Here is a 144,179-nt window from a genome sequence, read left to right on the forward strand (position 1 = left end):
TGTTTTGTGGGTTTTTTTTAAGTGTTATTAATTGGGATAGAATTAAAAACTTTATAATGTAATTTTCTCACTTAAATCCACAATATAAATATCTATTTATATCTCTTAAATGTACCTTGACTATCCCTAGTTTAATGCCTCTTTATATTTTTAAATGATAACCACATATATAGTCCTTAAAGATTTCCCGATCGATTTATTCTTAATTATTTACAGTTTTGTTTCCACTGTGTCTAGAATCTACTTATATTTTGTAACAAAGGAATATGTAACATAAGAAACAAAAGAAATGTAACAAAGGAAAAATCAATTTTTGCACTGAAAATTAAGTTTCACTATTAATTATTGGTCCAAATGTTTTTTAAGGTGAACCTATTGGATTTCCCTGATAAGCACCCATGTTCTTTCCAATAAATAGCATGTACCCAAATGATAAAGGTGATCTTTTTTACATACAATAATTATGCCATGTTATTTTTTTCTTCATACTTGGCCTTAAATTTCTAGGAAAAAAAAAAAAAAAAACAACTGAATACCAGAGGTGATAGATTGCTTCTTTTGTAATTGTTAATTTAGTCGTATTTTGTCTCATTTTTAAACAATAGTTTCTGATCAGAATTATGCAGAAACACTTTATTATAGATTCAAGTCCCTGATTATGAATACAATTTGTTAAAATCTGCAGATTTTTTTGAGGACTGGAGAGCTCTTTGCTCTTGCATTAAATGTCTCCAAACTGCTGTTTGTAAGGATTTTTCCCCTCTCCTCTGCTTTTAGAGCTTGTTAGTCTTTCTTCCATCTAATATCATCTGTCACAATCCTATTATGATTTCTTTACACTGCTTCTAAACCCTCTCAACTACTTCTCTAGGTAAAGATGTCTCTGTCTTAATGTAGACCCAAGTGCATGAACATTTGAAAGCCATTTACAGCTCATATTAATCTTAAAAATAAACTTAATTTCCTACTGTGCTTTTGGTGGATATGTTTCTCAGACATATAACATCAGATACATGGAGAAGTGGTTCTATGAGTGGTGATGACCTAGTATGTCCATGTAGATCAGTTGAGAAACATTGCTTTGAAGGCAGGTCTAAGTTCAAAACTCCATCCTCTGTATAATAACCTGAGCCTGAATCTACTCTGCTAGAAGAAGGAACAATTCTGCCCATTCTGTTTTCTATGGCACTCTTACTCGTGTACCAAAAATTAAGTTTAATTTACGGCTTACCAATCAGAGTGGATAGAAAAGAGAAGTTTAAAAAGAAAGAACACATCAGTTTAAAAATGGGTGAACTGATGAAGGAAGAGAGAGAAAGAGAGAGAGAGAGAGAGAGAGAGAGAGAGAGAGAGAGAAGGAACAAAGGAAGGAAGAGGTAAGAGACAGAAAAGTATAACATCGTATTTTCATTTGTTGCAGAAAATTAAAAGACCAGTAGTGACTCTCTATTGAATCACCTTGATAAAATTAGCCTGAATAATCTTGAATTCATAAAAAATTAAATCAAGGCAAACACACACACACACACACACACACACACACACACACACACACACACACAGAGCAACCATCGGAAGTTAAAGCTGTATTCTTATGGGGGGAGCTCTCGGGTTCCACTGCCAAACTAATTCATTAAAAATCTTCATATCAGCATCTCTGTTAACCTTCTCTCAGTGCAAGTTTTTTTTTAAAAAGCTCACAAAGGAGATCAATGCTAAATAGGACGATGAGTGCAACTTCATACTTCTCTTTGAAATCTAACAAAACGGGTTCCTCAACAATGAATATACAGTAGAAACAATGCCAACAGATTGAAACAGCCATCTGGAGGAATTATTCATGCTCCCTAAAAATAGGCTGTTTGAGAACGTGCGCAGTTCCTTGCCGATATAATTCAGCGGTCTCTAACAACACCGGAGCTGGCTGGCTGACTGGAGTAAAGATGTTTCAATGGGCGAGCCTGGTCCTGTATTTTTATTGTCATGGAAAAAAAAGCACCTGGAAGTTGGATCTCAAAGTCAGGGGTACATAGCCATCCTCCAAGATCAAAGTACTCCTGCGTGCCCCTTGTTTCCGTTGCTCTCCCTACTGCTGCTGATGTGGGTGCTTATTTCCTCCACATTATGTCAGAGAAACAGATCCCTACTTCACCTCTGACCTCAATGAGCTACCTCTTCAGTCTCCACGTTGTTTTGCATTCACCACTTCCTTTTTCAGTCAGTCAGCAACTTACACTGAGACCGTATTAGTAATACGTTTCTTTTGTGCAATGACAATTCTCTTTCTTTTACAATGGAGACGATTAAATATCACAAACTGATTTGGACCTGGGTTCTTAGTTAAATATTGGTAGAACTGCAAAAAGAGTACAAGTCTCCTGGCAGGTGTTGGTCTATTTCTAAAGTCGACCCTTTGGTTATTTGCACCCGGAACTGACAGAATGAAAACCACTCTCCTTAAAGTGGAGAGGCTAGACCCTCCGTGAGTAGATTCCACTCTGACTTTTAATGTCAGGTCACCTACTGTTATTCATGCACCTTTGCCGGCTACTGTTTCCCTCATGTGCTTTCCTATGTTAATGAGTTTATCTGAGAAGACTAAAGTCTTTAATAGAAATGCAGGCAGCTTCACTTTCTCAGGGCAATCTTGACTTGAAGTTCCTACAGCCTGCAATCTAGATGGAGGCATGATCCGTTCTTTACTATACGCCTTTCTTTCTCTCTGCTTCCTCCCTTTCTGAAAGGGAGGAAGAAGTTGCCGTAAAGGCTCAGTCCCATGGTGGAGGTGACAAGGTGTCTGCTTCTTCCAGGATGATCTCTAGCACCTCTAGCCGATCGCCTATGGATTCAATGTAGTTGACTAAGAACCTTGTTGGTGGGGAAAGGTTTAAGCCCAATCCTTTCTTCTAGGTATCTGTGATGTTAAAGAAAAAAAATGTTCATGACACTTGTTAAAGAATGGTCGGACTTCACTCAAGAGGAGGCATCAAGATAAAATAAGGATGTTGACTTCATGTCATCTCTGCCACTGCAGCCATGGCCGGCATTGCTTATCAGTCAACACTTTTCTCCTTCTGAGCCAAGATGGGTCTTCTGAACACGGTACCTGACAGCGTTCCTCTAGCCTTTACCTACCCTCCAGTCCGTGTGGAAGAAAGCACCCCTGAATACTACTTGACCACCAGACTACTCTGTTGTCTAATACTTGTGTCAAACTTGACAAACCCAAAAATGAACTCCTGACCTCCCCTCCAGGCTAGAACCCCAACTTGCTTCCAAAGTTCAAAGCTCAGTACATGGATATAGTGCGATAAAATTGCAGTAACTATACATGGTTCCAGATGGGTATGAGACTTATCTGTGTGATCATTCTGTAAGTTATATAAATGTCTAATCATTATGCTGTACACCTGGAATGGATATAATATTGTATGTCAACCACAATTGAAAAAAAAAAAAAAAATATATATATATATATATATATATATATATATATATATATTTAAGAAAAACAGATTCAGATCTCATCATGTCACATCTCTGCTTACAGTTCTCTGGTGGATTCCTCTCTCACCAAACCCCTTGCGATGGCCTGCCTGGCCTGCAGGACGTGTGGGCCTCCTCTTTGTCACCCAACTACGCTTCCATTGTCCTTCGCTCATCTCAGTTCAGCTGTGCTGGCCTTTCCTGCTTTGTCCTCTGCCAGGAGAATGTTTTCCCCCAGATAGCATGGGGCTGGCCCTCGCCCTGCCTGACTCAGTGGCCCCCTTCTCAGACTGAACTTCCAGCACACCCTCCATTTACCCCTCACACTGGCTCTCGCCCAGCCTCTTAGCCCCCTACGTATTTTTCCCAGCATTTATTACCATCTGACATACCTCATATTTAACATAGTCTCTGTTTACTATCTGCCCTGTCTCCCCAACGCATATAAATTCCATCCTAACAAAGCACAGATTTTAATCAGCAGTGGGTTCCCAACACCTAAAGGCTCCTTGGCACATGGATGGTTCTCAAAGCATAAACAAAAGGATCATTGAATTCGCAAACCCCGATCTCAGCAATGTCCTGAGCATGATTACTTTTGAAAACGCTATGGGCTTGTGGAGTTTGACGCGATCCAGTTTGCAATCAACTGAGCACAGAGTTTCCCTTCTGGAAGCAGTTGCATAAGCCATCAGCTCCCTTGACAGTGCTTTTATCAGCTCTGAAAGCAAGATTTGCCATTCCTCAGCTGTTTACAGGATTGAATGGGCTTTTCTGTGCTCAGCACTGGAACCCCTCCCGTCTCCCCCTGGGAGATGACCATTTCCAGGAAGACCTCTGCCTGCTGCTGAGTGCCCAGCAGTGGGCTGTGTCATCTGCAGCAGGAAAGGTGACCTTCAGTCACTTGTTATTCCAATATGCATCCACTTTGTCCATTTTTCTCTCTCTCTTTTTTCTTCCTTGACCTGAGTTAATCCTCTCATTATCTGTCTCCCACTTGGATCAAATCCCGCTTCAGCTTTAGTTCTTATTCTGACCCTGCTTTTGCCAGCCTCCCCAGGGACTTTGTAAGAGCTGCTGTTTAAAGACCACTCTTTCAGGCCCGACCCAATAGGCAGCCAAAGAACAAGAAAGAGTGAACCACTTTCCAAGAAAATAGCAGAGTCGCCCTCTTGACTGCGGAAATCTAAGCCTAAGTATTAAATAAGGGAAGGAGGCAGGCAAGAACCCACATTTATAAAAATCTGCTTTGTGCCAAGAATGGAACTTGGGGCCATTTGCAGTCTGCCTCAAATAATGGTGGCCTGCAGCCCATAAATTAAATGACCTCCATGTAAAATGCCACATTTTAAAAAGAAAATAAGAATATGTCATCCCCACACCCCCCAAAAAAATTGCTTAGATGACTTCCCATCATGCACAGACTAAAACCCTAAGTCCTAACCGTGACCAACTGGGCCTGCACACCGGCCAGATCTCATGCCCCGGTCTTCTCCCCACTCCACATCTCCTATCTAGCAATGGAACCTTATGTCTTTTTGCAAAAACTCCAGGGTCTATGCATTTCCTGTTTGTTCTGCATGGCCTGCTCTCCCTTCCTTCCCCATATAATCACACAATTCCCAGTCTCTATTCATTCAAGGCTCTCTCAACTGTCATGTTTCCAGAAAGTTCTTAGCTTACCACTCTACAGGGTGGCTTCCAAGTCTGGAAACAGAGGATAATCCATGAGGATAAACAGAAGATAGATGCATAAACCATGGCATACTGACATTACATTTCACACAAGATAAAATAATAGTATTTTAGTTACAAGTCTTTCTGGCCAGCTTGTTTGTAAGTTCCATTCCCTCCCTCACCCCCTGCCCTGCTTTATTTTAGACATTCTTTATATTTGAATGCATTTTTTATTATTTATGTGCCCCCTGAGAATATCAGTTCCCTTAAGGTAAAGCCCAGCTTTGTTTACCGCCAGCTCTCTGGGGTCTAGAAAGACATTGGTGAAGAATTGGCACCAGATGAACATGGTTGGGGGGAATGAACTGAGTAAGTGGAAGCAAAGAAAACATAAAGTATTCATGGTGACAAAGCTACTAAATGGTTTGGACAAAATTTGAAGACATTTTTATTTCAATGCCTACACTTTCCCTGCTGCTCTAAAATGAACTCTTTGTTTTGTCATGAGGTCATTTAAACAATGAAGGCAACAGGGCCAGGAAGGGGTAGGGAGCACTGAACCTATGAGCAGACCATTGGCAAAGTAAAGAAAGCAGCACTGGCAGGAGACTAGGCAGCGCTGGGTAGGGAAGGGGCTCGTGGGGGGTCCAAGGAACCATGTCCATCACTGAACTCTCCCACCTCCCGGCTTTTCTGAACTTGGATAATTTCGTTGAGTTTCAGTTTCTTAGTCACACAATGAAATTAAGAGGAATCTGTAAAAACGATCGTAATATGCATCCAGGCTCTGAAATTCAGACAGCCTGGAAGCAAATTCTTACGTCCTGATATCATCCCTGATCTTGGGCAAGTTATTACGTGGTAACTCAACTTGCTAACCCTCAATGTAAATTAGAGATAAAAACATTATAAGGTAACTGTGAGTTTATCCATATAAATCCCTTATAAATTCCAAGCAAAGTGCTTAACACAGCCCTCAATATATGCAAGTAATTACTTGCTACCACTAATTTTGTTCCTCCTCCTCCTCTTCCTTCCTCTTCTCATTCTTTTTTCTGTTTTTCTTCTTCTTTGTAGTAGTAGTAATTGTTTCTACAGTAGAGATAAAATTGTAACCCTTTCTCACCACAATGTCAATGCTTCTTGAAGACAGAAACTGTATCATACGTATATCCTTTGTCAAATAATCTACTAGGATAATTTATAAGCGTTGCAACATGCTTACAAACATTTGTGTTGATGAATGAGAAACAATTAAATAATAAAACCAATGTAGCTTTTGAATATGGCTTCCTGTCAGTTGTTATCAATGCATATACCTGGACATGTTAGTTGAGAAACTCCAGGAATTTTTCATGTTCAATACAAGTAATGAAACTGATTTTTTAGTTTTAGAATCACTCATTTCCACCTTATTTTATTGATCGTCACAAAACTCTGCATGGTAGGCAGGCAGGTGGGGGGCCATTATTTTCTGTGTGGTTCACACGGAAGTCTTTATGTGCCTTAGATCCGGTGCCTACCATCATCTTCCTTACTTTGTAGCGCTGTCCTTCATTTATCCACCTGCTATGTTTCAGCTAATACATATTTACATTCAATAAAACATTTACTGAGCATTTCTTACGTGCCCAGCATAGAGGATCTAGAGCTGAATTAGCTCAAATTTTGAAGCAGGAAGACTTGGATTCTGGGGAGAGAGGTACACAGCCAACATGATCCACGATTCCTCACGCCGCTGTTTTCAGTGGGTACAGGTGGGTCAGTGTAACAGTAAGAGCAGAAACATCTCCCTAACTCACGTGCCATCTACACAGTCACTGGAAATGCAGCCCCAGAGATTCTTAGTCCAGATGTGTCAGTCAGGTTTATAAATTCTGTGCACCTGGGCAGGGTGTTTTTGCAAAAGACTGAGCAAGACATGGATTAGGGCATCGTGCAGCAATCCTTGAAATTCATGAAAAGAAGCATAGTTCCTGGAAGCAGCATTTCAGTAAAGCACAGGCTGCTGTGTGGGAATCAGTTCATCAAAGCAAATGGAGATAGGAATATAGGAATAAAGAGGAATTCCAAGCAAGCTGCTTTCAATGAGAGGCGAAAGGCAGAGGCAGAGATGTCTTTCAAGGCAAGTGATCCCTATTGTCAAGTCAACTTCACTGCTACGTAGAAACTAGGTTTCTTCACATCTCCCCCTAGCACATCTTCACCTCGAGGAAGACATGTCTTGGTAGACTTAGAATTTGTAAATGTCCCCTTTAATAGAAATAAGCATACTGTAGGTCTTCTGGGATGGTGCTGCAAGCTCTGAGTTTAGAAAAGGACATAGCACAGTGCAGATTCAGTTGTTTTTCCAAATCTGTAAGGATGATTTGTGCACAGAGAATTCACTTACTAGCATCTATGTTTTCAATACACTTGCCTCAAAATGTGGGGGTTTATTAGTATGTGTGTATGTCTTTCCACCAATCAGTGACACATCGGAAATGTCTTAGCAGCCAAGTAAGATGGAGATTAAGAGCAGCCACTGAGGCAAAATCAAGGAAAATGATGAGGAACGAAGCCGCTGAAGGTTTACACAAGTCAGCAGCCAGCAGCAAATGTTCAGGGCAGCGTTTTGTCCTTGTTCTAAGAATGAGGACAGATTTAAAGCATTTCAACCAGCAGATGCCTCTTTTGTTTGTTGGTGATTGCCTCTGCCGGCCCTCCGCCATCATTTCACGGCTTCTCCCTTACCATCCTCATGTGATTTTCCCAAACCATTTGTGAGATTTGTATCATTACAGTATTTTATAAGAGAAGAGAACTGAAGTTCTAAGAGTCTTTTTAAAAGACCCAAGTTTCCAGAAGATAGTTAATGGCCACATCTGGATTCGAAGCCCAGGTTTTTCTCAATATGAGCATCAATAGTACATATTTGTTTGTTGTGGAAAGCAGCCTTCAAGAGAGTCCAAAGATGCCTGTCTCCTGACACTCACATGCTTGTGTTACCCCTTCCCCCTTGAGTGTGGGTTAGATGCAGTGATTCACTCCTCATGAACAGAATGTGGCATAAGTGATAGATTTCCACCTCACGATTAGGTTGCAAAAGATGGTGGCTTCAATGTCGGATGTTCTCTCTTCGATCATTTGCTCTGGACGAAGCAGTTTCCCTATTATGAAGGAACTCTGCAGAGAAGCCTACAAGAGTCAACCTCAGAAGATCTGAGGCTTTCTACTAGCTGAGTGAACTAAAAGGATCTTCCAGGGCCTGCCAGAGCCACAGAAACAGAACTTCTTCAGTCAAGGCTTGAGAAGACTGCAGACAAGGCTGATGTGGTTGATTGCAGACTCATGCAAGATCCTGAACCATGGAGACCCAGCCAAGCCACTCTCAAATCCCTGATCCACAGAAATTGTGAAATAATAAATACTTGTTCTCAGTGGCTGAGTTTGGGGTAATTTGTAACACAGCCACAGATAACCGATGCACTATTCAGTATCTCTCTAGGAACCAAGTTTTTTTCTTGGTAGAATTAATGATATGTGCCGTTTCCCAAGAATTTCATTGTTCTGATGTATATAAAGTCACACCACCAGTTTACAAGTAAAATGAATCAACATATTATAAAACATAGCAGTAAATGGTATGATGTATATGCATCATATGTTCTAGCACTGACGTTTTGATTTCCAAATAAAACTTGTTTACCTACTCTAATGGTTAATTTCATGTGTCGGCCTGCTCAGAGAGCTGGTAAACATTATTTTGGGTGTGTCTGGGAGGTTGTTTCAGGAAGACACTAGCGCTTGCATTGGTTAGTTGAGTAAAGACATCTGCCCTCACCACTGTGGGCGCCATCATCCAATCCACCGCGGGCCCAAATAGAACACAGCAGTGGAGGAAGGGCGTATTCACTCTCTTAAGGTGAAGGGGACACTCAGACATCGGCTCTCCAGTTCTTTGACTCAGACTGAATTACACCACCAGCTCCCCTGGTTCTCCAGTGCACAGATGGGAGGCTGCAGGACTTCTGGGCCTCCACAGTCACGTGAGCCAATTCCTATAACAAATCTCCTCAACACATATATTCGTATATAATGTCTCTTCGTATACTCGTATCTATGTATGTATATGATCTCTAACTGATTCTGTTTCTCTGGAGAATCCCAATGAATACACCTACCGTGATGACAGTGAAATTTAAAGCATAGGAATGAATGACAGATTCATTTAGGGGAAAAAAAAATACAGACCTCAGAATAATTAATTTGATGGAAATGTAGAACGGAGTATTCCAGAAAAAGAGTAGATGAAGGAGGATATTCAAATTGTGAACCTAGGTACCTGGGGAAATGGATTTCAGAAACAATGTATAGATAATTATGATAAAACTAACATGTATTATCGAGCGATCAATAAGGCTGGGCCCATTTCGTTCATTTTCCAATTACGTCCAATTTCTAAGGCTTCTCTCTCTCTTAATTATTATCTCTCAAGAAACCTAGATTGTAAGTATCCTTTTGTGGATTGAATAAAGTATGTCCTTTCCAAGAATTTCATCAAATTTACATCTGATCCCTGGGAGGGAGGTCACTACCTGTGCTGCACAAGCATCATGAGTCTGCACGTTACGAAAAAATACCAACTGTGGATCTAATTTGTGTGGATAAAGACAAGGTTAGCAGTGACATTTTAATTTCCAGTTAAAGATTGTTTGTCTCTTATGCATATTTACATAGTGCATAGGATGACTAGCTTATTAATGTATATCACACTGGAGGTTTGAAGGTCTCCGGGATTATGTTATAGCTTATTTCCTTCTTGGAAACCATGACTTTTCTTCCAAGCTTTAAGTCCAGCTCAATACTTGAAGTAAATTAGAACTGAATGGCTGGCCTGGCTCCTGTACAACATTCTCCTCACCACGCAAATTGAGTCAACCGAGGGACAGGGCCAAAACATTAAAACAATCTCTGGTAATGATTTTGAAGTAAAGAAACCCCAGGCTGGGACTCTGTCTAGACATGGCTACCCAACCAGACATGGCTATTTCAATGATTTCTGCCATCTTGACAGTTGCCCCAATCAAATCCATTGTGTGATGATGTACTTTAGATAGCAAAGCCATCCAGACATTAGGGTAGCATTATTATTTTTAATAGATGTTTTTTATTGAGGTAAAGTTCACATAATAGCAACCATTTTAAAACAGTACAACTCAGCAGCATTTAGTATATTCACAATGTTGTGTAATCACTACCTCAGTCAATTGGCAGAATATTTGCTTCATTCAAAAAAAACCCTTCTGTCCCCTAAATGGATCACTCCCTAGTTCCCACTCTCACCTTCAGCCCCTGGCAACCACCAATATGTTCTCCATTTCTAGGGATTTACCTATTCTGGACATTTTATATAAATGAAATCAAACGATAGCTGGCCTTTGTGCCTGGCTTCTTTCACTGATAATTCTGTCAAACTCATCTGATATAGCACTGTGTCAGAACTGCATTACTTATTACGATGAATAATATTCCAATGCATACATAACATTTTGTTTATCCATTCATTTGTCCATGGACATCTGAGTTGTTTCTACTTTTCGAGTGTTTTAAATAGAGCTACTATAAACATGTGTGTGCAAATATTTGTTTGAGTATTTGTTTTCAGTTCATTGAAATTGGATCCCAGAGGATTAAAAAAAAAGTGGGGAGGGTAGGAAGGATTGAAGAAGAACTACCCAAAGAACAACCCAAACGCTGGAGGCTTTGGGTTGAATGCACTTTCATATGCTCTTTAATTGACTTGTATTTTTTATTTAGGTTTTCACCATTGCTTTATCAGGATCTAAGAGATCCGTGACACATAGTAGGTATTTTGTAAATACTCTTGGAATAAATATTACATACCTTATTTTGCTGCCTAGAGCTGTTAATATTAACAATCAATAAATAGTTTCCAAATATTTTTTCTTAAGATGAAAGGACACGAGCATTTCCAGAAAAATAGTTTCCACGATTTGCTTAAAATATTTACTTTTTTTCTCTCCCTTTTATGAGTCTACACACTTGATTAGATCACCTACCACCTACTACTTTATTATTTGAAACTTTTTTCTTTCAGGTCTTGGCATTCTCTCTAAGAGAGTCTCTTACTACGAAGTAAAGAAGTGTCTTGACGGGATTGAGAGAGAGATTTCCATATTTCCTGTTATTGTTAGTAATTTCCCTTGTTATTAGCCTATTTTATATGTCTCTGTCAATTATGTGCCATGTGTTCTAAATTACACAAGCAGGGTTTCACAGCTACAACTATAACAATAGGAGAGCTACAATGTTCTGCTCTTAGTCTGCAATTCATTTGTTATTTAAATTGATCCCAGTGGGGGAAAAATAATTTGTATTTTCCCTCTTAGTTTTATATTGTCCCTGCATACTTATGACACCAAAAGATTTCTTTGGAATGTAAGACTATTATTAAAGAAGAAAAATAGCCATAATATTTAAGTTCTCACAAAAATACTTCATTTCAAAGTAGTCTTCCAATAAATATCTTTTTTTTCATAATGGTTAAAATCTGTGCTTGGTAATTCACTTGAGACCTAGGGAAGTAATTAATAATCTTCCTGCACCTTGGGCCCAAGGTTTCTATTTGTCAATTTTTCTCCTCTGGTTTGAATGTGAAGTCTAAAATGTGGAAATAAATGGGACTGAATCTTACAACATACAGAATCAGAACTCAGGGAACAGGTGTTCATCAAGCTGAAAAACATAAGAGTAAATAGAAGCTTTTTTTTAGTACCTGTAGAAAAGCCAAGATTTGCATTTCAGACATCTATAGGAGAACAATGTCTCAAAATACTTTGTTCATTTGTTGGTGGGTAAAAATAAAGGATAGAAGACTGTTTTAGATCTCTTTTTAGAGTGTCCCGTTGCTGATGCTGGGATGGGCTAGACATTTTAACTATGGATGAATAAAGATTTGCATATTTCAACGACCTTGCCAAGTGGAATCTCCATAGACTTTGGTGATGAGTATTTAATTAGCAGAATGAATGTGTTCAGATGTAAATCTTCTAGTCCAAGACCATCCCTGTTTTCTCTGCTTTTCATTGCAAGTTCAATGAAGGTTTCATGAAGAAACAATGTGCCGCTAAATCACAGTGGGCACAAAGCTAAGCTTCCGTCTGTCAGCTGCTGCCTTCCACAGTGAGGTGCACTGTGGGTGGGGAGGTGCTCCATCTGCACTGCAGGGCCACCCAGGTCCTACCCCAGCCCTCACCTGTGCTTGGAGAGTATTGGGGACCCCAGAAACCCAGCGTGTGGAGCCTGGGAGTTCCTGGCTTCTTGACACTACTTAGATCCTCTTACTTCAATTTAGAATGCCGATTTGATTTTAGATCTCCCTGGAAGGTGGCAATCCAGCCTGGAGGATTTTCCAGGAATGATGAGAAGGGCAATTGCGTCAGCTTTAAGCAGGCTGCCTGTGTCAGTAGGCACTGTGTCTCGAAGTATGGAACATCTATCATACGTGTTCAAATTTCCGTGTCAGTTGTTTGAAGGCTAAGTTCATCAAAATGCTGTGGCTATGATGCAGGTATGTGGGCTTATGTTCCACTTCCCGGAAGGCCCCATGTGTACCCACCCCTATTCTCCGTAACCGCTACTCCATCCGTCTCCTACTCGTTCAGCTCTTTGTATTTTCTTTTGTCAATGGCCCTGTTGTTTTCTAACTAGTGTCCCTAAATTGAAGCCATCCTGACCCAGGACAGCTCCAGGTTGTCACAGGCGCTGGCCCATGATCTGTTCAGAATAGTCACCCTCCTCTGGCTCTCCTAGCTTCCACCTTGGTTTTATGTATGGCTCTTCCTGTGACAGTTTTGCTTGTCCAGTCATGCTGATGGCCAACCCTGTTTATTTGTCTTCTGTCCCAATCGTTGCCTCTTATATCAACACCTCTGCTTCGCATTTTGAAAGTCAGTGTTTCCCCAATGTCAGCCCAACTGAGGATCAAAACGACCACTTTGCTTGTACATGGAACCACCACGTCACGTCTGAAAAGAAGATGGGTCATTGCTGATGCAATTGCCTTTCCTTTCTCTCAACCTTCTCTCCCTCACTCCCTTCCCTCCTTTGCTTCTCCATCTATCTCTCTGATATACATTCAACAATTGCTATGTGTCAAATACTCTAAAAGACACTGGATAAGTGAAAACAAACACACAAATAAGTGAAAGCACAGTTCTTATCATTGTGAGTTTCCTTGGAAACCCAAAGTCTAACAGAAAGGTATCATAAAACTCGAGCGTTTAGGCCACAAAGGCAACACCCAGTAGGTGGAACGCATACTAGGGCTAGACATTGTTTTTGTGAGAAAAAGAGGTTAAGGAGAGTATAGAATAGTTCTAACCCAACCTGCGATTGAATCTCCACCTAGTGGGAAGAACAGAGAAAAACACATGGCCGTTTACAGCAATGTTTTAGAAAATTAAGTGTGGTTGAACTGATACTCAATAAGGAAATCTTAATATACTAGCATAGATGAGAAGTGTTTCCTGACGAAGATAACATTTAAGCTTACTCTGGAAGAATAGACACATTGAATTTCATTCACTGAAGAAATAGGAGAATATTCCAGGCTTGTGATTTCTTACATAGGTTTTTAAGATCAACTTAGTTTTAAGGTGTTTTAAATTTAATGATTCATCTGAAAAAAAAGGGAGCTTGTTCTATTGAATAAAGAGAGAGTTCCGTTTCAGTTTATGCATCAAAGCAAAGTCTTGGCGATACACAAAAATCAACTCTCTGAAGGGTGGATGGGATACCTCAAGGAAATGAGCATACCTTGCGAGGAAGGCATGCCTTAAAGAAATCAGTTGATAAGGTTTACAGAAGAATTGGGGCAAATCTTACTGTCGGGTGAAACTATGTCATGGCGACTTGAACGCTGTGTGATTGTTTCTTTGACAGCAAACTTGCAGAGAAAATATTTTCATGTCTAGTTCACAGATGAGAAAAGCAAAGCAAAAGAAGGTACGTTTTATTGTTTGGTTTGGTTTTGTTGCTGAAGGTCATAAACTAGTCTGGAGCAGAATTTACATTAGAACAAGCTCACCTCACATAGCAATTCAATTATTTTTAAACATAACCAATAGTTTGGAGCTTTCTCGAGGTTTCCCTTTGAGAATCAGTGTGCCTCTCTCCTTAACTCACATTTATTATTTTATGCTATATACGTTATGCCCTTCCCTCTTAATTCTCCCTGATGAGGAAAGTGATGCTTGAAAATATGAAATGACTTTTCCAATGTCATCCGTCTTCTGCGGGACAGAAAAGGAAGGACGTTGAATACTTTCACTGCAATGCAGGATTCATTCACAGCTTCATTTGCAGCCATAGTCATGATTAAGTTCCAGAATCAACTGACAACTTTTTACTTTATATTTAGACAAGCTTTATGGAAAAATTGGAACGGTAATACAAAGGGTTCTTATCTATCCCCCAACGTAGTTTTTCCTGTTATTAACATCTTACGTTAGTGTGGAAATTTGTTTCAACGAACAAACTAATATTGATATATTATTATTAACTAAAGTCCTTATTTTATTCATATTTCCTTACTTTTTACTGAATGTTATTTTTCTGCTTCAGGATGCCACACTATGCGTAGTCTTCTAAGGCTCCTCTTGGCTGTGACACTTTCTCAGGCTTTGGCATGATGTTGACCTTGATCACCTGACTGAGGTGGTATTTGTCAGACTTCTCCACTGTAAGATTATGTCTTCCCCCTTTCCACACTAGAGGCAGCTCACACATAAGCAGTAGGGCGTTAGGCTCCACTAAGGGTGGAATATCTGCATAAATTACTGGGAATTCTTCTGCAGGGGAGATTTGTCCCTTCACCCCCATTTGTTTATTCAGCCATTTATTTGCATCAGTGTGGACTCCCAGATATTTATTTTATACTTTGGGCTATAATTCAACATTATTTTGTTGCTCAAAATGTTCCAGATTTAGGTAGTGGTGTTGGTTTCTTTTCCAATCAAATTTAAATTTAATTTAATTTCAAAATCATCCTTTCCTGGTAGATAGGCAATCTACCTAGAATGATCTATCATTAACCTTATATTCTGCAATCTTCCTACAACTGTCTATTAGTTCCAGGACTGTTTTTGTTCATTTTTATGGAATTTCTTACATAGGCAGTCGTGTAATCTGTGAACACCTTCTTTTATTTCTTACATTTAAATCCATGTGTTTTATCTTCTTTTATCATCTTATTGCCTTAGTAAGGACTTCCGGCACAATAGGGTAGGAGTGATGTGAGAGGATCTCTTTGCCTTGTTTCCAGTCTTAGAAAGCATCTAGCTTCTCACTGTTCAATAAGATGTTAGCTACAGACTTTTTATGGACGTTCTTGTCAACTGGAGGATGTTTACCTCTATGTTTAATTTTCTGAGAGTTTTTCTTGCTTTCATCATTAATGGATGTTGGATTTTGTCAATGCTTTTGATGTGTCAATTGATATGATCTTCTGGTTTTTCTTCTTTAGCCTGTTGATGTAATTAATGACACTAATTGATTTCCAAGTGTTGAATAACCTTCCATATCTGGAATAAAGCTCACTTGGTCATAGTGTATAAAATTTGATTTGACATTCTTGGATTATAGCTGCTAACATTTTGGGTACATTTTTGCATCTATATTTATGAGCAATATTGCCCTGTAGTTTTTCTTTTTTTGTTATGTCTTTATCTTGTTTTGATATTAATGTAATACTGGTCTCATAGAAAGAGTAAGGAAACATTCCGTCTAATTCAGTTTTCTGGAAAATAATATGTAAAATTAGTATATATATATATATATATATATATATATATATATATATATATCCCCTTAAATATTTGGTAAAATTTACTAATGAAAAATCTGGGCCTGGTACTTTGTTTTTAGTTTTTGTTTTTGTTTTGAAGGTTTTTAATTACTGATTCAATTTTATTAAGATATTTAGGCCTATTCAGATAATCTGTATCTCTTTGTGTGAATTTTGGTAGTTGGTACCTTCTAAGGAATCTAGCCCTTTCATATAAGATATCAGATTTATGGGCATAGAGTTGGTCAGAGTATTCTGGTTTTATTCTTTTAATATCCATTAAATCAATAGCAATGATCCCCTCTTACTTCTGATATTGATAATTGATGTCTTCTCTCTTTTTTCCCTTGGTTAGCTTCCCTAAAGGTTTATAAATTTTATTGATCTTTTCAAAGAAACAGATTTTGATTATGTTAATTTTCTCTATTGTTTTCCATTTAATTGATTTTTGCTTTAATTTTTATTTCTTTTCTTATGGTTTCTTTAATCTTTAATTGTTCTTTGAATGATATTTTTTTAAATTTCAATTGCAAATAAATGATATGTGATACCCCAGACTTCATTAGATGGCAACTCAATGCTGTTTTCAACAAAATTATTTTTCCTTTGATTAGTGAAGATCACAACCCCAGTGACCAAAATCTCCTCTAAATTTCCAGAGAATATGTCATCTCTCATTTCTTGGACATGGATCAAACGTCAAATTTGATTGCAGTTTCCATAACTTTATACTGTTTCTTGTATAAGATTGGTCATTTCTTCACTTAAAAAATATACATATGTATCAAAATGTGCTGCTTCAACCACTCCTAACACTGTGTTCGGAGTACAAGAGATACTCAATAAATATTTATTCAATGATTCTGGATTATGTACTCTGGTGACCTCGATACAAAGTAATCAAACAGTGATTTCTCCTAACTAGAAATAGCATGTCTGGTCAGCTTATTTCTAGATGGGGCAAAAAAGAAAAACCGAGAGAAAGAAGGAAAGGTTAATGAGGACAGTAAATTCAATAAAATGCTTCCTCCTCTAGAGTCAGAGGAAACCTGAGCTAGGGTGATAAAGCCACCACACCTTTACCCCAGTCAGATAGTAATAAATATTTTGATATGTAACCCAGAGTCTGTTATGTTTCTTGTACCAGGGTAAGGTCCACCCTTGATTATCTGGGCTGAATGTGGGTCCAAAGTCCGCATCTGTTTCCTTTGAGGATAAGAAAGGAAAAAAAACAAAACAAAACAAAACAAGACTCTGCAAAGAGGCAAATCAGGCCATGTACAAAATCAGGGGCTTTTGGAGGACAGCATAACCTGTTATTTTGTTTTATTTTTTTTTTATGTTAGTACTACCGTGTTCCCCCGAAAATAAGACCCAGACAGACAATCAGTTTTAATGCGTCTTTTGGAGCAAAAACTAATATAAGACCCAGTATTATATTATGTTATGTTATGTTATATTGTATATAAGACCCGGTAGTAAAATAAGACCAGGTCTTATCTTAATTTTTGCTCCAAAAGACGCAGTAGAGCTGATTGTCGGGCTAGGTCTTATTTTCAGGGAAACACGGTGGTCTGCTTCCCCGTCTCTGGGAGGGTAGGAGCCTAACTTCATAAGCACCAGTGAGCCAATGCAGGTGGTCTAATCGCAGGGACCAAGCCCCCTCCTACTAGCCATCGATGTATGTTTCTCCCCTCCGACGTAAAGGTACTGACACACGGATGGGGATCTATGAACACTTGTGGGGTGATTTATAAATGAATTATTTTATTACGGAACACTGCTTCTAGTTAAGTACATTTTGCTTTCTCTTCCAATTTGGCTTTCTTTTGATAATTGAAATTTTGTTTCGCAAGTCGTCATGCTGCCTCTGGTTGCTTTCACAGGATAGCCTTTATAAACGTCAGTAGTTCCTACCAGCAAAAAAGGTCCTGCCTCCTACGCTTTAGGAAATCAAACAAAATGATTTCCCCGTCAGTCATGGCAGTAGTGCTCATTGGAATCCTGATTTTTCTCTTGGTGTCTGAGGTAATTCCACTAACAGGACACAAGACAGTACATTAAAATAGGGAACTGAGATGGGATCCCAGGGTTAACCTTTAGTTAACACACGCAATTACGTTTTGTTTGAATTTCGCCTGAAAGCCCTGGGTCTGTAGCACCAGCAGTAGGTGTCTTAGTCCTGATGTGTATGTGTATTTTAGATCAGGTGGTACACGAGTACTTGAAAGCAGTCTTTACTCACCCAGAGTGCCCCCCTCCCAGGAAAATTCTTGCCAAGCCAAGCCCTCCATTGGCCATTAGAGATACTGACGAAAGACACAACACCTGTCCTCAAGGAGCTCTCAGGATGATGAGAAACAGGTTACATTAGAGAATGGCAAGGACTTGAAAGAGGTGGAAGCACAGAAGCCGGACAACCAAGTCTGTCCCTGAGGGCCTCTGACCTTCTTAACGATTATTGTGTGATTTCGAATCAACAAGAGTCTGCACTTAGCAATTCCTTCAGGTAACAAGGTCATGTTCCCAAGCATCATCTCAGAAGGGAAAACAGAGCTGTACTTCAGGACAGATCCATTATCTATATAAGTGTATCTGTTTATTCTGACTTTGGTTCCATACAGAGAAAGTAAGGGCACTCTTTCCATTCACCCTCTGTTAAAAGCTTTCAAAAGTGACCTGCTGAAAGGCGGGTGGCAGAGGAAAGGATCGGTTCTTTAGAATTTATAAACACACTGAAATGCACTTCAAGCTTTGGTCGCGGCACACTACAGACACAGAAACCTGCAGTTGTAAATAACGGAGATGTGGCACTCAGCGGGCCCTACGAATGAGCCGAGGCAATTTTTAAAAATTATTTTAAAGAAATGGGAACTATCTTACAAAAGCACTGATGATGGGAGTAAGAACTACTGAGAAACAAAACTGGCCGAGGTCCAGTATCGGGGTGCACGAGAGGGTCCGGATGATTCTTCCCCACATGTGACAGTTCCTTCCGAGTGGAGGGGTTCCTTTGGCATGAAATCTCTGGCCCCTTTTTGACCCCCTCACTTTCTTGCAGTGCACAGCTGACCGGTGCACGTAGAAGCAAGAACAGGGCATGGATGCACAAGACACCCCTCTTATTTCTCCCTGGAGCAGGCCCGCCTGTGTGAGCGTGAGTTTTGATAGCTCTTGGCTGTGCAGTGAGCTCATTAGGGAGCCCCTGACCGCACCCCCACACTCCACACACACCCTGGGGATGAACTTCAGCGCTGCAGTGCTGCCAGGACAGGAATGGGAAGTCTTCGTCGAAGTTAGGCCACAGGATGCCCACTTACCAGTAATGTTCCTATTGGTACCAGAGTAGTGATGTGGTGTCTGAACACGGGTGTGCGGGTAAATGTTCAACAACTAACCCTCCAAGGGAAACAAACAGGAAGCCACGCCTGCGGCATCTGCAGAGTTCTGTGGCATAAATAACCCCACCTGAGCTCATTTCAAGCTACCACTGTGGACAGCATTGAATGAAGAGTTGGGAAGGGATACGTATATTCCTTGTAAACTGGCAGGGGGTGGAGGTTGAGCTCAGCACTATCTCATTTTCACCTTACTCTTCTACCCCCTTTCTCAACGGCTGCAAACACTGGTTGTACAGGAAGGGTCCATTTTATCAGTCTTGTTCAAACACCAATATTCAGGTTTCCTGATTGAATGTGTTTCACACTATATCACAATGTCACTTAAGGTTCCACTACACATTATATAACTAAATATATAGCATAAGCAATATATATGACATATATATACACACATTAAACATAAACAATTATATGTAAACGATACATGTAATGTACATATGTACATATAAATAATGACACATATAATGTCTATATGCATGTGTGTAGTGTATTTAAGTATATGCATATACATAGCGTGTGTTATGGTAGTGGTTGCACAGGCATCTGTCAACACTTGTGGAATACTTAAAATCAGTGAGTTTAATTTCATGGAAATTTTACCTTAATAAAGTTCATTTTTGATAAGTCAACGTATTCACTTGAAATGCACACAAAATATGAGTAGTTTAAATCAGGCACAGAAAACCAACAAGACGAGAGTGGTTGATTGTTTTAGTGCATGCACATCTTCACCCTCATTAATTCTACGTTTTTGTCGTGTAGCCTTTAGTTCTTGTACTGCTATTGAGTACATATTTGCAATAATTTAAAAGAAAGAAGAGAAAGAGATTTAAAAACAACAACAACCAGGGCACGCTGCCATTAAAATTGCTATTTGAAAACATAAACCAAATAGCCAAATTGTGCCCTGTGTATCGGCAGCAGTTGTCTTTGAGCTATAACATACAGAGTCTTCTGATTTCTGAACTTGCGTGTTTTAATGGGACAAAATTATACACTGCTTGTCCTTGGCTGCAAATATCAAACAGATGAAAGTTGCATTAGGTTTATAATTAAATATCACTGTGACATTGAAAGCTCTTAGTGGACTGGATCTCAATTAACTTCTTAAACTCTGGCACCTTAATTGATCGTCTCATTTTCTAGTTGAAACAGAAGTTTTTAGCTTTTTTTTTCCTGCCAGAGCTGTGGCTTCTATTTTTCTCCTTCCCTTGGGCTACAGTGTCAAATTAATAGATACAAGTATAACATATCTCCATTGCTGGAGTTATAGGAATTGTATCTAGTTGGCTTCTAGATACACACACACACACACACACACACACACACACACACACACTTCAGGTTTTCAGCTTAACACATGGTGTATCATAAGATACTTTTATGTAACCTGAAATAGCTACATTTATCTATCAGTGAATATGGTTACGCAATATTTAAATTATATTTTAATGACATAAGAATAAACTCCAGAAATAAACATATATAGAGACACACTGTTTCATATACAGGCACACATGATTTAAGAAGGCAATCGACAGTGATATTTTTAGCATCTCTACACAAATGAATGTGATCTGATTAGTAACTGTCCCTATGCCCTCCTACCAAGAGAGTATCATTACTGAAAGCATTTCTGAAACTTCTTTTTGAGAACTGCCCCGGTGCTAACTCTTCCCTATACTAACCAGTGAAAACTCTTAGCAAAACCTGGTGCCTTTGAGAGCTGAGCAATCACCTCAAAACTGCCAAAAGCTTTCGGAACCAAGACTAATGAAGATGGTTGGTGGAGAAGCTGAGGGTCCCGCCTGGAATCAGAGGCTCGGTGTGACTGGGACATAAAGAGGCTTTTATTTTCCTCTGTGGCTTCTAACCTGTGCCTGAAATCAGGGCCAAATGGAGAGTTTACAACATGCTTTGAGCAAAGACATATGAAATCTTTTCTTGACTGTCTGCTTTGGCTACGCAAAATAATACATAAATATTGGCAGCACATTCACTATTCTTTGTGATTTTCAGTCCTCTCCTAGGACGTCCCTATTTAAAGCCAGTGGAATCCAATAGTGTCCCCATCCTGGCAAAAGGCAGTCTAAACTTCCTATACCACGTCAATGGAATTTCAGGTTTAAGACTTCATTTGCCTCATCTGTGAAGTGGGCACCTAACTCCCACATCATGAGGTTTTTGTGAGGATTAAATGATAAAGTATGTAAAATGTCTATTACAGGATCCGGATGAAATATGTGCATACCATACGTTAATTACCTTTTCCCACTGTCCTCTTCCCAACTAATACAATATTTGGGGTATTCTAACATGATAAATGATTTTGTTACTCCAACAAATGGTATATGCTATGAAATAAAAATATATATATATAAAAAAGAAATAGAACACTGCAGCCAATTTCTACCCAACTGAAAGCAGAAACGCCAAGAATTTTAGGGTATTACTGTATCACACATCACTCTTTTGTTTCGATACAGGCAACTCTTTAGCCTTATCTGATAAATTCCAACAAAACATTTCAACTTGAAGCAAAACATTTCTGAAACATTTTCATATTTTACATGTGTTTTCGGTGATAAAATGCCAAAGAGGGGCATTTCAGGCGAACGTAAATTTACAAAGACATCTATATTTATTTTAGATGCATTGGTTGAAAAAAGATCTTATTTCTCTTTTCCTTTTTAATTTTAGGGAAAAAAGAAAAAGAAGACTGGTAACCAAAATATATGCGAGGCCTTTCAAACAATATTTTTGGCTCCCAGAAAGCTCAGCTGCGAAGAGAAAATGCTGAGATGGTGATGATGCCGGGTTTGAATGAGCCAGTGCCCTCATGGAAGCTGCAGCCTGAGGAGCCCCGAGTGTGGCCGGTCCTCCATTTAGAGGCTACGTGGACGCGCTCGGGCTGTGAAGGGGCTCCACGCACCGTGAATACATACAAAAGCAGAACGACGGATCACCTGCCAGTCAAAACTGCATTTTCTCACTCAGGTGCATAATAACCATGGAAAAATACTTCATCCAGACTATGCTACAGATAACAGACAACACCTCTCTTCTGAAGGTACAACTCTCTTGAATTAATAATTATGTAGTTTTTTGTTGTTTGCTTTTAAGTGGCAGGTATGGTTTTGAGATGTTTTCGGAGAACGTGGATCAGAACCTGTCATTAACTAGAAAGCATTCGGATAATTTCTTGGCAAACGCCATACTTTTATACTACAATTTGCATTTACAGGAAGAACTTAGAATGAGCTTATCGAACTCCTGCAGAGGAGACCCCACAGACACACCATTTATTTTTCATTTTGTTCCTTTGTTGTAGGTGTAAGAGGAGTGCCTGCTGTCTTCGGCTGCCACACCTGTCCTACATCTTTTGGGACGAGTCTATCAATTTACCTTAGTTGACATTGCACATTTCCTGGAATTATGCTGAGACAGTCGAAAAGTTTGCAAGGGGTGAAATGTGGGAAGAAGATATGGTTTAAGAGTCAACCGCATGGTTCCTCAGGGAGAACATACCTGTGGCTTAGCAAAACTCATTGATGAGTATATGGTGTGGAAAGAAAGTCTTCAGGCTAAGACCCAGATGACCTGGGCTTAAGATGAGGAGAACTTGATTACTTTGTATAAAACATAGGCTTTCTATAGGTGGTCAAAGAAGGAAGCAGTAAGGATTCTCAGAAATAAAGATACTCGATAGCTTGTGATAGAAAGAAATGGCCTAGTTCAAGGTAAGAGGCAGGGGACTCTGGAAGAATCAGGCATCCACGAGATGAATCTTTGGGCTGGATTCTTTGAGGCTACCTAACACTTAATTATGATAAAGTATTTGTTGATTGGCTCTTTGCTGTTATCCAGTTGGCATTAACCCCCTCCCCATTCAGCTAAATTCTATTTGGCTCAATGACCTTGTCAGAGTAGTGCCTTGAAATACTAAATACCAAAGATTAAAAAAAAAAAAAAAAAACATCATCAATATTTGATACAGGAAAGGGGACAGCTACAAGAAACAAGATAAGAAAAATATTAAGAATTGAGTAGAAGCAGAATATTAAATTAAGAAATTATTATGAGAAATGTAAGGTCTTATAAGAATGTCCCACAATATTGGGAAGTTGGTGAATCAGTCAGGTTGTTCACAATCTGTATAGGAAGATTGGATTCATTTTTATTCAAATGTCATCATTCAGTAAAAACTCAAAGTCTTGAAAGGCTTGGGGATATCTAGGATACTGATACTTGAATAGAAATCTCCATTTTTCCAGTCCAGATTTATCAAGATGTTTTCTTCAGTGAGCTGTCCTTCTTTGGATGTAGGCATGGAATCCTTGCAAAGCTTTGCATAGAATCCAGACACCTACTAAGTGTGGGCGGTAAGACCTGTAGCCCAAACCATTCCTCACTGACATCTCATGCTTTACACTGTGAGACATTTCAATACACCTACTTGCAAGAGAAAAATTGTCCCCCACTTAATCTGGGATAGGAACACCTCACAGGAATAAGTCATGACATAATTTCTCTAAAAGAGAAAGAGCCCCACCCTGGTAATGAGAAATATATATATATATATATTTTTAAGTGGTGTAGTTCACAGAACTCTTCTTCTGGGGAGAAATTAGTACCTGACAAAATGCTGAGTGATTTTCTGAGTTTTAACAGCATTAAGCCTTATTCTGGAAACCGACCCCCTAAACACACACCCAGTGTGTGTTAGCTAATTGTCAGCTAATTGTGAGACTCAGCTAATTGTCAGTCAAGAATCCAATGACCTTTCAGGAGATTTTTTTTTTTCATTCTGTATCTAACATGGTTATCTGCATTGAATAGATAATCCAACAAGGCAACCTATTCTTTCTTTTGTTCTATCATCTCTCCTGTAAGACAGTAATAAAACTTTGACCCATCCTTATAACCAAATTGTCTGAAAAGTTCTCTTTAATACTCCTACATGCAGGAGAACATTTTGGTTACCATGAAGCAACCAAATACAAATCGGGCCCACTTGATGCCGGCAGCTAGAATTATATGAAAACAATGAAACAAAAGTTATAAGCCACATAAGGACGTTTTGGTCAACAAACAACTACATACATGATGGTGGTTCCATAATGTAATCGCAGAACCACCCAAAGCAGTCCTATCCCTTTTAAGGAGATACTGAGTTGCTTTCCAGAGACAATACACCAAAATCACAGGTCATACAGCAGAAGCATACGCAGAGGAGAGAACTTGGACCTCCAGCTGCACCTGGTACTCAAGTCTGTTCCCATCGCTACCCCAATCCCCACCCCACATACCTGCAGGGAACAAATGGACCAGGACAAAACCAGAACTTGAACACTGGAAGTCTTTCAGAAGCCAAGGGTCTGCTGTCCAGAAATATCCGCTGCTGACACCCCCTACCATAAATGGCCAAGCTCCAAGACACTCCAATTAAAACTTGCCTCGCCATCACTTCCACATACCTGCTTCCCCTAACCCCTTATAACTGAGCTCCAAACCCTGGATGAGATAGTTTGGGCTTTTGAGCATTAACTTCCCCTTCTCCTGGTGGCGCCATTCATAATAAAATAGCCAATCTTTCTCCTCTGCAATTCTTGGTGTTTGTGTTTTGTTCTGCTAGTGCCTGGTGGACGAACTCTTTCTGTTCTGTAACTATGATTATAAAAGAGCTGAATTTCTGTAAGTAATGGAATGATATGTGGCTCAGGATGATTTTTTTTTTCCCTGATGGGAGCAATAACAGTGGGGCTTGGCAATAGATCCTCTCTCATTCAGAGAGCCTCAATTTTGACTGCACGAATTATATCTCAATTAGTCAGCCACTGACCTGTCTTAGCACAGAGGAGCCTGGACCCCGGCGTTACATATTCAGAGGGCACTATAGCACCCTAAGACGTAGCTTGGTGGTCTTCAAAGTACACTGCTGTAAATTCTTTGTTGAGGACCTAAGATCCTGTACAAGGATACACGTCCACAGGAGCTCCCTTAACACATATTAAGTGCCACTGTCACTTTACTGAAAGCTTTCTCTGGTAGCGTGGCGCCAGCCTGTCCCTGCACGCTGGAAATATTTCCAGGTTGTAATGATGTAAAGCATAAATAAGTTTTATTTTTTCCATCAATTCAATACCAGAGACAGCCCTTTGTGAAGATAGCACCAATGAAAACAAAGTTCCAAAGTTAAAATATTAGGTTCTCATTCCCACATCCTCTGCATGTCAAATGCCCTTTTTTCAAAAAGACCACCAAGTTCCTTAATGTGACCACTGCTCCAACATGCGATATCCAAAACCACACTGCCTTGACAATATGTTTCTTTATCACTCCATCTTGATTTCTTATCCTCAATGATCCTCAGGCCGCCTTTCACTCCCCCCTGACACTATTACCCACTATCACCAAGCCAGTTTCTGCTCGATATTTCCAATCACGCCAACCCACGTCCCTGTTCATGGAGCAGCATTGACAGCTTCAGCATTGTATTTCTGACCCTGTTGCTGAAGCAAGGCAAGAGCTCCTGGGACAGTGTTTATAAAGTCTATAGTAGCATATAGTAATGTACAGTAATGCCCCAGCCCTTCACGTTCACTCACCAATCACTCTCACTCACCCAGAGCAATTTCCAGTCCTGCAAGCTCCATGCATGAGAAGAGCCCTACATGGGAGTGCCAATTTTTTATCTTTCGTACTGTATTTTTCCTGCACCTTTTCTATGTTTAGATATGTATACATACACAACTATTTCCCATTGTGTCACATTTGCCTACAGTATTGAGTACAGTAACATGCCGTAAGGTTTGTAGCCCAGGACCACTAGGCTATCTCATATAGTCTAGGGGTGCAATGGGCTAGACCATCCAGGTGTGTGCAAATGCACTCTGATGTTTGCACGACGAAATCGCCTAATGGCACATTTCTGAGAATGTACCCCCGATGTTAAGCAACACATAATTATTTACTTTTGACAGTGCTATTATAGATAATGCAAGGTTCTTTTATTTGGGGGGTTGTTTTCATACTTTTGTTCATTTGACTTTTCCCTATGATTTCTAAGAGAGCCCACTGTACGAATTTTGGGTGTTTTTGTAACCCAACTTGGAATGAGATGACAGTGGATGAAGGCTTCCATCTGACGGCTAACAAAATAAATAGTTCCTGAACTAAAGGAGAGCAATCGTGTGTGGTCCCCTTTGTTTAACAAATATTAACTAAATTTCTAATATTAATATATACTGAGCACAGTACTACATTCCGGGGATACACTAATAAACAACACAGGTGTGTTTTCCTCCCCCATTTTCAGAGAAAGTAGTTGATAATAATAACATGGAAAACTACAAGCATGGGGAATGTCTCATAAAGGATTTTAAGTGACACTGCTGGTAACTAACCTATAACAACTGATTCATAATCACAGGACATAGCTAGTCTGGAGAGTTTTGAAATGGGTTACCTGATTTAGTGGGTTTTAACCTGATACTTTATGTATATATATATATATATATATATATATATATATATATATATATATATATATATATATATATGTATGTATGTATGTATATATATATTACATAAAGAGGGATCCCAGGTGAGGCTTCTCTCCAGGTAAGGTCCATCCCCAGGGAGGGATCCAGCTGAGAGCCACCAGCTATTGCAGATGAGTGTCTTGCTCCTGAAGGGGCATCTGGGCAGCATGCCACAGTGTCCACTACCGATTGGGTGAAGATTCAGGTGCTCTGAGGTACCCATCTGTAGCTGTGCACTGGGGCCAGAGGTAGATTAACTCTGAACTAACAAACATCAAGCTTGAGGAGCTGCCCAGGCATCGGTCCCTACTAAGGCTCCAGGAAGGACACAGGCAACGAGTTTATGTTTTTGTAAGTTTGCAAAAGTAAGCTATTTTAAGCACTTTCTTTCCTCTACCACTCTAACTTCCCTCACATTGAATGGCATGCTGTGGTCACAGGTGTCATTGGATCTGGCTATAGGGAGGTTAAAGTGGGATTTATTACATTTGATTTTAGCGGATTTGTGAAATTCAGAATCACTGTCAAGATTAGTCATTTTTTTAGTTATCCCAGTACAGGAAGGATTAATTCTCGTGTTCATGATGATGCAAAGCTGCAATACCAGTATGTTTATGTTATGCAATGACATAAACATACCCTTTGAAGCCAGCATCGAGAAGGAAGAAGATAGTGGAGGAGAAATAGTTTCACATGTTAGAAACCATCATCTAATGTCTAAAAAATTATTCTAATGGTTGAATTAAACTGTAGAGAGAAGAAGGGAGATCCAAGATGGCAGAGGAGAAAAACACCATGCCTGCTTCCTTCCCTGAACATGTTAAAATGACAACTAAATTACAGAACAATCAACCTGGAGAACCATCTGAAGTCTGGCTGAACAGAAGTTTTATAACTAAAGATAGAAAGAAGCCACATTGAGACCGGCAGGAGGGACGGAGAGGCGAAACAGGCTGGCCGCACATAAGCCTGTAGTGATTAAGAATCAGGAGGGATATCTCAGCTGTGGAGGTTCCCCTCGAAGGAACAAGGGACCCCAGTCCCTCACACCTGGCTCCCCAGCCCAGAGTGCTGGTGCCAGGAAGACAAGCTCCGACAAAATCTGGCTGTGAAAAACAGTGGAGATTCTGACCATCCAAGTGAGACTGAAGGCTGTGGAAAACCCAAAAATCCTTTTAAAGCGCTCCCACACAGACCTATTCAATCTCAGGCACTCACCCTGGGCTCGGGCAGATGGACAGGTGATTCGGGGGGCATTGGAGGTATACGGGAGACAGACTTATGTGTGTGGCTCCAAGTTGAAGGCTGGAGGACAGCTTCCATGTTCCCTCTGTGAGGGCTACCTCCCACATAGCTGGCAGATGGGTGCCATCTTTCCTGTGTTGAGCCCACCCCCATACCCATGGCCAAATCTGAATCTGATTGGTCAGGTGAGCTCGGCTGTTCTACCCTTCAGGATCACTGAGGACCCACCCTACCCAACTCCTCCAACACTGGAGGCACTTTCTCTTGGAGCAGCCAGTCCTGCCTGCATTGTACACTTTCTTGGAGAGATATCAGAGTCTGCAGGCTCCAGGCAGGTGGAGCCTCGGTCCTCGGTTTGCTTTGAGACTTGCTGAGTAGCTCCAAGCTCAGCACTGGCACCAAACTAGAATCTACATTAGCCTGGTAACCACAACTTTTTCCATTCTAGTGACTCCCTGAGACTCTGCCTCACCCAACTTGCATACCACATAAAGCTTTATCAGTGGCTGAACCTTAAGGGAGTTGGCAGGTGGCAGCAGGAATCAGAGTGTCCCAGCTTTTTGCAGAGCTGCTCCAGGCCCAGTACTGGTGGCAGCCATCCTCGGTTCACAGTGTAGCCTCTCCCACACACCTCCAGGTTTAGCACAGGCAGTGAACAACCAAAGATCACTTTGTAGCTCCTACTAAGTAGTCCCCAGCTGGTCATAGGCAGTGGGTGACCTGGGCCTGCACTGTAGCCCTTCCCAAGAGGCCCCAGAACCTACATACTTGAAGGTTGGCTTCAGAATACACAGAGCAATGCCCAATTAGCCCCACAATCAGCACACACAAGGGGTCTCAACAGACAACAGACCCCACTGGGGTGAATTCCAATAGGGTAAGCCCTCAGCACAGCAGCCTATAAGCTGTGGATGTGGCCAAATCCCACAGCCAATCAGCCTGAGGGTCAATCCTACCCACTGACATGCTAATAGCAATCAAGTCTCAACTATAACAGGAGGGCACACACAACCTCACACAAGGGGCACTCATGGAATACCTGGAGCAGGTGACCGGAGAGATTGTGCCAGAACCCCACAGGACACCTAATATAAGCCCACCTGGCCAAGACTGGGAGACATAGGCAGACCTACCTGATATATAGAAACAAACTCATGGAGGCAACAAAAATGAGGAAACAAAGAAATACATCCCAAGTGAATGAACAGGAGAAAAACCCCAGAAAAAGAATCAAATGAAAGAGAGGCAAGCAAACTATGAGATACAGACTTCAAAACAATGCTTAGAGGAGAGATCCTAGATGGCAGAGTAGATAAACACTGTGCCTGCTTCCTTCCAGGAACACATTAAAATTACTGCTAAAGTATAAAATAATCAACCTAGAGAATCATCTAATGTTGAGCTGAACAGAATTTTATAATTAAGGAAATAAAGAAGTCACACCGGGATTGGTAGGAAGGGCAGAGACGCAAAATAGGCTAGCCCCACACCTGCATGTGGTGATTGAGAATCAAGAGAACTATGTCAGCCATGGAGCTATCTCAGCCACAGGAACGAGGGACTCCAGACCCACATGAGGCACCCCAGCCCGGAGTAGAGCAGCCCTGACAACATCTGTCTGTGAAAAAAAGTGGGGATCCCAACCATCTGGGGGGGCAAAAGCCTGGGAGAAACCCAGGCATACTCTTAAGGGGCCCGTGCACAGACTCACTCGCTTGCAGGCATTCACCCTGGGCTCAGGCGGAGGAATGGTGACTCAGGGCACGTCTGAAGCATATGGGAGGCAGACTTCATTATGTGGCTTTCAGAGTGAAAGCTGGGGGACAGTCAACATTTTCTCCAAGAGAGAGCCTCTTCCCGTGCAACTGGCAGGCAGGCACCATCTTTTCTGTGTTAAGCCCTCCCCCACAGGCCAAATCTGAATCTGATTGGTTGGGTGAACTCTATTGCTCCACCCTGCTGACTCACTGGGAACTTGCCCTACTCAACTTTCCCAATGCTGGAGGCACTTTCTCTGTGAACAGCCGGCCCTGCATACATTGCACCCTTTCTTGGAAAACTATCTGAGTCCCTGGGCCCCAGGCAGGTGGCAACTGGCCTTGGTGTCCTCTGAGACTCTTGCTGAGTACCTCCAAGCTCAGCACTGGCACCAAACAAGAATCTACATTAACCTGGTGACCACAGCTCTTCCCATTCTAGTGACTTCCTGAGACCCTGACTCACCCAACTTTCATACCACACAACTTTATCAGCAGCTGAACCTTAAAGGAGCTGGCAGGTGGCAGCAAGCCTTGGGGTTGCCTGAAGAATGCCTCCAGTACCCCAAGCCTGGTACTGGAGGTAGACATCCTCAATTCACAGTGTAGCCTCTCCCACGCACCTCCAGGGTTAGCACAGGCAACAAATGATTGCAGACCACTTTGTAGCTCTTACCAAGTAGTCTCCGGCTGGTCACTGGCAGTGGGCCTTCATTGAAACCCCTCCCAAAAGGCCCCAGAACCAAAATACTTGGAGGTTGGTTTCAGATCACAGCAGAGCACCACCCAATTAGCCCGACAAGTGGTACATACAAAGGGTGGTCTCGATAGGTAACAGAGCTTGCTGGGGTGAATCCCACTTAGTGAGGTAAGCTCCCTGCACAGCAGTCTGTAAGCTGTTGAGATAGCCAAACCCCACAGCCATTCAGCCTGAGGGTCAGTCTCACCCACTGTTGTGCCAATAAGAATCAAAGCTCAACTATAACAAGAGGGCACACACAACCCCACACCAGGACACTCCTGGCACACCTGGAACAGGTGACTAGGGAGACTGTGCCACTGGGCCCCACAGGACATCTATTATAAGGCCACCCAGCAAGACTGGGACATGTAGCAGATCTACCTAATACATAGAAACAAACACAGAGAGGCAGCCAAACTGAAGAAACAAACAAATGTGTCCCAAATGAAAGAACCAGAGAAAACTCCAGAGAAAGAGCTAAAAGAAATGGAGGTAAGCAGCCTACCAGGGACAGAGTTCAAAACAATGGTTATAAGGATGTTCAAGGAACTTAGTGAGAACTTCAACAAAGAGCAAGCATAAAAAAGGACATAGAAACCATAAAAGAATAACACGTCAGAAGTGAAGAATATAATAACTGAAATGAAGAATGCACTAGAAGAAATCACCAGCTGACTTGATGAAGCAGAGGATAAAGTCAGCAATTTGGAAGACAAGAAACCAAAAACACCCAAACAGAACAGAAAAATAAATAAATAAATAAATAAATAAATAAATAAATAAATAAGGATAGTTGAACAGATCTCTGGGACAACATCAAGCACAACAATATTTGCATCATAGGAGTACCAGGAGGAGAAGAGAGAAAGCAAGGGATTAAGAACCTATTTGAAGAAATAATGACTAAAAACTTTCCTAACCTGGCAAAGGGAATAAACATACAAGTCCAGGAAGTTCAAAGTGTCCCAAACAAGATGAACCCAAAAAGGCCCACACCAAGAAACGTTATAATTAAAATAGCAAAGGTTAAAGACAAAGAGAAAATGCTAAAAGCATCAAGAGAAAGGCAACTAGTAATTTATAAGGGAGCTCCCATAAGAATGTCAGCTGATATCTCAACAGAAACTTTATAGGCCAGAGGGATTGGCAGAAAATATTCAATGTGATGAAAAGCAAGGACCTCATCTCTATGTAACTTTACTTACAATTGTCACCCTAATAAACTTTAATTTAAAAAAAAAAAAAAAGCTAGGATCTACAACCAAGACTATACTCTACCTGGCAAGGCTATTATTTAAAATCAAAGGACAGATAAAGAGCTTCCCAGACAAGAAAAATGTTAAAGGAGTTCATCGCCACCAAACAGTACTACAATGAATGTTAGAGAAACTATTTTAAGATGGAAAAAAAAAAAAAAGATAAAAAAAATGAACAATAAAATGGCAATAGCTACATACCTATCAACAATTAATTTCAATGTAAATGGAGTAAATGCTCCAATCAAACGACATAGGAAGGCTGAATGGATAAGAAAACAAATCCTTTACATATGCTGCCTATAAGAGACTTGCTTCAGATTGCAAGACACACACAGATACAGAGTAAAAGGATGGAAAAGGATATTTCATGAAAATGGAAAGAAGAAAGAAAAAAAAAAAAAAGATCTGGAGTGGCAATACTTATACCAGACAAAATAGACTTTAAAACAGAGGATACAACAAGGCACAAAGAAGGACCCAGTAATCCCACTTCTGGGTATTTACCTGAAGAAACCTTCAAAACATTACTTCAAAGGGATGTGTGTCCCCATATGTTCATTGCAGCATTGTTTATAATGAGCAAGATGTGGAGGCAGCCTGGGTGTTCATCGATGGAAGAATGGATAAAAAGGAGGTGGTACATATATACAATGGAATATTGCTCAGTCATGGAAGGGAAGGGGTTCTTGCCATTTGCAGTGGCATGGATGGACCCGGAAAGTGTTGTGCTGAGTGGAGTATCAGAGAAAGACAGATGTAATGTGATTTCACTCATATGTGGAATTTAAATAACAAAATAAACAAACATAACAGAAACAAACCCATAGATTCAGAAAACATTTTGATGGTTGCCAGATGGGAGGGGGGTTGTGGGTGAGTAAAAAGGGGAAGGGATTAAGAAGCACAAACTGGTTGTTACACAGCAGTCATGGGGAGGTAGGGTGTAGCATAAGGAATATAGTCAATAATATTGCAATAACTATGTATTCTGTCAGATGGGCACTAGAATTGTTGGGGAGCTAGATGGGAGAGGGTTGGGGGACAGGATGTGAAAGGCGAAGGGATTAAGAAGAACAAATTGGCAGTTACAAAATGATCATGGGGATGTAAAGTACAGCATAGGGAATATAGTCAATGATACGATGATAACTAGGTATAGTGCCAGGTGGGTACTGGACTAGTCAGGAGGATCATTTCTTAAAGCATATAAATGTCTAACCATTATGCTGTACACCTAAAATTAATATAAAATAATATTGAATGTCAACTGTAATTCAAAAATTTTAAAAGGGGTGGGAAGAAAGGTGAAGGGTAATAAAATAAATAATAAAAAAATAAAAATAAATAAATAAACTGTAAACAGAAAATGATTCTTCATCAACACCTACTCACAGAAGAAGGTCTGTTTTATTAAGGATGTACTTGATTTGGAAATGGTCTAGAAGAGAGGATCGTCCTGAAGAGAACCACTGCTATTCTCTGTGCCCCTCACCGATCTCCACTAAGGGAAGTGGTAGTTACAAGGGGACCTCGCAAAGGGCCTGACAGGTTGCTTTGGAATGAGCAGAACATAGGGCTGTACTTTGGTTCTGGCTAGGAAAAATCTGGGAGTGAGAGACAGCTCAGGAGCTGTCCTTTGCTGACACCAAAGCAAAGAGGAGAACAATGTCATCAAGATACATCAAGATACTCCGAGCATGCCCTATTGGCACAGAGAGCCAGTTAGAAAAGAAGCACCACCCCAATCAAGGAAACTGCATTGAGGTTCCAGGGAAAGGACCTCTGAGAAACACACAATAGCACTCAGTGAGAGAAAGAGCCATGTAAAGGACGTTTGACATCTGAAAGGCAGTGATGCCAACTGAAATCTTTGCCAGCTGTGTCCCTCCAATCTCTGTCCCTCTGAAAGCATTAGGAATAGCAGCGGAATAAGATGAGGTGGCAAAGAAGGAAGGCAGCTTTGGCCCTCTGTCCACTGACAACATCCAAGGCTGAGTCAGGTTTAGGGCTTCACATTGGCTAGAGTTCTGAATGTTTATTCTTGCAGTAACCTAACCCAAAGGTATTTGATTATTAAATCGGAGTGGATTTGTAATGCCAAAAAGTGGTGGAAGGATGGGATATTATCTAAGAGTCAGCAGGAAAGCCGTGGAAAATTTCTAAAATTTCAAACATAAATAGAGAAAACATCATTGCGGAGTGGGTTTGAAAGAACAGTGGAAGGAGGAATAAAGCTAGATTTTTATTTACCTTTCCAAGCCCGGCTGGGACAATAAAACCAGTTTCACATATTTGGTCACACGTATGCTTCCCACATTTGGACTCATTCAGATCAGTGTTGGATGTGTACTGGTCACATAATACACTTTTAATATATGGATAAATGCTGTGTGTGTGTGTGTGTGTGTGTGTGTGTGTGTGTGTGTGTGTGTGTGTGTGTGATATGTAGTGTTTTGGGAGGAGGAGAGCTTATAAAACGCCCTGTCTGAGCCTGGCACAGGTTAAATACAAGAACTCACCAGTTGGGAAGGTGGAGAGGCAATTTCTCATGGCTTATCAGCACTGATGAAGTGCTAACCCCAGGTAGGGTTCAGAGGTCTAAGAGAATGAAATCTCTTACACTTTATCAACACGGTGAGAGGACATTTAACAGCCATGCTAATCACACAGGGTTTACATCATCAGAATTAATGAGGAGTTACACACTCGGTGGAATCAGGGGACATTTTTCAAAGGTGTCTGCCACAGCCATTGTTCCCTCAGCGGGTCATTAAGCACCTGAAGCCAACATGCAGGACAGCGGAGGGGGCACAGGAGATTTACACCTGCAGCAAAGATCTCATCCAGCAGGTATTCTCTTTGTCTCTCCTTGTCCACTATGCCCTCCTCCCAGGCCTCTCCTCCCGTTTTCCCATTGTTCATTTCTTAGACCTTTCCATCTCCTGAGAAGGTCCCCTAGTGGTGGATGAAGTTAAGTAAATAGAAGAGGTTTAGAAATCATGTAACTTGATGGCTCCTTTTCCTAACGCTGTATTTGGTCAGGGATCAAACTGTGCTTTCCATAAACCAGGTGTTTATTCTTTTTCTAGTTCACCAATCTGGACCCACCTCCACCCCCATCTTCTAAAGGCGAGGTGAGTCATGGCTCGTGCAGAAAATCAACCAGACTCTGTGCCTTATAGCCATATATTAACAGTTGCTAATTGCACGATATAGGGGCTTCTTAAAAATCCCTAGCAACACCTAAACTACCTAAAAAGGAAAGGGGAAGGGAAACATAAGCAAGAATAGAGGCTCAGTGTCATCTTAGAAAGCTGATTTAAAAAGTTACAATTATTTAATAATTTTTCAAGTATAAAATAGCTGATAGACATCAAATCTAATTAAATAATTGTTATTAAGAAGTACCTGGGAGACTAGATGGATGGTAGATATTGGATAGATAGATGATAGAAGATGATAGATAGATAGATAGATAGATAGATAGATAGATAGATAGATAGATATTTGAGTTAAGTTTCTCCCTTTCTCCTGGATCTATTTAACATTTTTTAAATTTTTTTATTAGCCACCTACACTGTTAGGAAGCCATGTAATGGAGAAAAGAGAACCAACGCAAATCAGGCCATGACTTGGGAGACCTCAGTCTTCAGGAGATGAAGGGTGAACACAGAATCACAACACAGGAAACCCGAGCTTAGAGAGAGGCATTCAGTGCTTGCCAGGAGTCTCAGTAGAAGGGACTTTATGAAGGTCGGGAGTTATTATGGGCTGAAGCATACCACTCTCTCCCCAAATCCATACGCTGAAATCCTAACCACCAGTACCTCCAAATGTGACTGTATTTGGTGGTAGGGTCTTTAAAGACATAATTAAGTTAAAATGAGGTGAATAGAGTGTTATCTAATCCAATGACTGGTGTCCTTCTAAGAAGAGAAGATCAGGACACAGACACGGAGAGGGACGACCACGTGAGGACACAGGGAGAAGAGGCTGTCTACATGCCAAAGAGAGCGGCCTCGGAAGAGACCATCCCTGATACACCTTGATTTTGGACTTCAAGCCTCCAGGGCTGTGAAACAATACATTTCTGTTATTTAAGCCCCCAGCCCCACCCCAGTCCTCTTTACAGCAGCCCTAGCAAACAAACACAGTGGGGAGTGTCTATGAAGGGTTGGCTAAGATATGAGATTAGCGAGGAAGACACAATGGGGGAAAAGGCTTTCAAGTGGAGAGAACAGTACACAAAACAATCAGGGCACTTGGAGAGCATGGGGGCCATTCAAGAATCCCTAAGTGTATCTGACTGTACGACAGAGTGGGAGCAGAGGTGTGGGGGTGAATCTGGGGCTCTTAGCAGGGTGCAGGTCTCAGCAGGTAACAAGTGATTGGTTAATAGGACCCACTGACTTTCTAGCAAGAGAAGAAAGAGTCCTGTCCTGTTGAGGATGAGACACTGTCCAAGTTGAATTTTACCCTCTCTGCCTCATCCTTGGCCATTCTGATCATTCTTTGCTTTGTGACTCACCATTATCTTCTCTGTAATGGGGAATGCTGCATGGCAAAACCCAGGAGAGAAGTCACCTTTACAGAAGGATATTAATCTATTGGCAGAGATTCTGAGACGGTGCTAGAATGCACAGAGGTGAGTCACTTGAGGAAGTGAACAGCTGCATTGGTCTATTTTTTTTTTCTGTGATGTCAACTTTATAACAAAATAGATGCAACTCATCACCACGGATAAATGGCATTTCAAAAGCCATGGGTCGCCACGTGGGTGAAACATTTTACTATGTATTTACATATGTAGTATAATTAGCATACATGGTGCAATATTTATATAAATATATAGTAAAACGTTATAGATCTCTGTATAAAACATCTACTTCTATATAAACATAGGCATTGGTTAAAACAAAAACGTTCTTAAAACTATGGGGTGGATGACTAGAGAAGTCACTAGAACTCAGTCATTGGGTACTATCCTTTGATAACACAATTGAAATTCTCCTGTTTGGTAAAGCAACACTTGATCATATTAAGGAAGAAACCTAAATCATGTATTGAAAAAGGAAGTACTGAATAGTGATTAAGTACATGGTTTGCAGAACCATACTTCCTTGGCTCAAATCCTATCTCTGCCATTGATCAGCTGTTTAATCTTGGGAAAGTCACACAACCTCTCTGTACCTCAGTTTCCTCATGTCAACATCACTTTAAGAATAATGATAACTGGCATTATGGCACGTGCCCGCCACCAAAATAAGTGCTTTACATACATTGCCTTATTTAATCTTCAGCACACCCTTATTATGTAAGTATTATCATTAACCCCATTTGCTGATCAAGAAACTAAGGCAGGGAGGAGTTAAGTAAGTAGCCCAAGGTCACAGAGCTGGTAAGGGACAAAGATGAGACACGGACCCAGGTGATCTTTATATTGGCAGAAGTACTGGACACACAAGCAGCAGACGTCAAGGCGCATATGATCGTGAACTTTCCCTGTGTAAAACCTGCAGAGGCTCCCAATTACCTCCTATGTGAGTTTCCTTCATAAGCTGATAACTATCTCCTCTTCTCTTTCACTCCATAGCTTTCCCCTTCTCCCCGCACGCTTCCCCCTCCAATGGCAGATTACTTTTGCTTCCCCCAAACAACCCCGCGTCTTTCCCTTTACATAGTGCCTCTTAGCCCTAGAATCCCCACCCTTCATTTCCCTGCCTGGAAAGATCCTGCTAAACCTAGTGAATCCAGATCAAACACAGAGCCTCTTCCAGCCTCCTCTGAGAGCCCACCCCATGGTCCCCAGTGGAAACAGCAGCCATTCTCTGTGTGCAACCCGTGTACCTCGAAAATGCATCCGGCGGTCCGATTGTCCTGATACAAGTTGATGATGATATACTTACCATCCTAGGTCTCATTTGATTCTGAGTTCTCATCCCATTCACTGGGGTGTCCCTGTGGCCTAGGAAAAGCTCTTCTTACCAGGAGTCCAAGCCTCAAATGGATGAATGGGCGCCCGAGGTGAGTAACAGGAATAAGAACATTTTCCTAAGGCAATTGGCTAAGTTCCAGCAGTCGCTACAGGAGATCACAGATAGAGCTGTTTCCTTCTATATATTTTCAGATATAAAGGTTCTGTGTTATCTCTTTTGTCATTTGAGAAATACCACATATTAAGCACATGTTTGATCTTCCTGTAATTGGCTTCGATTTCCTTTCTATAAAGTGTGGCAATTGGCATGAATAATACCGGGAGTTCCCTTCCCTGCCGAGCTGCAGCCATGTGGAGGCAGTGCTGTGGAGGAGAAAGAATATTGCTTTGGGTCCACGCTGCTTTCCAGCTGGATGAACTCAACTTACTTACTCTCTTACTTAAAAAAGTTTTCTCCATTCTTAAACAGGGTTAATAATCCCAATTTGCAAGACTTTGTTAAAAAGCATAACATTATATACACTAATGTGCAGAATAAAATGAACGGAAAACATCAGTACTATTAAAGTAACTAGAGGTTACTAAGTATAAGAATAATATTGTATTATATATATATATTGTATATGGGGTGTGGGAGAGAGAAATAGAGAGAGAGAGAGAGAGAGAGAGAGAGAAAACCAGATGGAAGACTAGGATGAAATTTGTTATTGGAGAATGAATGTTTGTTACATATTAAATCAGTTAAGATAGCAAACTTAGGGAAACCGAACTTTGCATACTGCACAGATCTAGGGGCACCGTTCCCACTACAGTCTATTTAAACAGGCTCACTACAATAATGCAGTGCACAACCTGTGCAGATGTGCTCAGATGCCTGCCTTCAACTCTTTCTAGACTTGGGCTGGGGAAATGATTTTCTCCCTGAATGTTGACAGCTTTGGCTTAGTTCCTCTCTTTATCCTCTTGAAAAGGAGCTGCTCCCCCGCCCCAAACACAGTCTTGCTTGTGCCTTCATGCCTTGACTTGTACAGAGTCGGCTGTCGTGTAGGGTGACCTGTGGTTGGACCAGTGAGTGTGGCTAATGCAGACATCTAATGTTGTAAGTCCAACTGTCCTCGTGTACAAGCCTTGCCCTCCACCTCCTCTTTAGTATTAACAAAGGGAATACTTTGGCTCCTATTTGCTATTTATCTCTCAGGTAGTTCATGGCCCAGGTCACAGCAAAGAGAACTGTTACTTATTTAGCTCCTTTCAAGTAACTCTCATGTGTGAACTGTGGACTTTGAGAAATGAGCAAAGTGTACAATTTTGTAGAACAAATTTTGCCTGGAATTGTCTGGGCTTTTGACATGGTTTGAAAAGATGGCTGTGCACTTTGGTAGTGATTTAAAAAAAAAGAAAAAAGAAAAGAATCTTGGTGATTTGCAGCCTGCATGGCACAATGCAACTAATTTTTCAGTTTAGAATTGGCTTTATGAATAGATGGCTTGGACAAGAGGCCCAAGCTTTGAAATATTTTGACCTTAGCTGGTTACTGCTGCTTATGGTGACAGTGACAAGATTTCTGTGATGGTTTACCTAAAAGAGTGCCCGAACTAAGGTCCTGGGGTCTTCTCAAACCCCAATGAAATTTGTGGACTGCCTCGGGGTGCAGCACCTCAATTTTGCCCTGTACTTAATTTATGTATGGGAATAGCAGGGACCACAGTCCATAGGGACTACCCTCAGAGGCTTTGATAAAAAGAGGAAACAAAGAATTTGATTGCAGACAACAGTTTGTCAACTACAGAACTTCCAGACATCATTGGCTGAAGACTATGTGCCGTATTTAGTCTGAAAAGGAGTGAATTCTGAATGTGTTACAGAGCACAAGGAAAGTTCTAGATTCAGATAGAAGCTCTAAGTAGGAGACTGGATTGGCTGCTCCAATTTCAATAAGGATTCAAGGTCAAGGAGGGAAATATCAGGGCTAGAACCAGCACTGGCTGCTTCTGAGTATCAGGCATTAAGCCATTCATCCCCCTGGTTCTCCCCACCTCCTGGTGTCAAGCTGGCTCTGTGTTGCAGAATTACTTATAAGGGAGGAAATCCTCTCTAAGAAGTAAGACTTTTTAAGTCTTAAGAATTCCAAAGATAAATGAAAGAGAAGCAGCCTTAGTATGACAGGACTAAAATGCCTTCTCATAAAAGAGTATGGTGGATTCCGTGTTACTTTGTAGACATTCCATTCAATTAAGCACTTTCGCCTGAATTTTGAGGCTCAATACAGACATAGGAAAGCAAGAAAAAATACCACCATGGCCTACCAGGCAATTTTCATAAGTGGATTTTATTAATATAGTAAATAGTGCCAAAATTAGCCTATTGCTGAGAGAGTTTCCCAACAGAGTTTCAATTCCAAGTATTAGATATGAGAAAATTGGCACTAGTGCCATGTGTTCCAGTAAGGTCCCAACCAAGAAAGCCATCTTCTTTCAGGACGATAATAATTCTCCGCTGTGGTCTTTGGCAACACAATGGATTGACTTGGAAACCATTTTGTCTGAGGTAACTCCTTGTTTTTCCAATTCTGCGGATATGATGCCAGTGCTGTGATAATCTTTTTTTCCCTTGTAACAAGTAAGGGACATAAAATAGGGAGAAATCTTTAAAATAGTGAACACATCAGAGACTCAGTGTTAAACAAATACAAGTCTGAGGTCATGAAGGAGAAAACACATTCCTTCTGATTAGAAAGGACCCAGTCTTCAAATGCTGAAAGAACACTGTCTCCACCCACGTGTTAAAAATCCTCCCAACAGCCTGAATGGAAAACAAAACAAAACAAACAAACAAACACAAAAAAATGGGGAGTACTTTTTAATCTTTGGAATTTTAACTCAAAAGCATAAGGAAAAAAAATGATCTGGGACCCAATTCTATGGAAATGTAATGTATTTGGACTTTAACTTGCACAAAAATTGAATCTCCTTATTTTAATAATTCCCCAGCAACGTTATAGTAGCACAGTGTTTATATTCAAATTTGGACCATCTCTCCATTGACATTTTGTTATTGGAATATAATTAGGTTATCAATCAAGCTCAAAACAGATTATACAACAGTCTATGTTGGGCAATGTTTTTGGGTAGAAAAATGTAGACTGGAAAATCAACTAGAGATTAAATTTTCAGCCTTGGTGTTGATTTAATTACTGTGTTTCTCTGACCCATTTTAGAGTCTTTGGCGGGGGGTGTTATGTTCCGGACGTCGGTAGTGCTCACAGGTACTCCTGAAGGGTCCACAAAGGAGCAGTGTCAGCAGTGGTGGACGGGCCTCACATGAGTGGGGAAAGAATGGACTTGCTAAAGATTTGCTCTCCTCCCCGGGCAGGGAGAATGCAATGCTAAGAGGACACAATGTGGAAGGAGGTGGGAGGGAACTATTTCTCCCCATTCCTCCTGTTCCTTTCCTTGTGGAGTCAGATCAGTTAGTCAAACTATCCTAGCTGCTCTGTGCTCTATTACTCACCATGTCATGGAGAAGTTAATGGATAATCTGGGAGTGATCTGGGAAATAATAAACTGTACATACTTGGCACAATTCCTTTTGGAAGAATCTGAGTTCTCCTCTGTTACTTTATGTTATACATTTTATAGTTTTCTCTTCCAAGGGTCTGATGATACCCGTAGATGGAAGAGTAAGTCTTTCGAACGTGGGGAGGGGGCCACTACCAGAGAGCCTACCTGCCAGGACAAATGAGCTACATCCGCCAATCTGTGATTTGTCATCAAGAAAAGTGAGATTTTGCTTCCACGTAATCATTACCTAGTTCATTTTTGATAACTTTTTCTTCTGCGCCAGTCTGCATATATAAAAGGTATGAGGAATTGCAGTGTCTTTCAGGGTAGGAAAAGGTTCGAAATTGAGTGGAGCCTTGTCGTCTGGAATGATGTCCCTTATTGATGGGGCAGTGAGGAGAGAGACTGGAGTGGAATTAGGCCAGGATTGTGTGGGATGTGTTCTTCCCATCTGGAAATAGCTCTGAGTCAGCACCGATTGTCCCTATGTGTCAGGCTCAATTGAAACAACGTTGGGAATGGAACTGAATTCATTTAATTTCTATGTGTGACATCACCTCAAGCTGCCTTTCAGTGAGAAATAAATCCTGAGTCCATTTCCTTGATGTTCCCTACCCCTCTACACATTTCACTGTAGATCAAGTCCCGGAGGAGGTAAATAAAGCCTGTCCCCAAGAAGACGTCTTTGTGACAGACAGCTCATACACCACACTTAGGAAAAGAACCTGGAAGTACCCCAGCCATCCTCATCAATCAGTGCCTTTCTGCCCGAGTCCAAACTCATCCGAAGCAACAAGAAATGCTGTGTACCTTGGAACACATGAACCACAGGCCCCAAGGGATGTAGTTTGTGAGTGAAACAAGCAAAACAAAAGCTTGTATCTCTCTCTACTGGTCTGACCAGTGCAAAACAAAGCAACACTGTCACCTCTTGCAGTGTGAACATATTTCTCTTAATTCAATCAAGCGTATCTCCCCAATCTTTTTGTATATCACAATACTGACAATACCCTCTGTGTGTAGCAAAGACCACTAGACCTGCAGGCTTCTGGACTCTAGTCTAGGCTTCATTACGTACTACAGTAGCTTCCAATGAGACCCTTAGCATGTTTAGGACTTGATTCTTTTTGTTTTGTTTTTCACGTATGAGAAGCATCATTTTAGCGTCATATTTGTAATTGCAAGTCATAAGACTATAGACCCTGAAGCCAGACAACCTGGGCTCAGATCCTGGCTCTGCCTTTTCAGTGTCTGAACACTGCTGGTAAGCGCTTTGAGCACCTCTTGTAATTGCAGAAGTCAAACAGATTTTTACTCTCTTAAAATGCATATACATTTTTTTTGGCACCCTCTATATATTGAGTTACGGAATTCATGTATGCCACACCGACTTCTGCCTTATTCTGTATTCCGTCAGAGACATCCAGGTTCTGTGGTCTTACCTTCACGGATAGCACTCTCTGGTTTGGCCTCTCCCAGTTCTTTTCCAGGATACATTTTACCATGTTTTCCAGGTCAATTTCAAAGGTTATCTGTTTAATGTACCTGGTAAGGGAAGAAGATGCTGTAGTTAGAAAAAGCATCTCTGTTCTGACGTGAGAATAATATGAGAATCGGAAATGTAGCAACTCTCTCGAGAAGTTCTGTTGGAATGGGGCCCAGAAACGTGAAACGGTGGCTGCCAGGGTATATGGGGTATGTGGTGGCCTGGGGAAGGCTCTGGGGGCTTCAGCCATGCCCTCAACTCTCCTTTAGCCCCCTCAGAAACTTGCTTTGATAGGAAGAACGGACAATTTCTTAATTACGAGTAGAGTTTGTAGAGCGATGATGAAAATACTTGGCTATATTTTTATCTCTAACTCCCACTCTAAGTTACAACAATGTGCTTGCTATGCAAATAGAGCATATCTTAGTCCAACCACATGCCTCGTCTTAGCTCCTTTTATAAAGGTATTTTGGAGCCATGATTGCCTGAGGATGACAAAAAACATTCTTTTAGCATAAGAGTCTTGACACTATGTTTATAGATACATTAAGACAAAAGAAAATATATGTTGTTCTCACATTATTCCTTTGACTCATACAGGAAAGGTATTAAAACCTTCATTGTGAAAAAAAAAATAAAACCCACATTGCATGAATGAGAACATGGTGTCACAGAAGTTCAATAAGTAAAAGAAAATGTGACAAGTTAAGTGCAGGGCAAAAATTTGAAACCTGTTCTAATTATTACAAACTTAGTCTTTTATTCATGGTATCTTATTGTTAATGGAAAGTCATCTGTGTATTTTAATTTCATGGCCAAGATAATTTAGATGAAAGCATTGCAAGTCCTCGTTATTAATAACCACTCATGAATATTATGACAAGAATTAGTTTTTTGCCCTGCAGTTACAGTTGTGTTTCCATTCCAAGATGGCCTTCAATTTCTTAAACCCTTCTTTGGCTGTGGAGAAAATTATCGGAAAAAAAAAATACAGCTTTAGGAAAAGAAGTTTAATAATTATAGTATTAACCCATAAGAAAGCTTCGGGCTATTCACCTGAAAGTGGGCCTTTAGCCCATATACCCATAGCATAAATATCTTTTTCTTAAACAGATGAAAAGTTCAAGGAGCTGAAGTCTGGAAAAGTCAATTATTCCTAAGAATTCTCTGAAGGAGAGAGGAACCAAAGCTTATACCACTTGGGAACAATTAGATGAGCTGGAAATGGAATCTTTTTTCATTGTTTAAGTTCTAGATAGCATCAGTGTGATAATGTCCCTTTTGAATCCATTTACATACACTGGGTGTATATTCTGTGCCAGCTACTTTTTTTAAATACATGGTGTAGCCTTCTCAATAGCCATATCTTTCTGTAAGATACAAACCCCACAGGCCATGTTCACTGGCACAGGGTGGGCATCTGATCATCTGTCCCAAAAGATCTCTCAGGGATTTTCCAAGTGGAGCCAAGGACAGAGAATCAAATAGCAATAGCTGCATTGCACGTGGCTTTGGGGTTAGCAGTCATCCTACATCCCAGCATGTCTGGAAAAGGAGAGTGTGACACAGGCATGCAAACTCAGCAGAGACAAGAGATACACAGAGAGATCTCTGGTAGTTCTGGAGTTCCTGGGATCCTTCCAACATTTTTCCTTTCCGAATAAAATATTTCAAGTTTGAGTTCTGCCATATTAAGTAAAAATATCTGTTATTTATGCAACAATCTAGTAGGATCAAGGAAGAAAGTGTGCTGTGTGGTGTGGTAAATGCAATCATAGAAATAATCTGAGGGTACTGTGGGAGCTTAGAAGATAAATCCCTGTTCCAGCATTGAGGAAAACAATTAACCAGAGAGATGTACCAGCTGTTTTTTTGTTTTGCTTTTTAATTTGTTTGTTTTAATGAATTTTTGTTGTTGCTATTGTTGTTGTTGTTTTGTGGAGGAAGTCTGGAGATGTAGATGGAAAGGCTACAGGATAGCATACTCCCAGTTTTAAGAAGAAGGAGGTACAAAGATAAACAGATGAGAAAGTATGAGACACAAGGAAGTTAGAAATAATTTACAATGGTTAAAGCAGAGATTCATGTTGAAGAATGGGAGACGATAATCCTTCAGGACACCGTTGCAGATCTCTTACTTGTAAGTGACGTAGCTAGATTTGTATATTGGATTAAGCAAAATGGCTCACTACTTGAAGTATGAGGGATCATAAAACCACGTTATGCTGGGTGAATGGCCGATTTGTGTGACTTCATACCATTGTTTTTGCTATAACTGGACACCTGTAGTTCCATGCTGGTCTAGACTATCATGGAACATTGTCCACACATCTTGAGTCAGTTCAAGTCCATCCCGGGGCATCTTAACAGTCCCAGGGTTCAGGGAGGTGGGAAACTGGGGCAGCGTTTGACCACATTTTCTGTCACGTAGAGAATTTCAATCTGCAACAGGTGAGTTAAGAGCCTCAGCTCGGAGAAAAGTGTAGAGCTAGGAGAAGACACAGCCACAACACAACCTTCCCTGGGATCTATGTACCAATTATTTGATTAATCCAGCTGAATTGTTTCTGTCACTTGCAACTGAAAGAATATCAATTACATGCAGAGTACGAAAGAATGTACCGCTACATTTTCCCCATTTTGTGTGTGTGTGTGTGTGTGTGTGTGTGTGTGTGTGTGTCTGGTTAGGCATGGTGCAGTAACTCAGTCATGTGGCTTGCCCCAAATCAAAAGGTGAATTGCTGGCAGAGCAATCATTTGATTAGCAATTGACAGCTATTCTATTTCAAAACTTTATATGTGTGTCATCAGTTGTACGATTATATAAACAGAGGCACACATAGGAGTATAATCACAAATCTGAAGCAATTAATGTTATTTATGGATGACAGCTCCACTTGACTTTGGAGTGGTTACTCTTTACAGTGAGAACAGAACATATGAGAACTTTGGAATCATCTGCTTGTAGCCCCTTGGCCTGACCTGACACGAGAGCAGAGAGAGGCTTGGTCAGGTTTGGAAGACCCAAAGTCATACCGCCTATCATTTTATCTGTGTCTCTTTTCAATAACCTAAGGTTTGTTTTGTTTTTCCTATTATTCTCTATAAAATGACTCACCAGGTTTCAGGTGATTGCCTAAGCTTATTATCTAGGACATCATATCACTGCTGGGTAGAACATTTTGTTGAGAAGTGTCATTACCACATCCCCTCACTTCAAGTAGCAGATTTGGTTCAGATTTGGAAGCATTGGGGCCCCCCTCCCTTATTTAAGCTGCTTATGACTTGGCAGGCTGACAAGAATTTAACATTAGTAAGCTTCTGGCAACGAAGGCAGAACGTCCTAATGCCCATCAGTAAACACCCAGCACTTACCAAAGGGATCCAACCCTCCTTTGATACTAAGGTTTTGATGACAATCTATTGGGCTTTCTCCCCCAAAGATTCAAAGGGCTACCCTCCGGGCCCAGCTGTATGAAGGGGATGCAGAGAACTTCAGAACTGCATTATGTCCTGTGGTGTATTAGGAAATACCTTAGAAAGGAAGCTCAGCTAAAATGTAAGAATCTCAAATTTAAAGGATTTAGAAAAGTTGTACTTTCTAAAAGTCATGAGACTGTGGTACAGCATAAAGAGTTGTAATTTTTTAATGAAATAGTCCCAGAATTTAAAAAATATAAAATAAAAATCTCAATTTTACTACTTTTTCTTTCTAATTCCCAGAATGTTACTAAATTTTCTGAGTATTATTTTCCATATTTGTCTTAGATTATGGTACTCAGGAATCAAAACTTGAAGCAAAAGCTTACAGCAATTATTTCAGAAAAGCACCTGAGATCTGGGGCACAGAGTGAAATCAAGAGAGATTGAGGAGAGGCAGAAGGGAGTGGTCTCAAGCTGGTCACTACTTGTTGTCAAACTCAACGGATGGCTCCCTCATGAGGCCATTTTCCCAGAGGCAAGTGAACTGCCTTTTCTTCAAACAACTGTTTCATATGAAAAGAGCTAGAAGACATTATCCATAGAAGAAGGAATTACCGATAGGCTCCAGTTTCCCACTGGTCCAATTCATTCCACAGCGGGTAAACTCACGTGAACCTCCGGGCTGCACATGTGTAGGTGCAGAGCAAAGCCTGCCATGCCTCAGTGACAACATGGGAGGGGCAGGCAGCACCAGGAGTGGGCTGAGTCCATGAAAATCACATTAAAGCTCGTAGAGTTTGTAGCCTAAGTAGTAACTGGATAGAACCAGGAGCCAAGTGGCCAAGGAGACACATGAAGGCAAAAATATTTGAGGTGGCGGGAGAGATCTATTGATCTGATCTTAAAGAGTGTTCTGACAATTAAGTAGGGTAACTCCTGCAAAGGACTTGATATATGTTAGGTATTTTGTTCATGTCATGTAACCAGAATGTTCTGCTTCCCCAAATTGAGTTCCTGTATGTCTAATTTATAGGACATCTTCATCTTATACTCCAACTCATTTGGGGAAAAGAAATTCTTTTTACTCACTCCTGTTTCCTTCTATGTGCAGTCAGACTGAGAGAGAGCCTGGAGCTGATCTGAAGCTGATCGGAGTCTGCAAAGAGTACATAGCACACACCAGGGCCAGCAGCAGACGTCCATGTCTGAAACAAGACTGGGGTAAAGGGAGGGAGTGTGTTTGACCACATCCTGAATGTTCTTTGATGTCACAGAGCAGTAGGAAAGAACAAATGTGAAAGAGGATTACATCTCGTTATGTCACTGGGTTACTCTGATGAACATTATTGCTGCGTACTGGTGAAAGTCTAGGGAACCCAAAATATAATTTATTTAGCAAAATGTTATGTTCATCTTCTGATTTTGAGCTGTTTCTACAGCAAATCATAATTAAATGTTTGGTAGTGACAATTTTAACTTTGGGAGACATACTTCATTTGAAAAACCCAAATGGGAGAATTGATTGTGCAGTTTTTAAAAATTATTCTCAGAAAGAACTGAGGTTTTAAATAAAAAATGTTAAATGAAAAGGCAAGTCATTAAGCATAATGTACATAACATTTTGGCCTTCGCTTTTTCACCTTAAAGGTGTACAACAATATTTTACCCTCAAATTTGTTTTGATGGTTAAAGGAATTGACATGAAACCTGACTGCCACTAGGTTTAGCAATCAGAAGTTGTGAGCCTTTTCCTTTCTATATGTCAATCTTGAAAAGGAAAGACAGTTCTGGTCTTTTCATGTGAATCTTGACTGTATAGACGTGACGCACATTTCACTTGTCGGGTGAATTACCCTCGATTTGATAAAATAAATTAAGACCATTTTGGGGAATGGACTTATGGTTGTGACTCAGTTATGACATGCATGACAAGCATGTCTAGTCGGAAATGCTCTCCTGGGGTCCACTCATTTCTCCCCAGATGAGTGCTGGGGGCGTCTCTTCTTGGGGTTCTCTCATTTTCTTCTCTGACAATATTTTGCAAGTTTTTTTTTTTTTGGAAAAAAGAAACCATGAAGTTACTTCTTTAAATTCTTGTGACTTTCTGTAGACCGTGTCCTCTAATAAACACAGTCTTCTATTTTAGGGGGCTAAAACACGGACCAGTAACACACACATCTGGATTTCATTACTAATTCAAAAGGTGACCTTGGTTGAAATTTGACACCTTCATATTTTATCCCTTTCCCTGAAACATGAAAGTTCAAAATACCTGCCATCAAGTAATCTGGCTAGAAAAATATCACTTTGTGTCTAATCCTATTTCACTTGATTATAAAGGAAAAACAAGTTCCTTCTGTAACATTTACCTATGGTGCTCATGCATATGGCATTTCAAAAAGCAGAAGGAATGTTTGATATATTAATAGTCTAATTCACAAATTCTGATTTTAAGGTGCACTTACTCGATATAGTGGTGTGTTTGATGTTTCAGGGAAGAGAAGTAAGGATGGAGAAGCAAATTTTATCCTGGGAAGTCTCTAGTAAAATTTCAGTTACTCTACTTCTGATGACTAATCCGTAAAAAGAAAGTAAAATGTCTAAAAATAGTTTTTAGAAATGAAAAGATGGAAAAGTATAAAGGTGGTGAAGTACAATATTTAACTACATCCAGAGGGCTTTACATTTAGACTAGATAAGAGAATATTACTGAATGTGAAAGAAAATATTAGAATTCCCATTTATATATTTCTTTTTTCAACATTTTTATTTCTGCCTGCTTTGTTGTTATTTTAGGTCGTACATAATATATTGGTATAATAGTCTATGTGTATAAATTATTAAAAAGTAAAGAAATACTTAATAAAATGTTTTGGCATACATGATCTAAATTTGATAATTAAGCATGATCAGTGAAAGTTTGGAGACCACTGAATTTAATTCAAAACAGATAGTAATATTTTTTGAGAAAAATATAGGAATACCCATGTTTCTGCCTGGAAAATAAGCCCTAGCATGATTTTTCAGGATGACATCCCCTGAACATAAGCCCTAATGCATCTTTTGGAGCAAACCTTAATATAAGACGTGGTCTATGAAACTTAAAATCTTCTGCACAGCAAAAGAAACCATCGACAAAATAAAGAGGCAACCAACTGAATGGGAGAAGATTTTTGCAAGCAATGCCTCCGATAAGGGGCTAATATCCAAAATATACAAGGAACTCATGAAACTCAACAACAAAAAAACAAACAACCCAATTGAAAACTGGGCGGAGGACCTGAAGAGACTTTCCTCAAAAGAGGGCATACAAATGGCAAATAGACATATGAAAAAATGCTCAACATCACTAATCATCAGAGAAATGCAAATAAAAACCACAATGAGATATCACCTCACCCCAGTTACAATGGCTATCATCAACAAGACAAATAGTAACAAGTGTTGGAGAGGCTGTGGAGAAAAAGGAACCCTCATACACTGTTGGTGGGAATGCAGATTGGTGCAGCCGTTATGGAAGGTAGTGTGGGGGTTCCTCAAAAAATTACGAATAGAATTACCATATGACCCAGCAATCCCTCTCCTGGGTATCTACCCAAAAAATCTGAAAACATCTACACATAAAGACACGTGTGCTCCAATGTTCATTGCAGCTTTGTTTACGGTGGCCAAGACATGGAAACAACCAAAATGTCCTTTGATAGATGAATGGATAAAGAAATTGTGGTATATATACACAATGGAATATTATTTGGCGGTAAGAAAAGATGATATAGGAACATTTGTGACAACATGGATGGATCTTGAGAGTATAATGCTAAGCGAAATAAGTCAGATAGAAAAAGCAGAGAACTATATGATTTCCCTGATATGTGGTATATAAACCAAAAACAACAAAAGAACAAGACAAACAAATGAGAAACAAGAACTCATAGACACAGACAATAGTTTAGTGGTTACCAGAGGGTAAAGGGGGTGGGGGGTGGGAGATGAGGGTAAGGGGGATCAAATATATGGTGATGGAAGGAGAACTGACTCTGTGTGGTAAACACACTATGGGATTTATAGATGACGTAATACAGAATCGTACACCTGAAATCTATGTAATTTTATTAACAATTGTCACCCCAATAAATTAAAAAAAAAAAAAAGACCTGGTCTTATTTTCGGGGAAACACGGTATTTTTGACACTCCCTGCAGGGCAGCCATGCTGCCAAGATTCTACTTCATAGCCTCCATGTTTGCTATTCCAGTTGCCTAAAACATCCTTTCTCTCAAAGCCCTCTAGGTTTCTTCAAATACTACTTTCAGTGCACTCATCACCTGCCACATTTAAGCAAGATAGGTAACTTGCTTCACTCATTCATTCATTCATTCATTCACTCATTACTCATAACTGTTTACATACATCACCCTGATTTATACAGTTTTTTTTTTTTTATCTCTTGAATTATTTTCTGATTGTAAAAGAAAAATTCCCTTTGATGAACTTTGGAAAACAGAAAATCTTCTTTAAATTACTACTGTGAAAGTATTTTCTCTCCCCAGTCAAGATGTGTGTGATCTCAGGCATGTTGGCATAAATTTATTGGTAAACTAATATAACAACAGCAAACAGGTATGTTGTACTTATTCTGTGGCTACACTTTACCTATATAACTCATTTTATCATCACTACAAATACAATATGCTGCTGTATTTCCATTTAATAACAGTGAAAATTGAGGCAAAGGGGTATTGAGTAACTTGCCCAAATTCATACGTCTAGTGTAGTACTTAGTACTGGACTAGGATTGGGGGATTAATAATGATATGTCAGATGCATTATCACCTATCCCTAAAAATTAAAACTCTGGAATATCTGATTATTCCATTAATTAATAAATGAACTAATGAATAATCAATTGAGTAATTAACAAAAGAGTTAAAGTACAATGCATGCTACATAATCAAATGCTGTCTTTGTGGTTATTGAAGTGAAATGCTTTGAAACCTGAACAGAAAAAAGTATAGAGTAGAATTGGTATTTGAGCTTTAGGAAAGAGAAAGCAATGCAATTAATTCAACACATATATGTTATTCACATAATGCTTGAGAGCCATTAGACTAGGTCCTGGGGATACAGAAAAAAATGTGGCATTATTTGCTGGCCTCAACATCTTTCTAGTGGGAGAGAAAGATTTGTAAACAAATAATTGCAAAAGGGTTTGATTTAGGCAATAATAGAATACAAAGGAGATGGACAAGTGTTTTAGAAGAGAAAGGCAAAGCTGAGTGTTTTTCTGAATGTTGACAGAAAATTCATATGGATATCATTTGTAATTCCATTCAAATTACCATTCATTGAAAAGAACCCTGGCGACAATGTCCTGGCTTTACAACTGTTGGAATTTTTAAACTTCACTGAACATTGCAACTAAATGCTATACATTACATCCCGTACATAGGAAATGGACCTTAGCTCTATTTTCTGTTTTTCTGAAGCCAAATGATATGTATGTCATTAGAGTAAATCAGCCCTCTAGGATTATTTCTTTAACTAGAAAAATATGCAGATGCCAAATTTTCACAAGGACATTATCAACAAAAACTGCTGATCGCTTTTTCACAATATGTATCCATTCCAGGAAATCTGCACCAACTGCAAAAATAGGCTGTCTGTTCTAAAATATGCATTTTTGTAACCATCTAGATCGCCCCTTCCAGACCTGCTCATGCATATTTGAATAGTATTCACCCTCTAAGAGAGTGGGAGCTTATTTGAAAGTTAACATATTAAGTTGAGCTGTGTCTGAAGGACCCAGAACAAATGTTAAGTGTAACCCAAGTCTAGCAGTACAATGACTTGCTTAATGAGTGAGAATTTGTGCCCAGCAACGCATGCCCGTGACGGATGGAAGAGTTCAACATTTACAATGTAGTTTGCAGATGATACCATTACAACAGAAAATATTTAGACAGGTCTAGAAAGCAAAAGGCTTTTTACAAGTCATCAAAAATTGAAGTGGAATGAGGATTCACAAGGTCCAGAAATTAAAATTAAGAACTCTGAATATCCTCAGACAACAGAGCTGCCAGGGACGGGCTGAGAGTGGTATAGAAAAGAATTATTGCTGAAAAGAATTATTGCTCATTTGGAAATCAATTACGTAACTTGTAGGAGAGGTGGAGATACAGAAGGAGAATGACATTCCCGAGCTACTACTAGGGATCACACAAAGTCCCCAGCTCCTGACAATACCGTGAGTAAGAAGTGGACGCTGCTCTCAAAGGAAAGAAGAAATCTGAAGACACTGTGATTTTATACACACAGAGTAATCATGTACTATGTCACCTATGACTTGTATGTTTGTAATGTATGGTAGCATAATATAGGTATGTGATGCCAGACAGGTCATAATTGTATTTTTATTGCTGGACAAATTCATTGAGTGGACCTTGTTTTGCAGACCTACTGATGAGAAAACAACCCATAAATAAATCAGATGCCAGCACAGCTACCTGAGAGTTTGCCTCTCAAGATAGCAAGACCAACCAGGACTTTTATTTCAAGTTCAAGGGCTATGCCATATCCTGGATTATGTACAGTTTGAGAATATGTTGACTTAAGCTTTATTTTTTCTTGATCGAGTCTGGAACTCGGACCATTTTGGAGCTGGTGAGTGTCACCATTCTTTTAGTTTTGCCACCTTCAGAAGTGCCATATTTTTTTTTTGAAATATGCATTCAGAACACCTGCTTTTCAGAATGGTACCAAATTCACTGGTTGGCAGAGTCCCCTTTTGGCAGCCCCCTTTCTGATTATGCTCAGTCTAACTCTAAAGCCCTTGTATTAATAGCTCACCAACCAGTACAGGGAAGACCCCTGGGCCTAAGTGAGAGTGGCCTCACCAATCCAGAAACACTTATAGACAGAGGGAAGTTTATAAAGGTATGGGATTCTACCCAGCGCTGTGCTTATGGGTTCTTTCTGTCCTTCTGAATGCGCAGTTTATTTATGGCTGGCTTAGACTGTAACCACGCCCCTACGGGCGAGCCTTCTCTTTGAATTGCTCCCCCCCCCACCCTTAACACTAGCTGAACCCTAGCTTCTGTAATCTGTTTGTTCTGTTGTAACTCCAAGTTGCTTGTAACTCCAAGATCCTAAGCACAAGACTCAATACGTTTGCAACAAGGTCTTGAATCAACAACCTGTGATCTGTCCCTCAACAATCTTAGAGAAATTATAGATACCACCTTAACATTAAGCCGTTGCTCTTCCTCGTAGAAGAAAGGTAAAGAGATAAAGAACAGGGTTGCTTTGCAGAAAAGAATGAGGACCAAGACCAGCCCTGGTGGCATGTGCTTATCCAATAATGTCTCCAAGTCTGCATACTGAGATCTTTTCAAGGAATTGGAACCCCAGAAATTTACCCTACCTGCCCCTCTAATTCCTTTCGGTCCTTCAAAGTGTACATGGACTTCATTTCTTTAGCATGCACTCTGCTTTAATCCATGCTAGCTCTGTTTAGCCAGATAGAACTATAACTCACTTGCATTTTTGCCCCAGATCTCCCTGCCTATACATATACTGTACGTCCACTCCTTTCAATCGTTAAGCCCTTAGGACATTAGCTTCTGGTCAACACTGAATTCATTTAAAAATAAAGCTTCAAGTCTATCAACCATGACTAGGATATAATAACAAAACCTCAAACAATGAGTAAGGGTTCAGTATAACAAAGCTAACACCTCGGCCTCAGTTATATTTCAGCTCTAGACTCATGGCAGCAGAACAGCCCCAAGGACCACATCCCCTGGGAACCTGACCGAACAATGCCAGGGTTGACACCAGGACCTGAAGCCATGACCAACTGCTCTCTGCCTTAGCCCCGACCAATCCGTGGAGCCCCTAGCCCCAGCTCCCACAGCGACTGTGATTCATGATTTTCCCCTTATGTAACCCAGCCATTAGAGGCATCAGGGAGCCAGGTTTCTGAGAACACTAGCTCACCTGTGTCTAAGGACTTGGCGACAGCTCCTTAAATAAACCGTTACTTTCTTTGCTGCAAATCCGTGCTCGTGCTTTCTTTTGGCCTGGGCGCATGCAGGCAAGCAGACCCCTTTGAGTCTGCCATAACAAAAACACCTAACTCAATCCAAGGAGCTAGATGGATTTGAGGCATTTTTATGTCTTCCATCTTCTTGGCTGGAGCCTTCTCAATCAATAAACCTTTTCTTGCTCCAAACTCTGACATTTTAGATTTTGGCTTTGTGAAGTGCCAGGCACATGAACGGACTTTAGTAACAAGGATTTGGCAAACCAGTTGGGCCCCAAACCAACATTTGCCTAAATTCAGTCCATTGCAGTCTCCCTGATGCCCTTTTTACCCTCCAATTTTTAGAGTGTCTTTTCTGTCTATGTAAACATCTTTATTTACTTCTCCAACAGATAAAACGGGAGGGGGGGTGTGGGCAAATCAATATACCCTCCTTCCAGTTTTTCAACGCGGAAAATGCACTAAATTAAACCCTTAGGAAATATAAGAGGAGTCCTACACTAACCAAAACTTTTCTTTTGTCATGTTTCTTCAAACATTCAGACCTTTGTCCTGAGACTGAAGAGACCGATTGTTTGGATAATAAGAAGATCATTACAGGACAGTGGTTATAATGTGCCTTCACTTTAAAGAAGAAGGAAGACTTAAGATGAACAGGGGAGGCAAGAGGAATATTTGCTCAAACTCTGCACTTTTTAAAAACTTTAACAGTAATTCAAAGTTTCCGCACGTCCCTCGGTGGCTTTCCCTGCAACTCAGTACCCTGGTCCCCTACTGCAGCCGTAAGTATAACTCCGAAAGCAATTCAAGGGTCCGAAAAGCTTGTTTCTCATGAAGGCATCTTAAAGGCTAACATATATTCATTTAGCTTTGTGCCAATTTCAATTTCCTTCTGGGTTTCAGTTCAACTTCTAATGTTTTTGTGAGTGTCTCTACAATGAGTCAAGTGAAGAATACAGAAAACTATGCACATTGTTCAAAGAAAATGAAGAGCACTTACTTTGATTATCTGCGTGTACGGGATACTTGCACACAGATTTTTTTAAATGGGTGCCTTATCAAAACGATGTATATATGTATATTTTCACTTAAGTATTTCTTGTTTTTGAGAGAACCATTAAAGTACGTTAAAATTCATAGGGAGGTCTGAAGATCTAGGTTTAAACACCAACCGTCATAAGAGGCACGTGCTTTTGAGAAAGTCAGTTAACCTTTCTGAATGTGACGTTCTTTTTCTTTAACTTCTCTCTCACCCAAGCCAGGCTTTAGTGGAACTATCAACAGTGTGCCCAGAAATAAGGCCAGTTCAACTCCTGGAACACTAGGAAGCACCCTCACCGACCGATTACCAAACATAAAATGGGGCCACCATGCTCTGTACCCTTTTCTATTGTCTCCTCTGTACAATAGAGGGAAAGACTGTCCCTCTGTACTCAGGAGGGGCTCTGCATCCTATCCCCGCCTTCTCTTTCTTCTTCTACTGCTAATTCTTATAATTCTCCTTCTCCTTCTTCCTCATCCATCTCTTCCTCATCCATCTCTTCCTCTTCCTTTTCTTCCTCTTCCTCTTCCTCTTCTTCCCCTTCTTCTTCTTCTCCTCCTCCTCCTCTTCCTCTTTCTCCTCTTCCCCCCTCCCTCTCGCCCTCTTCTTTCTTCTTCCTGTACACTTAAGGACACAACCTATTCCTTCGTACCATTTTAATTTCATATTGCAAATTTTAATATGCTGTGTTTTCATTGTAATTCTGATCAATGTATTTTGCAGTTTGCATTGCCATTTTATCTTTATCTCATTAGATTTTAAATAATACATTTCAATTTGCTTTTAATTTCTATTTCAATTTCATTATGCTTAGAGGACATGATCCATGGGATTTTTATTTTTAGAACATAAAAGAGGCCTATTTCATAGTGTTGCGTGTGACCAAAATTTATAAATATGCTTAAAGAACAAATATACTGTATGCTTTGCGTGAAAATATTTTTTTTTCTCTTTCTCTCTCCCACTTTGTCAATATTAGGTCTAGCACTTGTATTTTAATATTTATATTTTTAATATTCTTACTTATTATTTTGTTTTTTGATCTAACCATTCCTGATAAAATCGAATTTAGAAATTTTGGCCTTCATCATGTCCTAATGATCCTAGAAAACATTCCTTTGTAAATTATCTTTATATGTACATTTTTAATTTGTTTTAGAATTGAAAATATGACAAAAAGGGAGGAAATGCGTGTTTTATTTATTTCTTTTACAGCACTATTTGAATTTTTAAAGTATAGTTTGAGTAGAACACCTTGGCCTTCTCCAGTTTGATAAGGAGGATATAAACTTTTGTGTTTATTTCAAGTCATGAGGAGGAATTTTAGAGTCCAATATTCTAGAGTTTCAACCCCAGCTCATCCACTTACCTATGAGACTTGGTCATATTACCTCACCACTGAGCTTCTTACTGTTCTCATCTGTAAAATGGGAAGAAAAGTAATTGCCCCATACATTTATTATAAAGATTAGTAAGTTAATATATGAACAATTTCTAGTATATTTGCTGGACCAAATAAGTGCCATTTTATTTACAACTACTATTGTGATTTTACCAATAGTATTATAATCGAGAAACAAGTTACCAGCAATTCCATGATATCTTGTTTTTATAGCTATTGTCCATTTTATTCACACAGGAAATCTAGGGAAGTAGGAAGAATCACAATTTGTATCCAGATTCACAAATGAGAAGCCTGAGATTCTTCCAGGTGAAGTGGTTTGTTCAAGGTCACTTAAATAATCCATGAACAATCAGACCTTGAAATGGGATCATTTGACTTCAAACTTGGTGTTTTTATTCCAACTTACTATATTTTAGTTCATTACGGTTATTTGTCTTTTGCATTAGTACCCTGAAGGTACTTGGGGGAAAAACACAAATGAAATATGTAAAAGCATTAAAAAGTAATTGAAAAACTGAGGTCAAAGAGGACAAGCTCTCAAGAACAATACACTGATTCAGAGAAATGAAGGGGCAAGTCTAGTGATTGCTCAGGGAGGTGGGCAAAGAACATGAAATGCAGGCACAAGAGGTCAAGTTTAAAATAATAAATGCCCGTGAGGCTGATTCTTCATTATTATCATTGTTTAAACAAAGACCCACAGCTGCTGCCTGTATCTTTGACACAAAGCACATACTTCTTTATATGTCTGTTGTGAATTTCACTAAAAGGGTTGCTGTTAAATAACATTGTTAAAAGAAATAAGCATGGGGGAAAGGACGTTGAACAGAGCTCAGACGTGTTCATACATTTGTTAGATTAATAACTCAATGTCTTCAGTTCCCTACATTTTTCTCCCAAAATACTAAAACAAAAAACAACAAACAAAAAAATCAAAAACAAACAAAAATTTTGCTACAGATATGATATGAAATATCAGCTTACAGTATTCCATGTTGTAAGGGACTCCCGATAAGAGAATTGGTGTGAGTGGAGCAGGGAGAGGAAAGAAATCAGCTGTCATTTTTAACATCAAATCCTCTGCCAAGCACTTTACTTACTCAATATCTTACTCAATACAATTCTTAGAACAACCTTGAGAAGAACATGATATTATCCCCTGTAAAAGGGTTGATAAACTATGGTTCATGGACCAAATCCAGCCTGATACCTCTTTTTATAAATAAAGTTTTATTAAAACACAGCTACACTCATTCACTTAAATCTAGTCAATGGTCATTTTTGAGGAATAATGGCTGGGTTGAGTAGTTGCAAAGTGAATAAATGGCCAGAAAAGCCTAACACAGTAAGATGGCTGAGCACTGGATAAGGAAACTGAGACTCAGTGAGAAATAGTGTTATGTTCAAGGTCAGGTAGCTCTTGGCCTTTTGAAGGTAGAGATTAACCTCCTATTTTTCCCAGATCAACATGAGAAGAAACTCAGACTTCTCAGGGCAAGCAAGATGCACATCTGAAAACGTACCATTTCACATGCATTTGGGAACATAATTTCATCTTAGGGAAAACAATGCTGACAGGGGAAAGTTTGCAGTTCAGAATCTGAAGAAGTAATATGAGAACCAGGTTCTCTCATACTTGTCAGTACCTCCTAACTTATGAAGTGAAAATTAAATGAAGGAATGTTAGTAGTTATGTTCCGTGAACCAGGAAAGAAACATAGATATGTGTAATACTTTTCAGTGCCAAGTCAAAATTTTGCTTCCTTGCTAAAACGTTTGTTTCCTCCGGTAGGATTTCCTTTCAAATATGATGGCTCTTTGAGGATTTCTTTTTCCTTCAATTTCCTGTTGCCCTACCCAGACAGAAGGGGTGAAGAAAAGTTGCTGACTTCAGCCTTCAGGCCAATAAAGAGGAAGAGGGCATGGTAAGCAAGAGGAAACATCTGGCCATAGAAATGTGAATTTGTGAACCAAGGGTGGGTCTCTTAAAAAGTTCCAGCTAATAATTGCCTGGCAAGATCAGATAATCTCCCACTGCTTTTAGGTTTTTGGATTTTCACCCCATTAGATCATAAAGTCAAAAAGTCATGCAATCATCAAGTTAAAAAAGCAATATTATATAGTGAGAAAAAGCCCACAACTGTTCACTCAAAAACATGGTTTCAAGCCCTGCTTCCATAGCAAACATACATGTGACTGTGCCACCAGCGAAACCTCAGATTCTCGATTTGATAATGGGGGCACATTTTGCCCCACCTGCCCCACAGGATTACTGTAAGGATCAAAATAGATAAAACATGTGAAAATGCTTTTAAACTACAGTGGTACCTCGGTTTTTGAACGTAATCCATGAGCTCTGAACCATTCAAAAGCAGCCGACAGCGAGGCCTCAGGATCTTGCACTCAGCAGGAGTCGCATGACATGTTCGACTTCTGAGGCGTGTTTGAAAAAGAAGCATTTACTTCCGGGTTTATGGCGTTCATAAACCAGAATGTTCATCAATGGAGATGTTCGAAAACTGAGGTACCACTGTATTAGACACTACGCAAAGTGAAAATTCTCAGTGTCACTACGACGGCGATGGTGATGATGATAATGAAAATGGCACAGATGACCAACCCAGGACTTTATTTGAAAGAGAAAGAAGGTGGGTGCTGTTAAAACTTCTGCTAGGCCAACCCTTCAGACCAGCATGGCACCACGCCAACTGGGGGTACGGCCACAGCCACCTTTCTTAAGCTTCCACTTCAGAGCATATTTCCTTTCCAAGCAGCATACCTTGGTGTGTGATGGGAGAGGAGAATTTATAGCGTCTCAGTAACATGGCTGATACAAGAAAGGCATAACTTGGGAAGAAAGTGGAAGAGGGGGACAAATGGAGGAATTAAATCCTACAGCCCTGCCATCCCTGGTCTCTTACTCGAGAGTCATTTCTGACTAATTCAGGCTACCTGTATACGTCCCCCAGGCACCTTGAATCAATTGTCTCAAGCCCAGCTTTTCTTTCCCACAAATTCCTCCCTCTTTTAAATATCTCTTCCTTACTTAGGAAGTTATAACAAAATACACTTTCCCATTAATTGCTCCATATTTTTATCTGGCAGAAAATGTGATGCATCTAAAACTCATTAAAATCTGCCCCTTTTTCCAGCCCACTTCCATTGATTCTGTCCAGATCCTTATCATATCTTACTTATTACAATAGTCTTTATCTGGTTTCTCAGCTTCCAGTCTTCACTATTCCACCTTCCCCAACTTCTCTGTCTCCCTCAAGTCCCTTACGGCTTTCGAGCGTAATGATTCCCCATCACCTTTTCTCCCACACTTACACAGGATGGTGTAACAGGTACTAATATCGCACCTAAACTCTGTAATGTACCTGAATGTTTGCTACACATTCATACACTACACTAGACCACAGAAGCCACCGAAATTAGTGCTGTGAATTACATAGTGTCTGGCACAGAATACAGACTCAGTAGGTTACCCCTGAACAGAAGGTTGAGCGGTCACATTTTTATAAGTATTTACAACGCAGCTAGCAACATGTAGCTGCTTCGGCACCCCACCATTTGCAAAAAAGAACAAATATCTTTAGGAGCCCCTTAACTTCCTCTCAGGTTTTGTCATACTAAAAATCATCTAGGCATCTTGATTGTTTATTTTTTTCAATTTGTGCATCTGGGAAGTATCATATCTGACTGATTTGCTAGGACAGTCCTGATTTCAAACAGCACATGGCATACTATGAACCACTAGTGACATGGGAAATCTCTCATATCTCATTCAATGGATCACAAACTCATTTGTGAGACAACGCCACTGGAAATCAGGGTCCCCATAGAATTATGTGCTATAATGCACTTTTCATATATTTAAATTCATCATATAAAATGAAAGTATTTGTTATCAGAAAATACACAAATACAATGCAAAACTCAGATTGTTATAATAGGATCTAAGGAGAAAGTAGTTGGAGGAATCTTTTCTTTTTTATTAAATTCATTGGGGTGACAATGGTTAGTAAAATTACATAGGTTTCAAGTGTACAGTTGTACAATACATCATATATATATATATATATATATATATATATATATATATATAATATAAAATTGTGTGCTCACCACCCAGAGTCAGTTCTACTTCCATCACCATATACCGGGGGTGCCAAAAAAATGTGTACAAGTGGACACTTTGGTCAACGTTGCTCAAGCAGTAGTTTGTTGTAATCAGAAGCGTCTGGACACTGATGGTAACCACTTTGAGTACCTCTTTTAATTGCAGAAGTCAAATGTGACTTGTATTCCTCTTCTGTTATCAGTATATATTGAGCATTAGAATTTTAATAGTTTTTTTCCTTTCTTAAATGTGTCTACATTTGTTGGCACCCTCTGTATTTGGCCCTCTTTACCCTCTTCTACCACCCTCCCTCACTCATATGTGGGATATGAAACTGGAAGCAACAAAGGAAGACGACAAACAAAAACTCATAGACACAGACAGTGGTTTAGTGGTTACGAGAGAGGAAGGGGGATCTTTTCAGTGAAGTTTCTACTATTTTTGTTTTTGTTTTTGTTGATGTCTGCTTACTCACTCCATATGCACTCAGTTTACTTTTTGTTGATACTTCACTGGAGCTAACCTTATTAGAAAGACATTAAAGGAGAAGGCCTCAAAATTGAGAAAATTCTGCAACTTAACTTCTCTTTGTCCATAAATTTGGAAAAGATTTATATGACTGAATACCTTGCTCCTGTATTCCCCAGGAATAGTATTTATGATTTGTTTGAGCCAAAATCTTCATTTTAAAAGATGAGCACATTTTTAAAAATAAGATTTATTGCATGATTATCACACACTAAAAACTAAGAATTGAATTTTATGTCACACTTAGAGGAAAACTCTTGCTTTTTTTTTTTTTCCTCCAAATTTGTACATAATAGAGATGGCACTGAGGGATCTGGGGAAAACAAACAACAGCGATATTATCCAGACACAAAGATGGGCATTATTTGCCCGCCACATGCAGCAGCACTATAAGTAGAACGAATTCAGTTGTTGGCACAGGACAGGGTGACTAAGGTTACCGGAGGATGTGACACAGGGAGGGGTTCTGCATTCCTGGAAGTATATTTAGGGTGAGAAGGAAAACAGACAAGAAAGCTCATGATGGGTTGCCTTATATTGTGATGAAATCTTGATAAGGTGAAAAACAGGCCACATCAGTAATTCTGAAGAACTCAGGCTGTGAGGTTAGAGGTGGGGTTGAATCGCAGCTCTGCTGCTTACAAACTGAGCTGTATTAGGCATGTCAATTCACCGTCACCCTTCCTCATGTTAACATTCACTTCAGTGAGAATAATAATAATAATAATAATAATAGTAATAATAATAATAATAATAATAAAATAGTAGTAGTAGTTTTTAATATGTATGCATATATATATAATTTTAGGATCAAATGAATCAAAATTGTTTTATAGATAAAAATGTTAGTAACTACTCAAATGTTGACTCCAACAAACATGGCGACTACCAGAGTGATGAGATCTATCATATGATTGATCTTCATTGTTTTCATGCTAATGTTTTACACATAAAATTCTGTAAAGCAGGTTAGCACTTAAATATACGATAAACCCATTGAAGACACTGTTGATGTGAATTAGACCAGATCTAAGGACTAGAAGATTCCAGATACACCTTCTTGGATATGGAAGAGCCACAACTAGCTGTCACTTTCATTAGAACTACATCTGAACTTTATGTCCATTACACACTTCAGTCTTTGCTTTAAAGAGTGTGAAAATCCTTTTACTGAAAATTAGATCGATATAACTATCGTTTTCTTCCAGCATCTTCCTTCTGTGTATTATTCAAGTTGCACCAGCTCAGGGAATCATCAAACAACAGAGAACACTAAGTACACACACTAATGTGTCCCCTGCTGCCCTTTGAAGGTTTTATACCTGTAATCTGTGTTGTTTCAAATTAAGTGCCCTCATTTCCCCATAGATGCCTGTCCTGCAACGTGTGTAGGTGTGTAAACAGGAAGGAAGGAACCATCTTTTCTGATCTACTTACGGGGTCCTTAGTTTAAAGATATTCAATAAATAAGGGACAAACATTCTTGAGTGTTCTATTAGCCTCAATAGGAAGGAAAGACAGGATTGTCGCCATAGGAAGGAGGTACTAGGTTTTCAAAATAACGTTCAGTAGGAACAGTTGGCACGCAGGGATGAGCAAAGGATTGAAAGACGCAAGACCTGAGCTCACATCATGGCTCCAACTTGTGTAAGATGCACTGCATGTTCTCTAAACCATTAAGTACTATGTAGACAGCGGTTATTATTGTTATGACTTTTTTATTACTTCTATAGGAAAAAGAGTGCTGGGAGTTATAACTAAGAATTTTAGTCCCTTTATAATTCCATACACAATATGATGGAAACACTTAAGTGCTAAGATTAAGGATCATACATAGTCAGGAGGGTTTATTTGTATGCTTTATATACAACAAAAATATATATATGAGTGTGTGTGTGTGTATATATATATATATATTCAGAGCAAATAATATGGTCACTAAAATTGGTTACTATTTTAAACACTAAAAAATACATGTCAACCCAGCATGTAAAAGAGCTGTATTAAATAAAATCTTTCTAGCTACATAATATCTAGAGAATATTATGTTCACACACACACACACACACACACACACACACACACACACACACACACAGGAAATAGCATTGACAAGAAACTGAAATTAACACATTAATGAGTTCAGATGAAGGTGAAATTTCCCCTAACACAAGGGGTAGGTTAAGTACTAGGGAGTCTGGAGCCGTCTTAGGTCTACAGCCTGAGGCCTGGCCACTCTCAGAGGGTCCCCAAATTCCAGGAGAGATTTAAGTGCAACCGAGGAGACACCAGGCCCACATTCTCCTGTACGGTGGGGATATTTTCAGATCAACGCATTGTCCCTTCTTCCCCAGGGCAGAGAACAACTTCTGTTTCTGAAATCCCCCAGCGGCCCAGCTAGCCTGGCTCTCGGTCCCGACGTGGAACGTGGCACTTACCATGCAGTGACAGCTTCCCCCCCACCCATGGATGGTGAGGTCTTATATTCCTCAGGACTGTATACACAGATGAATGGCGACAATTCTTCGCTACATGGAGTGTCCTTTCACTTCTCTTCCTCCCACTGTCAAATTCTAGAATTTTTATTTAAAGGTCTCACACATTTCCTAATGCTCCCTGTGGGGAGCCATCCCCCTGTAGAAAACCTCCGGGCTTTCAGCCCGTTGTTGCTGAGGTTGGATTTTGAAGAGGAATCTGAGGACCCCTTTCTCACCTCCGAACTGATTACATACCCTCCTCTCTGAACTGATTAGAAGCAAAACAAGGTTTCCATGGTCAAAAGATGAAGGGCTGTGCAGTGGACATCTGGCATTTAATTGGTTGCTCAAAATGTAAACCCCTTGGCTATGTATATGCATAATCCCCACCTGTCAGTAAGTTAATAAGTTAATAGGGGCTCAGGTTTCACTTTCCAAACTCCCAGGTAAATGAGTATAAAGGTCCGCAACTCACTCACCAGCCCAGAAATCTGACGTTAGCAATGGGAGTGAAAGTTTTTATTTTCTGGTGGGCAGTGGGCTGAGCAGGACTGTCAAATAGCCAAGGGTAGCCCACCGCACAGGGGGGGTCTCACACGCCGTGCTGGCAGCAGGAGGCTCCTGCACCCAGGCCCCCTAGACTAGTTCTATAACCCTATCTGCACTGTGGTCTGGCCGATGCTCCTCCCCTGATTTCTACCATTTTCTGCGCCTGGTTCTCCAGTCTTCCTGAAAACTCTATGAATCTCTATCTTTTCAGTAAATACTGTTTTCTGCTTAAAGTCGCTCTGGTTAGTTTGTGTTGTGGACTATATGTCTCCCTTCCCCACAGTTCATGTGTTGAAACCCGACCTACCAGAGGGATGGTATTAGGAGGGGTGGCCTTTGGGAGGAGATCAGTCCTGAGGGTAGAGCTCGCATAACAGGATTGCGCCTTTGTAGGCACGGATGCCAGAGATCGCTCCCTATGTCTCTCTGTCTCTCTCCATCACTCTCAGCCAGGTGAGGATACAACCAAAAGACAGCCATCCGCACACTAGGAAGAGAACCCTCACCAGCACCAGATCTGCTGGTACCTGGATCTTGGACTTTCCAGCCTCCAGAACTGTGAGAGGCACATGTTTAAGCCTTCGAAATTATGGTATTCTGTTATAGCCACCTACCCAAAAGGACCAAGGCCATTTGTATCGTTTCAGTCTAAAGCCCTGAGTGGTGTGACAGTTGACTATTTCTAAGCCACTGAATGAAAGGGGTCCATCATGGTGGACTGCACATTGCTGGGGGTAGTAGATTGTTTTCCCACAGAGGCAATCCTTCTAATTATTTAGTCACCATTGGCTATGCGACAATATGTGCCAGGAACTATGCTAGGTGTTGGGAATGAAAAATAACCCAGATCCAGTTCATGGCAAGTTCCTCACCATCTCCTAAAAAGGGGGATGATAAGCACATGTTTACACTCACGTGCCAGGTGCTAAGACAGAGATATAGCCCAGAGTTTTTATAAATTGTGAATTCTAGTCTTTTGTTGGCAATATGTATTACAAAGAAATGGCTATATCCTTCTTTTCATTTTTTTATGGTGTCTTTGATATAGAGTTCATTACCTTATCATTTGTGTATTTGTATCATGGGTAAAATATTCTCCTTCTGAAATCCAGAATTATTAAAATACTTACCTATATATAATTTTTTCCTCAAAGTCTTATGTTTTTTATTAGTGTATTTTTTCATTTATTTAAGTTAGTGAACATTTTTCCTGAATCTGTTGAAGGGATTTTTATGGTGCATCCCCTTTAATGAATTAATGAGGTGAATTATTTTAATTTTCTTTCTAATTTTAAGCCATATCAGCATTCTGGGAGTATACCCAAATCAGTTTTGATTTCGTTCATGTATCACTGGAATAAATTTGCTGATATCTTGTTGAAAATTTTTACATCTATGTTCATCAGTGAGATTGCTGTATAATTTTTATTCATCACTTCTCTTTAACTCTTACCTTGATTATTTACTGGAACTTACCTGTAAAATTTTCTGAGCAAGGTGCCATTTTCTTGTGGATGGATTTAGCCACTTCTTTCTTGAGAATCACTGTGCTGTAATAGTCGTGTATTTTCAATTAAAAAAAAAACACATTAATTATACCATTCATTATTCTATGCTGTCCCCCCATACACACACACACACACACACACACACACACACACACACACACACACACCATCCCTATTCTTCATTCTAATTCTCCTTCTGGCATTCCTTCCTCTCTGTGAGCCTTTTAGACATATCTGTCTTACATAGCTGTCTGAACTGATCCTGTCCCAAATGGCTTTCTTAAAGAAGTTTCCAGGGCTCTAGAGAACGGAGCATATCAGGGGTCAGGAAATGGTCCTTTAATATCCCAGGGCATTGAATGTTCCAGTTCTACTAAAATACCCACCACCCAGTTCCTTAGTCCCTTGGGCGAATGTTAGGTCTCTCCTGCAAAATCACTTGCCAAGCATTGAAAGAGCACTCAGGATATGCCAGGCTGAGGCCAGGAGCAGGGTAAGTGAAACAAAGGCCATGCCCTCTGCCCTCCCCCACGAGGTTTCAGTCTTTTCAGGAGGTGGACACTCTATAAGCAAACGATTAGAGCCATGAGATACATGTGGTAGTAAGAACCAAGAAACGCAGACGAGGTGATATCTAAATGTCCAGGGATGGAAGGAAGTCGCTGTGGAGCCAGCTGGTCCCTCTAGGTCTCGGAGGAACAACTATTTGTCCAGGAGTTTATCCCACTTTTAGCACTTAGTCCCCAAACCTGGGACCTCCTCAGTCTGGCAAACCTGATGAGCTCGTCGCTCGGTCTAGATCTTAAGTGCCCAGCGCTATACCCAGACAGAGTGAGAATCAAACATGTTATCTTTAATTAGTTGGCCTGAATAACCACAGGCAGTAGATTTCATCAGGCAGAAGGAGTAGAGATGGCAGGGTGCTCCGCTGGCAGATACAGGTGAGCGCATGGCATGGCCCGGTTTGGATTTTCCAGTCATTCCGTGTCATACAGGGGAGGGGTGGGGGCAACAATTGCTGGAACAGACAAGAGCCAGCCAGTAAATGTCCTCCTGAGGAAAGTGGGCTTTATTTCGCCCTCGCCCAATATGAAATCATTAATAAGGTATTAAGAGCGTTGGCTCTGAAATACCGTGAGTACCAGAAAGAAGAATCCAAATTGTTCCACACCTTTATGTATGCAGGATTTTACCACGCTGTGGCAGAATTGTCTGCATCTTTATGACTAGGCCCCAGCGTCGTGCAGTGTAGAGAGCCTCAGGCTCCTCCTGGACTCTCATCGGAGTGGGTTATACGTTCCCTGCGTGACCTCAGGCAAGCATCTATCATTCTGCCTGCCTTGGTATCTTCCTTGTAAAAGAGAAACAGTGATACTGATGCTATTGCTTTTGGTGGGAACCAGGGAGAAAACGCCTGTGGGCGGGCTCTAGAAAATGTCAGGCAACCCGCAGATCTAGATCTGGAATTTGTAGTTGGAATGACTGGATGGCTATGAGGTAAGAGAAAACAGACTGAAAAGAAAAAAAGGAACTGAACTCATCAGCTATTGAATTACCCCTCGATTGCCTGTGTAGCTTCAGCAAGGCTATGTAATAGACCTTAAACTTGAGAGAACTCAGCAAGAGCATCGCCTGGCAGATTTAATGTTAACTGTGTAGAATTTGTGTGTGAAATGGATCAGGCTGTAATCTCAGTGCAAAGGAGAGCTATATTTAATCTCACATAGAAGTGGAGCTAACTTACAAGAGTTAACCGCCTAGGAGGCTGATATAGCATTTTTAATTAAATGGCACCTATCAAGATCTTTTTCAGTTAATTCCAACAAGAGACTGCCCAGCTCCCTGCGAGGGTCTGAATACCCCAGGTTGCCAGCACACAATGCTTCCATTGTTTCTATTTGCTTTGAGTTTCCAACTTGCTGGCCCATATGGGCTGCAAGTTCTCACTTACCTGTCTTTCCTCTCCTACCTTTCCTTCTCTGCCACAAAGGCATATGGACCCACTGAGTTCTAGAACATGTGCTAGCTCTTTCCAAGCCTTGCACTATTTCACGGTCTTCTTTGTGTTTGGTATTCTTCACTCTGTCCCTGCCAGCAAACTACAATTTACTCCAACAGCCGAAGCTCACCCATCAGCTCTCATTACCAGCCCCGAGCAGAGTTTCATAACCTTGTCTTGGCAGGCACCCACCACGCCTCATAGAAACATCTATTTAGAGGTGAGTGTTCTAATGGCAGAGAACGCGCTCATCTCTTATCTCTAGCACCCACCACAGTGCTTGGAAACAGAGAACATGCTCAGTATTGTATTTAGTGAGATCTTGCCTTTTCCAGGTGTGACGCAGGTGGTGTCCAGGGTGGGGATTTTGGGAAGGCATCTCCCGTGGACCTCTACACAGGGATCCCTGTGGAGAAGAAGGAAAAAATAAGTACTTCTACTTTGAACTTCTGAAGTTTGTCAGGCCTCAAGGCTTATTTCCTATGCAACTTTGACTCTCGGAATTGAATTGGATTTTATCAAATAGTCATTTGTCACATGTGTAGTTTGTGGACGTTGGTGATTGATGTGGAATCTTCGGAAAATCACTCTAACATGTCAGAAGGACAAATGGATTAGTAGGAATTATTATTTATAGTGGTAGATGTGGCTTTGCATTACCCCAGCTAAATCAAAAGCCTATTTTAAAGGGAAGCTATCTCATACCTGACCCCTTTTCTAACTGAATATTATTGCCAGTAAGGCCAGCATAGTCAAAACAACTCAATTGTGTGGAATGTCAAGCTATTACATCTGCTTCCTTTGATTAATACTTCAAAATGTTTCTTACTATAGTCGTTTATTTTTTAAAAATGTGACCCTGAATATTATAACATCTTTATATCACTAGAAGTAAAAATTCCCAAAGAAAATAAGTATATGTTTTGCCAATCTTATTTATTTTTATTTTTTAATTATTTTTTTCCAGTTACAGTTGACATTCAATATTATTTTATATTAGTTTCACGTGTACAGCATAGTAGTTAAACATTTATATAATTTATGCAGTAAACCCCTGCTTAATCTAGTATACCCCTGGCACTATGCATAGTTATTACATTATTGACTGTGAGTACATTCCCTACTCAGTACTTTACATCCCCATAACTATTTTGGAACTGCCAATGTGTATTTCCTAATCCCTTCCCCTTTTTCACCCAGCTCCCCAACCCTCCTCCCCTCTGGAAACCATCAGTTTGTTCTCTGTATCTATGAGTCTGTTTCTGTTTTGTTTGTTCATTTATTTTGTTCTTTAGATTCCACATCTAAGTGAGATCATATGGTATTTGTCTTTCTCGGTCTGACTTATTTCACTGATCATGATACCCTTTAGGTCCATCCATGTTGTTGCAAATGGTAAGATTTCAGTCTTATTTTTTTAGTTGTTTTTTTTTTTCTTTTTTAAGGTTATAAGTTACTATGGTATACTGGATTGCCACCCCTTCCAATTAATTTGTTGAAGTCCTAACACCCCTCTGTGACTACATTTGGAGATAGTGCCTTTAAGGAGGTAACTAAGGTTAAATGATGTCACAAGGGTGGGACCCTAATCCTACAAGACCGGAGTCCTTATAAAAATAGAAAGAGATGAAAACACTCTGTCCACATGCAGCAGAGGAAAAGCTATGAGAGGACATAAGGAGAAGGCAGATGCTACAAAGCAGGAAGACAGCCCTCACCAGAAACCAACTCTGACAGCCTCTGGATGTTAGACTTCTAGCCTCCAGAAAAGTGAAACAATAAATTTCTGTTATGCCACAGAGTCGGTGGTATTCTCTTTTGGCAGCGTGAGCAGTCTCTTACAAGTATATACAGTGACATATTCAAGGCTTAAATAGACATTGCTTTGTTTTAACATATGCATCTGCTCATGTAACCCCCTGCCCTGTCAGGGTAGAGAACATTTGCAACAACCCAGAAAATTCCCTATGCATCATCCAAGAAAGTCCAACCTTTACTTCCCACTTGGAGGTGACCACTGTTCTGATTCCGACCACCACAGATTAAGCTTTGCCTATAGTAAAATGAAATCTTACAATCTGTACTCTTTCTTTTTGGTCTGAATTCATTAGCTCACCATAGTGTTTTTCAATATTCATTCATGTCGTTTTATGTATCAGATTACATATATTGCTGTGTGGTTTTTTTATTGCATAACTATATTGATACATCATCTTGTTAATGGATATTGGAGGTTTTATTTTTGTTTTTGTTTTCTCTCCTATTCTGAAAGAAGCTGCTCTGATCATTGTCATAAGTCTTATTGTTGCCTATGTTTTTATTTGTCTCGGGTATCTACCTAGGAGTGGAATACTTTGACCATTGGATAGTTGTGTGTTTAATTTTGTAAGAAACTGTCAAAAATTTTTGCAAAGTGGCTGGAGAGCTATTTTATACTCTCAAAAGCAATATACAAGAATTCTGCTAGCTCCCCATCTCACCAACACTGGGGTAGTGGTTTTGGGCATTCTTGTGGGTATTATCTTATTAGGTTTAAATTTGCATTTCCATGATGACTAATGATGTTCAGCACTTAGAAAAAAATCAAATGTGCTTTTTGACCATTGTATATCTATCTCTCTTAACGTTTTCTTTCTTTCTTTTTTTTTTTTTTTTTTTTTTTTTTAGTTGTAAGAATTCCTTATGCTGGAGAAAAAAAACAAAACAAAAAACCTTTCATTTCTCAGATATCTGTGCAAATGATGTTATCTGTCGGACTGTGGCCTGCCTTTTCATTTTAGTAAGCGAGCCCTTTGATAAACTGGAAAGTTAATTTTTATAAAATTCAATTTATTATTTTTTATTATATCTTGGGTCTATCCTCAGAGAAATCTTCTCTGTCCCTCAGTCACAAGGATGTCCCTCCTATATTTTCTTCTAGAAATTTTATAATAGCCTTTACTTCGGGTGTCTGGTGCATAAAAATTAATTGTTGTATGTAGTGTGAAGTAGAGATTCAGACTCATTTTATTCATTTCATTCTGTACAGATATCCAATTGTTTGTGCATAATGCATTTAAAATAATTAGTTTTCCTCATTGAATTGATTTGTTGCCTTTTGCTGAGAATTAATTGACTTGATAATTATGGGTGTATTTATGGAAACTGTAATTTGTTACAATGATCTATTTATTTATCTTTATGCAAAGTTCACACATTTTTCATTACTGAAGATTTATATTGAATTCAACTTTGTTCTTTTTCAAAATCATTTTGGTAATTCCAAGTTTTGACTGTTCTAAGTTCTGGCATGAGAATTTGGCTCACAAATTACAGCAACAAAATACTATAGTTATTTGCTTAATATTGCGTGGAATCTATTGATAAATCAAGAAGAAATGACACTGGATAAAATATCTTCAAAAGCATGAATGTGGTATTTTTCTGCATTTACTTAGATTTTAAAATTTATTTCAGCAATATTTTATCATTTTCACTGAGGTCTTACAAATCTTTTGCTAAGTTTATTTCTAAGTATTTTGCATGTTTTAAGCCATTGCAAATGTTTGTATGCCATTTGTTTGTTTGTTTATTGTCTCATTGCACCGGCCAGGTACTCCAGCTCAGAGGAAAGTGCAAGTCTTATGAATGGATATCCTTGTTGGTTTGAGTTGTTTACCACTAAATATCATATTAGCTATCGACTATTCACAGATGGACTTTATAGTTTGAAGAAATCTCATTTCTTCTCCATTTGCTGAGTTTGTATCAAATTGTTTTTATATTTATTAAAACGACTATGTATATATTTTTCTTTGTCTGTCAATAATAGTGAAGATATTGATTTATTTTATAATGCTAAGCCAACCTCCCTTTTTTTGGATAACTCTTACTTGATCATAGTGTATTATCATTTTTATATATTGTCAGAAATAATTTTTAAATATTTTGTCAAGGGTTTTGTCTCTGTACACTAGAGATATCAGTCTTGCGTTTTTGTTTCTTGTGATGCGATTTTCTGACTTTGGTGTCTTAGTAATGATGCCTTATGAGTTGGAAAGTGCTTTCTTGTCTATTTTCTGAAGACTTTGTGAAGTACATTAAGTATTTGCTAGAGTTCACCAATGGAGCCATTTATGCTTGGAATTTTCTTTGTGGAAGGATACTTAAATACAAATTAACTTTCTTTAGTAGATGTAGGGCTATTTCAGATATTCTGTTTCTTCTGGAGACAGTTTTGGTAGTATGTGTATTGAAGGAATCTTCCTTTTTAACTGAAGTTTGTTGGCATACAGGGTTTCGTAATCATTTCTTAGGATTCTTTTAATATCGGTCAGATTCTTAATGATACTCCTTCATTCCTAATACTGGTAGTTTGTGTTTTATCTCTTTTCTTTCTTTCTCAGTCCGTCTAATGAGGGGAGTACCAATCTTATGGCTCTTTCCAAAGTATCACTTTTTGCTTTTGTTGACTTCACTGTTTGTTCTTTTTTATGTGTTTCTGCTTTTATCTGTATTATTTCCTTCTGTGTACTTAATTTGCTTTTACTTAACTCTTATTTTTCTAGATTCTTAATATTTAAGATTAGATTGTTGATTTTAACCCAATGTTCTTCTCTAGCTGAAATCATTTGAGGTTGGATTTCCCTCTAACTAGTGCTCAGACGCATCCCACAAATTCTGTCTCTTTTAGTATAAAAATTCATTATGTAATATTAGCAACTATTTTGCATTTATTATTTTAAATTTATTTTTATCTTTTATTATTTTGTATCTAGTAATAACTTAATACTAAATAATACTAAATATTACAAATTATTTCTTTGATCCACAGGTTATTTAAAAGACTTTTCATTTAATTGCTATATGTTTGACATATTTTTAGATATTTTAAATTGGTTTCCATTACAATTTTATTATGGCCAGACTCAGAATGATTCATTTCATTAAAATTTTGTTTAGTTCTTTTATCGTTCAGGGTATGGACTACCTTGGTGAATTTTTATAACACTGAAAACACTATGTATTCTACACTTTTTGGGTAGTGTTTTTCAGTCTTTCTATATCCTTAGTGATATTGTATCTACTCTTTCCATCAATCTCTGAGAGAGAAATGTTAAAATCTCAAACTGCAATTGTTATCTTTTTTTTTAAATTTGTGACTTTAGTCCTATCAGTATTTATTCATGTGTTTTAAAGCTCTATTATTAGACACATCTACGTTTTCTTATATCTCCTTGAAAAATTGACACTTGTATCACTATAAAATCCTCCTCTTTATCACTAGTAACACTGCTTGTTTTAAGATCCACATTGTCTACTGTTATTATAGCCACTCCAGCTTTCTCATGATTAGTGTTTTCAACATATATCTTTTTCAATCCTTTTACTCTTAAGCTATTTATGTCTTTCTATTTAATTGTACACCTGAAATCTATGTAATTTTACTAACAATTGTCACCCCAAAAAATTAAAAAAAGACAAAAAATAAATAAATAAAGATTGTTTCATATAAACAGCATACCATTACGTGTTGCTCATTTATCTAGTCTGCAAATTTCTGCCTTTTATCGGCATGTTTAGTCCATTTACATCTAATGAAAATATTAATATGACCGGATTTAAGTCTACCATGTTGCCATTTATTTTTTATTTGTCTCATCTGTTTTGTTTTTCTCTTATGTTTTACTACATTTATGGAACACAGCCCTGTGATCTCTGCTGCCAAGGCCTGAAAACATTTCCGTGTATTTATCCAGTTTTTGTCATTGCCATTCCTTCTCCAAACAAAGAATAAGTGCAGTCTCCATTATCCATCATAACCAACATGGAAATGCTTTCCTATCTGTTTTGAAATTTCATATGAAATCATCAACGTTTCCAGTGACTAACAAGTGCCCCATAATCGCTGGGCTCTTATCACAGGAAGAGATGTGCTTCACATGCTGAGTTATCAGCTCTATGAGGAGATTTGGAAAAGAAACTTGGATGATGGACCAGCTCTAGAGGGAAAACGGGTCAGTGGTCAGAACAAGAAATGCATCTGAAATCTTAGTTTCAGGCAAGTTTTCAACCAAGAATCAACTGTCACGTGTGTTTTAGCTGACTTGCATACCCAGTGCCAGAAACAAGAAATATGATTGATAGTGAAAAACACACACTGGCCAATTCAAGGAAGCTTTTATCAGCACAGTGGGGAGGAAGTCTGGCATGGAAGCAACAGCTGGCTAAGATCAGGGTTCCTACACAAGTCCAAGGCAGAAATCTTGTCAACCGTGTTTGGAAATGTATGAGTTATCCATTGCTTAGTAACAAATTATGCCAAAAACTTAACAGCGTATGACAACAAACATTTGTAACTCCATTCTGTTTCTGTGTGTCAGGAATGCAGGAGTGGGCTGTCTGGGTAGTTCTGGCTCTGAAGCTCTCATGAGATGGCATCAGGCTGTTGGCTAGGGCTGCAGCCATTGTTGGCAAGCCCAGAGTCTCCCTAGCTGTGGCCCGAGACGTCAAGTCCTCAACCCTTGGGTCTCTCCCTAGGCTACTAAGTTACTAAGTGTTTTCATGATGTGGCAGGTGGCTTCCCCCAAGGCTAGCAATAGATAGATAGATAGATAGATAGATAGATAGATAGATAGATAGATAGATGATAGATAACCCATCCAAAAAAATGTATACCTATTTTAAGAAAGAAAAAACTATATTCAAATTGTAATGTTCAATATATATATATAGATAACAAAAGACAAACACAAGTCACGTTTGACTTTTGTAGTTACAGGAGGTACTTAAAGGGGTTACCATCAGGATAATTTTAATACAGCTTTTTTTTTTCCTTTCTTAAAATGAGTATACTTTTTTGGCACTCTGTGTGTGTGTGTGTGTGTGTGTGTGTGTGTGTGTGTGTATATATATATATATATATATATATATATATATATAGAGAGAGAGAGAGAGAGAGAGAGAGAAAGAGAGAGATGGCATGCTGCTTTCTATGAATTTCTACCTGCCTCACACACATCACTTTGATCTTATTCTATTTATTAGAAGTGAGTCCCTAAGCGCAGCCTCCACTCCACAGGTTTACACAAGAACATTACTCCCAGGAGGCAGGGGACCGACTGTGGGGACGACCTCTGAGGCTGACATCCAGAGTAACTGTGCTGATAGTACTTAGTGTCTCCTGATATCTTTCTTGCTGGGGGTAGGGTTGGCAATGAGAACTGGAACTACAGAAAGGCTCACTGCTGATGGAAGAACGCTGTCAGTCGTGTGTGGGTTCTAGCCATTCAGCTATTTTATGTCAACACCTGTTTTCATCATCTGCATGCAGGTGATTCTAACCTCTGAGACTATAGTTTAAGAGGTACTTCTGTTTGCAACTTCACGTAACCCACCTATTTTATGCTTTTTTTAAAAATAAAATATATGTATTCCTTAAAAAATAGAAAGGAAATAAAATTCCTTGTAAATCACCCCACCCAGAGATAGCCATTATTAATATTTTGATGAGCATTTCAGCTGTTTCTACATTCATGTAAACACATTAAGTATGTATTATGTAATTCTAAATAATTTTACAGTAATATTGCACCTGCTTCTCAGCAACTGCATTTTTTCAAGTGGTAATATGCTATGAGCAATTTTCCATGTCAATAAATATAGCTCTATACTCTCATCCTTGGTGGCTGTCGTGTGTCCCATTGAATGGATGCTCTATAATTTACTGCACAGTCCTTTATTATAAGTATATTAAGGTTGTGTCATATTTGTGTTTTCAGAGGAACTGAATGTGCAGCTGTGGGGATGCCCAGCTCAACCCAAACCCAAAACAAAGGGCATCCATTATCCTGGTTTTATTTCCTCTCTATGTGTTTGTAGAGTTTAGCAGAAATGTCAGTGTTTCACAATTATTTGTGGGAAATGCAAAATTTTTTATTGAGGATTTCAAGAGGCCACAGGTTGCAAAGAAATATATGATTCAGGAGGGCTTTTCTATTTTCTAGGAGAACTTAACTTTGGTAATTTCATGAGAAGATCCACAGCTCACACCCTCTCCATTCATTATTTTTTTTTGGGTGGTGGTTATTGGGGAACACTGTGCTTCTCCAGGGCCCATCAGCTCCAAGTCGTTGTCCTTCAATCTAGTTGTGGAGGACACAGCTCAGCTCCAAGTCCAGTCACCATTTTCAATCCTATTTGCAGGGGGCACAGCCCACCATCCCATGCAGGAATAGAACCAGCAACCTTGTTGTTGAGAGCTCATGATCTAACCAACTGAGCCACCCAGCTGCCCTTCTGGAAGGACGCTCAATGGCAGCTCCTTGTCTTCAATCTAGTTGTGGAGCGCGCAACTCACTGTCCCATGTGGGAATCGAACTGGCAACCCGGTTGTTCAGAGCTTGCACTCTAACCAACTGAGCCACTCGGCCGCCCTCTCCATTCATTCTTAGCATGGCACATTGGAGACAGAGAGAGATGTGAATCAGATCATTGGTGAGATAAGCCCTAGAGGGAAAGTTTCAGTGTTAAAGCACACCGAGGGAGAACCAAGCCCCTAAGTCATGGCGGTGCCACTATTCTACCCATGTTCATTTAATTCTCCCCATGAAAGTAAAAGAACACTGCCCCTTACATCATGTAACTAAGGTGACCACTTAATTTTCAACCCAAATGAGTACTTTAGAAAGTGAAATAAGATATTATTAACAATTGCCTGACAACTGACATAAAGTAAAACTGTCCCAGTCAAACCAGACATAATGTCAACTGTAATAGAGCAGTTAAGGAAACTTGAGATATAGATTGCTGAAATGACTTATCAGCATCCACAGCCAGAAAATTAGCTGGGAATCAAAGCCAGACCTCTCCTGTTCCGGATCCATTGTTTCCTTGCACATTTTCAGGTCCCTGAACATCCTTGCATGTTTGTTTTCTGGTTGGTGCCACTTCTCCAAAGGTGAGATCTCATAAATACATTTTTTTTATTTGTTGGAATTGCTTACATTTCTACAGTAGCGACGTATTTATTCTTACCAAGATTCAAGAATTATTAAATACTTGTTTATGTACTGGGTATCTTCACTGCATAATCTTACTCTGTTTTTATAATTCAGGGAACTGCAGAGGGGTAGTTCGTCGGCCCACCACTAGAGAGAGTGCTGGCCAAGATTTTGGGTCCATAGCCTGCAAGTTCAGGGCTTTGTGAAGAAACAAGGGGGAATTGCTCCCTTATATCTCTACAAGAACGGGATGCTTTTAATGCAACCATGAAATGTTTCCCCCTCCCCCAACTTCCACCTCCATTTTCTACTGTTTTGGTTTGTTTTTTAGTTTTTGATTTAATTTTAACATCTATCAGAGACTTTGCTGCTCTATCTATGGCTTTTTCCCCTACTAGTCTCTCTTTTCCCTCATAACTCCCATGTTTACCTGTATCATTTAACTCATCATACTGTTTTGTAATTATTTATTAATGTTTCTGGGTGCCCACCTTTATCAATTATTATGAAGGACAAGAACCATGGTATTAATTTTGCTCTTTCTAGCACAAAGTTGGTACTTGGTTAATGTTAAATGAATCAGTGAAGGAATAAATGAATAAATGAATAAAAGGATATGTTATGATCCAAGAGAAATCTATATTTTAGGATGGCAGTCTTGAGATGGGTATGCTTCTGATTGAGATATTAAATTCGAATTTTAAAATGTCAAGGAAGGGAGGCCTAACCAGAGAAAATATAGCATATAGCTGACTTCTTAAGCTTATCTCGAACTTTAAATCAAAAGAAAGAGAAGGGAACTATCCAATGTTTCTTTTCTTCTTTTTTTCCTTTTTTTAGTTTCAGGTGTGCAAATGTAATAGTTAGACATTTATACTCCTCACAAAATGATCACTCCCTTCTCCCAATCTACTACCCCTCTGACATCATATACACCTAGATGTTACAATTCCATTGACTCTATTCCTTATGCTGTACTCCGCATCCTGTGACCATATACATATAGATACTATATAATATATATATATATATACACACACACTAAATTATAGTTGAATTCAGTATTATTCAGCTTCAGCTTCAGGTGTGCAGTGCAGTGGTCAGGCATCTATACCATCCATAAAGTGGTCTCCCTAATAAGATAAGTGTCCATCAGCTACCCTACCAAATCTTTACAACATTATTGATTACATTCCCCAAACTGTCTTTGGTATCCCGGTGGCAACCTTGTGGGTACCAATTTGTGCTTTCTAATCCCCTCACCTTCTCCTTCATCCCCACCCCCTCTCATTTAGCAACTCTCAGTTTTTTCTCTATGTCTCTGAAAGTGTTTCTGATTAGTTTGCTCATTTATTCTATTCTTCAGATTCCACATATAAGTGAGATCATATGGTTCTTAAGAAAAGAAATCATCAGTGTGAGCCAAAAAAAATCAAAAACAAAAACAATAAATCAGGGCAGATCGTATTTTACAAATTAATGAGAAGTATACATAGATCTAATTATCACTTATTTTCATGTTGCTATATTTCTCAGACACCTGAAAGAGATAAATAAGATTCAGGAGAATGAGGGGGCCCAACAAGACCTCATGAATTCTTATTTACAATTGAAAAACAACATTAGACATGAGATTTACCCTTCCTTCCTTCCTTCCTTCCTTCCTTCCTTCCTTCCTTCCTTCCTTCCTTCCTTTCCTTTCCTCCCTCCCTCCCTCCCTCCCTCCCTGCTTCCTTCCTTCCTTCGTTCCTTCTTTCCTTCCTTCTCTTTCATAATTATAAGACATCACGTCAGGACATTAGTGAATCTTGATTTTATCATCCAGGTTAGTTAACACTCCCTATTGCATGTCATCTACAACTATCCATGTATCTGTAATCAGATCGGTGCTTAATTAAAAAGTTGAGTAAAACACAGTTAAAGACAAGACCTTCAGAGGTAACACTAAGGACCTCTGTCGAATTTGACATTGATTCATTCATTCTTTCTTTATGATTTATGCAATCATCTATGAGATAAATTATTTCACAGTCATATAACCCACATTTCTATCTCTTGAACATAATGGGACCATGAGATTTTTGCCAAATGCCAAATCCAAGTAAGAAATATGCACCTATTTCTGAGTCTAACAATCCTGTCAAAAATAGTAATAAGTTTAGTTTGCCCTGACTCATGTTTCACAAACTAGTACTGTTTTCATTATTGATTCTTGTCTTTTATTTAAGTACAATTTGTTTAGTTATTTAACAACTTTTTCTGATGTTTTCTCTGTGATGAGCATTTTGTCAAATACTGGTATCAAATCACTAACTTTTAATATTTTACATCTACCTGCCTTTGGTCTTCTTTTTAGAGGGCAAAGGGGGAGGGGATGGTAGAAGAGGGTAAAGGAGGTCGAATATGTGGTGATGGAAGGAGAACTGACTCTGGGTGGTGAGCACACAATGCAGTATACAGATGATGTATTTTAGAATTGTACACTTGAAACCTATATATTTTTACTAACCAATGTCACCCCAATAAATTTAATATTTTTTTAATTTTTAAATTATAAAAATAAATAAAAATTAAGCAGTATTTGCCTGACTCCAGTGTTCATGAATCTTGTTTCTTCCACCATAATTCCAAGCTAATCACTGACAATGCTGTTGTGATACCAACTTCAATACTTTTTTTTTTTTTAATTAGTGTCAGATAAGTAATTTTTCTGGCACAGGCTAGACAACTGAACTCACGATCATCTAGAGCAATTCTCTGTTTTCACTTCCTATGTGATGAGTTTCACTTCCTTGGGACCTTGCTTTTCCTGTCCTGCCTCCCCTGAGGACCATCTACTGGTTCGCTGAGCCCTTCTATAACCTACATAGTTCTTTCTGTAACATATCCTCAGTTCTATGTTCTAGGTTCTTTTGTTCACTCTGTAACCTATGCTCAACATTTGGCATTCATAGAAATGGGAAAAGAACAGAAAAGTTTGAGCCATTTGGTATTGTCGCATGTCTGTCTTCCTCACAGTTAGTGACACTGTGCCCCTCTCTATGACTTTTCATGAGAAGGGGCACCTTTGTCCAGTATGTCATATGGGAAACAATATTTCTAATGAGTTATAGACATTGGGGTTTCTGTAGCTCAACCCTATGTCTTACTCCCAGTTACACTTGTCTCACCTACCTGTGGCATCTTATTTCATATCTTTGGTGCTTACATTGGGGGTCCTACTGGAGTAGAAGATGATAGCATTACAAAAATGTTTAGGGTTGAGACTACCTGAGTCTTCAAAGTCATTGGATCATTTAATCTTAAATAGATCTAAATAATGACTACAAACCACATGTATTTCTATAATTCCAAGTGCCATAATTTGTAGTTCTCTCTGCATGATCTTTGCCAATATTCCTTAGTAAACTTATCTCTTTTGCTCCTAAGTCCTAGGAGCCTTTGTTACACAAAATAGATTTTTTTAAAAAAATTGCAAAATTACTATGAAGAATGCTTGCAGCCACATGCTCCATAGTGAATATTGATTGAGTGTCCACATTGATAAAACCTGTGTCTTCTCTCAGAAAACTTACTATGAAAGACTAGAAATAAAACCAACAACAATTAAGATATGAAACAGCGCCAAGATGAGGGCACATCTCAGAGCCCTAAGGTTATTTTGTTTTCTCCTTTTCTTTTCCTTTTCATTTTCCCTCCTAGGAACCTTTTTTCTCCCCCGGAGAAAAAAATCCACATTGTTGCAAGATTTACGGAAGAAGTGGACTCTTGTGTTTTTGCTCTTCATCCATTTTCTTTCCCTTTGCCAAAACAAACATTCTAATATCAACAACCTCAGTCCACCGCACTTGCCATAGACTCACCTCTGTAAAAACTTTCTTTGAAACTTTTGGTGAATTGGATGAGAAACTGAAAAATCCAAGCTGTCTTCCTACTTAAAAGTGCTTGAGAAATTGCGTTGCTGGATATAACACATGTCAGTTAGTCTCTTGGCTCATTGGCTTTGTGTCAATTTCATCAGTAGTTGAATATATACAGATAATACATATAATCTATATTATATGAATAGATTATATAGATTATATATATATATTATATTTATTACATATTATAATATTTATACATTTAAACAGTAGCATTTACAACAGCATCAAAGCATAAGGAAATGCTATGTTAAAATTTTTCAAAATATGTTCGCGTCTTATGCTAAGAACTATAAATATTGAGAGTAGCCAATAAGTACCTCTAAGAAATAGAGAAATATACCATGATCATGGGTCTGAAGACTCAGTATTTTCAGGATGTCAACTCTAAAAACAAATCTCTATGTGGGCCATAGATTCTCTGTCACAACTATCGATGGCGACACCGCAGTGTGAAGGCAGCCATTGATCACGGTTACGGCTATGTTACTCTGAAACTTTATGGGAAGTAAAATTTGAAAATCATGTAATTTTCAGGTGCATAAAGTGTTATTATTTTATTTTTTAACCATTAAAAATTCAAAAACCGTTCTTGATTTATGAGCTGTATAAAAGTAGGCAATGGGCCAGATTTTGCTAAGCTCAAGCTAAAAGATAGACATGATTGATGGAACTGAAATAGGCCCAGTCAGGTAAGGTCAATTTATTTTGTATAAAGCAATTAAATGGAGAATTGTTAGTCCTTTCAATAAATGTTACTAGAGCAATTAGCTGTTCACTAAAGGAAAAAAAATCCTATACCCATACCTCACTCCATATACAAAACCACATTCAAATTAATTTTATATATATACAGAATATGAAATAAATGGGCCATTCCAAATGCTGGCAAAAGTACAGAGCAACTTGACCCCTCATTCACGCCTGTGGAAATGGAAGATGATACTGTGACTTTAGAAAACAGCTTGGCAGTTTCTTACAAAGTTAAACATATACTTACTATAAGATGCGGTAATCCTACTTATAGGTATTTACCCAGAATAAATGAAAATACATGTGCAAAAAATGGTCTGTATGCAGATGTTTATTCGTAATTGCCAAAAGCTAGAAATAATCCAAATGTCCGTCAACTGGTGAATAGATAGGTAAACTGTGGTAACTCCAGAAAATCTAATACATTTTGCAATGAAACACATACGTGCAACAGCATGGATGCATCTGAAATTCACTATGATAAATGGGAGAAGCCCGACTCAAAACATTACATATTGTATGATTCTGTTGATATAGACATCCTGGAGAAGAAAAAACATAGACACAAAAGATCTATCAGTTCCTCCCAGAGGCTTGGAGAAATGTAGAAGATCGATGACAAAGGAGCATTAGTGAAGATTTTGGGGCGATAGAAATGTTCTAATCTTGATCGTGGTAGTGGTCACATAAATATATGTATTTGTCAAATTTTGTAGCCCCAAGTGCCAAGAAAGGGGGAGTTCTACTACATGCAAATTATATCACAACAAATCTGTTGGGGGAGGGAAGAGATAGGAACAGAAAGACAGAGATACCAGATCTAATTCTCTAAGTAGCTAGAAACTGGAGGAGAAAAAAAGCTAGTAGAGGTGAGTGAGGAGGAGAAGTGAGTGGAGTAGGAGGAGAACTGAGGGTGGAAACTTGAAGGCCATATAAAGAAAATAGTCTGAGGTGAGATAGATCATCCTGTCATGCCACAAAGAGGGCATGCCAGGAGAGTATCCCCTGACGGACGTAGCAATCGGAACGCCATTGGGTAGACACTGACAACAATGTCTTCGTGATCTGGTGGGTTAATAGTGGGCTCAACGTTTAAAAAAAAAAAAAAAAAAAAAAACAGTGAAAATGAGCCATGAGTAAAGACAACGCTTTTAAAGACTTTTACTGTAAACAAACACAGTGAAATGGGACAGTAGCCAGAAGTTAAGGGATCAAAGATTTTGTCTTGTTGCTTTATGATAGGTACTGAATGCTTGTGTGTTGATGTGAACGACCTAATAGAGAGGAAAAACAGTGATGACATAGGAAAGGCAAACACTTCTAAAGCCATATCCTTGAGTAAGTGAGAGGAGTTGGGATCCCGTGCAGAGTTATAGTCAAAAAATTGGAAAAAGGTTCAAATCAGGGAGAGTGCCTGGAGAGTTTGGTTATCAACTTATAGTGGGTTCCTGCTTAAAGTGGCGTAGCTAATTTGGATGACAGTTCCTTCTCTAAGGGATGCCAGGTTTACCAGACGGGATATGAATCCCCAGAATAAAAGGGGAATGTGAGACCTAGATTGGAGGTTCGAACCATAGTCAAGTTTATACTCGGGCAAAACTTGAAAGGTAAATTAGAACTACCATGAACTACTGAAAATAGAAGTAACACAATCCAGCATTTCCCCTTCTGGGTATTTATCCCAATGAAACAAAATCATCGTGTTAAAGAGATGTCTTCACCCCTATGTTCACTGCAGCATTATTTATAATAGCTACGACGTGGAGACAACCTAAGTGTCAATCAATGGATGAATAGATAAAGAAACGTGGCACATACACCAACAGTGGAATCTCATTCAGCTATAAGAAATAAGAAAACCCTGCTATTTGCTACAATATGGATGGACTTTGAGGGCATTATGCTAACTGAAATTAGTTAGACAAATGTTTTATGATCTCACTTGCATGTGGAATCTAAAAAGAAGCAAACTGAGGTAGAAACAGAGAACAGATTGGTGGTTGCCAAAGGCGGGGCGTAGGGATGGCAGAAATGGGTGAAGGTAGTAAAAAGGTAGAAGCTTCCAGTTATACGATAATAAGTTCTGGGGATAAAGTGCACAGTACAGCATGGGAACTGCAGTTGACATTATTGGATATTTGAAAGTTGCTAAGAGAGTAGATCTTAAAAGTTCTCATCACAAGAAAAGAAATTGTAACTATGTGAAGTGTTGAGGTTAACTAAACTTATTGTAGTAACGAGTTCATAATATATACACATATTAAATCGCTATATTGTACACCTCAAAGTAGTACAATGTTACGTGTAAATTATATGTCAAGAAAACTAGAAAAAAGAAAGGTAAATCAAGAAACCCAAGGAAAGTACATTTGGAGAGGTCTGGGGAGATGGGCCCATGAAGGTAGGACTTATTCTGGGTATTAGAGCCATAAATGTGAAAATTAATATCACATTTCTGGATTTAGGACAGATAATTTCAAACCCCACCTCGCCAAGTCTCCCACTATAATTCCGGGCTTTACCAAGTTTAGCTTGGGAATCAGGAGATCCTGGGCCTGAGGTTTGGAGGTTCAATGTGACTACAGTAAATGAGGTTGTGGTTGAGAGCAGCATTAAGAAACCATATTTGTTGACTTGGTTTCATTTGCTTTCATAAGTATTTAAAATATGTGCAAAGTGCAAGTGGATACATTTTGAACGTGATTATTTCTGTTAAAGTACCAAGGGAGAGGAGCAAACAAATGAACAATGGGACCATGACAAATCCTTTTTGAATCCAGAATCAAACCACTCTTAAATGTCATTCTTCTTCCGTGGTTAAGCCAAGATTGTTTTGTTTTTCCCATGTTGAACACTTCATTGAAACGGTGGAATGTATAGTGCGGGGCAAGGGGAAATGTCATCTGATAAGAAGAAGTTCACTCTGACCGTTCAGGTGTACTAACAGCTACCACTTGTATTTTCTTACAGGTTGTAAAATGCTTTCAGAAATTTGATCTCAAATGATCCTTACAACTAAAAGATTTTTGTTGTCATTTTACAAATGCAGATGCAAGATCTGAAGAGATTAACCATCTTGCTTAAAAACACGCAGCTCACAACAGAGCCGGAGCAAAACTCCTGGCTTTCCGATCTCAATTCAACTGATCAGTCCACTGACAGTCTATCAGGGTATCATGCCCTTAGCCAAACATCTTTGATATGTGGGCAGAAAGTTCCCCATAAATTCTGATTCGGTTACGAGGGGCTGAGAAGTCTATTTCAACCTCCTCAGTTGTGCTGCTCATCCTATGGATTTATTCAACTGCACTGCGGCACACGGGGTCATTCACTGCCTCCATGGGGAAGTACCTTAATGCCGGCTGAGCAGGACCAGAGCCCCCAAGAAGCAGCACCAGCCTTGCACCAAAGAAGCATGGATCCGATGCCCGCTCCTGCTCAGTGGCCTTTGGTAAAATAAGCTACTTCTGTGAGCCTCAGTTTTCCAATCTCTATGAAGTTGAGCTAACCTACAGAATTGCTACAAAGATGGGAACATAGTACGCTCAATCAATGCCGTCTGTCATGATGACTAAAACTAAAGTTTTAGAAAGTCAAGTTTGGTAAAAAAGAATAAATAAATAAATAAAATACCCAAAAATATATAGGGTAAAAAAAAAAAATCACAATCAAAAAGTCACCAGCAGAAGGAATGCAGGTTAAAGCAAACCAGCACTGCTATTCATCTGTAAGTTCTTTTGGTTTAAAGGTCATTGTAATTCTGGCACAAAATTAGCAACCCATTGAAAATATTCTGAAATACGTCATATTCAGAGTTATTAAGAAGGTTGCTGGGTTTCCCTTTCTTTCTCAGTCTCACTTTCTCTTTCATATACATACACAGGCATACACACCCCTGCAAGTTATGCTTTTTTAACAGAAATAAATGTAAACTTCTGGAACCCAAAATAAACTCTAAGTTGGTAAGATCTAAACTTAGCCCGAGTATGAAACCGTCTGCAATAGAGGACTGTGAAAGTCTGTTCCGAAGATAATGACAGTGAGTCAAAACTAGCTTGGAAGCCAGGCCTTCTGTGGGAGACAGAAGCTGCCAGTAATATGGGGTGCTGTCCTGACAATACAAAGCTGGGGTGTCACTCCAACTGAAGCTCGTTAGCTCTCTTTGCCCCCAAGCCTGGAGCTGATCAACGTTTCTCTCACATTCGGCTTTAAGGGAAGCGTCGTGACACTTCTCCACAGTGAGTTCTTACTTGCTCGGACCCTTGTATTTTGCAAGTGGAGGGCACCTGCTAATGAATGATTCAATAGACACAGGTGGCCAGGGCTGGGCCTGGCAGGCAGACGCCTGGACTGGTGCCCTGGTCAGGATTCTACAGGCCCAGGAAGAGCCTGCCAGCAGCCAGATTCTTGCTTAGTCAATTATGCAATATCACTGTCAGTCGAGTTCTGCTGCGTGTGTGCCATGGATGCTGTGGATGAAAATAAACAAGGCTGTTTTTTTGCTTAAGGGGAGCCTCTGACTGTGGTGAAAGCAGCGGCACAGGATGTGTAGCCTGCTCCTTATTTTGCAAAGAGAACACACTCCTTAAAGACTATAAGCTAGCTCTCTGTGATGTGCCCTTGTCTGTCTCTCTAAACACATTTCCTGCAACTTCTCTGCATGCACTGGATGCCTCAACAATTCTGGATGACTGCTACAGGTTGAAGTATATCCCTATAAAATTCAGATGTTGAACTGCTAACCTCTGTAACCTCAGAATAGGACTGTATTTGGAAATAGAATTTTTATGGATGCTATTAGTTAAGATGAGATCATACTGGAGTAGGGAGGGCCTTACTCCAATATGACTGGTGTCCTTAAAAATTTGGACAAAGAGACACACACACGCAAACAGGGAGAACTCCAATGTGAAGATGAAGGCAGAGATGTGAGTTATGCATCTACAAGGCAAGGGACACCAAAAATTGCCAATCAACCACCAGATGCCAGGGGAGAGACCTAGCACAGATTCTTCCTCATAGCTCTCCAATGCAACCAACCCTGCCGACATTTTGATCTCAGACACCCCGCCTCCAGAACTGTGAGACAATGCACTTCTCTTGGTAAAGCCCCCAGTTTGTAATACTTTGTGTCTGAATAACAGCACAATAATAGAATGATCTCTAAAAGGATTACTCTTAAATTCTGGCCTTTGCAGTTGTGTTTCCAAAACAGCGGAGGAATTAAGGCCTCACCTCAAGGTTGGAAACCAGACAGTACTTAGTGTGATTTCCAGCTTGACCACTTTCTAACTGTTTGATTCTAAACAAACACACAAACAAAAAACTTCTGGAAGCTCCTCCACCTGGACGTTTTGAATCATAGTGGAAGTAACATGGCCCTGGACTTCTGATAGGACAGGTTACAAATCCTGGCCATCCACCAGCTGAGTGATCAGGCAGTCACTTTCCTGAACTCACCTCTGTCCTGTTTCCTGTAAACCACGGACACAATACTACTTCCTCATGAGGATTCAATGTCTCAGTGCACAGAAAACACCACCTACTAGAGGCATAGTCACTACATGGAAGGAGACAGCAGGAAGGAATGTGTTCTCTTGGGAATAATTCCGCTTGTTCTCTCTGGATTATTCTATTTGTCCTGCAGATTCCACGGATGGGTGGCCTTCTTGGGAAAGCTTTGCCAATTTGGTTAGCTGTTACCTATAATCTCGTAAGAGCCTGTTCTTAAGAAGTACATGCACCCACGCCCACACCCACCCACAAACATACATATTAAACTGTTCTGAGGTCACTTATTTACATGCAGACTATATCCCTACTAGACTACTACTATCCTTTGAGGCAGAGACCTTGGTTTTTAATTCTATATCTTTAGTTCTTCAGAGGATAAGTTTTCATTAAATATACGATGAATGAATGGATAAATGGATAGGTGGATGGATGGATGGATGGATGGATGAATACATTCCAGAAGGGAATTCTGTCTTTCCTCCCCAGTGGCAGGGGGGACATAGCTGTGGCTTCTTCTTCCTCACAATTCCATGTCTGAGCATCAGGAGACAGAGGAGACCCTTCGGGCTTTCCCCTTACACATGTCTAGATCTTTCCCTTTATGACACCTCACACTTACAAAACAGGCTCATGCATGCTTTCTCATTGAGATATCACATCAATTTGTGAGCTAGGGCAGGAGACTTTTATTTCCCCATGTACCAAGGAGGAAACTGAGGCCGAGGAACTTTCCAGGATCACATAAGCTGATCAGAGAGACCGGGGGCACGGCCATCATTTCAGATCGCTCTTCTTAGTATTGACCCTAGACCCTCTGACTCATGGAGTTGACTTCTGAAATAAGGGCTTACGTTTCTCACTGAGAACTATCCAGTCAACATTTTGGTAAGAGCCAGCGTGTGTGGGATCTATGGACTGGTTTTCTGGGGGACAGCCTGCCCCTGGATGATATGCAACTAAGCATGACTCACTCAAGTGGAAGATGAAACCTCCAGGACTGAGAAGTGACATTCTAGAGCAGGATGTCAGACTGGGGTGAAAACACTCCCATGAAACCCTGGTCACGGTCTCAGTTCTGTCATCACTAATTGGTTGAAAATCCCCTTATCTCTCTGAGTCTCGTTGTTCTCATCTTCAAAATGGAAATATCATTTGCTCTAATTCAGAGTTCATGACAATCTGGTTGTATTATTAAACACGAAATTCACCCCCAAAATTTGTGGCAGACATGCCAAAGGCTGTTAATCTGCTCTTAGTAGGTTGCTTCTGAAGTCAACACTTAAGATTAAAATTACGACCAAATCATCCTCCAAAATCCTTTGGGAAAGTCTACAGTTAAAGACTAGCATGATCTCTCATTCATCTCACACATCCAACTATCCCTCCAGTGTACAGACAGGTTGCTTCTTCTTTTCTTGAGAGGAGAAGACATTGCTAACTTGCTTCTAAGGAATATGTGGTGGAAAAACATGAATATTTAATATGAATAGTTAATAAAAACCAGACTCAACTGAGGCAATGTTGAGCTCCTGTCTCCCGTGTCACACGCAGTCAAGGAAAGAGGAGTGGAGAAATGGGGGTGGAATTACCTGCACTCTTTTCTTTGTCATGTTCTATCTTCTTTCATTATCATTATCACCAACATCATTATTATTATAATGTCGTTATTTGCCAGCACGCAGGGTTGAAACATATAAATCAAATGTGTGTATGACATAAGACCTGGTTGATTAGAAATCAGAGATTCACAGCCCTTGGTTGTAACTGAAGTAGCAATGGGTCAATATTCGGAATCGTGTCACTCACTCCGTGCTTTCCAGCCTTGGGGTACACAGCCCAACCGTATCCGTGAGCTGACTCTCAGGTCTGTTACTTTCATCTGTGTGTCAGCTTCCCAGAGAAATTGGACTCAGTTCCCTCCCTGCCCTCATCCCATTCTGTTGAGAGACTTGCAATGACTATTAGGGAAAAGGAGGTAAAAGATCCTAGAAGGCAGAACTGAGTCTAGGGATTGGCCGGAGTAGCGAACGCCAACTTTGGCTCTAGTTGTCCTCCCAGCAGTTTCCACATTTAGCTTACAATGCACGAGAACTTGGATGTTGAGAGGGTGTGTGCCTGTGTGTTTCCCTTACATACTAGGAGACTTAGTAGCAATCTCAAAGTAGAGTCAGTGAGTATCGGAACTGAGTGAGTTCCTCTGGCCAAGCAAAGACTCAAGATGATTTACAATTTTGTGATATCAAAATTAGATTACGACCAGTTTGTTTGGTTTTTACTATACCCCTCCCCACTGTGGGGTGTTAGAGCTTTGGTGGGTAGCAGTGGGAGTGGGGGACATACTAATCAGAGCCCAGACCAAGAAAGGCACCAGATCCTGCTCAAAAGCCACCACTACGACATCTCCCCAGTTCCTGATCTCTTTCCCTGCCCTCTTCTCAGCATCTCTGCTGCCTACTCAGTTATTCTGGTTCTTAAAGACAGGGCCAGCAGGTTCTGGAATCTTCCTGCTTTTAGACTCAGCTTACTCCAATTCATCCCCCTCACTTTAGCCAGAGGTAGCTTTTAAATTGTAAATTTCACAAAGTAATTTACTGCCTAAAATGCATCAGTGGCTACCAGTCACCCTTTAAGACAGCATTCAAAATCCATCAGAAGGTTTTCAAATCACTTGGCGAGCCAGCACAAACAAACGTGCACATTATCTCTTACCACACCTTCACAGTGCCTCCAGGTTAATTTAAGGACAAAGGGGAAGGGAACAATAGCACATAGAAAGATGCAGAACATTTTTTTTTTTTTTGCATTCTCCACCTCTATGGAGCTCATGTGTAACCTATGTTAAACTCAGTGCCTCCCTACCATGGTCCTGTAAAATATGAAAACCCTCAATGTTTGACTTTGCCTGGGATCACTTACATTTAAGGATGGAAAAGACACCTGGGGGATTTTCTCCATATTTGGTGAAGCTTTATATCTATGTAGCCTTTAAGAATCTAGCTTTTTAAAAATCATATTTAAAGATGACCCTGAAACGTCCCCAGTCGCTATTCTTCTGTGTCCTTCATAAAAACTGTGTTAGGTTCGGTAAGCACGAAATGAATGCTGGGGGTTTGTGCCTACCTATTACTTACTGGTGCTGAAATGGGTTCTGAGTAAAATCCTGACCTGCTGTAGCCGGAGTGAGTGTTTGAGAGTGTCCCACCATGCTGTGGTGTCTATGCTTCTCTGCAAAAGGCAATCTGTTTTCAGCTTAAACTCAATTTGGCAAGTGCATGTCCAATAAAGAAGAGCGGCCCTTGAACCTCACTCCCAAAGACCATCAGCGAGGGAGAAACACACAGAGGACTGACAACTACAATCTATCAAGCGAAGAGCGCTGTGGTGGACTAACTCGGCAGATATGCAGCTGACCAAGCACGCTCTTGTAAAGAGAACTACGATAACCGAATAAGCAGAAATGGGACACTTTTTTGTAAACAGTATAATTAAGGCTCTGGAAGAAGCAAGAGACCATCTCAAGTAGAGAGAAGCCCAGAGGACACAGACGTGAATAAACATACCTAGAATGATGAAAGGAGAAATGTTTATTCAGAGCAGAGAAAATGCAATTCCCAAAAGCCATACTGAACTAAGGAAGAAAATGCAAGTGAATATCAGAATTCCACAACATATTACAGGAAATGTGTCGTGGATGATTATGCTCAAATCAAATGCATAATATACCATTCTCGCTCAATAGTTTAGGTGTTTTCAATTAATCTCTGCCAATGTCTTCATAAAATCTTAGATATTGTAATAGATATCTGTTCTTTGCTGAATGATATGAAGGTAATATTTCTAATCCAGATTCTGAAAATAGACAGCAGCATGTTCACCTCTGCATATAGGGTGAGATAATATTGTGCATTTCATTCATTCCACAAATGTGTATTCGTGATAACATAGGGCAAGCCCATTGCTAAATACTGAGGAGCTACTACCAAGCAAATCAGAAAATAAATACACTTATACCACAATGGATCTGACGGATAATTACGAGGCAAAGATAGAAAAGAACAAGGTAATTTCAGATTGTGATAAGTATCATAAAGAAAATGAAGCAGAGTATATCGAAGAAAGTGGGGACAGCTAAGTTAGACAGTAGGGCTGGGGAAGGAAATAACATATGTGAGCCACAGAATGAAGAGGACTATTTGGGATGAAAAGGCCAAGAGTGTCCCAACAAACTTCTTTCCAGCCCCAAGTGAGAAGCAATAACCATAGTTTCCCAGAAAGGTACAAAAGATAGCTAAGAGAACAGCCAGGAGACTTGGAAAAAATACGGTGATGGCAGCTAACGTAACCTCTCTATAGCACAATAGAGATCTCAGTAGAAATCCACAAGTATTTCCTGTAGCTTCTCCTCCACTGGTAATGTCCGAGAAGCTGCTACTGTTATTCCCATTTTATAAATAAGGAGAAGGAAGCTCAGAGTTGCCAGAGGATTTCTGTTTGGGTCCCAGCACTAACCCATTGCAACGCAAGGCCTAGAACAAGACTCAGCAAGTGGCAACCTGTGGACTGAATCCAGGTGGCCCCTTCCTTTTGTTCATAAAATTTGAATGGGACACCGCCCACTCGTTCATTTCTGTAGCTTCTGTGGCTGCTTTCACTCTACAAAGACAGAACTTAGTAGTTGTAACAGTGACTATATGGGCCTGCAAAACCTAAATTATTTACTACCTGACTTATTAATAGGGTTTCCAGGCAGGAATTCCCACCCGTTCTCAGGAATGTTCTTCCCTTTCCCGTTCCCAAATCCTGAGAAAAGTTGGTTGGGAAATTGGGAAAATCGGCTCCTTGAACCCAGTAATACCCACAATGGGAAATAAACATACTACTTACAATGTATCTCTTAGACATTTTTCCTATTTATCACTAGGGTTTCCGGGCGGGAATTCCCACCTGTTCTCGGGAATTTTTTTCGCGTTTCCATTCCCGAATCCCGAGAAAAGTTGGTTGGGAAATCCGGAAAATCGGCTCCTTGAATTCAGGTGGTTGGTAGTATCAGCCGTCACTCTGTGGCAACGATTCATTATGGCAAACAGAGAACAGTTTATATCTTGGGATTCGGAACAGGAAAGCGAAAAAAGTTCCTGAGAATGGGCGGGAATTCCCTCCTGGAAAACCTACTTATTAACAAAAGTTTCCTAAATCTGAGTCCAATGCACTTTCATGTCCATGGTCCTGTATGAACCTATTTCATGTCTGTTTATCCCTAAATATATGATGAAAGCCTTGAAGGAGGGACCGTGTTTTAAGTGTTGAATCCCGGAAAAGTGAATGAAATTGACTGCCTTGGTTTAAGCTAAAAAGAAAATAACGGTATAAGCCACATAAATTATTTCCGTGTGTGCATCTATTAACCTAATTGTTATTCTACTGAATCCAGCTAGTCACTTGTAATGTTTCCTACTGCCCCCAGATTACATTACCAACATCGAAAGAGGAGAACCAGTCTACATTGCTATGGTAAGAACAAGAGATACAATTCTGAGCCAGTGCTTCATTTCGTGATGAGGGTGTCCTACTTACCAGTGACATCGTAGAAAGGAGATTGACATGGAAAACTAAAGAAGGTAACTTAACTCTAGAAAAACAGTTCCTTGAACTCTTAAGTACTCAAATTCTTCACTAGGAAATTACTTCAAATATCTACATACTCTGCAAAATGTGATTAGTACACAACATTTTCCTGAGTGCATCATGAATTATTCCATTCATTCATCAACCATTATTCGATTAGATTCTAGCTATCCACTGTAATAAATGTCTGCAAAACTCAAGGCTTAAAACAACCACCATCATATCATTATCATTATTATTATTAATTATTATTTTTATCTCTCAGAATTCTGGGCGTTGGACTAGGCTCAGCTGGGTGGTTTGTGCTCCTTGTGTGGCTGCCACTAGATCGCGGGCAGGACAGGACTCATGCAAGGACTTCCTCACTCATATGCCCGGAGCTTGGTACTGGCCGTTGGCTGGGAGCCCTGCTGGGGCTGTTTGTTGGAACACCACCCATGACCTTGCTATGGACCCTCAGCTCCCTCACAGCACGCTGCCTGGGTTACAGGCACAGCTGTCCAAAAAGCAGGAGGTAGAAGTGGCCAGTTTCTTACAACCGGGACCTGAAAACTGGCAAAACACCCCTTGTCCTGAAATCTTGCAGAAGAACTGTCACCGAGCTGAGTTCAAGGGGAACAGTCATTGACCCCCCCTGTCAATGGGAACAGTATTAAAATATTAAAGGACGTCAGGGTCTTTTTCCAACACCTCCGGAGCCTGGTGTCCAACCTCAATCATGGACATTCTTGCAAAATTCAAAATGCATTCACTCATTAACGAGATTCCACAAGACTTTTATCACATCGTGGCTCAGCCTCATTTTATCATTATCCCCTCAGAATTCTGCATATTGACTGAATTCAGCTATATATATACACATTATATAGGATTCTCTATGTCAACCGGAAGTTCTCACTAGGGGCCTCTCAGTGGTTCACCTCAAGCCATTGCAAAGGCCCCACATTCACATGTCCGGCAGTTGGTGCCGGCTGTCAGCTGGGACTTTGGCTGCAGCTGATAGCTGGATTGCCTACATGGTCTCACCACATATCTTGGGCTTCCTCCCGGCATGACTGGGTTTGAGAACAAACATCCCAAGAAGCAAGGAATGGAACGTGCCTTTTCCTTAGAGCCTGAGCCCAGAAACTGGCACAGTGTTGCTCATATCGTACTCTATTGGTCAAACAGTAATAGATTCCAGATTCAAACAGAGGGTACATAGACACCACTGTATGTCAAAGAAATATAGATAGATAGATAGATAGATAGATAGATAGATAGATAGATAGATAGATAGATAGATGATATAGATGATATAGATATAGATATAGATATAGATATAGATATAGATATAGATATAGATATAGATATAGATATAGATTTACCTTTCAGAAGTTTCTACTATGTTCCAGACACAAGGTTACTCACTTTTAAGGTCTTACAAAACTGAATAAGACATGCAGTGTCTCCTTGAGGAGATCACAGTCTAGGATGGCTTTATACTTTACCATGTTTTCCCGAAAATAAGACCTAGCAGGACAATCAGCTCTAATGCATCTTTTGGAGCAAAAATTGATATAGGACCCGATGTTGTATTAATTTTTGCTCCAAAAGATGCATTAGAGCTGATTGTCCAGCTAGGTCTTATTTTCAGGGAAACACGGTATTAACTTACGTAATCAAAGTGATCCTTCACAGAATTCCCTTTCCTATGTGAATCCAGATCAGGGTTTGACAAAAGAAAAATTGAGCATGATTTGGAACGGGGAAGAGAAACCTCAGTGATTATTTTCCAATGTCAGTTTAAGGTGACAAAAACCAATGTGGCTTTCAGACGTTGTTGTTGATGAGCTGATGTAATTGCTAGCATGGGAGAAAAGGAGTGGCTCCATTTTGCACTAAAATTGCAGGTCCTCTCCCTCCTGCTAGGTTTTCTTTTTTAGCTGCTCCAAATCTGGAACCAGGCGAGCATCTAACCTTGTGACAAAAAGCGTCAGCTTCTTCCACAGGCCACCTGTGTTGTTGAAGTGGGAGCCAGTGACAGGTGTGGCATTCAGTTTGTCCTCATGTGTCCTGGTTTTCTTTACAGATCCCAGTCTGTCCCTGCTGCCTTCAGTTTCACTTCCAGCTTTTTTTCTCCAACTGCTGGCCTTGCTGATCTTCAGCAACTTTAGCTCTATGGCCAATACTGAGGCAACAATCTTCCGTTACATTCTTCCCCAGCTCCCCAGTTATTATGCCTTAAACCCTATAATAAATCCTTTTCTTCCCATTACTCAGTGGGCCTGCCTCCCTGACAGAATCCAAACAGAATATGGTAAGTTAATTATCATACTTACAATACAGAATAATATGCATGATCATGCAAAGATATGTAAAGAAGTAACTAACTAGGGGACGAGTAAAGCTTTTACAGATGTGACATTTTATTCCAGTTCTTTAATTAATGGATATATTTTTCACAATGCAGAAGAGACTATAATCATACTCAAGATAGAACAAACAGTACTGATTCCATTGGACCGAAAGGATCTGACTCTGAGCAAATCACTCCTATGGACCATAGCTGGCACCTCCTGCAGTCACATGCCTTGGTTGCCACTGGGCTTTCTCTGTTTACCCTGTTCATGAACTTCCCATCTGGTCAGCATTGCTTTGGAATTCGACACCTTACTCATGGCCCTCCCTTCTGATTGTTTCCTGCGGGTTCTACAGAAAGCTGTGACTTATCCCCCGGCCATAGCAAGGTCAGGGTGGAGAATCTGAATAACTTCCGCATTCACCCTGAGCTGGCTCTTCCGGGCTGCACTTGATTAGCCCATGGGTCGTGCCTTCCCAGAACTGCAGGCACACCAGGGAACAAATGTGTGTATCTTTAAAAAGCATTTTCTCAAAGGGAACATCAATCATTTCTCAAGCCAAATATAGAGCCCTGCTGTTATGGGAAGAGTTAGATAGGAAACTGCCATCCTTGAGTTTTAGACCCCATTAGTCACAAGTAAACTCTTGGACTCTGAGGATCTCATATACACGTAATATCCAGGGACCTCAGTTTCCACAACTGTAAAATAAGCAATGCCATCTTTAAGATATTTTAGTTGTTGTTGGGATTGTTGGTGGTGGTATTGGTTGAATGATAAATAAAATTTATCATTTTGTTCAGTGCCAGTCTTTGTTTCCATCCATTAGTGTTCAGAAGGCAGAAGACTTGACCATCTAATGATTTGGAATTTTACTCTTTAATCTGATTTTATTTTCTTGCATGGTGGTTGAAGGTTGGAAAGAATGTACACAACACAACTTGAATACTGTCTGGCACATATTAGGGGCCCTTACTGGGTGTCCTTATTGGGAATGCCATGTTAGCTTGGCATCCTGTTAAGATGGTGGGTAAACTTTGTCCATAGCATCCAGGGATAGTAATAACCTGACTTGGTCAGCCATTGCTGTTCTCTGCCAGGACATCAGGGAGAATAGGAAGGCGAATGAAAGACAGGGTAACACTTAACTCCCAGCTGGGTCTTTGTCTAATGCAACAGGTTGATTAGAGTGAGTCCAGAAGATCCATGTGGAGTCTTCATCTTGTCTAGTTTAAGAAGAGAGTAGCTTTCATCCCTCTAATCTCTAACCTATATCGTAAAACTCACCATTCAAATCATGGTAAAACGTTTTGCTGAGCAGAGATGGGGAAAAATGGATACAAAGAGGAGTCAGCCCGAGAGAGTGTATTTGTGGCAGTGTCTAGATCCAGACTGGTCCATGCCTTCCCATTATACAAGCAGAAACCTGAATCTGACATTTATTTAGAAGAACAGAGAATGTCTTAAAGAAAGAAATACCTAACATGGCTGGAACCCTTTTTACTTCTCTGTCCACATGGAAACAAAATTTCAAAGCAATACCATACTTACATGTCTCCACCTTACATCTATTTTAAAGCTATACCCTTAGGAAAATGAGGCTCATTCAGAGGTTTTAATTTTAGGAAACCTCCCCCAATTGGGAAGAGGAGAGGAGTGTAATTTATGCCTTTATCCCTGACTTATCAGTAATATCTCACGAGTAGTTATATTCACTCAATTGTTACTTTTTTTTTTTGAAGCAGACTAAGGCTTTTTGGGGTTAATCTGAGTTCCGATTGTAGGTAGCTGTCTGATCTTAAACGTTGCTTCCTTCCGGGACTCAATTTCCACATCCTTCAATAGAGGAGGTGGATGAGATCATATAAGTCCCACTCCCAGCTCTAAGAATTCCAGTAGATAACCTAGTTATCTAAGTTTCTTTAAACTACTTAAAGAAAATTTTTAAATGCAAGGTTTCATTTTTCAGAAAATAATTTTGCATCCCACTTTTTAGTCAAAAGATCTCTGCCACATGAATTTATTTTAACAAACACAAAATCTTGGTGATTCTGCTAAAACTAAAAATAAAGTCTCTTTAGGGAAAAACAAAAAAAAAAAAAAAAGGAGAGTCACGTTGTTTATAAATAGCAAGCCTTCAACTCTGGGGCTTGTTCAGCTAGAAAGAGCAGTTTAAACTGAAATGCAGAATCAAAATAAACCTACTTAACTGGTTTGGCAAGAGTCCAGGTACAAGATTTGGAGCTCTTCAGTCAGCTGAAAGAATGGTACAGAGCTAAAGAAATAAGAATTACTCAGTGTGCTGTGAGGAGGAGGACGGGTCTGCTTTGATAATTACCCATTTGATGGAAGAGGCTTAGAGAACTTAGCTGTCCTACCCATAGTCACAGAGAGACGGGGAGAGGCTGGGATCAGATTCTGCATGGCTTACTCTTGGTGCTCCATCGTCTCCACTTTTTGCAGCCATTCTGAGACAAATAGGAAGCTTTCTTTATCTAATCCCTTCCGTTTTACTCAGCTGATCCTAAGCTCAAATGTGGGAATGGAAAGAAACGAGCACAGAAGCATGACTAGATCGAGGCACCTCATTGGTTAATGAGTCAATAGAATAATATGTTTGGCAGAGACTACGTGCAGGATACTGTGAAATGGACTTCAGGAGAAATGCAGTCCTTGGTTTTGGAACACCTACTCTCTAGTAAGATGTGATCAATTAAGTGTTGGAAATGAACAGTGGCCAGAGAAACACACAACATTCGTTTCTTGAACATTACCAGACACAATGGTACTTGTGTCAGGGAACTGGTATTTCGCGAGAATTTTCTTTTCTGCTTTTCTAAACATGTAAGACTTTTACAAATGATATGAAAATTCTCCAAGGGGTAATTTATTCAAACTTCAGACTGTAATGGCATGACTGATTTACTTATTTGTTTGTGGTTTGTTTTATGGTGAATTAGTTGGTAGTATTTTATTAACAGAATTTATTTTCTTAGAACAATGTTAGACTTACAAAAAATTTGAACAGAAAGTACAGCCTCACCACTACCACCCCCAAAGAGAGGTTTTTCCTATCATTAACGTTTCACAATAGTGTGGTACACTTGTTGTGATTGAGAAGCCAATATTGAAATATCATTATTAACTAAAGTCCATAGTTTACAGCAGGATTCACTCTTTATGTTGTACATTCTACGGGCTTTGATAAATATCATATATTTATCAAGCACACACACACACATACACACACACACACACACACACCATATAATGTCATATAGAATAGTTTCACTGCCCTAACAATGTGCTGTGCTCTACTTACTCATTTCTCTTACCCTCCCTCCAACCCCTAGTAGCTACTGATCTTTTTACAGTCTCTATGATCGTGCCTTTTCCAGAATGTTACATGATGGCAGAATCTTAGAATTATACAGACAGGAGACTTTTCAGATGGGCTTCTTTCACTTAGACATATGCAGTTAAGGTTCTTCCATGTCTCTTTGGGACCTGATAACTCATTTCTTTTTATCTCAGAATGATATCCCAGAGTCACATGGTTCTTTATTGGCAGAGCAGAGAATCAAGTCAGGCTTATCCTCTGTGCTTTCAAGCTTTTGATCTTTCTGTTACCCCACGCAGCCTCCCCAAAGTGGCTGGGTGTTCAGTACAGAGGTTTCAGTTGAGTTTGCAACACAACACCACATTGTAACATGCTCTATGGGTGCCCTGCCCACTCCCCCTGGCACTCACCATTCTTGTACTTGCCAACAGTCTACCTGTGGGCATTTCACCAACCTTCACTATAGGCCAGAAGTACTGAGGACTACCCGTCCACCCATGACAAATGGGAATTACAGGGAGAGAAGCTCAACCTCCTCAATTCCCAGGCAGAATGTCTGTGCTGTGCGTCCTGCACTGCCACCCAGGTTCCCCGGCCAGGCTGAGCTCAGGTGCCCACAATTGTAATCTGCCTGAGAACACACCTTTTATTTGCTTCCTTCCCTGCCTTGTCCAACCTCTCTTCTCTGCTACTAGTGCTTCCTGGGACCACCTCTCAACTTACAAAATAAACTCTTTCACCGAAAGTCTAGTCTCCTGAGTCATTTTTGGGTGAACCCAATTTAAAACACATTTTCAACTTTAGAAATAAATAACAAGTAAAGGAGAAGAGTAGTTGTGAATGGTCTTTAAAATTAAAGGTATCTCTATATGTGAACTTCTCATATTGTCTTATTATTTTTTTCATTTCTCATTGCTTTACCTTAGAATTAGTATTCCTTTGAAACCATGAATGCTTGCCTTATTTGTATAGAAAATAATAAAATGGAAAAAAATAGTTTGACGCAGTGCTAAGATCGGGCACCAAAGAGTTATAGGCTAACAGTGTCCCCAAGAGCCTCCAGGTTGTGATGTTGAGTCAGACGGGACTGACAGAATGGGTCCACCATGGGAGGGCCCAGGTGACAAGGACCTGGGGGGGGGCATCAGAAGTCAACCCCATGCTCCTATCATGCTGTGGTTCAAAACTGGGAGAACCTGGGAAAGATCCAAGAATGTGTTTCTCGATATATCTTCACAGATGATACCATCAGAAACCACCACCTCCTGGAATTTGGCCTGTAGCTTCTATAATCCATAGTTACACACGTTCAGTAGTTATTCTAATGCAAGCCTTTTCAGAGGGATATTAATGGACGGTGGAGGGGACCCTATCAGTCATGGCACATCAGCTGCCATCTTCCCCTGAGGAATTAGTGGTACCTAGAGGTACCAGTTGGTCTGACTAATCTGTCCATAAGTAACAGAGGACCTGTGTCCAGGTAGGGAGTTCAAAGTAGGGCCTCAACACTTGTAAGTAAAAGGGAAGCAACTTGAAAACAAAACCTCAAATCCCATCCACCTAATGGAGGATGAGAAAAATAATAGGACTCGCCCCATGAGAGAGGAACAGGAGCAGCACAAGTATTTCTGTTTCTAGGCCGTCTCAGTGAAAATTAAGTCAATAATTGTGGGTAAGAAGACCAAAGCATGCATAGAATATATGGGAAGATCAAGAAATAGTGTGGCGTGAGCTGATATGAGTGGGAAGCACAGAGCACGGGTGCTGTCTGTGATAACACAGCATCTTTGCCAGAAGGCAGTGTGATGGATGCCAGTGAGCAAGGGACCAACCCTTTGCTGAAAGAGGTTCTGATACTGGGTCTGTGCAACCAGAAGACGTTGCTTCTGTGCACCCGAATGCCCTAGGCTATAAAAGGAGATCTTAGTATGTGACACAGCTATTAGAGGAACGAAGATGAGATATTGGACAAATTGATTAAAAAATGGGCCAAAGGCCTTAACAGACACTTACCGAGGAAAAAATGTATATATATATATATATATATATATATATATATATATATATATATACACAATATTAATATGTGTGTATGTGTGTAGTCCAGATACTATGTACTACTGCATACTATCTGCAATACACGCATACTCATATACAAAAATATTAATGTATGTATTCCAGATACTACAGATATTATATATCTGGAATACACACATATACACAAATATTAACATATATATATATATATATATATATATGTGTATATATATATATATATATACACATATATACATATATATAAATATATATATATATACACACACACACACACACACATACATACATACATACACACACACACACACACACACGGTCTTATATATTGCTGACATAATAAACATCCTAACCTATAGAGAATTTTATAAGTTTATTTGAGCCAAAACGGACGACAATGGCTGGGAAGCAAGATCTTGAATGCTCCATAGAATGACAGTTTTGCAATTCCTTTTATGCATTTGAAATTAAGGTGGGAACATAAGGAAAATTAAATGAAGATGGGAGAAAACAAGATGGGACTGGATTACAAGACAGTTAACAAGATACTGTGTTTTCTTGAGGGTGGCCTTGCCTTTGAGGGGTATTACTTCTGGCATTTTAAAGATGTGTTAACCTAGATGCACAAGAATATAGTGAGGGCTGGCTTATAAACCTTTCACTAAAGACACAGGCCTGGGTCATGAGTACCCACCATGACCTGCCCAGTTGGGAATATATGATTTATCGCAGCACCCCTTTCTTGTCGACAGTGTCCACGAGTACATGGTCAGTGCGTGTGTGTGCGTGTACGTGCGTGTGTGTATGCAAACAAGCATATAAAAAGATGTTTCACATCATACATCAACAGGGAAATGCGAATTATAACAATGAAATACCACTACTCACCATTTAGAATGACCAAAATCCAGAACACTGACACCATGAGGAGAGAGGACGTGGAGCAACAGGAACTCTCATTCTTTGCTGGTGGGAATGGAAAATAATCCAATCACTTTGGAAAACAGTTTGGTATTTTTGTTTTTTATAAAACTAATTATAATTTTAACATACAATCCAGCAATTATGCTCCTAGTATTTACCTAAAAGAGATGAAAACTTATATTCACACAAAAACCTGCACACACGTTTATAGTACCGTTTATTCATAAATACTAAAACTTGGAGGCAACTAAATTATCTTTCAGTAAGTGAACGGATAAATAAACTACTGGATGTCCAGACCATGCAATATTATTCAGAGATTAAAAAAAAATCAATAAGCTATAAAGCCAAGAAAAGACATGGAGGAAATTTAAATGCATATGACTAAGTGAAAAAAGTCAATCTGAGATGGCTCCATACTCTGATTCCAACTATATGACATTATGGAAAAGGTAAAACTATGGGGGCAGAAGAGATGAATAGACAGAGCATGGAGGATTTTTAAGGAAGTGAAAAGACTGTACAATATGATGAAGGATACATGTCACTATACATTTTGTCAGAATCCATAAAATGTAACATGTCAGGTGTGTATTAATATAACAGCATTATTTTATAGATTAAATACATGAAGCGCGTGTAAGTTTACTCAGCCATTAACTGGTAAAGCTGAATTTGAAACCGTTATCTTTGATTTTTAAACCAATTTATCTAACTTCTTAGATGTGGTTTCCTTGTGAGTAAGTGGACGTAATAAAGATAAAATATATATATAAATATGCTGGCATTTAGAAAATATACGATATATGTTTTGGTACACCATGGATAGTGAAGCCTAAGAAAAACTATGAACTCTGGGTGATTGTGATGTCTCAGTGTTGGTCCATCCTTGGTAGAAAATATCCCACTCTCGTGACAGATGTTGATAATGGGGGAGGCTGTGCAGGTGTGGGGACAAGAGGCATATGGGACATCTTAGTACCTTCTGCTCAAATTTTATTATAAACTTAAAACTGCTCTAAAAAAATAGTCTTAAAAATCATATGCAACATTGTAGACAATAAGTAACAGTTCTCTCATCATACATAATAACCATTCTAGTCGAACTGAATAAAATCTTTCTTTAATAAGTTGATATAAAGATTCAATTCTCAGCTTCTAGACAAAACAATCTCAGTAAATGATTTTTAAAAACCCAGAATGGGACAGCAGCCATTGTTTTGCTCAGAATTTATTAATGCTCACACTTAACCATGTTAGACAAAACCTTCTGCTCCCATAGCAGTTATCATCGTAGGTAGGATTTATTCTGTCACAGAGGCACAAGGCTTAGTTCACAGAAATATGTCTCATTCAAAAAAATTTGCATAATTTAACAAAATACATTTTAGTAATGGATGGGTACAAGGACCTAAGTTTGCCCATAGTGTCACAGATTTATGAAAAGGAAGTTGCAAGAGGAATAAGTCTGCAGATTGCAGATGGAGTCAATGGAGACATTTGCTGAAGACACCTCTGCTCAGGGAGGATGTATTTCAACCCTTGGCAGACCTGGCCCAGCACAGTGCAGCATTCCCCAAAGATGGCATCAATGACACGCAATCTTCCCTCACTGCTTCTTTTCACTCTTGTGTCAACACCAGGTAGCTGCTAAAATTCCACATCATGTTCCCTAATCTCAATAAGAATGCATTTAGTCCAACTCCTTCGAGCATCTACATTTATTGCATCATGGAGAAATTAGAAGTCGATCTTTCTATTTTCATTGCTCAGAAAATGAAGCATGCAGCTAGAAGCCTTGCCCCCCGGCCCCGGCAAAAAATAATTTTATGACTATAAATCACAACCTAAATTACTGAAAGAATGAGGATCTATCATTAGTTTTCTGATGCAATTGTTGATCCTGGGACTATAGGCCTCCTCTCCCCCCAATAATTACCAAAATAATTGTATTGAGAATAACTGCCTCTTCCACTGAATGCCAATCACTCGATTTGCTTTTTTGCTGGAAAGAGTCAAAAAAAAAAAAAAAAAAAAAAAAAAAAAAAAAAAAAAAAAAAGTAAAGACAAGAGAAGAAAAGAAAAGAAAAGAAGAAAAGAAAAGCTGTTCTATATAATACTTTGCATGATTCCCTTAGGAAAAGGCCTTCAGGAAGCCACTCAATTGCAGTTCATTGAAAGTTTAATTGAAGTTTTTAAACGACTGCTTTTGGGGGAAAAAAACAAACAAACAAACAAAAAAACTGAGCATAGTTTTTGAGTAGGGTGTATAGGCAAATTTTTCTCTCTCTGTTACTAGCTTTATCATTTTTGTTCCCAGACTCATAAAAGATATAGAGATGCTGCATTGAAAATAAGGGGTAGGGTTTTGTTTGTTTGTTTTTAAAAACGAGATACACAGAGAATATGAACTGAGGATATTATCTGGCTAGTTATTAAAACATATAAAAGTATATCTCATATATGTACCGGGGGTCCCCAAAACATGTAGAAAAGTGGACACTTCAGTCAACATTGCTCAAGCAGTAGTTCGCCATCATCAGAAGTGTCTGGATGCTGATGGGAACCACTTTGAGCCCCTCTTGTAATTGCAAGAAGTCAAACGTGACTTGTATTCATCTTTTGTTATTGGTATATATTGAATATTACAGTTTTAATACAGTTTTCCGTTATTAAAACGTGTATACATTTTAAAATGTGTACACACACACACACTATATATATATATATATAGATATAGATATAGATATATATCAACTACTATGGAAAACAGTAAATTTTATATATTGTTCAAACTGAGGCAAAGATACCATCTTTTCTCCTTGATAGTAGAAATCTAAACTCTTTTCCTTCTTCCATAAATCATTGTTTTAGATGGGAACTATTTTTTAACTTCGATTCTTGAACTGCCAGCACACATTTCCTACCAGACCATGTTAAACACGTGCAGTTACAGATTCCGGAACCTCTATTTGTGTATGAATAATTCAGTGTCCCTTTGGAGAACTGCTCATGAATGGCTGATGGACAAGATCTCATCTGTGCTGGGTACCTCTGAAAGATGGGATGGGGGATGACCTGTTCCCTCCCAGGCTTGAATCCAGTCATAAAGCAGAAATCAGTGCACAGAAAAGCCATAGGGCCTGCCCCCCAGGTAGCCCTCCCCCACTGGGTTTTTGCGATGAGAAGGAAGGTGTGCAATTCAGCAGGGACACCGGAGATTCCCCTGCTCCATCCTGGACCTACCATCACGTCTTTGGATGGAATTCTTGCCTTCAAGGAGAGTAGAGTTATTAATCTACTGTGGGGATATTTGATGGACAGCAATTTAGTCCAAGGACTGGAAAAAACCTGATGTTTCATTTTATTGTAAAAATCACTTTAGGGGGGATGAAATTCCTATTAATTCGAGATTCAACTTCCATAGCATGTAAATCAGTGAGCTCAATACCTAGAAGGCTGTGTGTGCCCAAAATGTTCATACACTTGCACCTGGAGTTAAATGTCAGTAGCACACACCATTTTGTTCTCTCTGTTTCCCTCCCCGTTTCACTCCCACAAGAATGTGGGAGCTGGTTATAAACTCAGGTTCTACAGGTTCCCACTGAGACACCCTGACTGTCAGGTTTATAAATGTTCCAACTCATGACCTGATTGATTTCCTCACATATATTGTCTAATTTCATGTCCACGGTAATATTTGAGGTATTAACAGCATTATATTAGACTTTAAATATGTGAAGCTCACATAGCATTGTTCAGCTATTAGTTGGTAAAGCTGAATTTGAAACCAATATCTTTGATTTCAAACGAATTGATTTATCTTCTTAGATATGGTTTCCTTGTAAATGGACATAATAAGAATAAAGCAAATATACATTTCCTGGCATTTGGACAATATATAGTAGATGTTTGTTTTCTTACAGCAATACAGTATGAGGTTCTGGTTAATGACAGGGGTTGCATAAAATAGAATTTCAGAGTAATCAAGAAAGTATCCTAATTAAAAATGTAAACCCTGTTTAGAGGCTATTACTCTAACTTTATTTTTAGATAATTTAAAAAGTTATCACCTCCAACTCTGAGGTTGTACCTAAGTGAGCTGAGTCAGTAAAATCACGGAATCACAGTGAGACGGACAGCAGATTGATTTTGATCCCAATTGTGACATTTGGCAGGGAATGAGCTGTGGGGGAGAGTGGGCACATTTGAGGTGACACAGGAACAAGTGATTTCTGGAAAATGAGGGCAACATTTGCCATCAGCATTAATCCTGAAAGCACTCTTTTTCCAGCAGAAGCCAGAGGGGTTTGCAATGCCCCCACAGAAGACATTTTGAAGAAAGCAATCTCCAAATGTTTGCAGAAGGCATGTTCACATGAAAGCATTGTCAGAAGTTCATTGTTTCCAGAACATGTGAAAAAGCAAATGCAACAAAAATAGCCAATCATAATTGTGATCGATTGCAAAACTGGCCACCAAAATCTCCCTGGGCCTGCGTGCACTCCACCGTGCTGTGTGACAGAGTGGCTGGTGTTTCCCCAGCCCAGGAAATGCAGCTGGCCACGGGACTTGCTTTGGTAACTGGGATATTAGCCAAGTAGCTCAAGCAGAAGTTGAAAGCACTTGTGAGTTGGGGCTTACCCACTTCCTGTTCTTGGAATGCCAAGATTGCCATATGAAAGAGCCCAAGCTAGTTTCTGAAGCAGAGGAGCCCATGTGGAAGAAAACCACAGCCTCCCACCTAACAGCCAACCAGCGGCCGGCAAGGGAGACCATCCTAGCTCCAGATACCAGCTTGTCTCACAGCTAATCACCGATGCATCCGAGAGCCCAGCAGAGATGAGGCAAGAAGAAACATCTATTGAGCTCTCAAGACTATAAGATCAGTCAAAGAAATCACTGTTGTTCACACCTCTAGTTTTGGGGTGGTTGGAATGCAAGCACCAGCTACCTCACACAACACTGAAAGTACAAACTGTGAAGACAGCCAGCAAAACAGAATTTCTCATTCCTCCAAAACATGTCTCAGAGAAATTGCAGGCAGAACAAGAAAATAGTGTGTTGGACTAGGGTCCTTCGTAGCAGCTGGGTCCCGTAAATCTTCTCCTCATGGGGGACAATATTGTGTAAAACGTCAGCAGAGGCTGAATACGAGCCCAGACTGCCTTGTATGTAGCATGGTAGCCTCTCTGACCTTCCTGGGAAGGAAAGCTTTATTTCTGAAGTGATAACACATGCATGTATTTATGATGTTATTCTCCATAAAAATTTCATACTTAGGAAATGTTGCATAATCTTTCTTTTTAAATGGACTTGAAAGGCACACACCAGTTAGACCAAATTCATACTAGTCCTTAACCCTGGGGAAGGGAAAAGGGACTGGGTTTGCAGCTAACAGGGAAAGGAAAACCTTTTGATGTCCTCTAAATGGAAGGCCTCATGCCTTAGCCCTGTCTTTCCTCAGCTACACACCCTCTCTGGGTGGTTTCGTCTACGGGAGTGCCTTAAACACATCTGTATTGCAGGGAATTCCAAGTTGCACTGCTGCCTCTTGTGTCTCTGGAATTCCATCTTCTGGTCTCCAACTGCTCATTCATCTCCTCCCCTCAGATTTGTAATAGGCATCTTAATCTCACCACTCCCAGAGGAGAACACATGAGTACTCCCCGCCCGAAGGGCGCGGTGACCCATCTTCTCCACTTTGTGGTAGGCACACCGCCAGGGCCATGCCCTTCCAAATCCAGGAGTTAGACACATTTTACGGTCTGTTTCCCTCTCTGTGCTCTTACCCCGCCCAGTCCATCAGCAGTCCTGCTCAATGCCAGCTCCAAAGCACACCCCACATCCATTCATACCTCTCAGTGCCCACTCAGACGCCTTCCAGCGAAGTGTCTGCCCCTCGTCTGTCACAGGGATGGTTTCAATGTGCAAATGTGCTCACGATGGATCTCCAGCCCTTTCTCTTTGTGCCCCTATGAACCTTCGAAGTGCATATTTGATACCGTGTTTCCCCGAAAATAAAGCCTAGCCGGGCCATCAGCTCTAATGCGTCTTTTGGAGCAAAAATTAATATAAGACCGGGTATTATATTATACCCGGTCTTATATTATAGTAAAATAAGACTGGGTCTTCTATTAACTTTTGCTCCAAAGGACGCATTAGAGCTGATTGTCCAGCTAGGTCTTATTTTCGGGGAAACACGGTAGTAATTTTTTCATGAGTTTACAATGACTGTCACTGGTTTAGGTGACAAGATTTTAGGTGGCACATGGATGGACCCCATTTTCATTTCACTATGCATTTATGTTTGTTTTAATGCAATAGAAACGATATAATGCATCTAATGAATGACAGCATTTCTTATTCACAAAAGCCTTATGATCAAACTGATGTAAAAAGTTAAGAAGCACATAATAAGATTGACTAGTGAATATGTCCAAAATTATCTCCAGGATGACATATTGGTGACTTAAGTTTGCAGAGCACCATCTCATGTAGTCGATTCGTTATATTTTAGCTGTTCTCAGGGCCAAATCCCCTGCCAGGTAGTGAGCGCCAAGGTACAGGGACTCCTTTGCTTTCTTTTCCCTAGAATATATTAAAAACCCAATAAATTTCACATGAATGGAAAAGCTGAATGAATGGACATATTTACTTTCCCCCCCTTTTTTTAACTGAACGTTTGTTCTGTGCCTGGTATTGACTAAGTTTTGGTGGATAAGAAAGAAGCAAAGAAGAGACATTTGTAAGGGGTCTCTTTCTTCTCTAAAAGTCTTAAAAGTATTTGAGGATCCACCTCAAAAATCTTGTCTTTCTCTACCTTTTTACTTGTATATATGGGCATCATAATTTGAGATTTTTCAGAGCACCCATTTTAAATAGTCAAGTATGTTACTACCAATTAAGTTTGATTTCTGCTTACCCGTATTTGCGGATTATTTTTGGAGAGGACAACATTCAATATCTTGATAAAAATATAAATGGAACTTGAACTCTGTGTAATCCCATTAACAGAAAACAACCCACCTCTTATTCATTTGCAATCTCCCCACTGCATTTAAATAATGAGGGGCTCCGGGGGCTTAGATTGGAAATATACGTTTGTATGTGGCACAGAAGAGCAACTCCTGTGCGTGGAGCCACAGATATGGTGAAAAGGAAAATAAAACTCATCTAGAGAGTTAGGCATTTCAGTGTCTACTATGCCACAGTCCCTAAAACAGTGATTTCTGGATTGCACAAAACTCAGCTCAACTCTGAAAGGAGAAAAATACTCAGCAGCTGGCCAAGCCCCCATCCCTGATATTTCTCTATGTTAGTCAAGGTTCTTTCCGTTGTAAGTGACAGAACAGAATCACAGCTCAGACTGGTTTAAGCCCCAAGGAAAATGTTGCCTCATGTAATTGGAAAACGCAGTGGTAATTTGGGCTCAGGGCTGGCTGAACCCAGATGCTGAAATGCTGCGATGGGAAACAGTCATTGTTCTCTCTTTCTGTGGACTTAGGCTTTAAAAAAACTTTTGTGTGTTTGCTTTGGCTTCGCTCTCACACAATCTCTGTAGATGATAACCTCCTAGCTCCAGGCTTCTGCTACTGGCACAAGGAACATTCAGGAAAGAAAACATCAATTTCAATAACCGCAGGTACTAAGATGGGACGGTGACCTTCAAATGGAGGGTCCGTTTGAAATTGGCTCCTTTCTCGAAATATGTATTCTGTTGTTTTCTTTACTCAACACACATTGCTGAACACCTAATACGTCCAGGCACTCTCTGGCACAAAGAATCCTTAGCTGTAGCTCCTGTACTCAAGTCATTTTTGGCATACAGGTAAGTACACGTATGAGAGCATTGCGCTATATTATGTTGTTGTGTTATGTTATGTTACATATTATATCTGTAGCTGCATGAAGGTAGGGCATCTATGTCAGTCTCAGGAGATCAGGAAAAGCTGGAGGACATGTTGGTGTCACTAGATAAAGGACCTTCATAACGTGACCAATCTTTGTATTAATAGTTATCCTGTGGTAGTGTTTGTTCTCATTGCTGCCACTATGGAGTTTTTTTAGAGTCTGGGAGGTCTTTGGGGACAATATCTCTATAGAGAAGGCATGGTTTTTCCTAAAAGGCCATTTGTCATTCCACCTATGAAAAACAGCATTTGGAACTTAAAAAATAATTTTTCCAAATACTTCTCTGATGTATGTGAATTTGTTTTACGTTGTATTCATTATTTATTTTCTATTAATGAATTGTTTGATTATTTCCCTTGGTGAGCAGAATTTTCCAGCAGTTGAAGAGCTGAATAATGCAGAGATAACTAATTATGTTATTGTCTTTTTTTTCAGTATGCACATTTCAGACGCAGAAAAATTCTTACTGAAGGAAATTCAAAATCAAACATTTGAAATTGTCATCGTCTAGAAAATATGGTGGGAAAATGCTCTAGATTCATTTGAAAATTAATGACTAGGCTAAGGGGATAAAACATAAAACAAAGCCTGACACCTCTGCTCAAGCAGCAGCAAACTGTGGCAAGTCAACAGATTGGGACTGTAGTGTTGGCCACCTCACCATTTAGTGAGTGAACTTGAAATTGGAGCTCTTAGTCTCTCTGCCCCATCCGTTCACTTTTGTAAATCAGGCCCTTTCAGTGCTGACAACTGAGACATCTATGAATCCAAGAAATTAATTTCAAAATAAAAACAGACAAATTGTATTTCATTAGAATAAATAACTACTGTGATTTTTTTTTTAAATCTCGAATCCCCTAGGCACATAATCAGATCAACCAAGGAACACACTCACACTCTAAAAACCATGCAGAAAATTGATTTATGTAACATTATAACAGAGAATAAAAATAAGGACTGAAAGAAAGGAAAAAGAATAATATTAATTAATGGCATACTGTGTGATTTTTTCACACTTATATAAATGTTTTCATATTTTATAATTCTCTCTTTAGATAAAGGATTTGTATCAGAGGCTCATGCTCAGACAGTGTCTGTTCTCCTCTGTCACAATTGGTGTCACTTTTAATGTCATCCCTGCTCAGATGCAATGGGAAATTTATAAGACTTCCTTCTTAACCTGAATAGCGAAGAATATTTCTTACCTCCTTTTCTCTGCTTTTGGTTTCCATAACTCTTATTGCATTTGTTAATTCATTAAATTGTAAAATAGGATGCATGGAGGGAAAAAATAGCAGAAAACAATGGTGCAGTCTAATCAATAAATAATTACAACATGAACTCCACTGCAACCACGTGACTATTATCCAGTAGACCACCAAGATTCCAAGGCCCCAAAGTGCCTTCTTTCCTATAATCATCTTTCTCACCCCGGAAGCGAGCGCTATTCTAGTATCTATGATAATCACTTTCTGCTTTTCTTTATAGTTTTACTACCTATATGTACCCCTAAAAATATAGTTGACAGTGATCTGCTTTCTAACTGTATATAAGTGGACTAGTTCCGTACATAATCTTTCTTTTTCTGCCTTGCCTTTATTTCTCCAAATTGTGTTTGTGAGTTTCACGTTGTTGGAATGTTCCTTTTTCTTCATTGTATAGCATTGCATTAGACAGAGGCATCCCAGGATACACATGTTTTCTGCTGTCGATAGACATTCGTTTTGTTGTCAGTTTTAATCTATTATGAGCAATGCTGATATAGACAGTTTCGTGTATGTCTCCTGATGCTCGAGTGTGTGGATGCCCACCAAAGGAGAGAACAAGCTAAGGATGCGGGGAAGTCCACTTTCTCCAGGAAGGGAAAGTGAGGGAGCAGAGAAAGCGGTCAGGAAGACACCCCCCCACACACACAGCCCATGGAAGGACGCTCGTTGCTCAGAGGCTGAGCCGAGTAGCTTCAGAGCTCCCTGAACTTAGGGCTTCCTGTTTTCTCTTCAGGTGATCCCAGTAATTTATTAATATCCTGTCAGCTTGTAGGTGGCTTTAACAGCTTTATGAAATACTTTATTCAGCTTTATTAGTTGTGTGGGTGGTAGGCTCTTTTCAATAACAAGAAATCCTTTGCTTGTATTTTACCTCGCTTCATAATAGTATTTTCCCCCAATCGTGTCTTTATTCAGGGACAGGTGCTATCATAACAGAGTCAGGAAAAAAAAATTATAAGACATATAAAATGTGATATATATAACATATATATATGTGTGTCTGTATTATAGAGAGAGAATAATGAAGTCATACTTGTGATATTCTGTTTTTTTTCTTAAAGTAGAATCATCTCTACATGTGCATTGCTCTTACTGAGCTTGAAAAATATTGCAGATTACTTTTGTAACATGGGTGAGGGCAGTGGGGCCACCCTCCTGTGTGTGCACGGCTTTCACCACACATACAGTCACCTAAGAGGCTTAAAATGAATATTGTACAACAAGCCTCTGATTTAGTTTCTACTTGAGTACTGCCATGGAAAATGGGAATGATAAGATCTAATTTTTTTTCCTAAAAAGAAAATGTTCCCTGTTCCTTGGAGGTACACCCATCATTGGGGTGCCCCTCCTCTTCCCCTTATTTTTCTTGGTTTAAATGATCAGTGTGTTATGATCTTGAACGGGAAGTTAGTTGGACAGGATAATTAAATCCTTCAGAGAAAATTAATTTGAGACTACATATCATTTATTAGCTGGCTAGTGCCTTGTTTTCTCTAACATAGGTACGTGAAAGAGTTGGCATTTAGATTTGAATGCATTTGGAACTGTGTTTGCCTCCTAAAAATTGTCTTTTAAGGTATTTCCTCCACTGGGATTTCCTTTTAAGAAAGCTAAGATTTTTATCCAAAAGAAATAAAAACAGAAAGTGTTCCATAGTATTATGACAATGTTTTAAAATTGAGTTTTCAGGCTGTTCGTAGTACACCAACTGAACACACTAGCCTATGTAAAAGACTGGGCCTTCACATGGCCGACCTCCATGCTGGCTGTAGCCAAGTTCTAAGTACTGAGACTCCTAAAGTTTGCACAAATAATGGCAGCAAATAGCTCCATGGACTGAACCTACGTGCACTTTCCCACCAACGCCTCCCCGAACTCCCCATCTCAAATTGTGGACGTTTCAAGACACCTGAAAGCAAACGCATCCTACATCAGAGTAAGTCAGCCAAATGCCTGGTGACTTGATGATAAGATTTTACCAAAATGCAGTACTTTGCTTTATTCTATATTATTGTTTATAGAGACACAGGAAACCAGGATTCTGAAACGTTGCCTTTTTTTTTTCCTTTTCCAAATTGAGCATCACTAGGCCCTAATAATCTTCTCTTTTCCTTAATTATTAACTTCCTTAATTTCCTGAATTGTTAATTAATTTACTTTGCACTGTTGTTACAAGAAGAGATGCAGTGGGCAGGCAACGTGTGGAACATCTGAGTTCACCGGCTCTGTTCACAGAACTACTCACGGTGGGCCTTTGAGATCATTGAATGAATTCGAGTTTAAGGGTTTTTAATGAAGGAGCCTATGGACTACATTTGGACAGCCTGGCCCTCAGCCTCCCAAAGAGTAGCCTGAGACATGTTATGTTACGCTATGGTACTGTAAGTTAGCGGGATGTGGAATCCAGACAGGGTTCAAGTTCAAATTAACCTACAAGTTCTACGAAGACCTTTGAGCAAGGCACCTACGTTCTCAGCATTCCAGTTTACCTATTGAAAATGTGATATTTCCCGTCCGATTGGAAGGTCATTGCAAATGGCAGTGTACTGAAATAAATCCAGATACTCAGGATTTGCTTCTTGCCACTTTCCAGCAATGTGCTAATTTTCATTTCACCCTTCCTCTTCACGCAGCCTTCAGGGAGACAGTGGTGTCACCTCATCACCACTTTTCACCTTTCACAGAGCAGCCCAGTAAAATAATATTGCGCATGTTGTCATCACCTCTCACCTGGACAACACCTGGGCTCTCACCTGGGCTCTCTTTGTCCACACTTATTCCCAACAGTGCATTCTCCACGGAGCCACCACGGAGATATTTTTATAATCTTCATGTTACTACCCTGCTTAAAACACCTCTGAGGCTTGTCATCACACACTCAGACCGACACCTGAAGTCCTTGTTGAGTTCAGAAGGTTCTGCAAACTCCCACCACCACCTGCCTTTCTAACCTCACCTCCTGCCCCTCTCTCTTTCCCTTCACATTTCAAACTTGTTCACGTCCTTCCTCTCACACACACCAAGCTCTTTTCCAATCTGCCGGGGCGTTTGCACATTTTAGCCCCTCTTCCAGGTGTGTTTTTTCCTTGGTTCTTCACATGATGCCTCCTCTTTCATGTCACTTCTCCAGAGAAATGGGCCTCACGGTGCCTTTTCGGAAGTTCCCTCTCCCCAGCCGTTATCACTTTCTTGGCATGGCCCTATTCGTTTCTATCATAGTACTAATCACAATTGTAAAACGTCTCCTGGGTCTAGGTTTACTTTTGATGATCTGTCTCCTCCCATTCCAGTGTCAGCTCCAAGAGAGAGCTCATCTTCCAGTTCATTGCTGGGTCCTCGATTTCTTCGAGTGTCTGGCACATAATAAGCTCTCAATAAACATTTGGGAAGACAAGGGCCTTTATGCTCTGGTCCAGGTTACCTCCTGTTTATCACTAACCACTCAGCTCTATATTCCAACATCACCAACACGGTTTATCAGTTTGCCTTTGAACATTTGTTTTTTCTCAAGAGAAATGTTTTGCATTGCCTAATCTTGCCTACTCGTCTTTGAGATGTGTTCGGTCAGCACCTCTTCCGAGAAGCCTCTGTGACCTCTTTAGGTTGTGGTAAGTACTCTTTCTGTAGGACTTGCCCAAGGCATAGCTTTGTCATTTCCTTACCAAGAGCAATTAGAAGGCTTGTGTGCAATTCAGTCTTCCCCTCCCCTCAGTTCCAAACTCTGCCAAAGGCCAGAGATAGATTTGTTTATCTCTATAGCTACACTACCTAGCACCGTGCCCAACACATAGTAGGTGCTAAAAGAAAATGTGTGATGGACGAAGAGCTGAATGAGAGACTAGCCAATGCAGTCATGTAATACAGCTTGAAATAAGTCAAAGAATAAACATATAAAAGTAGCAGAAAAATAGACTTCTTTATTTCTCTCGGCGTTCATGCATCCTGAACTTTATTATGTGAGGGTCTGTCCTATTTTAAGGACGAGGGGCAGGGGTGAATATAAGTGCATTCACGACACCCTCTACACTCTACAGACTTTCCTTCGTTTGTTTTTCCTAAGGCAGACTCATGAGTTAGAGTTCTAGCTGAGTTTAGATGACACAAACAAGTCACAATCTATCGGTCAAGATCAAACCACCACAGAAATGGCAAAACTGGAATTTTCACTCAAGATTTTTGATGCAGACGATGCCTCTGTATGACTACAGAGGGTGCCAAAAAAAAAAATGTATACACATTTTAAGAAAGGAAAAAACTGTCTTAAAATTGTAATACAATCAATGACACTAGCATTTATTTGATTGACACCATCTTTTGAGCGAACATCATACTACACATTGCTATGTAATTCAGTTCAACTTTTAAAAGTAATACATAGATAACATCTTTTAAAGTGTGTGTACTTTTTTTTTTTTGGTGTGTGTGTGTGTGTGTGTGTGTGTGTGTGTGTGGCACACCCAGTATATTAGACCCTCTTCCCCAGCCTGGAAAGGAAATCATGGAGTATTTAATACACATGCTCTTAGTTGATGCATAAATGAATTAAATCTTTTTCCTGTTGGACAGGTGGACAAAGTTACTTTTATTTGTTAGAATTTTTGAAAAATAAGTCTAATATGAGTTAGTACCCATCTCTCTACCAAAGTTAGAGAAGATACAACATAATTCTCAAGTGACAAAAATAGGAATGCCTAATGAAAACCAGAGTAAATCAAATTCAAATCATAGTTACTGCTTGAGGAGACTTTACAGATTTTCTAGGTGAGTTGTTTTTTGTTTGTTTTTGGTCAGGTACCAAAACCCTTGGGATTTAAGATGTTTTCTCGAGAACACTATGAAACACAAAACTTAACATAACTATTTGCCAATTGTGTATAGACAAGTAGTAGCATAAGCTGATTGCTTAAGAAGAATGTGTGTGTGTGTGTGTGTGTGTGTGTGTGTGTGTCCTAAGGGGAAAAAAAAGCAGGTACTTTATTCCTCCTTCAAATGCTTGAGCTTTCACTAGACTGCTTCCTCAAGTGTCAGCTAGTCGAGGTGTAGGAGAAGGCCTAAATTGAAGATGATCTAGCAGACTCTCACAGAAGCAGGAATACGAGTCCACGTCAGCAATGCTCATCTGAGATTCCCCACCCTGCCACCCTATTTCCAAGATGCCATCAGGTCTAGGAAAGAGTTCACTGCATTCTCACAGAAGCCGTGGGGTGAGGGAGGTCCTTGGGTCCACACCGCGCATGCTTTGGATCCTTGGTGACCATCACCACGATGACTGCATCATTTCCTTTGATGGGTTAGTGTCCACTGTGATCCACCATCCCTGACCATCTCTTGGGAAGTACTGTCCCCACGGTCCATGATCCTGAAGCCCAATCCTTAAGTTCCATTAATCTTGATTCTTTGCTCTCAGAAATATCAAGTCTCCTTTCAGGCACATGGGAGCACCAAGGTCTCCTGCCCCTTGCTCACTGTCCAGCTGCCACCATAGATGTGTGTCATGACACTACATTAGCCAGCGTGAAGAAGCTGTGATGACTGTAAGCAGAGCCTCTAGAAGTGTGTGGTCCACTTGGTCTGTGTCAGAGGAAGCATGTTATCAGCCACTTTGTTACCTGGTTTTCCCATACCCATTTGGAGTTTTGGAAGTCTTCGCCAACTACTTAGGCCCCTTATTTATGGTGGAGGGCAGAGAAACAAGGAATCTAGAACCTAGTTTACTGATTTTCCCAAGTCATTTTCTTTCTTTTCTTTATGGGAGTAGAAAAGAAAATTCAAATTTAAAAATCCTGTGCACTAACATTCTTTTTCTATGGTTAAAAAAATCCATCATGATTTTGTTTTTCAGTGAGAAACCTTATTTCATCTGATAAAATTTCAAATTTCTCTAATATTACAATTTAAACAACACTGATCTATTCTATCAACATCACTTCATAAGAAAGACCGTGTGACTTTCCTAGAATTTCAACTCCTCTGCTTCTTACCAGCTGTGCCTCTCGGCAATTCTAAGGGCACTATCATTTCATCTCCTAAATTCAGAGTAGATGGTTATATAAATAGTGAGAATTAGTGGTTGGATAAACCATAGGCCAATACGATTTCCCAGAGTAGCTTGGGTCTCTGAATGTCTCTACTTTTTGACTTTAGGTAACTGAGTTTGTATAACCAAAGACCAAACCCAGGAACAAGAATTCATTCCACTGTTTACTCATAAGTTTATCCAACAAGCTATTTATTCATTCATTCATTCAACAAAAATATGTTAATTACCTACCTACTATGTTTTGGGCACAGTGCCAATAAATTATTTTGAGTTGTTACCATGTAAATTTCATAAAACGAGGCCTCTTCCAGCAAAGGAAAGTAGGAGAGATAGAAAGTGCCACGCATGCTTGTAAGTGCTATAAAGGAGACACTTAGAGGGTGCTGCGGGATCCCAGGAAAGAGACTTGAACTGCAATACCAAGACAGGGGCCATACAGGAGGTGACATTTTAAATGAACCTGAAAGAAAAGTTTTACTACACATTGAAAGCACTACCAGTCATAGCATGAGCGAAGGCATAGAGACAGAAAGACGTGACACTTTGTACTGAGAGTATGATGCTAAGCGAAATAAGTCAGACAGAAAGAGCAGAGAACCATACGATTTCACTGATATGTGGTATATAAACCAAAAACAACAAAAGAACAAGACAAACAAATGAGAAACAAAAACTCATAGACACAGACAATAGTTTAGTGGTTACCAGAGGGTAAGGGGGGTGGGGGGTAGGAGATGAGGGTAAGGGGGATCAAATATATGGTGATGGAAGGAGAACTGACTCTGGGTGGTGAACACACAATGGGATTTATAGATGATGTAATACAGAATTGTACACCTGAAATCTGTGTAACTTTACTAACAATTGTCACTTCAATAAACTTTAATTAAAAAAAAAAGTGTCCTTATTTCTTGCTGTTTCTCATAATACCCAGTGTCAGTGGGTTGCTTTATACAGCAACTTACTATTTAAAGCAAATAAATGGCATAGTGTGACTGGAATAAGAAGTGGATTATATGACATAGGTCCTGAATTCACGTGCATGTCATTTACTAGTTATAACATCGGTTCATTTAGCTCTTCTGAGACTATTTTCCCCAGATAAATGAAAAGGCTTTAAATCATAAGGGATCGAGCAATCATAACAGTTACAAGGGTTACTGTTAAAGCATGTTCCAAGTTACTGAGATATATTTTTCACCATGAATCCTCACTTCACTGCTATCATGAAGATACTCTTATTTTCCCCATTTTAGAAATAATAATCGAGAACAGTCAGTGTCAACTTTTTTAGACATATGAAACACTTGGGGGGATGCTTGTTGAAAGGATGTTTAATGGACTTTTTCCACCCCCTTCTAAGAAATGCGATTCACAGAATTACCTGGAAAGCTTTTCAAATGACTGAAGCATGACCACCACCCAGATAAATTCAATCAGAATATCTGGGACTGGGTCGTCCCAGTTTACATATCTCCCCAAGGCTTTCGAATGTGCAGCTCTGATCGAGAAACCCTGATTTAAATCTGTTCACCCAGCTCCCACAGACGATTCTGACCCCTGTTGAAACTATCCGAAGGTGAGAGAAGAACAGGGAGGATGAAGTATGGAAATGAAGGACGGCTGAAAAGTGCAGGGGAAGCCAATTGTGGAAAGAGAGATAGAAATAGGGTGCATGTTTAGCAGATGAAGGCAATTAAACGGATAATGCAGTTTTAGATTATTTACGTCAGCAATTTGAGCCAGTGTTGCAAATTTAGATCAGATTTCATGTCGCATTTACCATAAATAAAATTTAAGTCATTACAACCAAGACCTGACTAAGAGGTTAAACCAAATCCTTGAGAGTTTCTCTCTTCGAAGGTGGTGCAGTAGGTAAATGCTGTACTTACCTTCTCTCACGACCACATCAAAATTACGACTAAACCACAAAACAACCATCATTGAGAATCCCCTGAAGTCTAGTTGAACCAAAGCCCTACAACTACAGCAGTACAGAAACTACGTTGAGACTGGTAGGAGGAGCAGAGATGTGGAACTGGCTGGTCCCACACCCATATGAGATCTTTAAAAATTGAGAGGGACACGCAAGCTGCAGAGGTCCCCACAGAGAAGCAAGGGGTCCCAGCCCAGGGTTTCAGTGCTGCAGAGAGAAATCCCCATAATTTCTGGCTGTGAAAACCAGCAGAGATTATGGCTGAGTGAGATGGAGGGCAGCTCAAGTCCAAACCTCTCCTATTAAAAGGACAGTGCAAGGACTTACCAACAGAATCACTGCCTCTGAGCTCCAGCACTGGTTCAGCAGCTGGATAGGCGGCAGTAACATATAGTAGAGAACTGAGTTGTCTGGTTTCAGGACAGGGCTGGGGAGGCTGCTTTCTCTTACATGGAGAAAGTAATGGAGACCATTGTTTCTTCATTAAGCCCTCCCTCTTCTCAGCGTGCATAAGCAGGTGGCCACCATATCTGAATCTCCATCAAGCTGGCTAATGTCAATCATTCACCACGCCCTGATTCAAAACCCTGCCCCGCCCCGCCCCACTTTCAGGCACACCCAAGCTGCTCTTAAAGGTGTTTTGTACAAACCGCCTGCCTTAACTCATGCTACAGAATTTCCTAGGGTCTTTCAAAGGTTCTCCAAACCCAGACAAGCAGCATCTGGCTTGAGCATGTCCTGTACCTCTGGCTGAGCAGCCCTCAGCCAGCACTAGTGGCAACCAGCCTTGGTTCATGGCTTGGCCTCTCAAAGTGCTTCCAAGCACAGCAAGGGTGGCAGCCATCTGCAGATTTCTTTGTGGCTCCTGCTGGGTGGCCCCAGGTGGGGCACAGGCTAAGTCTGAAGTTGACCTGCAGCAGGACACTCCCAGGTGACCCTGGGCCTAGTGCTCCCTGTTGCCAGCTTTGAAACAAGCTAGAGCATCACCCAGCCACCTCCAAGGATGACACACCCAAGGGGCAGAGAGGGCAGGCACCAGAGCCCTGCTGAGGCAGATCCTGCTCCATAGGATCAGCCCCTGCACCATGACTCCTGAACTATAGTCATGACCAGTCCTCACAACCAATGTGCCTGAGGGTCAATCCCTCAAATTGACATGCAAACAGCAACAAAGCCTCAACTACAAGAGGAAGGCACACACAACCCACACAAGGGACACACCTGGAAAGCATGGCTCAAGTGACCAGGAAGACTGAGGCACTGAGCCCCACAGAATACTTACTACATAAGGCCACTCTGCTAAGACTGGGAGACATAATAGTCCCACCTAATGCATAAAAACAAACACAAGGAGGCAGCCAAAATGGGGAGACCGAGAAACATGTCCCAAATGAAAGAACAAAGCAAAGCTCCAGAAAAAGAACTAAACAAAATAGAGACAAGTAATCTACTAGATGCAGAGTTCCAGACACTGATTACAAGCGTGCTCAATGATCTCAGGGAGAACTTCAAGAAAAAGATATGAAACTTGAAAATGGAGATAGAAAACATAAAAAGAACCAGTTAGAAATAAAGAATGCAATAACCGAAATGAAAAATATATTAGAGGGAATCGATAGTAGATTACATGAAGCAGAGGATCAAATCAGCAATTTACAAGATAAGGTAGCAGAAAACACCCAATCAGAACAAGAAAAAGGAAAAAAAAAATTCAAAAAACTTGAGGAGAGTTACAGGGGCCTCTGGGACAAAAGTCAAGCATACCTACATTCACATTATAGGAGTACCAGAAGGAGAAGGGAAACAGTTAGGAATTGAAAACCTATTTGAAGAAATAATGACAGAAAACTTCCCTAATCTGGTGAAGGAAATAGATATACAAGAAGCCCAGGAAGTGCAGAGTCCCAAATAAGATGAAGACGCCAACACCAAGACACATCATAATTAAAATGTGAAAGGTAAAAGACAAATAATTTTAAAAGCAGCAAGCGAAGACCATCAGCTGTTTTCTCAACAGAAACTTCGCAGGCCAGAAGGGATTGGCAAGAAATATTCAAAGTGATGAAAAGTAAGGACCTACAACCAGGATTACTCTACTCAACAATGCTATCATTTAGCTTCAAAGGACAGGTAAAGAGAATCCCAGACAAGAAAAAGCTAAGGAGTCCATCATCACCAAACCAGTGTTACAAGAAATCTTAGAGAGACTTCTTTAAGATAAAGAGAGGAGAGAGAGGAGAGAGAGAAGAGAGAGAGAGAGAGAGAGAGAGAAGGAAGAAGAAGAAGAAGAAGAAGAAGAAGAAGAAGAAGAAGAAGAAGAAGAAGAAGAAGAAGAAGAAGAAGAAGAGAAGAAGAAGAAGAAGAAGAAGAAGAAGAGAAGAGAAGAAGAAGAAGAAGAAGAGAAGAAGAAGCGAAGAAGAAGAAGAAGAAGAAGAAGAAGAAGAAGAAGAAGAAGAAGAAGAAGAAGAAGAAGAAGAAGAAGAAAATGGTAATAACTACATACCTATCAACAATTACTTTCAATGGAAATGGGCTAAATGCTCCAATTAAAAGATGAGGGTGGCTGAATAGATAAGAAAACAAGACACTTATATATTTTGCCTACAAGAGACTCACTTCTGATCAAAAGACATGCACAGACTGAAATTAAGGTGATGGAAAAAGATATTTCATGAAAATGAAAACAAACAAAAAGGTGGGGTAGGAATACTTATAACAGACAAAATCAACTTTAAAAAGAAGGCTATAAAAAGAGACTAAGAAGGATCTAGTAATCCTACTTCTGGGTATTTAAACAAACCCAAAATGCTACTTGGAGTGGATGTGCTTATCCAATACATTGTAACATTATTTACATAAGCCAAGATATGAGGGCAACTTGGGTGTCCCTGAATTGATGAATGGATAAAGAAGAGGTAGTACATATATACAATGGAATATTACTCAACCATAAAATACAATGAAATCTTGCCACCTGTGACAACGTGGATGAACCCAGAGGATATTGTATTGAGTGCAGTAAGTCAGACAGTGAAAGACAAGTGTCATATGATGTCACTTACAAGTGGAACCTAAAGAACAAAATAAACAAACAAACAAAACAGAAACAAACTCATACAGAGAACATTTTGATGGTTGCAGGATGGAAGGGGTTAAAAAGTAAAAATTGGTTGTTACACAGTAGTGATGGGAATCTAGGATAAAGCATAAAAAATACAGTCAATAATATTGTAATAAGTATGTGTGGTGTCAGATGGATACTAGGTCTATCAGGGTGATAGCTGGGAGTGGGTTGGGGGCAGGGTGAAAAAGGTCAAGGGATTAAGACATACAAATTGGTAGTTACAAAATAGTTAGGGACTATAAAGTAAAGTATAGGGAATATAATTAATAATATGGTAATAACTACGTATAGTGCCAGGCGGGTACTAGTCAAGGTGATCACTTCCTAAATTATATAAATGTTTAACCCCTAAACAGTACACCTGAAACTAATGTAAAATAATATTACACATCAACTCTAATTGAAAAACTGAAAGGGGAGAGGATAAAGAAGAACAAGAGATTGAAGTTTCCAGATATAAAACAAATATATCTTGGGGAATTAATATAGAGTATAGGGAATATAGTCAATAATATTGTGATAGCATGGTACTGTGTCAAGTGGTCTCTGGACTTATCAGGGTGAGCATTTCTTTAGCACAGGGAATATAATCAACAATGTGGTAAGAACTCTATAGTACCAGGTGGGTACTGTTGACTAACCATGATGTACACCTGAAACTAATATAACATTGTGTGTTAGCAGTATTTTAATAAAAAATCTTGAAAAACTCCTTGATAAAAGCTGGAAGTTCCATCACAGTTAGCTACAGGCAGTGGTGCTTGGAATGAAAGGAGGAAGAAGCTTACAGTGCTGAGTAATAAAGCAACATGAGGTCAGCTTTGGATTGGAGCTTAATTAACATTTTTATTAAAAATCATGGAGAAGAAATTAAACAGAAATGCAAACAAAGGAAGAGAAACCTCCTGTTGATATTTAATTGTAAAATGCTAAACACGCAGACGTAGAGAGCAGAAATAATGCAAATATGACCAAAACATTTAAAATTCAAAAAGTGGAATGATTAGTGGTTCCATCAAACCATAAAATACAAAACCAAGGGGTCCATCTGTAGAGTGAATGACTTTAGAAACAAAGAGAAGTCAATATTTGTCCTGGATACGCAAAATCCAAGAATTTTAGCCTTTTACTTCCCTCGTCGTAAATTATCTTCATTTCTTCATGCCTGAGGCTAGTTTAACTCTGAGAATGGAGGGACCACATATACTACATCTGGGTTTTAAAGTAGTATGTAGCTTACCTCGATTTATATAGATTATCTTGTTTAATGTTCAGAAGCACCTTTAGGAGATGGGAATTATTTGTCCCTTTCATAGATGAGAAGACTTGAGCTCGGAGCACGAAAGAGCACCATCCAAGGTTATACAGAAAATTTAAAGGTGAAATTTGGACACAGACCAATTCCAAAGCCTGAACTTGGTCCCCTTCAGCAATGCAACCACTTTGGACTTCGTGCTGGAAAGCGGAGTTAGAATTTCACCTCTTCCACCTAACCACCATGTCCCAACAGATTGCCACACCTGTTATCACACACATTCTTATGGGAGCCTCAATTTCCTCTGGAAGGAAATGAGGGACATAATAGCAGGCTCCCAAGGCTGCAGAGGTAATTGCACGAGGTCAAGTCTGTGAAGTCCCTTTTTTCCAACACTGTATTTATTAAATTTTCAAACATACAGCAAAGCTGAAAATAAATTTACAGTAAATACCCATGTACTGTAATACCCATAGTGGAAGTTTATGATTAGCATTTTACTCCACTTCCTGGATTATATACACCATCCATCCATCACTCTACAAGTACTCACCAATCCATCTTAGTTTGGGATGCATTTTCAAGCAATTTGCAGACATCGGTGCACTTCCATATACATATCGGAAGTTGGTTTTAAACTGTCAAAGAACTTTACAAACGCATGGATCACTCTTATTAAAGTTATGCTTCTTGTTTTAATAGCTTCCTCCATTACCTCTGTCAAATTGCGTGCTAACCTAGACCAACCGCCTCTTTTCCATTGTGGCGGTATTTGGCTATTCTGCTGTGTTAGTGAACTGTACTTCCTAATAGTTGAATGAATGAATGAATGAATGAATGAATGAATGAATAGATAGATAGATAGATAAATAAATAAAGCCGTAGTTCATTCTGTTCCCTCCTCTTGGTTTGCTCAGGGGCCACCTCTCTTTGGAGGATATACACATATGTTCTTTCACGTCTCAGCACCCCCAATCCAGTCTGTCTCCCCTTCACGCCGCTTACTATTCCCGTATCTGACCACTTCCCCAAACATATGTTTCTTTATATGACAGTCAATAAATTCAGATGTGGGCTTTATTTCAATGAAATGTTGAAAAATAAAAAGAAAAGGAAAAAAAGCAAAGAAAAGAATCAACAGAGAATTGCCAAATCTCAAGAACCGATCGATGCCTGTGCGTTCACCGGGAAAATCCGAACTGCTTACACGGGACAGGTGGGCGAAGCTACTGGACTGGCAGGAGGTGATTGGCGTGGTGCGGGCGTCTCCAGCAGTCAGGAGAGGAAGTCATGGCGGCTGCCAGCCTCGTCCACGTGCCACACGCTATCACCATCTGAATGGGAACAAGAAAGCACACGTCATTCTCTCCAAATATATATGTTTTCGCTTCTAGGGAGTTGCTAAAGAATAAAGTGAACAGTCACGAATTCTAGAGAAGCTCTCTGATTCACACACTGACATCTGTCCTGGCTCCGTGCAGTTTTCACGAAATGTACAGCAAACTCCCCAAACGCTTTCTCCGTGTTGGCAGTGGCACCCGGAGCCAAGCACGAAGCAAAATATTAACATTTCACACAGCAAGGGGGTCACACCATGTGAGCTCCGGGAACAAAGTGCCTCTGTTTCCCCAGAGTTTACGCGGATGACAGAGCCTCCTTGGCACAGCTCATTACAAATGCTCTGACGGCTTCTCCCAGAAGAATGTATTGACTTCTGTTGGCATTGAAAACATGCTCAAAAGATCAAAATAATAAAATCAAGTGACAACAATCTCCACAGGAATGAAATGCTGCTACTCAATGACGCCTGAGCTGGTTGAATCCAAGAGAGGTGTTTCCCATGGAGAGCCCTGAGTGAATGGGGCCTTTTGATGAGGAGGCCCTGGCATCTGAGACAGAGGAGGTGTCGGTGCAACATATGCCAGATCTCAAGGATGGCTACCTCTCTCCAAGGGAAGGCTGGCGGTGCAGAAAAAACTCGGAGGCTCCCTCAGGAGAATACTGGCACAGTCGCAGTGAGAGTCAAATCCTTCTAGCTCTTCAGGTCATAAAATACCTCCTCAGGGAGGAAATTTACAAAGAACAATCCTTGGCACCCTTTGAGATCTCGGACCCCCCTTGGAAAATCTGATTTCTTTCTCCACGGTGATTAACTAATCAAAAATGAAAGACCAGAATGGGCCCTAGTTAGCAATTCAGGATCCCAGGCCTTTTTTGCATATCTAATATATGCCTATTGGTTCACAGACATTATTTCTAGTCTTCTTCTAGAACCAGGCACCTTAAATACTATTGTCTCCCTTTTACAGGCTAGGAGACTGAGGTGTCCCAAAGTAGATCATCTTGTTTGGGCATATGCCATGTTAAGTAACTACGTGGTGCATATGGGATTGAAAACCAGATCCGTCAAACTGTAAACTTGGGCTTTGTCCAATATTGCATGCCGTGGCTGAAAGAATGTTTACTAATTACTACATTTCTTTATGTTCTAGCAATATGAATTACATGGAAAATGGATTTTAGAGCAGTTCCCAAAGTTTGACATACAGATCACCCCGAGATCTTATTACGTGCACACTCTGATTCAGCAAGTCTGGACGGTCCCCGGCATTCTGCATTTCCAGTAAGTGCCCTAATGACACAGATGCTTCTGATCAGAGGACCACTGTGTATCAATGTTTAGAGCATGCAATCTAAGGAGTAAGACCTAGAGCCCTTTTAGACACAGTATTCGTGAGTATTTGCATCAAGCACCCTTCACTAGGTTCTCTCAGGATTAGTATTTTTGGGGTCATCAGTAAGGGTAGTACCTAAATATGTTTCACATCAGGAACATTTAATTTCCTTTTATTCAACCCATCCACAGAGATTCATTGGCTGTCTACAAAAACAGTCGTAGCTAACATCTGTCAGGTGCTTTACAGCTTAGAAAAATTCTTTACATGTGTGATCGTATTCCATTCTCAGACAAAAGTAAAGAAAACAAAATAGGCACTGTTACTGATATCATGCTAAGGTTCAGAGAGAATGAGGTGACGGGTAGCTGACCGCGTCACAGATTTTATGAGAATATTCAGTTTTTCTGAATCCCAATACCACACCAAGGCATCATTTGCAGGATGTTGATGGTACGTGAGCTAGTTTGCTCCGGCTACAGTCACAAAGTACCACACCCTGAAGGGCTTAAACAATAGAAATGGGTTGTCTTTCAGTTCTGGAGGCTAGAAATTGTGAGGGAGACATTGCCCCATCCCCCACTGCCAATTTCTGGTGGGTGGGTGGCAATCTTTGGTGTCCTGAGCTCATAGGCCCATCACCCTCCTCTCTGCCTTCATGTTCAAATGGTATTCTTCTTGTGTACATGTCTTCTCAAATATCCGCTGTTTGTAAAGACACCGATCACACTTTTGATTTAGGGTATTACCCTACTCCAGTCTGAACTCATGTTAACTTAGCTAATTAGTTCAATGACTTTATTTCCAAATAAGGTTGCGTTCGGAGGTACTAGGGTTAAGACTTCAACATAAGAATTTGGGAGAGGGTGGGGGATGCAATTTAACCCGTACAGTAGGCGTTGCTTGGTCCCTATTTGGGCAGACAGCAGCTATACACATATCCAAATCGTTACGCATAAAAGATAGGACAAGGCAGGTTTCCAGTGCACCTTGAAAAGTCCCGAGGTGAAGGAGATAGTGTTGTCCTGCTTTCACCAAGACTGCATTTGTAGGTTGGTGACTCAGGTTACCCTTGGCATACGAGTGAGATTTAGAAAGAGAGTATTTCAGTCATCAAGAACAGAGTTTGCTAAAGAGAGAAGGAGAGTCAATCCCCAAATGTGTTCTGAGAACAGGAAGTAGAGATAGTTCTTCTAAATTATAAAATAAGAAAATAAGATTAGAATGAAATAATGATGATTTTATATTTATTTCAGGAGACAGAAATAAAACAGCTCCCCAGGTCCAGTCTTAGTCTGTGAAATGGGAGTATTAAGTCTAATATCACAGAGGGTGGCTTTTTTCATTTTTTAATATAAAAAAGTGTTTGTCAAAGCATGTATGCTAAGGCCTCACTGGATGTCTGTGGTATACTGCTAACCATTGAAAAACAAGCTACTGTGTGAAGCAAGAAAGAACAATTATTGTCATTGCATTCTAGTATCGAGGAGACTTTTAGACTGGGAAAGAAGTGAAGGTTTTGTTGAATTAAAACAAACCCAGTCCTTGTTTACAGGCTTGTGGATTTAAGAGAACAGGTTGTCATTTTAATTGACAGAGGGTTCTGATACTCTATCAAGAGGATTTATTTAAACTCTTCTGGACCATCTCAGAACTCACAGTCGTGTGTATGAAAACAACTCTTTCTCAGCTCAGAGAATGACATCTTTGAGGAGTTGATGTCGAAAAAATGTAGTCACCAACATTCAGGAAGAAAGAGATGTTCACACCCTGACCAGAACTTATCTCACAAGATAAACAGCAATGCCCTGATTGCCACAGAAACACGTTTTGACAAGGTCACGGACTCTCCTCCTTCCTCAGGCCTCAGTTCCCCAGGACAGGAGAGGAGTCTTGTCTGAGTCCAAGAGCTTAGGGACTGGTGGAGAGAGAACTCATTCATTTTGTCAAGCCCCCTGTCTCCGTTAGCTTTTATAGACTGTCTAAAGAAAAAGATGAGCTTTACTCCCTCTTCTTATTCCGTTCACGGAGTGATTCAAAAATGGGCCTTTTTATTTTCAGCTAATATCATCCTCTTTATCTAATAGTCAGAGGCCCCATAAATCTACCCCTTCCCCACTCCACGCAACACGCAATCAGTTTTCCCCCAGCATACAGCCCCTCTGTAATCACACTGGTTGTAGCTCTCTCATCACTTTGAACACAAGGTGCTTTCTGGACTTTTCACAGTTGTTTTTAAGCTCTCCTCAACTGAAAGCTCTTGCCATGACCTCTCTCCCCTCTTCCCTTTACATCTATCTCACCCTAGTCTAGGGTGGCCAAAATCTCGCCGTGCCCTCTGTGACCTCCATCACCAGAGGATCACAGCATTCTGTCCTGCTAAGCGTGGAGAGGTGCCAAGGAGCATTTTTCTTTTTCCATTAACACACGTCTCTAGCTCTTACGACCCCCTGCCCCTCCCACAAAAGGGAAGATTTCAAGTTCACAGAAAGATACAAATGAAAGGATAGTGAGGGTGAAAGTCGGGTTAGGATGATTAACGTGAAGATGATTTTGTAGGACGTTGAGGGAGAAGACACCCGGGTAGAGTGAGCCCGTATGTCAGATTCGTGAGAAACACAATGAAGGTTCAATTGAACGGAGGAATTGAAGCCGTGCTCACTAGCGTGTGTGACTACTCATCACAGGCCAGATGGTAACCAGGAGTTTCACGCACGTATCCGCACCTCTCCCTCCAGGAACTTCATAGACTGCTATTGCCCCAGTTTGCAGATGCGGAACCTATGTGCCACACAATTTGATTACTTCTCCCAATTAACAAGAAGTCAATAAAATGCAGTGTTCTTCCTACTGCAGGAAAGTGGTGACTGCCAACAGTTAAGTACACATTCTCGTACTTTCTCGTAACGGCTTGTTAACATTCTTGCTACCATTTTGAGACCTTTGTTTGGGTCATCTTCTCCTAAATGTTTTCAAAAAAATCTTTAGTCAAAGTCAACAGTGAAGTGTGTACTTGAAAGACGGGAGGAGAGACGAGTGATCGTGTGATAGAATTCTGTTCATGTGAACCTGAAGTTTTCGAAACCAGAGAAACTATTTTACTGTTGGTCAAATCTCAGGGTGGAAAAGACACCATTTGTACAGAATAGAATTCTTGCTCACTGATAGGCAAATCTACAAAAGTCACATCTGATTAATCATCCACTATTTAATTTAAACTCCTTCAATAGCCTTTGAGAATTGCAGGCATTCATTATTTTTTTACTCAGTACAGCAGAGAAGGTTGACATAAACAGTATCACATGCTGTTCAGTCATATTCTTGGGCATCAGTTTCTACATGGTGACTCACAAACTTCAAAGAAGAAGCAGAAGCCACCACATAGCTCAGTAAGAGGGACATAGTCCAGAACTCTAGATACGTCATTCAGCCATTGAACAAATATTTATTGTCTGCCTGTTATGTGTCAGGCATTGTTTTATGTTCTTGGAGTACAAGAGTCAGCCTTGCCCTCAAAGCATTATATTCCATCAGGATAGTACAGATGATAAAATATTGACATAATAAATTTATAAAATTATATCATACATTTGAAGGCAATAAATGGTAAGGGAGAAAGAAAATTTAGACCAGGATAAAGGTCATCAGGATTTGCTAGGGTGAGGAGTCTGTTGCCATTTTAAGCAGGGTAGTCTGGGTAGGCCCATCAAGAAGATGACATTTGAGTGATGTCTTCGAGCTCATTTAAGTTAACTATGCCTGCAGGACACATTGTTAAACTTGTCTTAGAAGCTAGGGTAGGCTCCGTGGAATCTATGAGGGAGATGACTAGGTTTGGGGATGGATTATGAGGGGAACTCAATTAAGGCGTAGTGAAAAGACTGGCCTGACTGGGCAGAGTGAGCTAGTCGTCTCCAGGAACCTGTAAGGGTAGAATCACAATCAAGTGGTGAAAAGTGAATTGTGGTCCAGAAGGATATCAAAGGTCAGATCCGGAGAACATAGCGCCAAATATTGGGCCTAAGGACCACACCTGGTTTTAAACAGTAACAAATGACTTGGGATCAGAAGCCAAAAGAATTAGGGGCAGATCATGAATTAAAATTTAAAGTAAATCAGACAGTTCAAGGAGCCTCATTTTAGACTGACATTTTGGGGCTGTTAAAGGTGAATTGATCAGGTTAGTTGGTGGCAAACGTAACCCAAGATGCCCTGGATAGCCAGCTGGCTTTCACTTTTCTACAGAAGCAGTATGGGAAGGAAATGCAGATGGGTGACTGTTGGCCTCTGCAAAGAATTCAGGATAAGGAATGGCATTCCTGGTAGAGTAATGTGCTAGGGAAATGGCACAAGTAGATAAGAGGCTAAAGCTATGATTAGATTCCCCTGGAGTAGTTTATGCTAACCCAGTCCACGCTTTTAAAGGTGCTGTAAAATGGAGCTGTATACCAAAGAGAGAGAGAGGGAGAGAGTGAGACCAGGCCACACAAAGGCAGGGAGGCGAACTAGGCACAGGGCTGAGGTAAGAGGGACAAAAGGATGGCTGGTAGAAACACACAGATAAACAAGAATTCTCAACTGAAGCTCTGCAGCATGAAAAGACTTAGAAGATAAGTATCACAGAGTAGATAAATTTGGTATTTCTATAGTTAGTTCCTTACAATGTAAATCCCATCACCTTTCTAAGGTAGAATTTCTTTTTGAATCCTTCCTTTCCATCTCCCTCATGAGAGTGGTAGTGCCATTCTGTACTTAGTTACTAAGGCAGCAACTTCCTGAGTCAGCAGCTTCTTCAATCAGGCAAGTGGAGCCCTTTCCATGGTGGCCTCTCCTGCAGAAAGACTCTCGGAAGCATCTTAGACGCTCAGCCCAGAGTCTCCTTCTTCAGTTCCCTTATCAAGTCAATGAGCTGCACATATTCCTTTACAGGCAATCTTTTTATTTTCTTTAAAGTGATTTTTATTATGGTGAAATATACATAACATAAATGTTCCCACCTTTTGTTTTTCTTAATTAGTTTCACGTGTACAAAACAATGTGCTAGTTAGACATTTCACCCCTCACAAAGTGATAACCCCTTCCCCCAATCTATTGCCCTTCTGACATCACATATATCTTTTACAATTCCATTGTCTCTATTCCCTATGCTCTACTCCATATCCCATGACTATATATTCAGCTTCAGCGTCAGGTGTACAGTGCAGTGGTCAGGCATCTACACCGTCCATGAAGTGGTCTCCCTAATAAGACATGTGCCCATCTAACACCCTACACAATTTTTACAACATTATTACATTCCCCAAACTGTCTTTCATGTCCCCGTGGCAATATTGTAGTTACCAGTTTGTGCTTTCTAATCCCCTCCCCTTCTCCTTCATCCTCACCCCTCCCATCTAGCAACCATCAGTTTTTTCTCTGTATCTCTAAGACTATTTCTATTTACTTTGCTCATTTATTCAGTTTTTTAGATTCCACATAAGTGAGATCATATGGCATTTGCCTTTCTCCGTCTGATTTATTTCACTTAGCATAATGTTATGACCCAGCAATTCTACTCTTAGGTATCTATCCAGAGAAATCCAAGATGCTAACTCGAAAAAAATGCATGCACCCCTATGTTTATTGCAACACTATTCGCAATAGCCAAGACATGGAAACAACCGAAATGCCCATCAGTAAATGACTGGATTAAGAAACTGTGGTACATTCGCACAATGGAGTATTATTTGGCTACAAACAAGAATGAAATCTTACCATTTGCAATGCTATGAATGGACATAGAGAACTTTACCATCGTATCTGCATGTGTGCAGTTCAGTGGTGTTCAATACATCCATAACGTGCCACCATCACGCACCCTCCATTCATAGAACTCTTTTCATTTTATAAAACTGAAACTCTATACCCATTAAACAATCTTACTGTTTAAACAAACTGGAGTGAATTCTGTTTTCTGCATCCAAGAACGCTGACTGAGAAAATGGCCATAGAATCTCAGAGAAGACACAACTGGGCAAGGCAGTGTTGACACCTTTTTCTTTTTTCTGCACTTGGTCCCTGGGTAGCAGTCCTAGTTTGGTAGTTAAGTCTTTTGGTTTATGACCAAGTCAGGACATAGGCCTCTCCCAGGAATAAAATGCCTGCATGGGCGCCTTAATATCATAAAACTGTGGTAATCAAAGTGATACATAGGATCCAGAAAGAAAGGACTAAGGAAAGAAATGTGCGTGGGCATTGAAAAAATTACTTCTTGGTCCCATAATTCCAAATCACAAATATCCTTCTACGCATATTGTGGATTTCTGAATCATTGCATATTACTCAAATGAGATCATTCTTTGGCTGACTCACCTGTTAAGGTTTTAGAATAAAAATAGTAATATAAAGAAGGAAAATGAGAAAAATTAAGAGAAGGAAAAGGGGAGGAAGAGGAGAAGAAGGAGAAAAAACATCAGCCATATATGCAGTCCTCTAGGAACTGGAAAATGGGCCTGGCCATTATTCTCAGCAAACATATTTCAATTTTCCGTTTTACCAACAAGGCACCCAAGGTCCAAAGCACACAGTTAAGTAGCAGTAGAAGGCAGTGGTTTTTTTGGAGTGAAAACAGTTCTGTTTAGTACAACAACTTTTTACTGCACACCTGGGAAATTCCTGCCATCATGGGGGATACCAGAAAAACATGACCCCTAAAGAACTTGCAGATGCTGGGGAATATGGGTACATGAATCAGGGGCCATTTGGGGGCATAAGTGGAGGGAACACAGGGTTTTTGAGATGACAAAAGACAGCAGATTAAAGTGGCAACATCCCGGTTTGCTCCAAAAAGTTCTGTTTTTTTAACCCATTGCCCTAACTTTATTAACAATAGTGTTCTGTTTTATTCTCAGTGTTTTGATTTGAAGAATAAATGACGTTTCACCCCATAACAGATAATCCCATAGGGAAGAAAGAATTACGACCACTCTGCTAGTTCAGGGGACATGGAAAGAGCAATTGTGATCCTTGTACCGTCCAGTCCCCTACTAGCCACTTGCATTGGAGGGGGAGGTGCAAGTGTGTGATGTGCTCCAAGTTTCACCTGGTGAGTGAGGAAGCTTACTGCCTTGCCTGCATTATGTAAGGGGCACATTCTATTCTCTGTCTGAAGAAAGTTCCTGTCTTCTCAGGGCCAGCACTGCATCTTCTCATTCCCTTTGTTCATTTCCTACATCTGTGCCTGAGGGACTTCCCTCTCTCATGATGTAAACACACAAGGGGCCGGGTCCAAGTGTGTCTTCCAGATGAAGGTCGGGCCACTGGGACAGTCTCTTAGCTTCAGATTTTCTCTGAGTTCCAGAGGCATCTTGAGAGGTTATTTCTCTGAGATATATCCTTATTTTTAATGATACATTCAGGATACCGCTATTCACATCATGGCAGATGTTTGCTGCACAGACTCGGGCAACTCTTTCTTTGCAAGTCACCTGAGTGTACAGGTCCAAAGATTTATATTTGAGCTGAGAACTACCAGCAATATTTTGCCCCCAGTCATGCACCATGTTATCCATTCCAGTTTTTACCAAAATATGTCTAAAAGGGTATACATTTCTAATTGTTGCACTTATTAGAATTACCTTTCTTCCCATTGATTGAGTTTAAAATAAGCAAACATGAATTTTATTAAGTCAATGTCACTACTAAAATACTGGTTCTCTCCATTTTATTCATTGGGGTTCTACTTCTCATTGAAAAAGAGAGGGATTCTGTGTTATGCTTTGGACATCATTAGTGCAACCTCCTAATTTTGCTATTAAGAAATGTAAAACCTCAAGAGCTGAAATGCTGCTACACTGTCACACAAGATGTAGTTGAATTTGGTTCCCAGCGGAAGTTGTTTTTGTTGTTTCCCCTTTGCTCTATTTCTTAAAAATAATAATAATAATAATAATCTGTGCTTATTTACACTTCATGGGAAAAGCATCATTAGCATTTTGTATTTTTTGGTAGGCTTTTCTTCTTCCCTGGGGATTATTCTACATCTGAAAGGGCTTTATTCATTAATGAATAATGAGAAAGTTTCCAGGAAATTTCTCCACCACAGCCCTGCTCCCATCCCATCCTCTTTCCCCAACCCCCCCACATATGTAAAGAGGGTGTGATCCAGGCCAAGCAGTAACTGCAGGCTTTGTAGGCACTTTTTCTGTTCTGGCTTCAAAGTCACATATTCCCCAATAATGACAGCCATTCCTGCCTGCCATGGCTGCAAGAGATGGTTGTTGCCACGGACTCCCAAAACGAACATGGTAACTTTTATTAAGCAGCGGCCTTCAAATAGATGTAATTGAATATGTAAATTGGATTTACACACTCAGATTTGGGCAACAGTGACTCTAAATACAGAGTAAGACTCACATTCACAAAATGATACTGGATTGTACATACAAATCAGCTCTCATTGAATCTTTGAAAATGAGATCACATGTCTTCCAGATTTACCACACATTCCATCCTGGATACCAGCTAGAGCAAATTGTCACCAAACTGAGCTGAAAAAATATGAAATGCCCATGATAGTGATTTCTCCCCGCTCCTCATGAGGGGCTTTGCAGGTAATGTATTTACAGAGTGTTTAAAAATGTGATACAAACGCGGTCCCTAAATTTCCCTCCCACTGATGGTGTCGTTTGGGTAAATCACAGTCTTTGGCATTTGCATCGATACAAGAAGAACATACCATGCAGCACAAAAAACCTCATTTCCATAAAACGGCCTTTTAAAATTAGAAAATGTATAATTCATTCAGGGTAGTTATTACCACTTTTGGACTGGAGGGATTTAGACTTGTATTTAAATGCAAATAACTATTTTTTCCCAGTTACACATAGGAAGCCACAAAACTTAGGAACTCCGATGTATCCTTATCCTCCACGATAAATTCAGGATAACAGTACTGACAACAAAAGAGGTTCACACGAGTCATTCCAGTTTACATCAGTCTCTCACATCTCTGATGTGACCCTCCACACTCCAGGAGAGACACTTGTCATTTTACATGTAAGGAATCTGAGGCCCAGAGGAGTTAAGCGACGTGACAGGAAGTGGCAGATCCGTTGCTTAAGCCCTGACAGGAAGACGGAATGCACAGACACCCAGAGAGGGTCAAGGATGGGAACAATGTAGCCAGAGAGAGGGTGGAGGTGAGAGAGAGCACAGGAAGAGACACAATTTTGAAAGAGCAGAAAATGCCCAGAAGAGATGGGTCAGGCAGACGCTGCCAACTGCCTGCCTGCCTCTGATCCCCAGCTCTCTGCGTGCTGGGCTCCAGCTCCCAGATATTTAAGGAGACTTGTGGCCATTCACAACCAAGACATCTGATCCTGGAGCCTGGTTCCTTCTCTGCAACCTTGCTTCCTGTGTTTCTTTTGTTCCAGAAGGCTGTTGATTCTGTAGTCACTTACGCAGGGAAAAGTAGCTCTCAGCCTCACTTTCTCATGTGTTAGGCATCAGAGCTGTGATTCCACAAAGGAGTGTGGTTTCTGGCCCCTGGGTCTTTCCACACCTTAAGAGTCCTCCCTTCTTTCCTGCACCAAGCCCTCACTACCCTAATTTCTCATTCCTCAAACAGATTCTGATTTGCTACTCAATTCTAAGCTAATGCAGGAGTCTCCTAAGAAATTTCCTGAAATCTCCTGCTACCACCAATCCATTTAGATGACACATCTCTTCTCTCAGCCCCCATAATTCAGTGAGAGTCCTCAACCTGTACTCAGTATGTCTGCTTCATAGTAGCTTTCCCCACTGGGCTGAGGTCCTCAAAAACAAGGCTATTTTCTTCTTTATCTGTATTTTGCCAACAGGTGTTACAGAGAATGACATATACGAAGAAATCTATATGGATTCAATGAATCCCAAGTCTGCTAACACATCTGTGTGATTTGGACAACTACTGAACTTCCCTGAACCTCAGTTTACTTATTTTAAAAATAAAACTCTTCTATGGATAGAGTGAGGATTACATAAACTAGGAAAGGTTAGGTTCCTGGACCACAGTTAGGTATCGACAGAGGACAGCTCCCATAATTACCATTGCTAGTGTTAAGTAATAAATGTGTATCTGAACACCAGAGACCCTGCCCTCATCTTTATCTCTTTGGAATTTGGACATCAACTTGGTATCGACTGTATTTTCTATGCTAATTGCCCCCCATGCCAACCACATCCCCCATTATGCCGCTGTTACCCACCCTGTCCTCCAGAATAAATCATAAAGTTACCCAGGGCCTTTTTTTCCTCTCCAACCTCAATGTCATTTCCAACATTAACATTCTACAATAAACCAACTTCGCCAAAGTATCCATTCCCTGGTAATGGTGTACGTTATTGCCATTCTCCTAGAGGCTGCATTTAATCCAGCCAGTTATCTTTTTCTCTGGACTTCGTTTTTTCAGTGGCCGAAGGAGGAGGTTGGATCAGATGGACTCCAAGTTTCTTTACAATTCTAACTGCTGATTCTCAAAAAGGAATTAGGTTTGATCAAAGGACTTAATACTCCTAAGTACTTGCTAATACAAGACGTAGCCGTGAAATTGCAAAGCTTCCTGGTTGAAAAATTAAGAGCAAGAGGAAATAACTGAACTTGAATAAGACACTTTTCTGAATCTTCTTTCCTCATCTGAAAAATAAGGGTCCGAGAGAGCAGAATCCTCAGGTAGTAGCCGCAGGGGCATGTAGGAAGTGGAGAGGCATTTTTCACTGTCACCGTGACATTTAGTGAATGGGGATAAGAATGTTAAGAGCCTACAATGTGAGGAATATTTGGGGATAATGAAGAATTATTTCACCCAAATCATCAGGAGTATCCCAATCGCGGCCACCTTAGCAATGTGAACATGATCTCTATAAGATATTCCAGTTTTACCATTTTGTGACAGGCTACTTGAAATAATACATGCTCAATAAATTTGTGCTTAGGGAATTTTCAGTTTTGCCGTGCACTGACTTTCATGATGTAACATATAACTCTAATTAACCTTGCAATTCCCTGCCTGACCGATAGCAAAGAGCACCAGTGTCTTCTTTAAGTATGTGATTTCCAGAAAACATGCACCCGCATTTCCTGTAACTTTCCCTCATTCGCCTATATCTAAGCCTCATCACACCTCAGAGCTCCAACTATTACAATCAGGAGACGTGTAGCAGCATCTATCTAGGACTCATTTAGGGCTTTCCTTCTATCATTAGGCTGTGTGTAACCTCAGTTCTAGAAAGAAAAACTAAAAATGGATAATTTCTACCTCTAGAATCACGGATTCTCATATTTATCAATTGGCATTTTTAAAAAATAGGATTGCATATTCTGAGTTCCTGCTCTGTGCCAGACCCACTCTTATTGTTTTGCAAACATTACTGCTACTATTATGACACTTTTAGTTATAGGTTATTTCTTCATTTTCAGAATGAGGACAATAAGTTTTAGTGAGGTTTGTAAATGTCCCCAAGGTTAGTGGAGGAACTAAGTTGCAGCACATCCGTCCAATTCAAAATCCACGATTTCTAACTGCATGGCATTCTTCTTTGTAATTGACACAGGTGGTACAAAGGCTCTCTGAGGGGAGGGGCATGGTGTCTACCTGAAATTAACCACGTGAAATATTGATGTCCAAGGAGAGCCAGCTAAAGCTATGCAGACAAGAGCTGGGTGGCACGTGTGCTAGGTGTGTGCTGCCCCCTCATTTCCACCACTGACCCATTTCTCCACTCCTAAGAATAAGATCTCATTTTGGGTGGGAAAGAAAAACTAAAAAAAAAAAACACAAAAAACAAAAACAAAAACAAAAAGGACTTCCTAGAAGTGAGAGATTTTCAGCGTTCAGATCAATATGAGAAACAACTTCCCAATGGTCAGAACTGGTGATAGAGTTGAAACAGCTTGGAAGGTGGAATCCAAAGATTGCTGTTGTTGTTTTGTTGAAGGCAGGGGTAAATGCCAGGTCTACTGTTTATTAGCTTTATGACCATGGGCAAGTCCCAAAAGATTTCTGAGGCAATATTTTCTCATCTATAAATTGGCTCATGACACTTGTTTCAAACCATGTTGTAACTAAATAAGATCTGGAAAAGGCACTGAATGCCTCGATCACCTCTCATGGGATGCTTCTACTCCTCCTGCCCTTGAAGGGTTGAGAGTTCTTAGAATTCTACTCCTTCACCTCCATTCTTTTCTTTTCACACACTCCCTCTGAGCAACCCATGGCTTCTGGTATTTCTTGTCTCCAGCCTTGAACTTGAGAACTGAATTGCCAACTAGACTTTTCCATTTAGTTATGCCAAAGGACCTCCAACCGGAAACGCTGATATGTGACACACCCTCTTCAACTTATCTTTGTTTATCTCTATCCCTGAATCTCAAGAATGACAAAACTATAAGCCCAGTCCTAATTGTAGACTCACAAGAACATTTTCTATTACCAGTTTATTCCTTATAGACGTAGAATCCTACAAGGTACTCAGTCTACATAAGCCTGAACACCTCCAACGATAAGAGAACACAGACATTCACAATACAGCGTGGGTGACAGGGAACAAGCCTGTGTGAAATAGTGCATGGAACTCTGGAAAACACTAGTTGTTCAGTGGGATAAACTGAGTTGACTTCAATTAATAATAATCTTCTGTCTTCAAAAATAATGTTTTCTTTAACACTGGAAGTATTCAACTTTAGGCCAGACAACAATGTTTATCCTCTGCAGAATAATAATCCTTGTGATACTCAAATTTTGATTCCATGGTAAAAATAACAAATAGTATTAAATTATAATCTTTTGTCCCAGAAGAATCCTAGATGGTAAGAAGATTCTAGAATTTAGCAAAAAGTATAAATCTATATCCTTAGGATTTGACACACAATAAGCACTCAATAAATAGTCGTTAAATTAATCACTTAATTGGAATGGCATGTTTTTAAGAGAAGATAGTGATAATCCAAGTTAGGACCAAATTCTTCATCCTGAAACTTTCTCACCAGGTATCAGTTCCTGATCTGCTCGAACCCGTTCACGCCTCTGAAACTATTTCCTTTCTTCTTCCCTTCAGAAACACACACACACCCTCAAAATTAGCTCACTGGTAAGACCAGAGCTCTCCATGCCTTTCCACTGCCATCAGCAGGACTTGAGGATTTGGACAGAGAACCGTAAACCGCATTCAGATATCGAACTCCCAGTTTGACATCTCTCCTTAATGTCTCATGCGCAAACTCTTTCATAACATGCTTAAACGTATCTCTATAATTCCCCTGCCAAACCTGACCATTTCCCCATATTCCCTAGCTCAGTACATGGCAATACCATTTTCTAACAAAGCTGCTCAGGCCAAAGCTGGGAATGATCTTTGACTTATATCTGTCTCAGACCATATCCAATCCATCAGCAAAGCTTGTCCATTCTCGTCTCAAAACGCATCCTACATTTGTTCATTGTTAACCACCTTCACTCTCAACCACACACTACCATCCCCCGTGGACTTCAGCTGTTGTTTCCTCACTGAATTATCTCCTAAGTGACTCAGTCATCTGGTCAACACAGATTGGGGCAGAAGGTCAGTGTCTTAGTGAGTCCAGGCTGCTCTAACAACATACCATAGACTGGGTAGTTTAAACAACAGGAACGTATGTTCTCTCAGTTCTGGAGGCTAGAAGTTCAGGATCAGAGCACGATCATGGTTGGGTTGTTGGTGAGAATCCTCATCCTGGTTTGCAGACATTTGCATTCTGATTGAGTCCTCATATGGTAGAGAAAGGGAGCTCTGGTCTCTCTTCTTTTTCTTGTAAGGACACTAATCCTATCATGGGGCCCCATCTTCATGAACTCATCTAACCATAATTTCCTTCCAAAGGCCCCATTTCCAAACGCTGTCACACTGTGAGTTAGGGCTTCAATGCAGAAATTGTGGGGTGGGGGAGGGCACAGACATTCTGTCCATCACAATCACTGTCTCACAGGCTGTGGAGAAGAGCAAGCCGCCCAGTGGGTTCTTGAAGCCAGAATGAATGTCCAAGACTGATGACCCAGTGAAACCATGGATCCCAAAGAGCTTACAGATACAAGAGTCAGAGAGTGCCAGAGGAATTTTTGGAAGAGAAGATGATGCCTACTGTAGAGCTCAGAAACACTCATTAGCATTGGGAGGGGATGCCATGAGCACTCTTGTGTGTATTTTCCATATTAGGAAGTGCCGAGAAATGTTCAACAACAAGGGAAAACAACAACAAAACAACCCTGATTAGTAGCGTTTGCTAATTTAGCCATGTCCACCAATTTAGATCTCCACCCTGCTACCAGTCTTCAGCCACTGGCCTGTGCCACCAATCCTGAGGACACTGGTTTCCTAAGAGAACCTTAATGAAGAGTGTGAACCACAATGGGAAAAAGGCACATTCAGTATGATGGGGAGAAAAGCAAGCTCCTCCTTCCTACTCTGTACAATAATGACAAATCTATTAGTTATAGTAATAAGATAATAATTTATAATTAAAAAACATAATCAGAATTCTCACTTATTAAGCATGTAGAATGTGTCCTGTACTATGAAAACGAGTTTCTATGCACGGTATTATTTACCCTTCCTAACTGTTCTGTTAGGCAGTTATCAGCATTGGTTCATTTTACAGAAGGGAAAGAGTCTTATGAAGGCTGAGGGAGATATTGCTTTTCAGTTGGTGGCAGACCTAGGGTAGGGATCCATCCGTCTCTGTGTCTAGAGCCCCCACTCCCCCACCACACTCAGTGCCTCCTCCAGAAGCCAGGTCGGAAGATCTCCCATGATTCAGCTGCCTGCTCTTCAGTCCACTGTGTCGGTAGGACAGCTATCTCCCTGTTTCCTGCATTTCCTAGAAGAGTGTTGACTTGCTTCTGATGCACTCTAATTATTGCTGCTCCAACAGGAAATTCTAGCCCTGTATGTTGTCACAGTCTGTGTCGTGGGCTGAATGGTGTCCACCAAAAATTCATATTTTGAGGTCCTAAGTCGCAGGACTTCAGAATGTGACCGGATTTGGAGAGCATGTCATTAACAGGTTATTAAGGTAAAATGAGGTTAGACGGGTGTGCCCTAATCCAATATGGTGGCATCCTTACAGGAAGGGGAGATGAGGACCCAGACACACACAGAGGGATGACACAATAAGAAGACAACCGCCTGCAAGACCAGAACATAGGCCTCCGAAGAAACCAACCCTGTTGACACCTTGATCTTAGACTTCTAGTCTCCCAAATTAGGAGAAAATACATTTCTGTTGGTTAAGCCACCACCAAGTTTGTGGGTACTTTGTTATGGCAGCCCAAGCAAACTAATACAGACAGAATTACCCATAATCATAGCAAGTTCCTCCTACAACAGAGTTAGCCATCCCAGATGTGAAACTTTTGGTGGAGTGTTGCACTCACTTCAACTAAAACATGCATGACGCTCTCAGTCAGGGGCGGGGACAGCCTCAAGGGGCACATGAAAGTGTAGTGAGGTGCCCTGACCTGAGGGTGGACTGAAGTGCACAAGGGCGGTGAGGTCAAGATGAGGGCAAAGAGACTCACATTTTGTGCAAGTCACACCTGCTCTCTTTGTGCCAAGCGCTGTCCTAAGCACTCAACATGAACTCTCTCACGTAGTTCTTAAAGACAAGGAAACTGAGGCATAGCAAGGGCAAACGACTTGTAGTCAGTGTAGGAAGTAGCACACACCTAATGGCATCCCGAGTGTCCAGAAACCGGGTTTTCGCCGTGACTCCAGACTTCCCCAGAACCACGTGATGGAAGCAGAGTTCTGTGTGAGTGTTTGCAGTGCCTGAAGGCCAGGCGGGAGGTGATGCAGGGAGGTGATGCACGGGCACTTGTGAGACAGACGGGACCACGTTAGCTCTGCACCCAGGGATCCGAGGAGGATGCCAGATGAATGTGGCGTGGGAGCTGGGTGGTCCAGTAACAGCTCACTCGGACTGATAGAGAATGGGCGGGGGCATCCCTGTGAGTCGCAGCCCAGAGATGGCCCCACACAGGGGCTGTCTAGGGAAAGTTCGGCCTCAGCGGGGCTGGTTCGAACAGTGGATAGAAAGAGTCAATGGAGTGAGTGAGGTGGCTAAAATGTGAAGATGCTCTTCCCTCGCCTTCTCCTTTGTCTGAGCACCTACCTTTATCATCTGTCCTGTGATCAAGCCGAGGAAGATTTAAACCCAGTGTTACCCTCTCCCTACCAAGTGGCTTTGCTTGTAGCTTTTGCTCTTCTGGCCTTTGTCTGGGGACCTATGCCCGATGATTTGTTTTCAGGCTTCCCCAGCGAGTACCTTAATTTCTGCTGGGATCTCCATCCACCTCCAAATCTCTGACCCACAGGTCTATGTTGAGCTGTAATCACCTCTCACAGCAGGACGTTGTGCTATAGTCATTTTGATGAGGCCATTTTGGTGCAGGGGTTATTTGATGTCGTCTTTATAATGTTGCCTTGAGCTTCATTCCTGTAGCCCTGGTGAGGCTCACAGGTGGGATTAAGGATGGGGGAAGTAAAGAAAGCTGCCAGAGGGTCAAGGTCAATGATGGGTTGAGGATAGAGTGGCTAACAGGATATCTACTGGGTATACCAGTAATTATTATTTTTGAAACTCCAAATATGTAATGCTTTGTTTTTAGGCTAAATCACATTGTGTTTTTTTTGTTTTGTTTTGTTTTCCCTTTTTTGCCATTATGATGGCTTTATTAAAATCTTATGCTGTTCCTGTTACCTCTGTTTGGGCATTCTGTGACAACTTGCTTGGATAACCCTACTTTTTTTTTTTTTTTTTTGCCACTTACATACTCTGGTTACAGTACTACTAAGTTCATGTACCAATTTAGGAAACTCGATCCTAAGAATATCATTTCAACCTCTGCCTTTCAACAGATATCTGAGGCCGAAACTCTGCCCATCAGTAGTGACTTACAGCCCCTGAGTTCCTTTTCCCACACACACCCTTGGGCAGGAAGGTGGTTCATCAGAACCAGGGTGTTGTCTTGAAAGCAGTGACTAACTAACTAACCAACCAACCAGACCTTTCCCTCGATGGAGGTCACTTCCTGGTTCACTCCAGCTTTCAAAGCCCTGCAGAAAGTGCTACATCCACCAATGAGAAGGGATAGGCTCCTTGCCTGAGGATTTCTGGAATAAACAAATTCCTATAGAGCAGCATTAGCTTGTCTCACCTCTTCCATAACCACATTTCATATCGCTTTTTGCCTTATCCATATTTGTCCTACAATCATTCAGTTTTGGGGCAGCCTTGAGCAATGACATAGCCAGGTTCCTGGACAGACAGAGCTGGGATGTTAGGTTGGGGTTGATTACTAACTGTGGGATTTGGATACATCCCATAGACCTGCTAAGTCCTGGTTCCTCTTCTGTAAATGATATTAACTGCACATGTTCCACAGACTGATCTGAGCATTACAGGAGATAATGCAGATCAAGGCCACAGGTGATATTGTCTCAACACATGAGCATGGCTCCGAGGTGAGTAATATGAGCTATCAGCCTAAAATAGCTACCAAGAGACCTAATGTAACATTGGGCCACATTAATGGAAATGAGGTGACCAGGGAAAAGGCAATCAGAGTTAGGTTTAACACAAGCTGCTCAGATTAAGGCTGGATCCTTGTGTCACCTCCAAGAACCACACATTAAAAATGATGTTGGCAGGCAGAAAAATGGTCAGAGGAGTGTGTCCAAATGTGTCGAGAGTCTAAAAATGAAAATAAATTAAAAATGTTTGGGAGAATGCAGATGGTTACTGTGAAACAGACAATACTTGAGAGCACATGAAAGTTGTCGTAGATCATGGAAAGTGCCACCATGAGGCCCATAAAGGAAGGAATGGGCTCAGTGGGTAACTGAGACAGATGCACCGATTACAGGTCGAAATGTAAAAGGAGTTTCCTAATTTAATAATCCCAATCAACCCAAGAGTTTCCCTTATACCAGTGAGTCATACCTCTGCATGTTTTCCTTGTATCTTCTTAGTCAAAAGAAGGTATACATCTTTTTACCAGGCAAAAATATTCCTGAATAGTTTTATATACATTAAAAGTGGATATGAATCATCTTTTATCATTGACCCACATTAATCTGCGGAGAAGTCTCCAAAGCAATTCTGATTTTCCTGGGACCAAGTTCAATGAGTCAGGTGCTCTGTTGCCCACTGTTAATGTTATTCTTTTTCTCTACTCCAGAATGTAACTAGCAATTTCCTCTTTCTTTTCTGCACTATTAATTTCTCCTTTATTCCAGATCAGTCTGATTAAAATTATACACGCCGTATTTTTTCCATTCAACAAATAAAACCCTCACTTGATTCTACATATTAACTTCTAATTTGCACCCCTTGCCTTTATCCAATTTACAGTTAAATTTTCAATGAGCGGTTGACATTCACTCTGTCCAAATCCTTTTCTCCTATCCCCTTTTGAACTCAACC

The sequence above is a fragment of the Rhinolophus ferrumequinum genome, chromosome 5 (genome assembly GCF_004115265.2).
Source record: "Rhinolophus ferrumequinum isolate MPI-CBG mRhiFer1 chromosome 5, mRhiFer1_v1.p, whole genome shotgun sequence".
Lineage (NCBI taxonomy): Eukaryota > Metazoa > Chordata > Mammalia > Chiroptera > Rhinolophidae > Rhinolophus > Rhinolophus ferrumequinum.